Source organism: Lactuca sativa, chromosome 7, assembly GCF_002870075.4.
Source record: "Lactuca sativa cultivar Salinas chromosome 7, Lsat_Salinas_v11, whole genome shotgun sequence".
Taxonomy (NCBI): Eukaryota; Viridiplantae; Streptophyta; class Magnoliopsida; order Asterales; family Asteraceae; genus Lactuca; species Lactuca sativa.
Window position 1 is genome coordinate 80,288,483 of NC_056629.2, and position 144,179 is coordinate 80,432,661.

The following is a 144,179-nucleotide window of genomic DNA, read 5'->3' on the forward strand; positions in this document are numbered from 1 at the left end:
GTCAACTGTCCATGTTGACCCAACTCGTTGAGTGCATCTAGCGACTCGTTAAGCTCCTTCAGTGTTTAGAAAACCAAGAAAAACTCTAGCCAACTTGTCGAGTTATCTCATCAACTCACCGAGTTCGCTCAGTATCCAGAAGGCGGGAAAATCGGATCCAACTTATCGAGTTGGCAGAGCAAATCAATAAGTTTTCCTAGCCTTAATGCGTTCAGACACTTCCAAGTGAAACCAAAGACCCAAACTATAGATATGTTCCCTTAGGACTGAAATACCACGTAAAGCTGCTAGCTTTACATCCATGCATGGCATCAAGAGGGCTAAAACACTCAAATAAGGCTTATCAAGGGACCTAGGGCGTGAAGGAGGGCCAAGACTTTATAAATTTGGCAACTGTAAGTCCATAGAGGCCATAAGATGTCCATATTTGAAACCTTGCCCTTATAACATACTAAAATCCAAGAATGGTCCCAAAATAAGCTAAAAATGGCCATAACTTTCAAAAGAAGAGATCTAGAAAAAGGGATGATCAAGATAACAACTTTATACCTCCGAGTGGCTGCAACAACAATGAAAATCCCCAATCTAAAGCTTCTCCCTTCAACTTTGCACCACCAACTTCAAGCTCCTTCAAGAAAAGCACCAAAGAATACTCTTTAAGCTCACACACACTCAAAATGGGGAAAGAGGCATGATTAGGGTTTTCTCTGGATTGAGGGGACGATGAGGGAGGCTACCAATGAGAGTTAAGACCTTTAAATAGGGTGCAAACCCTAAAAATTAGGGTTTTAATGTTCAGCCTTCAACTCGTCGAGTTTGGGCCTTCCAACTCGTCGAGTAGACAACGAAATATACATGGGCATTAAATACTCTACATGACGAGTTTGAGCCTTCCAACTCGTCGATTTTCCCTGAAAATATAAATAATAAAATTAAATTCATACATGAAGATTAGGATGTTACAATTATGCTAACACTTCTGGACCCACCACTCTTGGAAAAGTGAGCTATGGGAACTTGAGACAACCTCCGGGTTGGTTTCGTCTACCTCGACTAGCCATTTTCTGCAAAAGAAACGAAAACACAAAACCAAACAACAAGTCGCAAGTTTAATAATCAAATCAAACATATTATGTTTATTTTTTACTGACCATGACGAGTCATCGTGAGCGATGAACTGGTCGAGTAACTGGGCAAAATCGAACAAATTTTAGGCCATAATCAACTCCAATCAAGTCAAGGGTTTGTTAAGGGCCTATTATCGAGTAAGTTTAAGTAAAATGCAGTGTCTAAACACAAAAAATCAAGTCCGATTTTGTCAAAAATTGGAACCCCAACCGTAAAATTACCCCAAAATAACCACTCTAAACAGCAAAATCACACCATGTAGACTTCTATACGCGATTATTACAAGGATATCTACTGAAAAATGTTACCTTTTTTATGTAGAAATCGAAAAATTGAAGCAGGAGGGAAGGAGTCTCTGTGGATAAGAGAGCACGGCGAGAAATGGGTAGTTAAAAAGTAAATGGAAATTTGACAGAATAGGGTTAAAACCCTAATTTTTTTTACTGCGTTTTTCCGACAATACGTCGTGGTTTTCTCACCTCGTCATGTTGTTTTATAGAAATTTGCGATTATGGATTATGTAAAGTCATCACGTCATGGTGAATTTTACCACGTCGTGGTGTAAAAAGTAACTTAATTTCGACCAAATTTTCATAAAAACTACCACGCCACACTCATTCCATGCTATTTCTCTCAACAAAGTCCATGTAAAAATTCAGATGAGTGAAAGATCAAAAATAAAGCAAAATCAACAAAAATTAAGAAAATTAAAAGAAAGGGAAAGAAAATGCAAATTCTAAACCACAGGTTGCCTCCTGCATGCGCTTCTTTTTGGGGAGTCTTGAGACGGACTCCTTGCGCTTTATGTTGATTCGGCTCATGAAAACTTTAGAATTTCCCTTTCTTTTTTTCATTTGGCATGCTTTCCTCATAGTGCTTTGCCCTATGGCTATTAACCTTGAAGGGAGTCCCATCTATGGCTATCAACTCGATGGCTTGATGTGGAAAAACTTGTTTAACAGTAAATGGCCCATCCCAATGAGTTTGTAATTTTCTGGGAAAAAGATTTAATCTTCAGTTAAAAATTAGAACCTTTTGCCCCTTTTGAAAGTCTTTGCGTCCCCTAAACCTTGCATCTTTCCATTTCTTTGTTTTATCTTTGTAAATTAAAGAGCTCGTGTATGCTTCATTTCTCAATTATTCAAGACCATTCATTTCCATTAAACGGTTAGCTCAAAGTTCATTTAATTCAAAGTTGCAAGTCTTTAAAGCCCAAAATGCTTTATATTCAATTTCCACCGGTAGGTGACAATTCTTCCCATAGACCAACCTATATGGTGTAGTACCAATAGGTGTTTTAAATGGGGTACAAAATGCCCATAATGCCTCGTCAATCTTTTCCAACCACTTCTTTTTATTACCTCCAACTGATCGCTCCATAATTCTTTTAAATTCCCGATTTGTGACTTTGGTTTGCCCACTTGTTTGTGGATGATATGGTGTTTAAATCTATGGTGTACACCATATTTTTGTAAGACCTTTGCCAATTGTTCATTTGCAAAGTGAGTTCCCCGATCACTCATAAGAGCTTTCGGGACAACGAATCGTGAAAATAATCTTTTTAAAAAACGAACCACTACACAAGCATCATTTGTTGGTAATGCTTGTGCTTCCACCCATTTAGATACATAATCGATTGCCATCAATATATATTTATTTTCGTGTGACATTGGAAAAGGTCCCATGAAGTCAATCCCCCAAACATCAAATATTTCACAAACATGGATTACGGGAGGAAATGTTTCCCGGCCTTTGGCATGAATCACATTCTTTGAAAAATTGGGTTGCATCTTTAAAAATTGTCGACCAATAAAATCTGAAATCAAAGACCTTCTTTGTTGTACATTGTGCTCCATGATGTCCTCCGGTGGGCCCGTTATGGCATTGTTTCAAGATTTCTAAGCTTTCTTTCCTGAATACACATCTTCTTATCATTTCATCCACGCATCTTCTAAAGAGGTATGGCTCATCCCAAAAGTAGTACTTGACTTCGGAAAATAGCTTCTTCTTTTGTAGTCGAGTCAGTTCTTTTGGAAGATATTCACTAGCCAAGTAATTGGCTATGTCTGCATACCATGGCACCTCTCCTGCGATTACCATCAAATATTCTTCAGGAAAGTGGTCTCCAATCTTTTTTTTCTTCTAATTCTTCTGATCCCGGGTTTTCAAGCCTTTATATGTGATCGGCCGTCACGTTCTCCATTCCTTTTTTATCCCTTATTTCAATGTCAAATTCTTGTGTTGGGTCGTGTTTAGTGTTGCGTCTATTGGGCTCGTTAGTTAGTCTAATATGTCTCTCCGGTATGGGCATGTCCATCCGTGAGTTTAGTAGGGTTTTGTATATATAGGTGCTTGCATGCATCTTAGAATGAGAGGACGATCAGTAACGTTTAGAGGTTTATTTGTTCAGCAAAGGTATCGTTCTTGTTTTTGTAACCCTAAGTATCCTCTACAGCGGAAGTTCTTAGTCGAGCTCTGCTGAGGATTGAGTAATCTAATTATTCGACACATCTTGATTCATTCTTGGGTTATTTACTGTTTTTATATTCATCGCTTACCTGTTACATAGATCTAATCGATCATCAAGTTAATTAATAACTTATCAATTGGTATCAGAGCAGGACGCTGTGTAATTCATACACATATTTTCTGTGAAAGAGTTTGCGATTAGGGTTATTCTGCATTAACTAATATTTATTGAGCCGTCATTCCATAATTGACGTAGCTCAGCATTTATTTGTTTTGCCCTAATATTATTCATTACAAGTCTGATCTTTCAAACAGGTTAAACGATCAAGCATGGACGAGTCACAATCAAATCCCATCAATATCTCAAACAACATCGGATCAACGACGAAGATTCCTATTCTTTACACCCAGGATTATGAAGTCTGGGCACATCACTTTGAAGATTATGTCATTGGATCAGAAGACAATGGATACCTTATTTGGGAAGCAATAGTTTCTGGACCATTTCCTCATTCTGCAACGTCAAAAATCATTAAAACTCAGAAAGAGTACAATGATCTGTTAAAAGACGTAAAGGATGTTGCTCAAGACGAAAAGGAAAAGTTTCAGTGCAACATTAAAGCATTGAGACTGATTCGATTCGCTCTTCAATCCGATACGTTCAGGCTAGTGAGTTCATGCAGCACTGCTAAAGAGATCTGGGATAGGCTGCGAGAGTTATATTCCACAGATGAAGATCTGGAGCATTCCATTCAGACTTTACTCTTATCAGAGTTTGGCGAATTTAAGCAGAATCCCGATGAAACTGTTACTCAGACGTTCGATCGCTTCAATCATCTTCTTAGTAAGATGATCAAACACGATATAGAAAGAAAGTTGATTGAACAAAAGGTTACCTTTTTGAATGGTCTTAGATCTGAGTGGAGAGCAGTTGTGTCCACTCTTAAAGCTCATGAGCAATTCAAATCTTATTCTTTGGCAAAGCTAGTAGGGATTCTGAAATCCCAAGAAAAGATAGTCTTACAAGAGAAAAGTGTGGTTTCAAGCTTGGGATCCTTGGCTCTTCTGTCCAAAAGCAAAAGTGTAGTAGAGGATGAAGATCTCAACTTAGAAGATTATGATCTTACATCTGAAGATTATGCAATGATGGTGTCAAATCCAAAGAGGTTCATTAAGAAAAGATTCCCTACAAATAAGAATCGGAATTGGCAGGGAAGCTATAGTTCTGAAAAGGTGAGGGAGGAACCGAAGGCAGAAGAACCAAAGAAAGAGGCGAAAGCTGAAGGAGATTCTGGTGTGAACTGCTACTACTTTGGAGGAAAGAACCACTATGCCAAAGACTGTGTCTTGAAGAAAATGGCAGAGAAGGACGAGGAAAATGATGAAGAGGCTGTGCTGATGAAAAAGCTGGAAGATATCAAGAGAAAGAAAGCTACTGCTAACACTTCAATGAATGCTTTAATTGTGCAGGGTTCGGCAGCGGATGATGAGTTCGGTGGTGTGCAGGTCTGGTCAACCGACTCAGAGGATGATGAAGTCGGGAAGCCATCTCATGGAAAGGCGTATGTTGCTAGAGGTGAAGAAAGAAGTGGGAAGTGCTTGATGGTGACGGATGTATCTCAAATAAGGGGATACAATACAGATGGTGGGAATGAAGAAACGAAGGAGCGAGAGGACTTATGCTTCACAGCAAAACCTCTCAGCGTGCAATTCAATGAGCTTGATGAATTAATCAAGAAGATACAATCCGTTTTTATTTCATATAAAGTCCCACAAAACTCATATGAAAAAGAATTGAAAAGCTTAAACTCAAGAATCTCAAATCTAGATAGCAGTTTAACTCAAACACGGGTCACCAATTCTAACCTAACTGACCAAATAAGCAGGGTATCATCAAAGAGTGAGGAATGGAGGATGTGGATAGAGCTGAAGGAGTCGGAGCTGATTAAATCCAAAGACAAAAACATTTATTTACAAAGAGACAATTTGAAACTTTTGAAACAAAGAAATGTGTTTTGTTTAATTGCTAAGCGTCTTTATTCTAACATCACTCAACTTCATTTGAACTGTGAAATAGGACAGAAAATTCATCGCATGATTTAGCCCTTCCTTGAATTCAAGGAGGATGAAATTGACGCTGAAGCATATAATTGCGAAAGTGTAGTTTCGTCTGATGATGTGAATCCAACCTACATGTATGGTCTAGACAAAATTGAATCTTTCATAAAATCCAAGGACCATAAGGACATGCTGAAAAACCTTTTGGATGAAAATGATAAAGTGAAACTAAGGACCGAAACCATACAAAAACTTGACTCATTGAATGCCAACTTGAGCTCAGAAAATAAAATAGATGTTGAAAACGCGTCTGAGCTTAATGAGGATGATGATATGAGTGAAATTTCTGTAGAGGATGAAGTTGACTGTTCTGAGTTTATCAAGAGCGAACCGGAAAACCACAAAAATCTTATTTCTGAAAATTCTGTGGATTTTGCTCGTTTGTCCCAAAATAAGTCCCCGATTCTAGAAGAAAAGGCTGTTGCGAACCAAAAAGTGAGAACAACACCAAATCAGGTATATAAGGTCACAGGAGTAACCGAACATCAGACAGCCGAACTCACAGCCATTGTAAACGAAGATAATGCAGATGGTTGTGATAGGTTCTTCTGGTTTGCTCCTATAGATAATGCAGACGAAATTGTTGGTCTGTCAGAACGGATTTCCTGGAAAACCAAAGGCAGATATGTGTCGGAGCCGCTAAACAAGCCTGATAACTTCGACGTGCCAAGTACTAGTGGTACAAAAGAAGTTCCCGTAGAAGAAGTCACTCCTTTGAGTGAAACATCATCAGTTCACAGTGAACCGGCTGGCAAAAATCAAAAGCAAAAAGCCAACATCCACCGACAGCCGAAGCAAGTAAAGGATCAGAAGCAGCAAAGGAATCTGAGATACAAGAAGAATCTCTCAGAACGAAAACAGTTTTGACGATCTCAAAACGCCCATTTCTCTTATCATGACCAAAATTCCAAGTCAGAGAAAAGTACTATGAGGACGCAAGAAAGTAGTTACAACCGAAAGGACAAGTTCGGTTCTGAAAGGAATAACAACCGAAGGGAAAGGTTTGGTTCAGAGAACACCAGCTACCGAAAGCATAGGTTCGGTTCCGAGAGCAAAAGCAATCAAGGTTCAAGGTTCGGTCCCACTAATTACCAAAAACAAAAGGGGCACCTAGAACCTCAAGTCAAGAAAACTTCTCAGCCTAACTTCTCTTGTTCTAATTCTTCTCAACCCCATTCTAAATCCAATTCTGTTCAAACTCAAAATCCAAAACATTCAGCAGATTTGAAAGGAAAATCGAAGGTTTCCTCTGTCAAGAATGCTAAAAAGCATGCCAAGGCCCAAACGTCAAATCCTGAACCCAAACCGTCTGTAACAAATCCCAACAAATTTAAAGTTTTCACCATTAAAAAGAAAGATGAAACAACTTTAATAAAAAGAACATATCTTGTTAACATATCTCTTGCTATTCCTGTTCCTGTGAAAGGCTCACGTGGACCCAAGAAACTTTGGGTTCCTAAATCTGCTTGATTTTTGCAGGTTATCAGTAACGAGCAGTTCGACGAAGAATGGTATATTGACAGTGGCTGCTCACGTCACATGACAGGGAGGAAGGAAGAGCTGAGGGAATTTCGATCTCTTCCAAACGGCGGGAATGTCAAATTCGGGAACAACTCATACGGCACAATAAAAGGTTATGGGATGATTACAAATGGAGACTTCACGATTAGAAAAGTTGCATATGTTGAAGGACTACAGCATAACCTCGTCAGTGTATCTCAACTTGTTGGAGGTACTGGTCTTAAAGTTTCATTTGATGATGAGGGTTCGGAAATAATAAAGAAGAAAACAAAAAGAGTGATTCTCAAATCAGAGCGCAAAGGAGAAATGTTTCCTCTCAATCTCAAACCTATCAAAGGAAATCCAGCTATCTGTCTATTATCCAAAGCACATTCTGACGAAAGCTGGCTGTGGCACCGAAGGCTCTCCCATCTCAATTTCAAGGATATCAACAAACTTGTCATGGGAGGTCATGTTCGGGGTCTTCTATTGCTCAAGTTCGATCGAGAACATTTGTGTTATGCGTGTGAAATGGGGAAGCAGAGTCGTCAAAGTCACCCATCCATCATAAACACTAAAGTCGTTGAACCACTTGAGTTGATTCACATTGACTTGTGTGGTCCATCGTCTATCGAAAGCATTGGTGGTAGCAAGTATATTCTAGTTATTGTTGATGACTTTTCATGTTTTACATGGGTGTTCTTTCTGAAGCACAAATCTGAAGCAACTCTCAAGCTAAAGATGTTCATCAAGCAGGTTGAAGTGCAGCTGAGGAAAGTCGTTCGCGACATCAGAAGCGACAATGAGCTGGAGTTCAAGAATAAAGAATTTGAAGACTTTTTAGCAGAAAAAGGGACCAGTCACAACTTCTCAGATCCTTACACTGCTCAACAAAACGGGATTGTCGAAAGACGAAACGGATCTTTGTGTGAGGCGGCACGAACTATGCTAAGTTTCGCTTCTCTACCTCTATATTTATGGGCTGATGCTATTGTTGCAACATGTTTTAGTCAGAACAGGTCCTATCTCAATAAGCGTTTCACTCTTACTCCTTATGAGATCATCAACAACAGAAAGCCAAACGTCAAATTCTTCCACGTATTCGGCTCACGATGCTTTATCTTCAATTCTAAAGAACATCGTAACAAGTTCGACATAAAAGCTGATGAAGGGATTTTTCTGGGATATTCTCTCACTTCGAAAGCATACAGGGTTTTAAACAAGCGTTCGAGGAAGATTGAAGAAACGTATTATGTGACTTTCGATGACAGCTATGTCAAGAAGCTGAAGGCCACGGAAGAATCAGTTGGAGAAATCTTTTCTCAAACAGGCCAAGTCACAGCCTCGATTGCAAATTTGTTTGAGCAATTTGTGGAGTTATTCGATGAACTAGAGAAGGCTACTCTCTCAGAAGCCAATGCAGCAGATAACAAAGTTGACCATCTGAAGCAAATCGTCGATGACGCTGCCAAACGACTGGGTGAAGGAGAATCAGTTCTAAATGAATCTTCTCAGCACGGTGCTTCAGTTGAGGGGGAGAATCCATCTTCTTCAAAACTGCCAAGTTCACAGGTTGAGGTGGAGAACTCTTCTCCAGCTGCACCCGAAAGTACTGTAGCTCCCGAAAGCTCAAATGCACTCGAAAGCTCTACTGCACCCGAAGGTACTGTTGCTACCGAAAGCCCAAATGGTCCCGAAACTCCTGTAGCACCAGAAAGTCAAGATTTACCTGAAAACTCATCAGTCGAGGGGGAGAATGTCGATATGTTTTACGACGATGACAGTCAATCTGAATTAGAAGAGATGGTAAATGTTGAATTAGATCCATCCTATGATCCAAATTACCCTCCTCTTGTCAAATGGACTAGAGACCATCCTGTTTCACAGGTTGTGGGTAATATCTCTGAAAAAGTCCTGACCCGATCACAACTAAAGGCAAAGCAAACATCTTTATTTTCAAAAGTAGAGTTTTGTATGTTTAACTCCTTCGTCTCAAAAGTTGAACCAAAGACAGTGAACACTGCTCTTGATCACTCTGATTGGGTTCAAGCCATGCAAGACGAACTTAATGTGTTCGAAAGAAATAAAGTTTGGCGCCTCATTCCAACTCCTCAAGATGCCTCGGTTGTTGGTCTCAAATGGGTCTTTAGGAATAAAATGGACAAGGAAGGCAATGTAATAATATTTTTTTTTATTTTGGCTTTTATATTTTTTATTTTATTATTTTTTATTATTTTTTTTATTTTTTTTATTTTTTTATTTATTTCATTGTGTTTAACTTATTTCACTAGCTAAGTGTCCCTAGAAGCATGCTGCTGTATGTGTCCAAAGCCTCATCTGATTCTGAATAATAGCCTTACTGACTTGGTACAAACAAACCTTGTCTTCCCAATTAGGCTCTCATAATTATTCTAATCATGAGCTACCTAACCCTCTTCTCACATGAGATAAGAGTTGTCTGCTTGGTCCCTATCTTATAGTAGAGGTACTTTGGTTTTTTTTACACCACCTACATTACTTTTCTTCATCACACTCACTTCACAAACGTAACCCTTGAGACTCTCAGACATTACCACTGAGGTTTATGGTTGCACAATTTCTACGTTCATGATCTTAGCTTCGTGTCACGACGTGCCAAGTGAAACCCAAAATTCAATACCTATTATGCATTGACGGTGAACAATTAATTTGCTCTAGCTTTCACTAATGAATTGACGAACTTATCCATGGGAGTACAACATGAAATCTCTATTTTTCTTTTGAGTGATTCCTATGAAATTGTTAAATCCAATAACATTTCTTCCCTTGGGATCCAGTTTTAATTTTTTTGAGATTTCACACATATATTAGTTTACCTTACCAATTAAATTATCTCCAACCTACTTGTTCAACAGACTACATTGGTCTCACAAGTACTTCGTTCGATTTCTATCTTATATCAAGATTAGGAATTCTGAATCGAAGCGATAGCCACCCTCATAAGCCTAATTAAAAGAAGCCTTTCAACACTTCTTAATAAGTGTCTGATCGTTATTCAACGGGAAACCACACAAACACTTTAAAGTCTCTCTTGACTTTGAAGGAAGAGATTCGTGCCCGGGATCCACTGTTTCGTGTCTTTATTGACATCACATAATCCCTCAAAAGTGTTGCTTTATTTCTTTTTCTTTTACACACTCAGCACGAAAATCTTTTTGATTTTCCAAAATTCTGGTTTCATTAATTCTAAGGAATTTTACTTGGGTTGGCTGTTATCAAAAGTTGTGGTTAATATTGATCCACGTGGCGATTTAATTTTAAAGATGCCGTTTCATTCTAAAGGGATAAGATGACGAAATGATTTCAAACGGCGGGAGTTCAATCGATTTGATTTCAAACGGCACAACAGGGAAACGCGTGCGAATAGGAACCGTTTCATCTCCAAACGGCGACTGATGGGAAGGCGTGTAATTAGGGCCTGACATTCTCTCTCATGCGTGATCATCGGCAACCCCATCTGTCACGCGTCAGTCACCTCCGAAAAACCCTTTGTTTTTCTATCGAAGATTTGGGAAGATTTTTCTCTCCTTTACCCACAGTATAAAAGGCAATGTGATCCACTGTTTACCTCTTTACTGCAACTAAATTCCCATAGAGCAAGAAATCCTTAAACCTTTACTGTTCATCATCTCTCCCACTTTCATTCAACAATGGCGGATTCTTCATTAGCTCACACAACCTCTCACATCTTGCCCATTCGCCCACAGCAGAGTTTGATCATTGATCTCACTCCCCAGGTGTACGATGCGTTCATGTATCCCATTATCGAATGCCTGAAGTACTCCTCCATTGCTCCTGCTCTTACCAGGGCTGAAGCTGTTCCAATGGAGTTCCTGTCACAAATTTTCGCCACAGCACACTACGACAAGGTCGTCGACAGGATTTTCTTCGATGTTAGGGTTTGACGCTGATTCTTCGAGGATTAATCTGGAAACTATTCCTATGGGTCATCTGTTCAACATGTTCTACAACATGGGGTACACTGAGGTGCTCACTACTGTCACAAAATTCAAAAAGTCGTGCCTGCCCCCACAATGGAATGGGATGTTCACTGTTCTTTTCAAGGGTTTATCAGAAAGAAGTGCTGGATCCGATGGGGCTAATCGTCTGTTCCTCTCCATCATGTACGGTATCTACAATGGCATCAACATGGACTACGGGTCAGTCCTATGGCAACAACTTATCCAGAGTCTCTCTTCGACCTCCCAGCACTCAGAGATCTCATATGCCCGGTTCTGGACTATTGTCACGAAATGGGTGATGGACAAGTATCACGTCCCCATTGTCGCTGGTGCTCCAATATCTTCGATTGGTACTTTCCACACCACGAAGATCATTGTGTCAGATGCTTCGAAATTTCCCTTCAACGGGTCTATCCCGGAAACGATGTATGGTGATGTTCCGGCTGACAGCAGGATTATCAGAACGTACAAAGATTTCAAACGTTCTGGTCCGAGGGATCTTACTCCAGAGATGCTGAAATCAATCCATGATGCTGACAAGCCTGCTGCTAGAGGCAAGAAGGCTGACAAGGGAAAACAAGTGGCAAAGGGGGCGAAAGGCCCATCTCCCAAGAAGAGGAAAAATACCAGAGTTGCTCAATCTCCACCGCAGAAGAGGAGAAAAAACCAACCACGACGAAAGTTGATTATCGCTTCATCCTCAAGCGAATCTGAGGACGAGGGTTCTGATTCGGATGGATCTCAACGTGGCAACACTCCACCACGTTCGCCTACCCCAGAGATACATATTTCTACTTCTCCTATCTCTTCTCCACCAGTTACAATTCCTATTTCTATTCCCCCCATAACTTCCACCACTCAAATCCCACCTACTTTTATCCCAATACCACCACCAATCTTTACCGAAACAACCACCACCACCACCACTGCAGATGTTAGAACCAACGTATCTGATACGGGGGTTCATAGTGATGCACCAAAATCCACCTCAGCACCCGAACCCACACCAACAACCGAACACACCACCCAACCCGAACCTACCTTTACTACCGAACCTACAGTTTCACCACCACCATCTTCTCCTGCTCACGCATTAGAGGAAGAAGAACCACTCCTTGGCGGGGAGAATATGACTTTTGACTCGGTCTATTATAGTCCGTTTCAAGTACAGAGTGATGATGATGACGACGCTCCTGTCACCAAAAGGCATCTCAAGGAGCTACATGAAAAAATCGACTCGCTCATCGTCTCCTCTTCTACTTCTCAGTCATCCATATCTGAAGCTGCAATTCAGAAAATTGTTGAGGCTTTTTCCAAAGCTCATCAAGTTTCCCTTTATTCCGCCACTGCCGCCATCGATGCCTCAACCAAAGCCTGTCAGGCTGCGACCGAAAAAGTCGATAAACTATTTACTGATGCCTCTTCCCTGTTGAAATCTTTACAGGAAAGTGCTGAAGCCACCAAGACTACGCTGGAACCCATCATCAACCAGTTGGCTACATCAATCGCTTTTGAGCTGAAGTCGTTCGCTTCTCTCAGACAGTCTATTTCGGACGATAACTTAGCTTTCAGAACCACCATTGAGGAGCGTCTCTCCAAGCTTCAAGAAGACTTAGCTGCCGAGAACTCTCTCATGGATGCTCTCGCAAGGAAGACTACCGCTCTGAAGGTCAAGAGTACTCAACTCTCCAACTGTCAACAGGAGATTGACTCTCTTCGATCTGAAAGAGAGGTGGTTAAATTGTGTGTTTCGAATGTCCACCCTGCTATCTCCAACATCCTTGAAGCACATGACCCCATCATCAATTATTCAGTACGTCGTACCCTTGTAGAGAAGCTCGCTCCCGCCCTTTCTCTACTCAGCAAAATCGAAGGGCTACTTGATTTCGTGTCCATTCCGAAACAAAGGGGAGAAAAAGAACAAGTGTCTCAACCACCTCCTACTTCAACAGCAACACACACCACTGAACCTCCTCTAGTAGGCCACGCCTCCGGTTCTGGTGTGAAAGACAAAGGCAAAAATATTGCTGAGGAGAGTGATGATGATGATAAAGAGACAATTGCCGACCTTCTGAAGCGTCAAGGTCGAGATAAAGAGGCTGACATCAGTGCTCGTGTGGCTAGAGAGGCTGAAGAAGCCGAAAGAAGACATAAAGAAGCCCATGACCTTCTTGAGAGCAGGAAAACTCTTTTTCCTCCGTGGAATCTTGAGAAGCTGATTAAAGAAGCCATTGACACACCGAGTATCTTGTGGCTAGAACCTGTGATCTCTTTAGATCGTTCTAACACTGTCGACTCACAGTTCGACATGCCACTGACCCGAAAGGCGTTTGTTTTTCATGCCTTTGACAACATTGCATAGTTCCCTCATCCTCATCCACAGGTTGATCGGGACTTAATCGAATTTTATCTGAAGGCCGCTCAACCCCAATACCAGACTTGGAACGCTCAGAAAATTGTCAATGTTCGGGTCCTGAACCCGTACAGGGAAGGAAACTTCACCAACGTTCGGTTCAAGGTACTTCGGGGATCTGCCAAAGCCGAACATGCCATCTCACTTGCAGATCTTCCCAACCTTAATCCCCATGATTGGATTATCTTGCACAACATCCTTCTGACAAACGAAGCTGAATATGGTCCGATCATCGACCATTTAAGAGGATGCTTGTATGCTATATCATGGAAGTTTCTTTGATGGATCAGGAGATTGCGAGCGTATTTAAGAAGAAGCCTACCATATCTCCTGTTGGCTCTGCCAGTGATCTCAACATGATGTAGATGGGGAAGATTGACCCAAAGAGAAACTCCGTCATGTCTACCAGGAACGAAGGACATAAATGCCTTTTCGCCTTGGCAGACAAACATCTCTACACCACTGCATGTTTGGAACACGTTTTAGGGATCATCCATCGATGCTAGCAGAACACAGTGGATGATATCAAGTACTTTGATGATATGATTCAATGGTACATTCGGTTCAGACAGACTATCCTTGCTCTTATCACACGTCTGTTTGATACCGTAAAGAAGGCTCCCGCTGCTGGCCCAAGCAAGAAGAAGAAGTAGTCTCGCTCCAATTTGACGCCAAGGGGGAGATTGTTGGGTCGTGTTTTGTGTTGCGTCTATTGGGCTCGTTAGTTAGTCTAATATGTCTCTCCGGTATGGGCCTGTCCATCAGTGAGTTTAGTAGGGTTTTGTATATATAGGTGCTTGCATGCATCTTAGAATGAGAGGACGATCAGTAACGTTTAGAGGTTTATTTGTTCAGCAAAGTTATCGTTCTTGTTTTTGTAACCCTAAGTATCCTCTACAACGGAAGTTCTTAGTCGAGCTCTGCTGAGGATTGAGTAATCTAATCATTCGGCACATATTGATTTATTCTTGGGTTATTTACTTTTTTTATATTCATCGCTTACCTGTTATATAGATCCAATCGATCATCAAGTTAATTAATAACTTATCATCTTGTAAAAGTAACATCCAACGTATCAATCTTGGTTTGGCATCCTGTTTAGCAAAAAGATACTTAAGGGCATAATGGTCAGTAAACAAAATAGTTTTAGATAAAACTAAGTAAGGGCGGAATTTGTTAAAGGCATAAACCATAGCTAGGAGTTCCTTTTCGGTAGTAGTCCAATTTTCATGAGTCAGATTTAGAGTCTTGCTTGCATAATATATCGGTTGAAAATGCTTATCAACCCTTTGCCCCCAAACAGCTCCAACCACAAAGTCACTTGCATCGCACATAAGCTCAAATGGGAGATTCCAATTTGGGGCAATCATAATAGGGGTATTGGTTAATTTCTCCTTCAATAGTTGAAAAGCTTCAAGGCATTCTTTAGAGAACTCAAATGTAACATCTTTCAAGAGAAGTTGTTTTAATGGCCTTGTGATTTTTTAGAAGTCCTTGATGAATCGGCCGTAAAATCTCGCATGGCCCATAAAACTTCTTACCCCTTTCACATTTGTGGGAGGTGGTAACTTGGCTATTGATTCAACCTTTGCACAGTCCACCTCCATTCCCAACTTGGATACTTTTTGCCATAATACTATTCCTTCCTTAACTATAAAATGGAATTTCTCCCAATTTAAGACCGAGTTGGTCTTTTCACATGTTGCAAGCATTAAGTCAAGATTGGACAAGCAATCTTCAAAAGAGGATCCGAAAACCGAGAAATCATCCATGAATTTTTCAACCATGTCGTGGAAGATTGCCATTATGCACCTTTGGAATGTAGCTGGTGTGTTTCATAACCCAAATGGAATTATTCTATAAGCAAAGGTCCCGCTTGGGCATGTAAACGTGGTCTTTTCTTGGTCTTGAAGATCGATAGGAATTTGAAAGTATCCTAAAAACCATCTAAAAACAGAAATAGAGATGACCGGATAATCTTTCGAGCATTTGATCAATAAATTATAAAGGGAAATGGTCTTTGCATGTATCATCGTTTAGATTATGATAATCGATGCACACACGCCAACCGGTTACCGTTCTTGTTGGAATAAGCATGTTTTCTTCATTGGTGACTACCGTCATTCCTCCTTTTTTTGGGTACCACATGCATCGGACTCACCCATTGGCTATGCGATATTGAATATATGATACCGACATGCAAGAGTTTGACTACCTCTTTCTTAACCACTTCTTGCATGTTTGGGTTTAGTCTCATTTGGTGTTGAACCACTGGCTTAGCTCCTTCTTCTAGGTTGATTTTATGCGAACAATATGCGAGACTAATGCCTTTGATTTCGGTGATTTTCCCTGATATGGCATTTTGTCTTTTCCTAAATAACTCCAGTAGGATTTCCTTTTCATGTTTTGCGAGATCAGCTGCTATGATGATCGGCTTTTGTTGATCTTCATCCAAAAATGCATACTCCAGATGTGTCACACCCCCAAACCAAGGATGGCAGAAACGTCCGGGGGTGGAGGACTTCATGTATAGTATCACAACAACGTGTATAATAGTGCTCAAAGTAAATACAACCATCATAAATATAATTGAAAAAGTTACACCAAAGTATATGTTTACATGTTTCAAAATCAATTACATTATGATGACAAAAATAAATTGTTGACGGTTTAACGTCCCATCCTCAAAGTGCTGAAGTTTTCCTGTTTCACTGATTTCCTAAGAATACAAGTAGTTTTGAAAAAGTGTCAACAATTAAGTTGGTGAGTTCATAAGAGTTTTGTTTGAAGTAGAAACCGTTTTCCTTGTAAAATCGATAGAGTTTAATTTCTAGAAAATCCAATATTTTCTTAGTTAAGTGTGAAAGAATATTCCTATATGATGTGTTAATGAACCCTAGAATGACCCCTAGATTTCCCCTATAATCGTCCAGCGTATATAAGTTATATAAGATTTAAGTTAGATAAAACGTTGAATATAGTGGGTATGCCCTAGGTCCACAACCCAACGAGGAACAGGAGATGAGGCGGGCCCCACCAATTCTAAGCCAATCGAGACTAAATTCTTATACGACTCTAGCATATACGCTCAACGATTATAGTTGAAGTCTAACAATTCTAGATGAAATATAGTTTTAATATCATAATAACTATTTTGTGTGAACCCGGTACTTTGGAATGTACCCCATTCATATGAAAACCCGATACTTTGGAATGTACCCCATTCATATGAAAACCCGGTACTTTAGAATGTACCCCATTTATATGAAAACCCGGTACTTTGGAATGTACCCCACTTATAAGAAAACCCGGTACTTTGGAATGTAACCCATTTATATGAAAACCCGGTACTTTGGAATGTACCCCATTTATATGAAAACCCGATACTTTGGAATGTACCCCATTTATATGAAAACCTGGTACCTTGGAATGTACCCCATTTCGTGTAAAAACCTTTTGTAATGTAAATGATCAAAAACTATACCTATTATAGCTTATCAAAATGTTTGAAATGTATATGCAACCTAACTATACTTATTATAGTTTAGTATGTTTATTTGTGGTGTATAAGAACCCTTTCTATGTAAGTCAAATGTATAGTACAATATAGCTATGTTTATCCTGCTTTGTTTTGTACTAATGGTTATGATGGAGGATTCTTATAAATTCAGTAAATATTTTCTATTATATAATTATGCCACTACAAGAAAATACATGTAATATATGAAGTCATCAAAGATTTAACACTTTGCTCAACATGTTACAAAGTGTTTTGAAAGTTATAAGCTGTTAACTAACTCTTAACCTTTCTGCACTGTTTTATAAAAATCATATAAAAATCATACGAAGTCGAAAACTAGATCCGTAAATTCTGAGAGTTCCTAAAATGTGTCTAGTTTACTCATAATTTTTATCATGATTTTTGGAAGCATTTAACTTGTATTAAAATGCTCATATTCACAGACTGGTCCGGATTTGTGTTTGGAAAGACAGACTGTTTTGTAAAAATCACCATAAATTGTAGGAAAATCGCATGGAGATGTGCAAGTAGTCATTTTAAAGCTAATAAGTGGAACTACTTGCACCTAAAACAGTTTTGAAAACTAAGATGTTTAAGTTGTCCAAAACAGTCCGTGAATGGAGTTGAACTTTTCTGATGAAGGCTGTTAGAAAAGTTTAGTTATGTTCTTGGTGTTTTAACTTGTATTCCCCCCCTAAAAACTTGAGAAAGCATGAAAATGTAGGGGTATGAACTCACCTTGAGTGATTTCATTAGATGGATGATGGATAAAAGAAGTGTTCAACTCAAGAACACTTGAAGAATCACTTGAAGGTTCGAAGATCTAACAAGAATGTGATGATGTTTGTGTAAGAAATCAATGATTTGAGTAGAATGAGGTGTAATAATCACAAGGAGGATGAATTATACTTACCAAGAGAAGAATAAAGCTTGAAAATCAAACTTGAAGTCTTGAAATAGAGAGAAAAAGTTTGAGAGAAAAGTTGTGTTGTATTTTTGGTGAAATGAGAGCAAGTGAAAGAAAATGAGAGAGGATGAATGCCCAGCTCTCAAAACGTGGGAATGACTTGTGAGTGAGGTGAAAAGGACAAGGAAGTGACAAGGTATGGTGGGGAGGAGTGTGGGTTAGTCATGGAGTGAGTATGGTGGTTGCTTATGTCATAGAATAAAGGAAAGTCAACACTCCACCTCTTGTACTTCACCTACTCTTTTTGGATAAGGTTTTATCCTTAAAAACGTGATAAATCATTCATTATGGGTCCTTATATGTTAAAATAAAGTTTTTGGTGAAAATCTCGCGTTAAAATAATTAAAAACGAAGCTAAAATGAAGTCGTAGTCCAAAACCGGAAAAAAAAAAGGTTAACAGCGAGGCTTCTCGGAAGGGGGCCGAAGGTTCGGTCCCTTCTGATGTTGGGCCGAAGCGAGGCGAGACAGAAGGAAGCGAAGGGGAGGCTCGGTCCGAAGTCAGCAGGAGCGAAATAGACCGAATGAACAGTAGCTTCGGGTTCGGTTCAACAGCCTTCGGGTTCGACTTAGGAGGGTTCGGTTCAGCAGCCTTCGGGTTCGGTCCCTAAGAGGACTTTCGCCCTAAGAGGGGTTTCGGCTCCTTAAGAGGAGTTTCGGGTCCTTAAGACTATTTTACTCGTTTTTACCCCGTTTTAAGCGGTTTTTGACCCGGTTAAGGGTCGGAATGACCCAAATGACTTCAAAAAGTTATGGGAACTTTTGAAAGAGATTTGGGAGAGATTTCACAATCCTGGAGAGATTTCACATACAAAGAGATATTTGGGAGAGATTTCATATTCTTGGAGAGATTTGGGAGAGATTTGACATTCTTGGAGAGATTTCTCATACAAAGAGATATTTGGGAGAGATTTCACATTCTTGGAGAGATTTCACATACAAAGAGATATTTGGGAGAGATTTCACATTCTTGGAGAGATTTAGGAGTGATTTGACATTCTTGGAGAGATTTCTCATACAAAGAGATATTTGGGAGAGATTTCACATTCTTGGAGAGATTTGGGAGAGATTTGACATTCTTGGAGAGATTTCACATACAAAGAGATATTTGGGAGAGATTTCACATACTTAGAGAGATTTGGGAGAGATTTGACATTCTTAGAGAGATTTCACATACAAAGAGATATTTGGGAGAGATTTCACATAATTAGAGAGATTTGGGAGAGATTTGACATTCTTGGAGAGATTTCACATACAAAGAGATATTTGGGAGAGATTTCACACACTTAGAGAGATTTGGGAGAGATTCTCGATAAGGAGAGATAGAGTGAAAACGATTGAGAGCGGTTTCGTGTGTGACAAATGTAAGTGTTCGGCTTCGCAAAGCAAGGTCCGTAAACCCCGTTAAGCCTTGTTTAAGGATCTTACACACTCCCGATGAGTATGCAACATTGTTTTATCGGTTTGGCTCGCCACGTATCACAGTTTTAGGTTAAGGAGATCTAGATGTACGCACTTTTCGATTTATGATCTCTCGTTAGAATAGCGAGTTGTTTAGTAATTACATAACGTAAGCCCTAGTACACAAGGGTTAGTTGAGTTGACCGGTTTGACTTGTTGACTTTATTTGACTTTGAATTGACCAGAATTTGATGGTTGTCATAAGATGTTCGGGCAAGGCTTTCAAATCTATTTTTGGCTTTTGGTCAATGGCCACGACGGCTTTCCTTTTCATGTTTTACGAGATCAGCTGCTATGATTATCGGCTTTTGTTGATCTTCATCAAAAAATGCATACTCCAGATGTTTGGGCAAGGCTTTCAACTCCATTTTTGGCTTTTGGTTAGTGACCACGACGTGGGCTTCATGCCACGTCATGGTGTCGCAGTTTTTCACATCTGATCGTGAGAATTCAGATGACCACGTCGTGGAGCCAGTGCCACATCGTGGTGTGTCTTCAGGTTCTTTTCTCAATTCGTTTTATTCACTTTCTTCCAACAGCTTTTCTAGCTCTTGTATGTCAAGTTCAGCATTGAAATTTCCTTCTTGCAGCACCATATATCCCGCGGTTTCCTTTTTTTTCCATCGTCCAAGCTCCTTCTCTACCAATTCATCGAACACACAAACTGGAAAAGTGGTATCATCACTTATCCTTGAGTGTTGGATTGCTCAATTTATTCCAAAAGTGGCCGCTTCTTCTACAACGCATAAAGTGAGTTTGGATTCTCTTACATCAACTAAGGATCGGGAGGTGCTAAAAAATGGTCTTCAAGAATAATCGCGAATTTTTGTCTTCCTCCATGTCTAAAACAATAAAATTCGCGGGAAAAAAAACTTGTCAACTTTTACTAGTAGATCTTCACAAATATCTCTTGGAAAGGTCTTAGTCTTATTAGATAAGTGGATGACCATGCAGACCGGTCTTGGTTCAGGGAGATCAAGCTTCTTGAAGAATGAATAAGGCATCAAATTAACACTTGCTCCTGAGTCGGCTAGAGCATGGCTTGTGGCTAGATCTCTAAATTGCCATGGTAGAGTTAAGCTTCCTGGATCACCCATATTATTTGGTAGCATATTTAACATTGCAGCTAAGCATGTTTCGCTTAGGACCACCTTAGATATTCCCTCCATCTTCCTTCGGTTAGTTAGGAGATCTTTTAGAAACTTCGCATATTTTGGCTCTTGGGCCAAGGCTTCAAGGAACGGAATATTCATTTCATGGGACTTTATGTGATCTAAAAACTTATAGTAGTCTTCAGCATTCTTCTCTTGTCGTGATCTACTTGGAAAGGGAAGTGGCGGACGATATGGCTGAAGAGGTTCAACATTTTTTCTTTTCAGGTTCTTGCCATGCCGTGGTGTTAACACCACGTTGTGGTGACTGTTCAGACTCCCTTCTTTGATTTGCTTCTTGACCTTCTTGTTCATCATTCGAGTTGTTTCTGTTAATGGGAGTCAGGTGGGTAACAATCTTCCCACTTCTTGTGGTAATAGCTTGGATGTGAGCTCCTTTTGGGTTTTGTTTAGTGTTTCCAGGAAGGGAGCCCGATGATCTTTCATTGAATTGTTTAGCTAGTTGCCTAAGTTGTTTTTCAATGTTGAGGATTGAAGCTTGTTGATTTCTGAGATAAGTTTGTTGATCCCTCATTACAGCTTGTTCCTCTCTTATGGTTGCTTTAGTTTCTTCATGCATCTTTTCTGATGCAGCAGCAAAGCGGGTGAGTATTGACTCAAAATTGGGTTTCTTTTCTTGTGTGGGTTCCTATCTTTGATAAAATCCTCTTCCTTTTTGTTCAAACTTCTCCTCTTCTACTTTCTTGTACTCATCATAAGGTAACCACTTTTTCTTGGGCTTTCTCCAGTCTTCATCATAACGACGCTTGAGTAGCAAGCTTGAACCTTTCACTTTCCATTCTCATCTAGATCACAGTCTCTAGTTAAATGCGGCCCGTTACGGTTTTCACACCCCCACTCTAATAGCATGGATTGTTTGATCCATTTTAGTCATCCTCCTATCCATGTTATGCAACATTGCTAAGACCGCCGACATGTCTTCTAAAGCAGAATTTGTTGATCCCCTTGCTACATCATTTCGCGGGTTATGGTACTCTCTCGAATGTTTAGAAAACTCTTCAATAAGCTCCTTAATTTCAGTGGAATTCTTCTTGGTTAATGGTCCTTGAGAATCAAGGAGTTACCTTATTGGTACGTTTACCCCATCATAAAATATTGAAACTTCTTGTAGCACATTAAGATCATTTTGGGGACAATTTCGAAGTAATCCCTTGTAGCGCTCCCAAGCTTTAAATAACAACTCACCCATTTGTTGCTCAAAGTTAGCTTTGGAATTTTGAGTTTAGCCACCTTTGATGGTGGGAAAATTATCCTAAGAATTCCTCACATATTTTTCCCATTTAGTGATTGCGCTGGGTGGAAGTGCCTTCAACCAGTCCTTGGCAGATCCCATGAAAGTGACCGGAAGCATTCTCAATAACACTGTTTTGCATGGAACATTCAGGATGTTGAAGTAGTCGGCGATATCACTGACTTCATCAAGATGTTTGTAGGCATCTTCATGATCTTTTCCGGTGAATGGGATCTTTTTTAGCACGGAAAGGATGTGCCCCTTTAGTTCAAATGTGGTGGTAGTTGGAATGGCGGGTTGCACAAGACCTAGACCGGTGTCGTCAAAAATTCTTTTCTTGTATGCCTCCATGGAAATGTTAGTAATGTCTACCATGATGTTATCAGGTTCGCTGTCTTGTTCACTTACTTTCTCTAATTCGGGTTTGCTTTCATCTTTGTCTATTTCATAATCAATCTCCTCTTTAGTGGGATTGTTCTCAATGCCTTCTTCTTTCGGGGCTTTGTTTGATTCCCCTACTTGTTTTCCATTCTTACTAAAAAACGATTTGAGATTCTTGATAGGTGATTTCCCTAGTGTATTTGACTCTCCTACGGTCTTGTCCGTCCTATTACGAAAAGCTGACTCCGGGTCTTCAAGTGGTGGTACCAAAGGTATATTAGATCCACAGGTCCTAAAGTACTGCAACAAAAACCAATCAAACTCATAAAAAGAACAAAAACTAGAAATTTACTGTTACGACACCACGACGTTGTGTTAATGACCATGGCGTGGCGAGTCAAACAGAAGAAAAACTTAATACGACAATTTAAAAGCAAATAACCAGAAAAATCCTAACAAAATAGCATATTCAAATTAACTAAAATGGACCGGAAATGGCGCCAAATACTTGATGCTTGAATAATTATGCACTAGTTTATCCTACTAATGAAACTAATTATTACCTAAGGCAGTGTACATTGTTCAGAATAGTATTGCTCAATAGACAGGTATCGAACACAAGGAATGGAATGTTTAGCAAATTTTTATCTACTACTAAATAAATTACTAATTAATTAGAAAAAAAGGTTTTCTCTAGTTTTGAAAGACTACAAACTTAATTAACAAAATTAAACTAACTATCAATTATTAAAACTAAAAGCAAAAAGCATAAAAGACGAATTAAACCAAGGTAATTGAGAGACTTTCGTTTAGCTTAAATTTACTTGCTATTATGGTTGATTTATGGAAGTGCAATGGATTATAGTTTCATTGGTTACCGATTCCTAAGATGACTAGGTCAATGTTCACTAATCCTAATCCTTTAGCAAACAAGCTCATTCATACGGTGATCAGGCGGATAAATTACCAAGTTTACTAGTGTTCAGTTCGAGTTAAATTAGACTTATAACGAATTGATTAATTTGGTTTATTTGCCTAACTCAATATATGATTGCTCGTCATATATTAGATCCTATGATTATTTAACCATTTTTTTATTTAACCCTAGGTTTTGGTCAAAACTCTAGTCCTATAATTTTTCAATTCACAAATATCATAAGATTCAAGTTCAATTAAGAAAGATGGTCACACAAACTTAATTAAACTCAACAATAAATAGAGAAAGCACTTATCATAAGCACAAAAGGGTCTTTAATAAGCTAAAGTAACAAATAATCAATAAAACTTAATCCAAACCAATAATCAAACCATAATAAGTGAAGTAAATCTACACTAAACGAAAGTCATAGGGTTTTAGCCCATGATTTCGACAATCAAACACATATAAACGAGGTTCATAGCAGTAATCATGATTAAAGTAGAGTAGAAAGTCGTAATTAAGAGTTGTATTGCCTTAATGCTCTAAATTCCCAAGCTATAATCAAAATTTTCACTTCCAAGTTTTAATATATATCCTTGGCCTTCAAATATCGAAATTAGCTTCTAGCATAAGTCCCAGTTTCAGAGAAGAATGGCCTGAATTTATAATAATCCGAAAACAGATCACCATGACGTGGTAAGGACACAACGTTGTGGTCTTCTTGGTTATCCCGTATTCAACAAGTCTTCTAAGTCAATCGGGAATGTCCAAAACAACACGTCATGTTGATGTCACCACATCGTGGAGAGTGTATCTTTTTCATCATTGAAAAGTCTTCATTAAAACTCCAAGCTTCCAGCTTCCAGTTTCCTTTCTGCTCTAAGCAAGTCTTTTACCCATACAACATAATACAATGCAAATTAAGTACCTTTTTGTCTATAAGGGACATAAAAGTAATTAGAAACATTAAGATATGATGTAAAATTATATGTATAGATATGCACATATCAAAATACCCCACACTTATTATTTGCTTGCCCCCAAGCAAATTGATTTTTATTATCTCACCAATATCGCGTAAAACAATCCATTTCAAACCCAACCATTATCACAAGATTGCAATGCATGTATTTGTGTCTATGGATCCTAAAAACTTCTCATTCCTAAATACCCACAATCCTTATGAACCTTCACCCCTTATCTAATACGACATACACTATTGCAACCAACCGAATCCATCCTCATAAATCTTTCTTAACCTCAATGTATTTTTGGTTATACTACCAAGCATACATGAACTCTAAAAAGAAATACACTTTGATACCACAATGGGGCTCTTTGGAATTCTTCTCCTCCTTGATGTTTGCCTTTCAATTTCTTTGATTTCACCGCCTTTTTTTATTTTTGGTATCTACAACTTTTAGAATTTCTTCAGAATTTTTGATCTTTGGATTCCATACTTTGTCAGCTCCAAAATTCGTCAACTTTTTGGTAATTTCTTTCTCTTTTTTAAGTATATCTCACTTTTTTCACTCAAATCTTACATGATTAACCAAGGAGCTTAACTTCAACCTTTATTAGTTAGACGCATTAGTTTAAGTATAATGACGACATAAGCTCTCCTGGATAGATTTCAAGTACCGGCTACAAAACGTATTATGCCATAAAAACTACCAGTTTATCTTTCATATCTCATAGATTTTCAATAATAATGGGAAGCCACAAATACACTATAACATGTGTTGGCTCGGGTAAACTTTTGGGTTCTCATCGGATCATCCCATCCAATACTAGCAAAAAATTTAGTTAGCTAGGTGCTCCTAAATTAAGATATTGTTTCAAGTTCATATGAATGCATATAAGTGAAAACTAGCAATGCAAATTTTGAAAAATCAAATGCTTTTTCCTAATGCAATATACCCCTTGCCACTAGGTCATGGTCTTCGTGGTTATCTCGTACTTAGCAAGTCTTCTAAGTTAATCGGGAATGTCCAAAACACCACGTCGTGGAAAGTTTACTTTTTCTTTATTCTAAATTCTTCATTCAAACTCCAAGCTTCCAGCTTCCTTTCAGCTCCAAGCATGTCTTTTACCCCTACAACACAATACATAGCAAATTAAGTACCTTTTGCTCTATAAGGGACATAAAACTAATTAGAAACATTAAGATATGATGTAAAATTATATGTATAGATATGCGCATATCACTCAACAAGTACGCTAAGCGTACCAATCCTTCCATTGGGCGTACAACGAAGCCAACTTTCATCAGGGAAGGATCAAGCTATGTTGTGCGTAGCTAGGAGTATGCCCGATGTACTCCATCTACCTTTACTTTCACCAAGTTAGTGTCTTAATCCTTTAAGACAACTAACCCAACCACAGATCTAACTAATCTAAGATGTCTTAACACATAAATTCGTTGGCTTTAAGCATTTGCATGGCTATGAAGGACCCAATGCAACAATATATAGCTTCTAGTGCACTCTAAGCAACTTTCATCATGCATGAACCAAAGGGAATGATCAAGTAACCTTTTTTATGAATCCATACGTCCTAAAATGCATGAAAGGACAGCTACAATTCTCTGAAGTGCTCCAAACTCATAAAGGTCCAATCTTGGGGACAAAAGTGCTTAAAATTTCAACCTTGAAGATCTAAAGAAAGGCTTCCCAAGGTATAAACTTTATACCTGAAAATGATGCATAAAGAGGGAATGTTTCTAGATATAGAATCTTGCTAGCACCCACTCCTTCTTCACAAGCTTCCTTCTTCCACTATAAGCACCAAGAACACTCAAAAACTTGCAAAAGCTCACACAAGCAACACAACTCGGGATTAGGACTTTAGAGAGGGTTTGGAGGCTGATAAGGATGCTCAAAAGAAGACATAATGTTCTTTATATAGGGGTAACCCTTAAAATCAGGGTATGAAATATGGGCTAGTACGTCCGACATACCACACGTATGCCTAACGTACTAGCTGCCCATCCACGATCATTTACATTGCATGAATACGATGCGCGTACTCTTGTGTACGCCCTGTGTACGACCTAATATGTGAGCCTTTTTCTTTAAGGGACCAAATGTGCCATTTTTGATAAGGATTCAAGAGATTATAAAATATACCTTATTTTGGGATGTTACAATTCCCCTCACTAGAATCATACTTTGCCCTCGAAGTCATCCTCGGGAAACAGCTTAGGATATTGCTCATGCATCTCAGACTCATGTTCTCACGTCCACTCTGAAACTCTTCGGTGCTGCCACTGAACTTTGACCAAGATCACAACCTTGTTCCTCAATGTTTTCACTTTCCAATCCAAAATGGCCATAGGATTCTCCATATAATTCGAGTGATCATCGACCTAAATGTCCTCCAAAGGGACCACAGCTGCCTCGACATCTATACACTTCCTCAGCTGGGAAACATGGAAGGTATCATGAATCTATCTCAACTCCTCCGGTAGCTCCAATCGATAGGCCACCTTGCCTACATGGGCCATCATTCGGAAAGTTCCAATGAACCTGGGGCCCAGCTTTCCCCACTTCCTGAAGCGGATAACACCCTTCCAGGGTGATACCTTAAGGAGCACTAGATCTCCCACCTAAAACTCTAGCTCACGACATCACTGATCCGTATATCTCGTTTAGAGGCTCTATGTTATCAACAATCTATGTTGAACCTATCGTACAAGCTATTTCATCTTGATCACTACCTTCGTGCTTCCCATGATCCTCTACCCCACCTCCCCCCAACAAATAGGATTCTGGCATCTCCGACCATAAAGGAGCTCGAATAAGGGAATATCGATACTTGCATGATGGTTGATGTTATAAGAAAACCTAGCCAACGGAAGATAGGAGTCCCAACTCCCACCAAAATCAACAACACATGCACGCATCATATCCTCGAGCGTTTGAATCGTCTGCTCACTCTACAGGTCCGTCTACGGATGGTATGTGGTACTGAAGTGTAGCCGGCTACCCAAATCCTCATGAAATCTCTTCTAGAACCTGGAAGCAAAGCGCACATCCCGGTCAGACACAATAGACGTCGGAACTCCATGCCAAGCTCCCGCCTCTCGAACGTAAATCTCAGCCAACTTCTCTGTAGAAGAGTTCTCACTAATGGTTAGAAGTGAAAACTCTTCGTCAAATGATCCACTATCACCCATATATTGTCAACAACCCTCATGGTCCTTGGTAACTTTGTAATGAAATCCATAGTAATCTACTCCCACTTCCATAAGGGAACCTCCAGAGGCCGCAACTTGCCATGAGGTCGCTGGTGCTCAGCCTTAACCTTCCGACAGGTCAAACATCGCTCCACAAACCATGCCATATCTCTCTTCACATATGGCCACCAATAATTATGCTTCAAGTAAAGATACATCTCGATAGCCCCTGGGTGGATGGAAAAACTTGATTTATGGGCCTCCTCCATCAGAATCCGTCAGGACCCACCCGCATACGGTACCCATACCCGCTCATGAAGAGTCAAAAGTCCTCGGTTGTCAATGTCAAAGGCTGAAATCTGACGATCACCCGTTCAATCTTCTGATTTTACTCTTTTGTAGCCTCCAACTGCGCTTCCTTGATGATCTCTAGGACTGGAGTCATCACGTTCATCCTCATGCACATATCCCGAATCGGGGCACTTTCTGCCCTCCGACTCAAGGCGTCGGCCACCACATTGGCCTTTCCTGGATGATACAAGATCTCACAGTCATGTCTTTCACTACATCTAACCACCTCCTTTGCCTCATATTCAGGTTAAGCTGATCCATAAGATATCTCAGGCTCTTATGGTCTGTGTAGATGGTACACCAAACACCATAGAGATAGTGGCGCCAAATCGGCGAAAACCACTACCCCCAACTCTAAATTATGTGTGGGATACTTTGCTTTATGAGGCTTCAGCTGCCTTGAAGCGTACGCTATCACATGGTCTCTCTGCATCAACACAACACCCAATCATGTAATGGATGCATCACAGTAGACCATAAAGTCCTCAACACCCTCAGGGAGGGCAAGTACTGGTGCCTCACACAATCTCTGGTGAAGAGTCTCAAATGATGCCTGCTGGTCAGGCTCCCAACTGAAAGTACCATCCTTCCTTGTCAACCTGGTGAGAGGAACAACAATCTTGGAGAAGATCTGATGAATCTTCGATAACAACCTACCAATCCAAGGAAGCTTCAAACTCAGATGGAGATCTCGGCACTTCCCACTGCATCACAACCTCTATCTTGGCTGGGTCGACCAAGATACTATTATGATTGACTAAGTGTCCCAAAACTTGAACCTCGCGTAACCATCCTCAAAATCCCAAGAACCTCTCGTAGATACTCCTCATGTTGTTACCCGATCTTCAAATATACCAGAATGTCATCGATAAAAAAGATCACTGATCGATCCAATATAGACCTACATACCCGGTTCATGAGGTCCATGAACATCGCTGGTGCGTTGGTGAGCCCAAAAGGCATCACCACAAACTCCTAACACCCATATCGAGTTCGAAAGGCCGTTTTTTGAATATCCTCCTCCCGTGCCCTCATTTGATGATAGTTGGACCTCAAATAGATCTTGGAAAACCAAGATGCCCTCTAAAGTTGGTTAAAAAGATCATCAGTCCTTGGCAAAGGGTAACGGTTTTTCACCGTCAACCTGTTCAGTTCTTGGTAGTCGATGCACATCTGGTGTGAACCATCCTTCTTTCTAAAAATGGATTCAGGCTCCCCAAGGCGAACTGCTCGGCCGAATAAACCCCTTTCCTAACAGCTCCTGTAGCTGGGAGGATAACTCCTGCATCTCAGGAGGTGCAAGACGGTACAGTGCCTTGGCAATCAGCTCCACACCTGGAATCTAATCGATCAGGAACTCCACTTGCCTCTCAAAAGGCACACTCGGTAACTCCTCGGGAAATACATCAGAAAAATCACATACCATTGAAACATAAGAAATAGAGATTGATCCCTTCTTCTCAACTCGAGTATCCACTACATATGCCAGATAATCCATACATCCACACTGCAAACTCTGCCTTGCCCTGGCGGCAGAATAGAAAGCTGATCCCAATCTATTACCCTCGTCATAGATAGTCAGCACTCCCCCACTAGGGTCTCAAAACGTCACAAAATAATGCTCACAATCAATCAGAACCCCAAACCGGCTCAACCAATCCATACTCACGATCACACAAACATCTCCCATCGTGATAGGGATGAGATCTATTGGATATACAACACCAAAGATCTCTAATACACAACCCCAATAGACATCCATAGCAGAGACTGGACGCTCATAAGGTATCGAGACTCTCAAGGGCCTGGTCAAGGTCTCTCGCAAAATACTAAAACCGTGACAAAATTATGATGACACAAATGATCGACTCGCACCCGACTCAAACAACACAAGCGCAGGCACAGAATTCACAAGAAAAGTACCTATACAATCAATAATTCAAGCAACATATATAAATGAACAGAAATATAAAGAACATTTACCAGCCATGACATCTGGAGTTTCACAGGCCTCTTCTACTCAAAACTGAAATTATCTCCCACGAGCCCTCGGTGCCTCAGCCTTCCCCTGTCGGCCATTAGTGATAAGTAGGGTCATGGGGGCTAGAGTCTGAACCACCCTAGATGCAAGTTGAGGACAATATGCCTTCACATGGACCATCTGGTTGTAGTTGAAACAAAACTGAAATCCCTTGGGGGAATCCCTAGCCAAATGCCACACCTTGCCACATAAGTAGAAAGCTGACCCAGACCAATAGGTTCCCTCGTGTCCCTTATCACACTTTCCACAAGTGCGGCCCTTCTGGCCTCCAGCTCTCTGATCAACAGGTATGGGCCGCTTAGTCGTCTGTTGTGACTGCATTGGCATCCTTTCACTCCCATGGGTCGCCCTCTCCTCACTAGCCTTAGTCTCTAACTCAATCTCTCTCCTACTGGAATTGGACTACATCTCAGCCAATGTCTGATACGTAGTGTTTGCCACAAACTCCTGGATATCCCTCCTCATAATACTCAAATACCAGCTCACACGGGTCTGCTTCATGGACACCTACAGAGGGAAAAACAAAGCCCTCTCATGAAATATCCTGGTGATCTCAGTCACCATCTCTATCTTCTTCTTGAGAGATAAGAACTCCTGGTCCAACCTTTCCTGATCGAACGCGGGTACAAACTCATCCATGAACATCTCATTAAACCTATCCCAAATCATCTCAGTATGCTCTGCAATAGAGTAATTAGTTGTCACAAACTTCCACCAGTCCTTCGCTCCCAAGCGAAGCAGGTTCAGTGTGAATCTTACCGTCAAATTCTCCGGACAGGAGCAGATATAAAAACATCCCTCGACATTAGAGATCCATCTCATAGCAGTAATCAGATCCTAGGTCCCATCAAACTCGGGTGGCTTCATGTTGGTGAACTCCCAGTAACACAACAAATCACCCCCTTGTGGCCTCGCAGCAGCAAGATCTGCGGTGGTTGCGGCAACACTAGCCTCAGTGACGACGACATAGCGCTCGTAAAAACTCTCGATCAGCATGGTCTTGATAGACCCAAACAACTCTAGGATAGCCTCTCTGATTGTTGCGGGTACCTCTGCGGCAACAATCATGCGGATCTCATCATCGCTAGCACTTGGCCTCGCGGGGTCGCTAGAGCCTGAACCTCGGGTAACCACCATACTGAAACAAATAAGAAACTTATCAAGACATAGACTAAAGTGCATATATCGACACTCACACACCTACAAGCTATTTAGTTCCTTGAGGTTACTCATTGATCCACGTACGGATCCAGTGCTTCCAGTAGTACGGCCCCAATACTACCTTCCACAGTAACCCACATTTGTCTCGAATCGTTCCCTCAAGACCCCAAGTCGCAAGGACTCTACTTCCTAAAATCAGCTATGGACTCGCCATGATGGTTCCCTAGAACCACAACTAAGCATCTAAACTCTAACTCTAGACTGCTCCCAACATTGCTCCGCCTCACAAGATCTTCATTGCCCTCGTCATTTGCTCTACGCTTGACAATTGTACATAATACGAGATTCAATAGACATTGGAATAAATGATTCTACGTCAAATCCACAACTAAACAAGGAACAAGAAGAAAGGCAAAATCATGCATTCTAAGGCTATAAAATCCTAACTATGTAGCATACACTAAGAAAATAGTAAGGAAAGATTCAATCCCACAAGAATGAACTCCTAGGCTAAGGCGTCACAAATCAGGAAACTTTACCACACTATTCCTGCAAGATTCCTTAGCCTATTACTAACTAGCATGAAATTCTATCATCTCATAGTATATTTTCTCTGCACTACTCATAATATAAATTGTGATAGTTTGGGAAACTACGTCCCGAGTGTTGGTTGATTGTACCCACTGCTTCTTTGGGTTTTTCTCCTGTAAAAGTCTTCATTCCTTGTTAAGTTTTTAAAAAAATTCAGATCCTTAGTTTGAGTTTGGAATCACCCAGAGATTCATCCAAATCCCTCAAAACAGAGCTCTGATACCAACTTGTAACACCTCAAATTTTAGACCAAAATTTTTCATTTTTAATCACCAAAATCAGAGTTTCACAACCAAGTTATCAATTAAATAATTGTCCCAAAACAAACAGTATCATAATTATCAGAGTTCATAAACATGTCCCAGTTGTAAATCTCCCAACACATGTGTACAATTAGAACTTCGCCTTCTCGCGGTCCTGTGAAGTACCTACCACAAATAAATCAACAATTATAAGCACAAAGCCTAATTAGTTCCCTAAGATACCACATACAACACAACATAAATAAACAACTATGGGTTATCAGCAACCCTGGGGGCTATTAGCAATCCCAGTTAGCTAACAGCACACCCTATGGGTTATCAACAACCGCTGTTGGCTATCAGCAGCCTCAGTCACATATAAATAGCATAACATAACCATAACAGCTAGACCCAGTTGGTCATCATAAATATAACTATTCTACCACACATGTAATAATAAGTGAGGAGACTCACCTGATACCAACGACACATAAATATAGCACCCAAACTGTCGGATCTAAACGCTGCCTACACGAAGGGTCAAAGTCAACAAAAGTCAACAAATTCAATGCTCAGCGAGTAAGCCAAGCGTACCAACCCTTACGATGGGTGTACAACGAAGCCAGCTTTCATCAGGGAAGGATCAAGCTACGTTGCACATAGCCAAGAGTATGCCTGGAGTACTCCGTCTACCACTACTTTCACCATGTTAGTGTCTCAATCCTTTAAGACAACTAAGACAACCACAAATTTGACTAATGTAAGATGTATCAACCCATACAGTCCTTGGCTTTAATCCTTTGCATGGCTAGGAAGGACCCAATGCAACAATCTTTAGCTTCTAATGCACTCTAACTACTTTACTCATGCATGAACCAAATGGAATGATCAAGGAACCATTTTTATGAATCTATAGGTCCTAAAACACATGAAAGGATATCTACAATTCCCTGTAGTGCTCCAAACTCATAAAGATCCAATATTGGGCACAAAAGTGCATAAAACTTCAACCAAGAAGATCTAAAAAAGGCTTGCCAATGTATAAAATTTATTCCTGAAAATGATGCACATAGAGGGAAGGTTTATGCACACTACAGTTAAACCTAGATAGTTATTTAATCATATATGGGACAAATATAGCCTGATCAACTATATTTATTTGAGATATGACCAACATATGTTTGGGAGTGATGGTGGTGTTGCAAAAAGTCAAAAACTTACCAAACCTATATACCAGAAGAACTCTAGAACCAAACATGAAGTTAAAATACTATATGAGTATTTTATGATACTATAAGAGCAGTAAATACTAATGGGTTTTAGCCATATGAACATTCCTATGTGCACATGCAACCCTAATGTTTGGATCTAGGTTTCTCTAATTAAACATGTATTCAATCCAAGACTTCTAATAGCTAATAGACTATAATAACAATATGAAATCAGAATTAGAAGTATACCTTGAATCACTTGCTTGATCTTCTTGTCCTTGGAGCTTTAGAGTCACAATTGTCACTCCTCTAATGGCTTACAAACACCAACTAGCAGGAGGATAATTTGAGAGAGTGGAGAGGGGATCAAAATCGGCTAGGGTTTCTTTCTAAAGCACAAGTTCCGATTTCCCTTGACCCTTAGGGTCTATTTATACTTGTAAGGCTCCTAGGGTTTCACCCTTAAACCCTAATTGGATAACTTAGGCCCTAAGCAATCCAATCCCCTTCATGATAAGCCTTTGGACGATTTTCAAGGCCTATCCAAAGTCCTGAAAACCATCCACCATTATCCATAAGGGATTTACAGCCCAAAGTACAACTATCATACAATTGACAGTTTATGCCCCTTTATTCAATTAATCTCTTTAAGTCACCAAATTAATTCTTAATTAATTTATGACTTATATTAATCAAATAATAATATTATTATTCCTTATATTATTCTCATAATATATTAATAATATTTATTCTCTCATAATAAATCATCCTGTCAAGTTGCTATGGTGAAGGCAACCCAAAAGGACCATGCACAACCGGGTCAAATACATGCCTAATACAGTTGCAGCCTTAGACACTATTCCAACAGTCTCCCACTTGGATAAGTCTAGTAACTATATACACAAGTATAATCCAATTAGCAATCGTAGCTCTCAAAGACGTTGTCAAACTCTGATCTAATCAATCTTGTCCTTCAGATAAGGGATCGTACAGTCCTCTGTTTAGATATCATGATGACATTTATATGGAACTAATTTGTCTAGCATTTGGTTTCTTGATCTCCGATTTATTTGACATAGAACTTAATCGAACACATCAATTTAGTTCTGACCAGGCCCGACACATAAGTCAAATCAAATCATCGAGCGGCCGAGATATCGCTTTTACCCTCTTAGTATAAAAGTAACAGATAAACTTCGACTTATATGCATTTACTTATTCATTAATCAACTATACACAACAATGCGTTTTATAACATCAAGTTACTGATGCGGTTTCGCATTATTAGTGTACAACCAATTAACAAATAACAAACCATATATCTTGGTTTTAAGACTATATGATATTATCGTCTTGCGATCACCCTTTTTATCACATTCCATAAGGTGATTCCAGCAAGCGCGGGTTTGTTCCAATGCTTAAAACTAGTTCATTAGCACTCATGAACGTTGCAGCAAACTTTTGCTATGTCTAATACCATTTAGACAATCTACACACCAATTCATGACAATCTTCATTCATACCTACTTCCAACATATGAACGATTGTGAACAATTTGAACAATTCGATTATTCTTAATAAACTCAATTATTCTGGAAGTCAAAACATGCAAAATGAAACAATAGTTAAACAATTAACATAAGACAGTAACATTACTCATAAATAATACTCTTTTATTTAATCATGAAATGTTAATTACATTTATCTATTACATGTTTCTACTACTATCTAATCTATACAAATATCATCTTTCAGCCCAATACTCCTAGCATGCTGCAAGTGCTTAACCCTACTCAGTCCCTTCGTAAGCGGATTTTCTGGGTTATCTTCTGATGATATCCTCTTCACAACGAGTTGTCCTTCTTCTACACGATGTCTAATAAAGTGATATTTTCTATTGATATGTCGAGATCTACCATGATCCCTTGGTTCCTTGGTCAAGGCAACCGTTCCTTCATTATCACAGAAAATCTCCATGGGCTCCTTTATGGTAGGTACAACTCCAAGATCACCGATGAAGTTCTTTAACCATATTGCCTTCTTCGACGCTTCGCTCGTTGCAATGTACTCTGATTCACACGTTGAATCAGCTACGGTTTCCTGCTTGGAACTTTTCCAAGTTACTGCTCCTCCATTCAGGGTAAAGACCCAGCCCGACTGCGAACGGTAGTTGTCCCTGTCGGTCTGAAAGCTGGCGTCACTATACCCTCACACCTTCAAGTCATCACTCCCTCCAAGGACTAAGAACCATTCCTTCGTCCTCCGAAGGTACTTAAGGATATTCTTAACCGCAATCTAATGGGCTCTGCTAGGATTCCCTTGATATCTGCTAACCATGCTCAAAGCACAGGCTACATCAGGGCGAGTACAAGTCATAGCATACATGATTGAGCCAACTGCGGAAGCGTATGGTACTCGGCTCATTTCTGCTATTTCAGCTTCGATACTTGGACTTTGAGTCTTACTCAACTTGGCATTACTCTGTATCGGTAATTCTCCCTTCTTCGAGTTTTCCATACTAAAACGTTTTAGTACCTTATCTAAGTAAGTGTTCTGACTAAGTCCTATTAGTCTCTTACTTCGCTCTCTCACTATCCTTATTCCCAGAATATAAGAAGCCTCTCCGAGGTCCTTCATAGCGAAGCACTTCCCGAGCCAGGACTTAACCTCCTGCAGAGTCGGGACGCCGTTTCCTATGAGTAGTATTTCATCGACATACAGAACGAGGAAGCTTACTATACTCCCACTGGCTTTGACATATACACATGATTCATCTTCGCTTCGTACAAATCCAAACTCTTTGACTTTCTCATCGAAGCAAAGATTCCATTTGCGAGACGCTTGCTTAAGTCCATAAATGGACTTTTCAAGCTTACACACTCTATTTGGATGCTTCGGATCGACAAAACCCTCTGGTTGAGCCATGTAAACATCCTCAGCCAACTTCCCATTAAGGAAAGTGGTTTTGACATCCATTTGCCAAATCTCATAATCATGAAATGCGGCAATAGCTAGCATCACTCTAATAGACTTTATCTTCGCAACTGGTGAGAAGGTCTCATCATAGTCAACTCTGGGAGTTTGAGTAAAGCCCTTCGCAACCAATCGCGCTTTATATGTGTGTACTTTTCCATCCACGTCGGTCTTCTTCTTGAAGATCCATTTGCACCCAACGGTCTTATGTCTGGGCACATTATCAACCAAATTCCAAAGTTGGTTGTCATACATGGACTGGATCTCGCTGTCCATTGCCTCTTTCCATTTTGCAGACTCCAGGCCTGCCATGGCTTCCTTACAGCTATTAGGTTCATCTAGATTTATTAGTGTACCATCACTAATATACGTATCCCCTTCGGTAGTAATATGAAAATCATAAAACTGGGGTTGAACTCTAACTCTTTTGGCACGTCTAAGAGGTAAGGACTCGTCAATCGGTTCAACCGGAGTTTCCTCCTCGGGTTGAGTGCCAGCGGTAGAGGTTCCTTCATCTATCGACTCTTGAATCTCTTCAACCTCGATTTGCCTCCCACTGTCTCCTTGGCTTATGAGTTCTCGCGCTCGGAAAACTTCTCTCCTCGCAACAAAGACAACATTGTCCTTCGGTCTATAGAAGAGATATCCAAAGGATTTCTATGGGTAGCCGATGAAAATACATCCCTCACTACGAGGTTCGAGCTTGTCGTGAGTATCTTGTCTTACAAAAGCCACGCAACCCCAAACCTTGATATGTGCTAACGAGGGAGCTTTCCCTGTCCACATCTCGTGAGGTGTTTTGGCAACCTTCTTAGTAGGGACTCAGTTAAGGATATGGGCGGTAGTCTATAAGGCATACCCCCAAAAAGAGATAGGTAATGAAGCATGACTCATCATAGAGTGAACCATGTCTAACAAGGTTCGATTACGCCTTTCTGCCACACCATTCAACTGCAATGTCCTAGGTGGCGTCAATTGTGAAACTATTCCACACTCCTTGAGATAGTCGTGGAATTCAAGACTTAGGTACTCTACTCCTCGATCGGATCGAAGCATCTTGATTTTCCTGCCCAATTGATTCTCCACTTCATTTTTGAACTCTTTGAACTTTTCAAATGTTTCTAACTTTTGCTTGATTAGGTAGATATACCTATATCTACTATAGTCATTGGTAAAAGTCACATAGAAGCGGTTCCCATCCTTCGTCGTTGATCTAAACGGTCCACATACATCGGTATGTATTAGGTCCAATAGACCCTCACCCCTTTCACATGTACTAGTGAAGGGTGACTTAGTCATCTTTCCAAGCAAACAAGACTCACATGTGTCATCTTCCCTAAGGTCGAATGACTCCAACACTCCATCCTTTTGGAGTTGGGCTATGCGCTTCTTGTTGACATGTCCAAGACGACAATGCCACAAGGATGCTCTATCCATACCATTGGAAGAATCCATGCATAAAACATCATTTCCTAAGTTATCTACAATCATAACAGTTTCATAAATTCCATTACACGGTATTGCTTCAAAATATAAGACACCATTTAGATAAGCAAGAATAGAACCATTCTCATTATTAAAAGAAAATCTAAAACCTTGTCTAAACAAACCATGAAATGAAATGATGTTTCTTGCCATTTTTGGCGAATAGCAAAAATTGTTCAAATCTAAAAATAAACCATTCCTAAGAACTAAAGAATACACTCCAATCTTGGTCACAGGCAACGATCTTCTGTTCCCCATGATTAGATTTATTCTTCCATGCTCCACATCCCTATTTCTTCTTAGTCCCTGCAATTCAGAACAAATGTGGTAACCACAACCGGTATCAAGGACCCAAGAAATAGCATGAGATGAATCATTAGATTTAATTGTGTATATACCTGCGAAAGATGGCTTGATCTTTCCTTCCCTTATGGCTTGCAGGTAGTCTGGGCAGCTTCTCTTCCAATGCCCTATTTTATGGCAATGATGGCACTCTGCCTCCTTTGGGTTGGGGTTAGGCTTAGCGGGATCAACTTTGGTCCCACTAGAGGAGGAACCATCTCGGGAATTTCCCTTGCGGTGGCTCTTAGACGGAGCCTTCCTCTTCTTGCCTCTTCCTTGCCCAATGGCCAAAACAGGAGCAGCGGGTGGATTGGGAGTGGGTGCAACAAACTTGTCCTTGAGGTTGCTTTCAGCAAGCCTAAGGAGACCTTGGAGCTTGCTTAGGGTGACCTCTTCTTTGTTCATGTGGTAGGTCATCCTAAATTGATTGTAACACGGGGGCAAGGAGTGAAGCACCATGTCGATCGCCAAGTCTTCCCCAAAGTCAACATTCAACTTGCAAAGACGATCGACATACCTTTGCATCTTTTGCAGGTGCACGGTAAGAGATTCTCCATGACCCATTTTGGCGGAAATCATGTTAGTGAAAATCTCGTAATGCTCTTGCCTCGCGTTTTGGTGGTATCTCTCCAACAAATCTTGGTGCATTTCGTATGGATACATGTCCTCATAGGACTTTTGGAACTCGGCGTTCATCGTGGCTATCATGATGCAATGTACCTTCATTGCATCACGTTCATGAGTCTCAAAAGCAGTCATTTCAGCCAGAGTAGCGATTTCTGGGTTGATCTTCTCGAGCTTCTCATCGAGGACATACTCCTTGTCCTCGTAGCGAGAAATTGTACGAATGTATCTTATCCATTCGCTAAAGTCCATCCCATCGAAAGTCACCTTTTGACAAAGGCTCATCAATGTGAATGAACTAGCAGCAGCGTTGTTTGCGTTCGACGTCTACAAATAGAAAGGACAAAGATAGATTAGAATTTGAATCCCTAATTATCACCCCAAATAAGAAAATTAGGGCTAGGATCCAACAACAATATTTACATATTAGAAAAGGGATGCCGTAATCTAACATGCAAATAATATGAAGGTAAGTGAATGACGATTCACTAATTCTCCACCATGAAAACATAACTTTAAGTTCTAAATGTATTGAGAATTCCTAGGTTTGGATGAGATTTATTGAAACTTTTCAATGGCATGTTTAAATCTCGATATGCCCCTCTCGTGTGTGACTGGGATACCGAGGATCACAAAGTAGGTGTGAATTACCATGCAAATTCACATGGTGCCTTCATTGTAACGATCACCTATTCGATGTGCCGGTAAACCACACACGCTCCATCAAACTATGATAAAAAATGAATCACCCTTTGCCACCTTTGCTTAGAACCGATTAGTGTGCCGGTAAACCACACACGCTCCACTAACTTCTTAGCAAGGGTGCAAAGTGTAATTTCATGGGATTGCATCAATTCACTTTTCCTAAAGTAACTAGGATTGAGAAATTTTGAAAACATGTAGTTACTTTGTATTTCATATTATACTTTTAATGAAGAGATGATGTTGCCCTATCCTACCCATTCGGCTAACGACCCTCCACCGATCAAGCAAGCGGTGGGTGTGAGTATACACCCATTAAGCGCCATTTTATAGGCAGCAACCTTATACCCACCTTATAGACCGGCTTCGTGAATGAGGCCTACTAATGGTAAGACTAGCATTTTAATTATACGTATATATATTGATCTTGTAATATTATATTAGTATAGGGTTGAATTTTAAACTTGTAAAATTCTAGGGTTTGAAATTTAAATTGTCTAAATTAAACTTTTAATCACAAAACATAAATTTCAAAACTTGAGGGCAAGTTTTAAACTTTTCAAAACATAGAGGATCAAATAACAAATAATCCAAATTAACAATTAATCACATAATTATCCATATTTGATTTATTTAATGATTTCTTGGAAAACAATTTACCAATTAAATTAAAATAATTAATCAATTATCACATAAGGAAATAAATATTTTATTAATTGATAAATATCTTCAATTAGATCAAAAATATACTCATATATATCATAAATTCGGATTTATATTGATATAATATGATTAAGGCAAGTATCTTAAAGATAAACAGCAAGAAATCCCGAAGTTTCCTCTTTCTGGCGCTTGGACTCGCCGAGTACCCCAATGGACTCGCCGAGTCGAGCCTACTCGCTGAGTCCACTATGGGACTCGCCGAGTCCATCAGACAGAAACACAAAAATCAAATTTTGAAGGTATCAAACAAGCAACCAATGCATCAATTTAATAGAACCCGATCTAGGCTCTGATACCACTGATGGGTTTTAGCCATATGAACATTCCTATGTGCACATGCAACCCTAATGCTTGGATCTAGGTTTCTCTAATTAAACATGCATTCAATCTAAGACTTCTAATAGCTAATAGACTATAATAACAATATGAAATCAGAATTAGAATTATACCTTGAATCACTTGCTTGATCTTCTTGTCCTTGGAGCTTTAGAGTCACAATTGTCACTCCTCTAATGGCTTACAAACACCAACTAGCAAGAGGATAATTTGAGAGAGAGGAGAGGGGATCAAAATCGGCCAGGGTTTCTTTCTAAAGCACAAGTGCCGATTTCCCTTGACCCCTAGGGTCTATTTATACTTGTAAGGCTCCTAGGGTTTCACCCTTAAACCCTAATTGGATAACTTAGGCCCTAAGCAATCCAATCCCCTTCATGATAAGCCTTTGGACGATTTTCAAGGCCTATCCAAAGTCCTTAAAGCCATCCACTATTATCCATAAGGGATTTACAGCCCAAAGTACAACTATCATACAATTGACAGTTTATGCCCCTTTATTCAATTAATCTCTTTAAGTCACCAAATTAATTCTTAATTAATTTATGACTTATATTAATCAAATAATAATATTATTATTCCTTATATTACTCTCATAATATATTAATAATATTTATTCTCTCATAATAAATCATCCTATCAAGTTGCTATGGTGAAGGCAACCCAAAAGGACCATGCACAACCGGGTCAAATACTTGCCTAATACAGTTGCAGACTTAGACACTATTCCAACAAATACAACATCTAGGCTTTAACAGATAACATACTCTTGAGTTTTCATGTATCCCTATTCTCGCACAGAGGCAATATCAGGATTTCATCAACATGGAGACCCCTATTTCCCAAATCAAGGCAACGGCAGTTGGATTGAAGAGGGTCTGGAGGAGGATCCTGAAGAAATAATAGGAGTCGAAGATGAATAGGATTAGGAAGGCACCGACTCGGATCCTGAGGTCTATAATCCACCGTAGGCAGATCGATACCCCGCAGCCAGATAGAATTTTCAAGGACCGATACCAAGATGGGTCGTAGACTTACAAAGCTGGAGCCAAGAACAAGGCCAACGCCCCCCTTAAGGAATGGAAAGATGCCTCTATAACCTCTCCAAATGAGGTTCAACAGAAAAGGATCTTACTGTTATAGTACGCTGCATCGCTCGTAACAGGGAACAAGCACGAGCATCGGCCAACCAAATCATGGAAATTAACGCTACCACCCAGATTATTGTGATTAACTTTCGTAGCCTGGACGAAGACCATGATCAGACCAGGAACCACACTGAAACTCTTTAAGAAGAGATGACTGCTGCCTGAACCAAAATAAGAGCACTTCGGGAGCATCAGGCTACATTAGAGATGCGTTTGATGGAAGCAGAGCGCCATGTGGCTGAGTCCGGTACTCAGGGCAATGCCCGCCGCGAGTAGTTTTTACACTACTCACATATTTTTTATATAAACTAGGAATGCGGATATGCGTTAGATACTACCTTATCTACATATAAACTCGACCTTGTGTCTAGGTGTTTACAACATTCAGGGAATCGTAATGTAGTCAAGATTTTTCCTTTAGAACTTTGATGTATTATAGACCAGTATCAAGGTCAAATTTTCCAAAAAAACTAAGTATCAAATATATCAAAAAATTTTGACAAGCATTTTAGTTAACACTCATTTCGTGACTTCTTGATTACAATTTACTTAATTATGGAAATCTATGATTACTTATTGTAATTTTAGAGAAACCTAGTATGGAACACACTATACAAATTTATTACAAGTATTGCTATAATGGCATCGGCGATTGTTTACTTATATTAGTAGACTTATATTGTAAAAACGGAACACTATTAAAGTCAGGATATGATGCATTTAGAACTAAGATATATCTTGTTCAATATCACCTGACTCGTAACTACTATAGAGAACTTAACATCTTTTCCTCTTTAAACATTGTAGAAAAAGATGCTGCCACGTAAATCAAATAGGTGTGTCAAACAATCCACCAATTCCACCACTGCCACCACCTCCACAATATGACCATGTTGTTTTTCAAGTAGCAGTAACAGTCGTCGTGGCTGCTGCCATGACACAAATTAACGCTAGTGGTACTACTAAGGCTGATAGTTGTGCTCACAACTCTAATCACAGGGAAAGTCTTGGACACCCCAAGGGAGTGTTCTTATAAATATTTCACGAATGCTAAACCCAAATACTTCGATGGTACTGGAGGTGTCATTTCTCTAACACGCAGGTTCGAGAAAACTGAATCGGTGTTTGAAATTTGTGTGTGCCCTGAAGCTAGCAAAGTAAAATTTGCAGCATGCACTTTCTTGGATAGAGCTCTTTCTTGGTGGAATGGTTATGTCAAGTCATTATCTCTCTTAGTAGCCAATGCCATGAGTTGGGAAGATTTAAAAGCTCTGATGCTGGCAAAATATTGTCCCAGAGGCGAAATTCAAAAGTTAGAGCAGGAACTCCAGGGTCTGACGATGAAAGACTCTGATATTGCTCCTTATACTGCCAGATTTAGTGACCTGGCTATTTTGTGTCCAGGGGTGGTTCCCAAGGAGAGAAATAAAATAGAAAGATACATCTAGGGACTCTCTCCTCATATTCAAGGGAATGTAATAGCTGCAAACCCACTTACTTTTGATAGTGCCAAGCATTTGACACAAACACTTATAGATCATGGAGTTCGTCAAGTCTTCATGACACCCATCCTGGAACAACCCAAACGAAGTAACAACAAAAAGAAGTTCTGGAACAAACAAAAGGGGAAATTATCACATGAGCCTTTTAAGAAGCAACAAACAGTGGCAGTTCACACTGTTATTGTTCCTACTGTTGTTCCTGATTCTACTCCTACAAATGTTTTTGCTACTCCAGCAACCCCAAGTCGATATGACGGAACTTTGCCAAAGTGTAATAATTGAAACTTCCATCATACAGGAGTTTGTAGGGAAATGCACTGTAGAAACTGCAACAAGAAAGGGCACACCGCCCACTTCTATAAAGCGCCAGCACAAACCATCTCTCAAGTCCCCGCCGCGGGAGTAAGTCAAACTCGTTATAAGTTTGGCAAAACTGGGCACTTCAAGAGAAACTGCCCAAAGACAAAGAATGTTGGCGGTGTAGGAAGAGTTTTGGCAATTGGCCATGAGGAAGCGATAGCAGAACCTACCGTAGTTACCGGTACGTTTCTTCTCAACAATTCTTACGCATGCATTCTTTTTTATAGCGGTGCAGAGAAAAGCTTCGTGAGCCATAAATTCAAACATATACTAAAACAAACTCCCCAAACATTAAAAGGCACATTTACCGTAGAGATGGTAAACGGAAAGACGGAGAGTACAAATGACATATACATAGGATGCATGCTTACTCTAAACAATCATTGTTTCCAAATTGACCTTATGTAGGTCTCAGTTAAAAGCTTTAACATTATCATCGTCATGGATTGGTTAAGTCTTCACCGTGGTGGTATCCTATGTTATGAAAAATCCATTCGTCTTAATCTGCCAAGTAGTGAATCTCTCATTATCTATGGTGACAAACCTGGTACGAACCTTCAAATCATTTCTTGCATCAAGGCCCAGAATAACTTCGCAAAGATTACTGTGCCTTCTTAGCTCACATGGTAGATAAGACACAAGAAGTGAAAAACATCAAGGATATTCCCAAAGTTTGTGATTTCCCCGATGTATTCCCCGAAGATCTCCCAGGAGTTCCTCCTGAGCACCAAGTCGAATTCTGAATCGACTTGATTCCTGTAGCTACCCCCGTAGCCAAATCCGTGTGTCGTCTTGCACCATCAGAGATGCAGGAACTGTCCATCCAATTCAACGAACTTTTAAGCAAAGGATTCATTAGACCGAGCTTCTCACCCTGGGGAGCACCGATCCTGTTCGTGAAAAAGAAGGATGGATCGTTTCGCATGTGTATAGACTACTAGGAGTTAAATAAACTCATTATCAAAAACTGATACCCTTTGCCTCAAAGAAAAAACCTTTTTGACCAGCTTCAAAGAGCCAGTTTCTTCTCCAAGATTGACCTAAGATCAGGATACCATCAGCTACTAGTCCAGGAGGCCGATATTCCAAAGACCGCTTTTAGAACTCGCTACGGTCACTATGAATTTGTAATGATGCCCTTTGGTCTAACGAATGCACGCGCAGTATTCATAGACCTGATGAACCATGTGTGTCGAACTTATTTAAACAAGTTCGTTATAGTTTTCATCGGTGATGTACTAGTCTATTCCCGAAGTAAGGAAGAATACAACCACCACTTACGACAAGTCTTGGAAACCTTAAGTGCAGAGAAATTGTATGCGAAGTTCTCAAAGTGTGAATTTTGGATTCGAAAGGTGGAATTCCTAGGTCATGTAGTAAGCAAGGAATGGATACATATTGATCCCTCCAAGACCAAATCTATCAAAAAATGGACGAACCCACGAACGTCAGTTTCTAGGTCTCGCTGGCTACTACATGAGATTCATTCAAAACTTTTCAAAGATCTTGAAACCCCTCACCACCTTGACCCAGAAAGTTGTAACCTTCAACTGGGAGGAGAAAAAAGAAACTGATTTCCAGACACTAAAGCAAGCCCTCTGCAGCGTACCGATCTGTTGGGTCTTGAGCAATCTAACACTTCCTAAGTGTGCATGCAACCCTAATAAACCTTGGATCTATGTTTGTCTAAATACATGCAAAATAATAATTTTCCAAGGTTCATAACCTATCTAACATGGCATGGGGTACTTTTAAACATAAAAGAATTAGATGAGATTACATACCTTTTTGATGAGCTTGATTCTTAAGGAGTTTGAGGGCCAAGCACCAATAGTGTGAATGCCTCAAATGGAATCACAAATCACCACAAACACTTGGAAAACTTTGAGAGAGTGTATACACACATAGAAATCGGCCACACACACAAAACCACACAACTAGTGCCACTAGTGGCTATTTCATGCAACATAAGCATGCTTATATAGTGTACATGATTAGGGTGAAACCCTAATAACCCATGACCTTTCCTTTTCCAAGGATCCATGGGTTAAAAGCTCCATGGATCATCCATGGACTTCCATATAAGCCTAGCCCATAAACAAATGAGTGTTAGCCCACACCATATAAAACCAATAGCCCATAATCTAATTAATCTTCCTTTTAATCTCTAAATTAATTCATAATTAATTTAAGACTAAGACTAATTAAATAACATGACTTCATATTAATATATTTATAATATATTAATAAACATATGTGTATAACTCTCATAAAATTATCCATAAATAGTTTGGGTGAAGTGCAACCCAAATGGACCATGCCGGGTCGGGTCAAGTATATACCAAATAAGTTATGGACTTAGACACCTTACCCAACACGATTTTGTCCCTCCCAGAAGGGACGGAAGATTTTGTAGTTTACTGTGATGTGTCCAAGCAAGGGCTAGGCTGTGTTCTTATGCAGCGATGAAAGGTTGTATCCTACGCCTCGAGACAGCTTAAGAACCACGAAGTCAACTATACCACACAGGACCTCAAACTGGGAGCAGTGGTTTTTTCCCTGAAGATCTGGAGGCATTACATGTATGGTACGAAATGCACAGTCTTTACGGATCACAAAAGTCTACAGCACATCTTCAAACAAAAAGAACCGAACATAAGGAAATGACGATGGGTAGAGCTACGCAATGATTACGAATGCGAGATTCGCTATCATCCCGGTAAAGCCAATGTAGTAGCAGATGCCCTTAGTCGAAAATAGTACTCGGGCTTCCGAGTAAAGTCTCTAACTATGACTATCCTTTCCTACCTGTCCACATAGATCAAGGAGGCTCAGTTGGAAGCATTGAAACCCGAGAACGTGGCAGGTGAAGCCTTAATAGGAATGGAAAAGAACTTGGAAATCATGGGTAACGGAGCTCGTTATCTCATGAATCAAATTTGGACACCGAAGTTTGGTGGCTACAGAGATGTTGTAATGAACGAAGCCCATAAAAATCAATACTCCGTTCATCCAGGTTCAGACAAGATGTATCTAGACCTTAAGAAACTCTATTGGTGGCCGAACATGAAAGCTGAGATTGCTACCTATGTGGGCAAGTGTCTGACTTGCGCTAAAGCTAAGGTAGACTATCAAAAGCCCTCAGGTTTACTACAACAACACGAAATACCTAAGTGGAAGTGGGAGTGGATTACTATGGATTTCATAACCAAGTTACCCAGGATAACGGGTGGTCATGATACCATTTGGGTGATCGTCGACAGATTAACAAAATCTGCACACTTGCTATCAATAAAAGAAACTGACAAAATGGAGAAGTTGACAAGGACATACATTACAGAAATAGTACGATTGCATGGTGTGACAATATCCATTATCTCTAACCAGGTTAGTAGATTTACCTCGTGGTTTTGGCAATCACTGTAAAAGTCCTTGGGAACCAATCTTGACATGAGTACAACGTACCATCCTCAGATTGATGGGCAAAGCAAAAGAACTATACAAACGCTGGAAGACATGTTGAGAGCCTGTGTGATAGATTTTGGTAAAGCTTGGGATACCCATTTACCACTCATCAAATTCTTGTACAACAATAGCTATCACACTAGCATCGAAGTTGCTCCCTTTGAAGCCCTCTATGCTCGTAAGTGCAGATCTTATATATGTTGGGCTGAAGTGGGTGATACGCAACTAGCCAAGAACCAAGTATCCGACAGTATTCTAACTGATCCCGAGATCATTCGAGAAACCACAAAAAAGATTGTCCAAATCTAGGAACGAATGAAAGCTTCTATAGACAGACAAAAGAGTTATGCGGACAAATGATGAAATCCCTTGGAATTTCAGGTTGGTGACTACGTCCTGTTAAAGGTCTCACCCTGGAAAGGAATGAAACGTTTCGGAAAACGTGAAAACTAAGTCCAAGGTACATCGGACCATTCGATATTCTTGCTAGAATTGGTTCGGTTTCTTATAAACTCAAACTACCACATGAACTCAGTAACATTCATCCCACTTTTCATGTCCCTAATCTCAAGAAGTGTCTGTCTAACGAGACTCTTATAATTCCACTTGATAAAATTGAGTTAAACAAGAGTCTACACTTCATAGAAGAACCGATGGAAGTCATGGATTGGGAAATCAAAAGAACAAAACAAAGTCGTATACCAATAGTGAAGGTTCGCTAGAATACCAAGCGGGGACCTGAATTCAATTGGGAACGGGAAGATCAAAAGAAACAAAAGTATCCACATCCTTTCCCTAGTTCATGAGTACCACTTTAGAAACAATTTAGGGACGAAACTCCCTATAACATGGGGATATTGTAACAACCCGTTATTTTCAAATCTATAAAACTCAACAAAAGTCAAAGTTGCTAAATAAAAGTTAAATTTGTTGATTTGTAATTTATTAAGGCTAAAATAATAATAAATTAATATATGGAAATTCCTTTTTATTAAAGTGTTGAAAAAATTGAGAATTTTAATCCCAAACTATAAACCAAATGCGAGAACCGATAACACACCAACCAAAAACCCTCGCAGACCCTACCCTCCTCAGACCGAAAACAACCTAACCAAAAACCTCTTCGTTCCCCACCGAAAACGTGCGAAGCCAACTTATAGAAATCAGTTTTCGGTCCACAACGAAAGCAACTGGACCGAAATCACTTTGTTGACCGAAGACTCCTTTCCTCGGGATGAGTTCTAGGCTGAAAACCCATAATATCTAGATATTATTCTTTAAACCACCTAATATTTTACTTCATATAAAAGATACATTTCGAAAATGTCTTCTCATAAAACATTCACAGTAAACAAAATCCTTCACGTTTTCTCTCAAATTGTCAACCTTCTTTTGCTTTCACTTCAAGTTCTTCACAAACATCTTCATACCACTCCTAAGTTTTGGCAAGTTTTATCCATAAAACTTTTAGTATACAACACATATATTACTTGTATCATCTTAATCACACATGATTATATGTTTAAAATCATTAGGAAACAGCTATCGTTACTTGTTCTAAATCGAAGTTCATCGTATCTATTCCGTTATAAAAACTGTTATCACACATAAGGTGAGTTCATACCCCTACGTTTTCATGATTTTTCACTATTTTAGTGGGGGAATACAAGTGTAACACAAGAAAATTGTGTTAATATCTAAATGTTTTCAATATCTATCAATTGTTGCCGTTATTAAAAATATATATTTATATATGTATAAATTATATAATTAAGGTTCAACAGGCTTAGAATTGATAATTTGACTACATTTCCTGTTGTTTGTTTGGTTGTGAGCTTGAGGTAGAATTATGTATTCGGCTGTTTATTTAATCATAATTATATAAATATTATATTTATATAAGTATAAAATGATTTAAAACTTGTTAAACAAAAATATAATTTTTGCAAACTATTTTAGTACCATTTGGATATAAATATTGAATTTCACGAAACAACCGTATCACAGATTTTATAATTTAAACTTGCCAAATTATTAAAAGTACAAAAATTTTCAATTTCAGTAAAACATAATCATCTAAACTATAATAGCTATAGTTTATGGAACTTACATATTGCTTTTCAAAGTTCAGAATACAATACGGAAAACCAACACATATAAACTATAATATGTATAGTTTATGGATCATATGCACTACATACTCATAAAACATTATGGAAAACAAACATATAAACTATAATAAATATAGTTTATGAGATATAGCATTTGTGAGACACACTTCATGTACTTATCTAAGTACCAACCAAGTCCTGAAATTATAACCAGTCTCCTGGAGGGAGAGAGTGACACTTGTGTATAGATCTATACGAGGCTGACAATCCCGCACCTGAGCTGCTTGCAACAGCTAGGCCGGCAGGCCTAAGGTGACAAATGTTGTACCGATTTCGACGCCTGGAGAACGTCGTGTTCAGGCCATTTTAGGTTATCAAGCATGGTTATGATAACTCATAATTTGGTATTAAACAATACGATTAATGTATGAATAAGTAAACAACTTCACATAATTTTATTAAATAATAAGACGATAATACATTATTTTACAAGTACAGCCGGTTAATCCAGACATTTACAATTACAACATTTTCATACAAGTATAAATACAGAATACTATTTCAGTACAGAGAAAACATACTTTTATGGTTTCATGTGAACTAAAACTACATTTTACTATCTCAGAGTACGATAAACATTTATACGTTTTGATTTATACATATTACAACAGAAAATATAGGATTTTATAGGAAAACATACTCACAGTTTCAAGGAACAAATAACAGATTTCAGTTACAAACATACTTATGAACTCACCAACTTAATTGTTGACACTCTTTTCAAAACTACTTATATTCTCAAGAAATCGGTAAACAGGTACATCCACGAGTTTATGAGAAGATGTAGAATTATAGACTCGTGTCTTTTAACTTTTGCTATACATTTTGGTGTCAAGTATACATTGATTTGAACACATATGTAAAAACTTATACTTTATCAATACATGGATGTTGTACTTTGATTACTATTATGCAATTGTTGTGATACTATACATGAATTCCGCCACCCCCGAACGTTTTCGCCATTCTGGTTTGGGGGTGTGACAATAACTCACTAGATCTGGGACAAGAGAAACCTCAAGGACCCATAAAGTTGCCAACTTTATGGAGTTCATACACTCAAACCCCCTCAAACATGGAAGAAAGTGGATGGAAACCTAGATCTAGTATGATTGACATAAAAAGTTAGGTGTTTGAGGATTTACACGAGTCCTAAAATAGCACAAGATAATGAGGGGGATTTCTTGCTAGAACAATGCACCAAAAACACATTCATCTTATGTAAGAGGATAAAATCACCACAAAGAGCTCACAAGGTTAATAATGGAGGCTAAGGTTTCTTCTAGGTGGAAGGGAAGGTGATGGAGGCTGAGGATGTGAAAACCCTAGTCATCGCATCCGTTAAATAAGGCATAAAACCCAGAAAATTAGGGTTTGCACTCTGACGGCCCCCACGTCGTGGCCATACATTTTCTACGTCGTGGTGCGCAAGGATGATGTGTGTTTCATACGGCCATGACCTCGTCATGGTGTATCCTCCACCACGTCATGAACATCACAAAACCCACATTTTACTTCTTTAATTGCCAAAAACATAAATGAATCATTTACCTACAATAGGTGTTCCATTCTAAATGCCAACATTGTTGGTTGTCGATGTCTTACCGTCACAAGTTTGATAGTTACGGCCATTTGATGTAATACAAAGGTAGACTAGCTGCTCAAGGTTTCTTACAACAACATGTTCATGTGTGATTTTGATGAAACCATTTAGTCTCGTTGTCAAACCAACTACCATTCCCACTATCTTAAGTATTTCCATTTCCCGTAATTTGCTAGTAAATCAACTTGATTTAAAAAATGTCTTCCTGCATGGTGCTGTAAATGATGTTTTCTATATGAAATAACCTCCTAGATTTGTTAAACTCACTCTTCCCACACATGTCTATCAGTGTGTAAGGCCTTATATGGTCCCAAACAGGCACCCTACGCATGGTAGTAACAATTTGTTACTCGTGTGTGTGTGTCTATATATATATATATATATATATATATATATATATATATATATATATATATATACATATATATATATGAACTCGACAATTCTATTTTACCTTCTCTTGTGGTAATGATACTATTTGTATTTTTTTATACATTGATGATATAATATTGACACCCTCATCCACCTCCTTTATTATGCAACTTCATCTTAATATTATCCTCTAAGCTTCCTATATCATATTTGGGCCCTTTGTCCTCCTTTATTCATGGTGTTGTTGCCTCTTGCAGTTCTATAGGATGGTTTCGTTCTCAGTCATCTTCTACTAGAGATATCCTTCTTCATGTTGACATGGCTACTTATAATCCTTGAAGTATTCTCACTTATTCAAATCCCAAATTTTCATCTGAAGGTACCCTACAACTAATCTTACTATGTATCGTAACTTGGCTGGCACACTTCAATATTTTACATATACTCATCCTAATATTGGATATGTACAGTTCAACAGGTCATGTCTATACATGCATAGCCCTTGAGAACCTTACATCCTCATGCTCAAGGGTATTCTCAGGGTTCCCTTTTCTTATGGATTTTATCCTCATCCTTCTTATGTTGATCGTTTGGTATCCTATATTGATGCTAACTAGGTTGGTTGTCCTCAAATTCGTGGATCACACTCAACATCCAGGTTTTTTGTCTATCTAGGCGACAATCTTGTTTCTCGGTCCTCTAAGCATTAACATGTTATCCCTCATTCCAACGCTAAATATGAGTATTTGGGGTGGCTAATGTTGTGGCTAAAGTTGATTGTCTTCGAAACCTTCTAGAATTGGGTTCTCATTTGTCTTGTGCTACAGTTGTGTTTTGTGATAATGTTAGTGTCATGTACCTTTCGTCTAACCCTGTTCAACCCCAACACACTAAACATGTGGAAATAGACATACATTTTGTCAGAGAACATGTTGCTATTGGTTAAATGCATGTTTTGCATGTGTCATTTGCACATTAGTTTTCATATATCTTTATGAAGGGAGTACTTACATAGTTTTTTCTTGCTTTCGGAAATAGTTTGAACATTCGGGAAACTCTTGCTCCAACTGGCAGGGTGCGTTAGAATATCTTTGTATAGATTTCTTTGTTTCTTACTTCATGTATATAGAGGGGTTTCTTATATATGTAAATATTGTCCCTATTTATTCTAATATTAATACAAAATACTAAATAGTTATTCCATATAACAAACAATTGAAATGCTACCATTTCACTGGCATAAGGTTTGACTTTATGAACTTGATGATACTTGAATCTACTCTTAAGATGGTTCAACTGTCGTCTCAAATGTATGAAGTAAACATAGTGGCAATGACTACCATGTTATTTTGTTTTTATTATACCTTTAAAACAAATCTATCTTGTTAAATATATCAACTATATTATTTTATTAATTAAAAAGTGATATGATTCACACATTGAATATGCAAACACCTAAATCAACATGAGTATACATGATAATAAGATATAATGGACACATAACGAAGATAAGTCGCTAGATCCTTGACATCATAAATTGATTCGAGTTTTCTCTTGCAAATAGTTTTAATGGTTGCCAATCTTCATCGTCAATTGTGGAGAAACATGTGCTTACCATTTCCTCATTTACTAGATGAAGTTTTGATGGTGACCACTGTAGATAAGAAAAAAAAAAGTTTCTAAAATTTGATTAAAAGAATGTACTTACATGTTGGACGTCAACTTTCATATGGTACTTTCATTCATTTTTTACTTAATTATCGTTTCTAAAAAAGAAAGCTATTGTCTCTATTTAGTTAAAGGAATCTTCAAATAAGTCGTTGAATGATTCAATTAGATCAACAATTATTTAAGAGAAGATGTAGAACAAGGGTGAGCAACAAGCTGAAGATGTCAAATGGAAAAAAGATGAAGTCGATGAAGTCATCAATATTCAACCTTCATACTACCCCTCTTCTCCATAACAACTGTTTGTATGAAACCCCCACTGAAAAGCTTTGTATTATTATATTCTCAAAGTTTAGGGCTTTCTTTCTTTTTCTAATAGAAACTTCATGGAAACACAAAACTTCAACCATGTAACTATTTATATGTGTTTCTTGTTAGGATATAGCACAAATACAAAGGGGTAATTTCTTATAATAATGATCATAATGAAAAGCATGAAATCTATGATCAAGGAAAGATGAATATTTTCCCAATAATGATAGGAACACTACAATCGTTTATTTAGTTCATTCATACATATATGAATTCAATAGACAACTAACTATAGGAGGAAATAGATATTTCATAACGTTCATTGATAGTTGTTCTAAATATACTTATATATAATTGTTAAAATCTAAGGACCAAGCTTTTGAAGCTTTCAAATGATATATGTTTCAAGTAGAGACTCAAAAAGTAAAAATATTTATAAGTTGTAGTGGTGGAGAGTATTTTCCAACAAAATTCTATTCCTTTTGTGAAATTCATGGTTTAATTCATGGAATGATATCTCCATGTACACTACAACATAATGGTGTACAAGAAATGAATAATGGGGTTTTGCAAAATATGTTTTAATGATGTGTTGGTGAATGCAAATCCGTCAAACAATCTGTGGGGTAAAGCATTACTCGTGGCTTGTTATGTAAGAAATAGAGCAATATTTAATAAAATCAAAGTAGATCCTTATGAAATTTGGAAAGGAAGAAAACCCAATATAAGCTTTTTTAAAAAGTGTCTATGTGGGATATGCAAAAAATTTGATGGCATGTCGTCTTTTATTGTTGGATACAAAAGTTATTATTGAATTAAGGTATGTTAAAAACTTTGAGAACAAATTTTTAATTAATTCAACAATTGTAGATCAATAAATGTCTCATGCTCCACATAGTGCTCCCTATCTATAAATTGTCTCTAGTAATAAGAGACTATTTCATGAAAATTCTAGCACACCTAAAAGAAATGAAAAGAGCCATAAAATATAAAAGTCAAAGTTCATATTTCATTAACTTTCAAGCCATTATATTTCGTTGGTGTGTGGATACTTCTTCCGTAAGGTATTAATATTGGATCAATAACCTTTTTAACAGTTAATCACTCTTTTCTAGACACCACAAAAATAGCAATCACGAGAACCTTTGTAACTCTGATTGTCATGGAAAAAATGATAAAGTGGGCAAGAGCGGAACTAGAGGGACTTCTAGTTTTCTTAGACGAGTCGGTACGGGCAACGCCGGATGCCGTTTTTTCGACGTGGCCTTGTAATAACGTTGTTATAACGCGAGGAACACCAACCCCGATCCCCTTTTTCAGTGTTATGGTATCATACGTTATCGTGGCAATGGGAAGAAGCGCAATATACGTCGTCGTTTTTTTCGGTAACGGTCAAAAAATTGACCATTGAAGAATGGTCGAAATGTGAAAAAAAAAAAAAAAAAAAAAAAACTATTTTTTTCAATTTTTTACTCACCATATATATACATTTTCACTTCATTTTTTACATACAATTTCTCATTTCATTTCTTACATATAATTTCTCGATTCATTTTTTACACACAACATAATATAGATCAAAACTCCAACCACTACAAGAAATCAATGCATTAGCGGCGACAAAGGCTTTTAGCGGCGACATTATACTATGTCGCCGCTAAAAGCTTTTGTCGCCGCTAATTGTGTTGCCGCTAATGCCTTGTTGCCCGAATCCACGTTATCCCCTTCTGGTAAACCTTAGCCGTCCGATCGAGTATATAATCCAACGGTTGGGGCCTCGTTTTCGCACAAAAGCAATACCGGCGACAATTTGTCGTCGCTAAAGGTCGAAAATAGTCGCCGCTAAAGCTCGAAAAAAAGACGCGGCATAAGTTCCCTCGTTAGTTGTCGCCGCTATTGGCTTGTGTCGCCGCTATTGATGTCGCCGCTAAAAGTCAACGCAAATAACAACCCCTTTCTGCTTTCACAGCTTTCATTTTTCTGTGTTTTTATCCATTATCTTCGAAGATTTTTGCTCAATCGAGTTTCCCAGAGGCTAGAAGACATACCGACGACGCCTATAGACCACCGGAAACTCCCCACTTCCACATCTCCGATGATTTAACTGTGACATTAATTCCGACACTGTTGTTGTCGATTTCCTCTGTGGTTTGTGTTTTCGTTCCTCTTTTCTTCTTTTCCTTATCTTTTAATGTCGATTTCTAGTTGTATTTGTGATCAGTTGCACAAAATTGTTTCTTTTCTCTTCTGACCAGAATTCCAAACCTAATTGTTTTTTTATTGGTTTTTATTGTCTTATGTTACACCACCACCACCAAGAACTGTTGCAACATCGAAGACTACCACCACCAATTGAAAATTGAAAGAGAGCAAAATTTTGGGAACCACAGGTGCATTTTTGTAATTTGTTATATATGTGTGCATTTATGTGTGTGTTTTGTGTATATATATGTGTATTTCATCTATGTGCATGTATAAAATGTACGTATATATGTGTATAATGTATGTATGTATGCATTTGTATGCAATTTGGATTGTGTTTATGTTTTTATGTGTATAAAAAGTATGTATATATGTGTATAATGTATGTATGTATGTATTTATAAACAATTTGGAGTGTGTTGATGGTTGTTTTATGTTTATAAAAAGTGTGCATATATGTGTATAATGTATGTATGTGTGTATTTGTATGCAATTTGGAGTGTGTTGATGGTTGTTTTATGTGTATAAAAAGTATGTATATATGTGTATAATGTATGTATGTGTGTATTTGTATGCAATTTGGAGTGTATTTGTATACAATGTGTAAACTACAATGTTATAATGGAAAAAAAACAAAAAACAAGTAGGATGTTATTATTGAAAATGTTATTTAAAGTAAATTACTATGATAGTTCCTATGTAATGTGTATTTGTAAATAAATTAGTAATTATTAGTTTGTTGGTTTGTTAGTTTGATTGTTGGTTTAATTTAGAAGGTTAATGTAGTTAGTGGTTTGTTAATTTGATAGCTTGTTGATATATAGATAAATTAGTAATCGGTAGTTTTCTTATCATTTGGTAGTTTTTAGGTTGGTTTAAGTTAATATGTTAAATTACAAGTTTATATGTTGTTATTTACTATGTAGTTGGAGAATCTTCTACCAATGTCCAACAATTCGGAGAATACTATGGAACTTATAGGAGGGAACGAGGGTGGCGGTGATGACGACACGTAGTGTTAGTTTTATCTTTTATTAGAGATTGTAGTACGACAAAAATTTATAAGAATTTTGTTATTTATTTTGGTGTATGTATGGTATTATAAAACTTGGATGTTATGTAATCGTTTTTCTGCATTTAACGTATCGGTTTTTCTTCATTTAACGTTATTATGTATCGGTTTTTTGACAACCGGAAATGGCTGCTTTTAAAAAAAATTAAAAAGCCAATAGCGGCGACACTATTAGCGGCGACATTGTCATTAGCGGCGACATTATCATTAGCGGCGACGGTGAGCATTAGCGGCGACTTTTTGAGCAATAGCGACAAAGCAGTAGCGGCGACTCAATAGCGGCGACGTGTCGCCGGCAAAGGTATTAGCGGCGATTTTTGTCGCCGGTAATACCCTTTTTCTTGTAGTGAACACTCCTCCTCCAAACACAAATACATCTCATCCTCTTTGTTTTGCACAATATGAGTTGTACGCGAACATCCTCAACACTCAAGGCACACCGCAACTTCAAATTTTTGGCAACATTTTCAATCCGTACAACCCTTCCACAAAAAAAATTCAACCCATTCGCTACAATGCAACAAAATAACACACAACCACCACCCACTCAAGAAACGGTACCCGAGACGTAAGCGGGGGAAGCCGGAAAAAATGGCCAACAAAGGGAGAGCAAGAAGGAAATGGAAAGCGGTCGTGGTGGAGCAATCGGAAGAAGAACCTCCAAAATGGTGGACTGCGAAGGAAAAATACACGCTGGCGTTGTCGTGGTGCAGAACATCAAAAAATCCAACTCAAGGGCAGTTGTTGAGCTGGCAATCAACTTCACAATTGGTATGTGTAGCTCCTCAAGGGCTTTTGGAAACTTAATTGTCTCCTTCTCCATCAGAATGCTCAGCATCAAGACTTAATCAAAATTTTGTTTCCCATATTTGGACCTTCATATCTCGACTATTTTTGAAAGATAGCTAACTTCTAGCCACATTATCACACCTCTTGTAAAGGTCAGTGTAGGGAGTCTTTGGAACGAGATAAAAATCGAGAAGGAATGAGGGATAAAAGAAGGATGGGAAATATCAGAGGTGAGTGTATTCTACTGAGACGGCATGCCATCAAGTGAGGTGAATCGTTGTCTTGCTCCTCCAGTGAAACATCCGGTAAGAGTATGTGTGTGAGAGAGAGTGAAAACATAGAGAGAGAGAGAGAGAGAAAAAGAGAGACCACATGGTGATCGATTCCCAATCAAGAAGAAAGGAGGAAAACGAACATCAATCTTGTTCAAGGTTGTTCTGAGGGTTCCATGGAGTGTTTCAGTGAGTGACATTTTCTAGTGACTCAAGAGATAAAGCATTAACTGTAAAAGATCATATATCTTGAGCTTCAATGGGCTCATAGTCATTTATGGCCATGGTCAACTTCGGTACAGAGGGAAGAAACAGAAACTCAAGACGAAACATGTGGACTGAGGACCATTCCTTGTATTTACTTCGATGTCGCCCCCGACATAAGTACAGGAGTTCCGGCCAACATTCCCGCTTTGTCAGCCTCGGTAGTGTTGTTTAGCGAGGGAAGGTAGTAAGATGGGATAATGTCTTCTTCCTGTAATGACTGAGATGGTTCGGTGGTTTGAAGCCAGCTTAGAGGGTGTCGCCGGACGAGGACGCATCGTCAGAGAAACTCCGGTGCCAACTGCTGCACCTCAATAATCGGTGAAAACTCAGCCCTGAATGTGGCCGAGAAATCGCTTCATGTCATCGTGGCCAACACGGCATCATTACCAATGGCATGACCAACCTCCTCCCACCAATCCCTCGCTCTGTCCTTCAGGAGACAGGAGGCGAGTCTGACCTTGTCCCCCTTCGGGACACCAGCTCGTACGGAATGCGTTGGCGACATCGGCCAACCACCAGCTGCTAGCGATGAGGTCCCTAGCCCCATGATAATTTGGTGCTCCGCAAGCTCTGAACTCTCGGAATTTCAAGGTACGCGCTCCCATCAAAGCCATCATCTCAGCACGGAAGGCTCCCAGCCTCTCATCCAAGATCTCCAGTATACCCTCCTTGACCATGCCAAAGATCACAGGAGTCTGTTCTAGGATACTGCGCGTAACCTCAGCTGATATCAACTCCCTCATCCGCTCCTCGAGCTGCTCGGCTCCTGAACCCAAGCCTGGTCCCTTTTCGGCGCCTGATCCGCCCACTGGTCTCTCAGGCAATGTCACCATGCTTCAAACATATCATAATAACTATCGGAATACTCATCACTGCTGAGGGATCATACACACACACTACAAGTTTCCCGGTCTCGTCTCGGCCTTTCCCGAATCGAGTACGGATCCTCTGGTTTCAGTAGTACGGGCCCATACTACCTTCCACATTTATCCGTACTTTCCTCAAGAGATGCTTCAACTCCACCAGGTCCCTTTTTCTACTACTACTGCTCCCAACACTATCTTATCCTAGGCTTACCCTAGGGAAAATCTCTGACTCCACCCAAACCAGTCCTCAGCCGTTGAAGGCCTCCTTGTAATGTCAATTAGCCATCACCTGAATACCATCCCATGTGATAAGGCTCAGATAATCCTTCGAGTAAAAGACTCGTCCCTACAACAGTTAGACTCAGACAAGAGATGCACAATAGGGCCAAATCCAGCACTCTGAGATTATTCAACCCTGACCACATGTGACGTAACGTATTCACCTAATGCCTAACTCCCATCACTCAGAATCCCAAAATGCACAAAGCAAGCAGCATTCAGACAAGGGAAAATCAAACCATACCCAAGCAATCATAATCCCAATTCAAGAATATGTACTAGCATGTAGCATAATCTCATATACCCAGGCATAGTCTAAACAGGCTACCCTACTACTGTCTAACCAGTACTATCATGCAGCTCAAAAGCACATATAACAAGCACATAAGGCATCTTCCCTGGATCCTTAGTCCTAATCTAGCATGTTGTTCTACTAACTGATAATATTTTGGGGTACTTACTTGAGCTCGGCTGATTGCATGCACCACACCCTTTTCTCTTATTAAAGTTCCTTTCGCTTTTCTAAAACTATTTCATTTCTCAAAACTCTTTTTACAAAACTGACTTTTCATTTTGAATTTTTTTTATACCAATACCCTAGTTTGAGTTCAGACACACCCTAAAGTATGTCTGAATCCCTCAAACCAAGGCTCTGATACCAACTTGTAACGTCCCAAAAATTTGTACCAAAAATTTTTCTTTAAATCATTACCATAGCCATATTCATGAAAACATATCATAAGTCATAACATAAATTCAGAGTATCATTCCCAAAACATATTTTCATTATCAGAGTAAAACATCCCAGGCTGACTAATCAATGGTGTGTGCCATGCGATCACCCCGAGCTCTTCCTTCCGTACCGGAAGTACCTGAAACCAATACTGAAAACCGTAAGCACGAAGCTTAGTGAGTTCCCCAACCTACCACATACCCTACATAAACACATATTGCACATACTGGGCCACGCCCGCTATTCCAGGCCTCGCCCGCTACAACGGCCCCGCCACTCCAGGCCCCGCCTGGCTTCGAGCCCCGCTTGGATACAGATCTATTTCTTTTAGGCCCCTCCTGTCTCTGGGCCCCGCCCGCTAACCACATAATACAAAATAGCATATAACATATAACTGAACATACCCTACTGTATTCCTGTCTTAAGGCCTTGCCTTTCTTGGGCCTCACCCCTATCCTGTTACTAGCGAGTCATGGAACCCCATCCAAGCTCCTACTATAAGTGAGATATGGGCCCCCACCCACACTCACTCCATACCTATCTCGGGCCTTGCCCCTGCTCTGCTACTAATGAGATATGGAACACCATCCATACTCCGTTATTGGTGAGATATGGGACCTCGCCCACACTCACCTCCCTACCAGGCACATACATGCATCACACAGACAACAAGTATACTCTATCATGCAAACCATTCCTTGGGCACCCGCCCGACATTGGACCTTGATCCTGAATATCATACAAGCAAACAGTGCCAAGGGCTAACCCCCGGGTCTTCCTACTCATAACTACATGGGCCGGCATTGTGGTCGTAGACCCATTCACACAAAGGGAAACTCACCCGCACTACTGAACTTTTTATGATAACCCTCTGACTCCTAACCGACAATTCTCTGAACCGCTGCTCCACTAGCTCCCCGAGCTACCAATATCAATATACATAAAACTTAGATCCAAACAGAACTCTAGAAGCCAACTAAGTCCACTCTTGTCAAAGTCAAAGTCCTGGTCAAAGTCAAACTTCTTGACTGACTCCACTCGCCGAGTCCTTATGCTCTGAAACTCTCACAATAACCTCAACTCGCCGAGTCACCCCGCCGACTCGTCGAGTTCAATGATCTCTGAGTCCCATCCTGTCCAACTCACTGAGTCACCACTCAAGTCACCGATCTAAGTCTTAACCAGAAAAGGTTGAGGTTCTGCGATCCAACTCGTCGAGTCCAAGAACAGACTCGCCGAGTCCATGGCAATATTCAATAGACTCGCCGAGTTGTTCTGCCAACTCGTCGATTTCCTGCCTATCTTCATCCAACTCGCCGAGTCCACCCATGTGACTCGCCGAGTAGCTTCAGTTCTTAATCCATACAGTGGCTTTTCGAGCCATGCAGGGGCTCCATCTTGTAGATCCACTCTTCCAAAGTCTATTCCTCACGTAAAGTTGCAAACTTTACGTGAAACCAAGGAGCAATAGGCTTAAAACACTCTAGGGCTAGGGTTTGGGGAAAACATGCTTTACCAACACACCAAAAACTGATACTTTATGGGTCTCTGGGCCAAGACACACCTAGATCTGAAGTAGCAACCTCAGATCTGGACTTCTAACTCAAAAAGGCTCCTTATCATACCAAAATGGCCCCAAAACATCATCCATGAGAAGATCTAGAAGCAACAAAGGCAAGGTGACAGATTGTTACCTTCAAACTGATGCTCACAACAAAAGGGTTGGATCCTCCAGCTCCTTAGTGGTCAAATCCTCCAAGTCTTCCTCTTGCAAAGCCCCAAACTCACTTTCTTCCTTCTCTCACTCAACTTAGGGTTTGGAATCGTGTATAGCAGCTTCTGGCTGACAAGGGGGACTAAAGAGAGAACATGAGGTCCTTTAAATAGGGTGCAAACCCTCGGATTAGGGCTTTCCTTGCTCAGACCAGACTCGCCAAGTCCACTTGTCGACTCATCGATTCGGTCACTTATTGTTGGATTAATGTCTAAGTCCATAACTATATTTGGTATGTACTTGACCCGACCCGGCATGGTCCATTTGGGTTGCACTTCACCGACACAATTTATATGGATAATCTTTTGAGAATAGTATGTTTATGATTAATATTAATATGTTATAAGTTCTAATATATTAATATGGAATCATATTATTTAATTAGTATTGATCAAGAATTAATTTATAATTAATTAAGTGATCAAAAGGAACTAATTAAATATGGACTCTTATATATATGGAATGGGCCAAGTTCATTTAGGTTGGGCTAAGCTTTCATGGATAGTCCATGGAGTGTTTAACCCATGGATCCTAGGAAATGAAAGGTCATGGGTATTAGGGTTTAACCCTAATCCTCCATACTATATAAAGATGTCTTTGGTTGGTGAAATTGACACTAGTGTGGATACACTAAAGAAGGGCTAGCCAATTTCACTAGAGAGAACCAAGTAATCATATTCTCTAAAGTATTCCAAGGTGTCTTGGTGATTTGTGATTCCACTTGAGGCTTCCACACTATTGGGGCTAAGCTCTTAAAGCTTGAAGACATCAAGCTACATCAAGAGGTATGTATTCTATCTTGTTACATTCATAGTTTTTGTATGCTAGATTAGGATAATACCTTGGATGTTCTTATTTGCATGTATAATAGAGAAAACATAGATCCAAGGTATTTAGGGTTGCATGTACACTTAGGAAGTGTTAGAATGCTCAAAACCCAACAGTGGTATCAGAGCCACGGGTTGTTTTCTGTTATATTGATGCAAATATTTTATTTTCAAAGTTGGAAAAAAAAAACATGAAGTTTGTCAAATTTTAAGATAATTACTTGTTCTTGTGAAAAACTAATTATTTGTAAAATTTGAATAATTTGCTTTATGAGTTGAATTAGGTCAAATTTAATAAAAGATAAAATAATATGATTATTTTATTAGTTTTAAAAGTTTGATCTAAAGAGTTTTATTTTTTGAAACCTCCATAAGTTATGGATATGAAAAGGTTTTAATACAAAAAAATTGATTCAAAGTTTTTTTGGAGTTACAAAATTTGGTGTTAATGTTTTAAAGGATTCCATAACTTAAGAATAAGTTATGGATCACCAAAAGTTTTTTGTGTTACCTTGTTTTATGAGTGAATTTAGATTAATGAATAAAATTATGTGATAGTTGGTTTTAATCCAAATTAATCTAAGAATTGATTCTAAAATGTGTTTTTGTAACTTGTCCTCAAGTTATATGAAAAGTCACATTTAAGAATCATAAAACTCATAAAAATTGGCAAAGGTTACAAAAATGAAGAGTCTAGTTCTAATTAAATGGTTTTATGACTCCATAACTTGTCCTCAAGTTATGGAGGACCAAGAGTCTCTTCATTTAATAAAATAAAATATAATAAAAAAAAGGTGTAACCTTAATTAATTCCATAAGTTATAAAATAAAGAAAAGTTAATTCTTTTATTAGTTTAAAGTCTTCCATAACTTGTCCTCAAGTTATGGAACTTGAAGAGTTTTTGGATTAAAACTACTTTAAACACATAAGTTATGGAATTAATTAGTTTTGAATAGTTTCAAAACTTGCCCTCAAGTTTTGGAATTTGTAAAGTTTTCACTTATGAATACTTTAATTCCAAGTTAGCCCTTAGAATTTTAAAAGTTAAAATTCAACCCTTATACTTTATAATATTATAAGTTAATAATATATATATATATATATATATATATATATATATATATATATATATATATATATATATATATATATATATGTATAAGAGTAAAGTCAGTCTTACCGCTAGTACGCCTTATTCACGAAGCCGGTCTATAAGGTGGGTATAAGGTTGTTGCCTATAAAATGGCAACTTAATGGGTGTCCACTCTCACCCACCGCTTGCTTGACTGGTGGAGGGTCGTTAGCCGAACGGGTTTGACAGGACTAGAATTCTCCCTTCATTAAAAGTATTAATGATAATACTAAGTAACTAAACTCTTAATAATACCCAATCTTAGTTACTTAGGAAAAATGTGAATAAGGTGCTAACCCATGAAATTACACTTTACACTTTGTCTAAGTCGTTAGTGGAGCGTGTGTGGTTAACCGGCACACTAACTTGGACTTAACAAGGTAGGTAAAGGGTGACTTAATATTTATCATAGTATCGATGGAGCGTGTGTGGTTAACCGGCACATCGATTGAGGGGTAATTTATTAAGGGTACCAAGTGATTTGCATGGTTACTTCACACCTTGTTTTGTGATCCTCGGCATCCCAGTCACAAAACCTGAAGGGCACACTCGAGATTGAAACGTGCCTTTGAACAGTTCAATGAATCTCAAAGATCTAGGAGTTTCAAAACCAATTAAAACCTAATAATACATTTCGTTTATCTTGGTGGAAATTGGTGAATCGTCATTCACCTACCTTCAAATATTTTATAGCTTGGATTACGGCATACCTCTTCTAAGTTATAAAATAGTTTGTTGGGTCCTAGCCTTAATATTTCATATTGGGTGTCATATTAAGGACTTTAAATCAACTATCTTGAATATCTCCCAAAAGATGTCTGTAATAGACACCTATGATCTTCCCAAATCTCTTGAAACAAGGTTTCCTAAATGAAGATGATGTCCTTTGGAAATCATACTTCTTTCACCTCCTCCAATTATTCTCCCCAACCCACAAGTTCTTGAAAAGTTTAAGGTCACTCAGGCCCTATTGGCAAGGCAAGGTCTAGGTGTGGTCACGTCTTGGAGATGTAGTCACATATTGACAAGCCGGGAGAGTTGGGTGTCAAAGTCTTGAGAAAGTCAGTGGTTCAATCACTTTCTAAGTCACATAGTGAGTTCCTTTGGGACACCTATGAAACAGACTATGACAGGACCCTTAATGATCTTATCTATTTGTTAAGATCAACTTCCTTAAAACTTGGTGGACATTGACAATAGTGACACAGGAAATCCCGGAAAGCATTCTCTTCCCAATGGAAAGGGATCGGCCATAGTCAACACGGTTGACCAAATGGTAAAGAGAAAAGCTAAGTATGTCATAGTCTCGTGTACCATTATCAAAGGGTCCATATGTTTATATTGCCAAAGAAAGGAGCATTGGTTGCGAAGCTGCCAAATTTACCTAAGGATGTTAAAGTCAACAAGTTTGACTCTACTTTAGGTAAAGTCCACTATCTAACTCTGTTAAGTTTCTATTCTGAGATTCCTGATACATGATGTGACTAGGTCACATAGTGATGTTTTAAGAATCAAAGAAAGGTGAAGAAAGTTAAAGAAATAATATGCTGAATCTGATGGCGTAGATGGATTTCTATCGCATAGTTTGAAGATTGGATTCTTGAGCTACTTCTTAGGAGTTATGAGATATTGCTTAGGAATAGATAACAACAAGTTTTCATATGGATTGTAAGGATAAGTTTTTCCGCAAAGTTTTAAAATAAAAGAAAAATTTTTTGATTTTATTTATTTTAAAATATCCTTACAATGGCTTTTGAGGAAAAATTGTTGCTTATATGATTCCATTAAGAGCAAGAGTGGAAATATGAAATTGATTCTTTCATTTGTGGTAATGTCTAGATTTACCAAATAAGGAAAGATTCTCATCACCCGAGTTTCAATTGGACCGGAACTTGGAATCATACAAGTTGTATAGCATGATGAATGAGAACTTTCAAGTTTTGGAAAATTAAGACTAATTACTCGGCCACATGGATGTGTGAGTCAAGTAAAGGACTAAGGGATCGAGTACACATTCTTGTGCACTGATTAAGTCCACCACAAAAGATTGATAAGACTCTTCGTCATAGTTTACTAAAGCTCAGTAAATATGATTATACTTACAAGCTTAAGTGTAACTCTGAGACATTGGAAAAGGTTCCAATGTATGGCAGGGCGAATAAGAAGAATCAAGTTAGGCAGAAGGATAAAAGTTTCTCATATCTGAAAAGATGGGAGAGTACTTTAGTATTAGTTTTGTGATCATCTTAATGATTAAGAAACCATATCAAAATTAGTTCTCTAAGGAAATCTTAGTGCATTCTTATGACTAAGAAGAGGAACTTGAATTGTTGAAATGGTTAAATCAAGAAGATGAGTCATACTTCGTTCCAATACAAGTCTTAGAGTCATACTCCAAGATTGTCATTTGAGTGGCATGTCTTAAAGAAGGTTTAAAACACTTGTCAAATGTAAGAGTAAAAGTTTTCTACTCTTGTACATTTGAAATTGGTAAGTTGTGATGTTTTGGATAAAACAAAGACCAACTTAGGCCAATTGGGTAAAGTGTTTTTCTTGATTAGAATCTGCACTATCTCTTGGATGTTTGACAAGGGAGTCTTATATGTCAAGAGGACAGTGGGAGTCTTAAAGGTCTTGAAAGTCTCAAGAAATAATCAAGAATAAAACCTGAAGTTCTTCACTAGCACACGACTTGAGGTTTATAACCTTTGCATATGAGTTCTTAGAGTTCTCAGTTTGTTACATAACAACTTGGAAGCAATGGCAGGCCCTTGAGCTGCCAGGTGGCAAGAAGTTAAGATTGAGTTCAATCCATATGGTTTTGGATTTGTCATTATCTTTGTCTTGTGATTATGGTTTGACAAATTCATATGGGTAGGAACTCATACACCATATAAATCTAAGTGTCATAAGGTTTCTCTCCGATTCATGAAAATGATGGTGAGGAAACGCTTTCACTAAGTAGATTTTACGAAGATATCAATTGTGTTATTTGCATTTTCAAAAGTCATTAGTGGAGCGCGTGTGGTTAACCGGCACACTAACATGGACTTGTGAGAAATGGCAAATGCCTAAGCAATTGAGACCATGATTACGGTATCCCTTTTCATGGTTCTTGAAATTGCTTAGACACACAGGTGAGCTATCTACGGAAAGGGTGTATGAATCTAAATTTCAGACTGTCCAGCTGATTTCTGAGTACATGTCAAAGCTAGTGGGAGCATAAGTGTTATGCTAATAATCATCATGTTAGTGGGAGCATGATAATTATGATAAGTATTGCAAGTTAGCAATGTTAATTATAGAAAACAAAAGTTTCAATTGGGAAAAAGTTGTTTTGCTATAATTAAGGGAGAGGAAATTATGCTTCATCTCAAATCTATAAGCTTAGATCGTGAGGTTTTAATCATTTAGTCAAGGATATATATGAATTTCATGTTGGAATGGCTCAACATAAGGAAATTCTATATATGGGTCCATTATTTGCGTTCTAAAATTCGATTATGATTACGGCATCCCTTTTCATAATCTGAATTATGAGAACTTGGCAAATTGAAATGGAAATATTATAGCAAAAGACTGGTTTAGTCTTTATGTAAGACATCATGAATCGTGTCCCATATGCTTCGGATATAGGATCGATTACATGTGCTATATTCATCCGTTCTAAAATTTTCCAAATGCCTGGGGCATTAAGAAGGGAAAAGGTTTAGAACTGGATATGACTAAAAGGATTAAACAATTGTCGAGGACAATCTAAGGTTTACCAAAGATTGGTTACTCAAGGACAATTGGAAGTATAGTGATAATTCTGGAAGGACCATATTGACATAATCTGTAAGGAGGCAACTCTTGTTCAGAAGTGATAGTCAAAATGGAATCTGGAAATGTTTCAAAGTTAGAATTTTCAATCTGTGTAAGATTAAGGAAACTTAATGCAAGAAGGATATTTCCAAGGAGTTGATCTCCTTTGGAATACTCTGTAATGATTGTTGCCAAGTCTTTGTGACTTTGTGCATAATCGTTACAAGGGGATCAATGCATATAAGTTTAGAATCTAACAGATTTCTGTAAATGGCATGAATTTGGAATTCTTGCATTTGCAGTAAGGATTTGGGAGTGTGAAAAGAGAATCATTGAAGTTATGTTCAATTGATCTAGTTCACAAAGTAAAGATCATAGACAAACATAGTATGCATACTTGGTGTGTGGCATGACTAGTGTTTAAGAAAACATAGTGTACATGCTTGGAGCATGGGACAACTATTGTTTTAAATTCAAGAATAAAGTTGATAGCTGAAACAGTATACAATGAATAATGTGTAGTCATATGGTGATAAATAAAAGGTGTTTTATTTATGTTCAAAGGGTTGATACCGTATTGGATTCAATTATTATTGTGTTTTATTTTGCATGTTTTGACTTCCCGAATAAACTGGGTTATTCTTCCTGAATGACTAAGTTATTCAAACATCCACAGTCGGTCATATGTTGGAAGTAGATATGAATTAAGACTGTCATGGGTTGGCTTGTAGAGGTCTAAGGTGTTGGACAAAGGGCTACAACACTCATGAGTGCTCATAAGTTCTGAGTATTGGATTCAACCCGCGCTCATTGGAATCACTTCATGGATTTTATCACGAGTGATCATGAGATGATAATATCTTATATTCTTCAAACCTAGAGATATGAGTTGTTACTATGAGTTGATAGTACATTGATTGCACGAAAACGCATTTGGTAACTCGGTGCTATAAAACGTGCCTTTGTGTATGATTCAACAAGTAGTAGAACAAGCCATATGAGTCAAAGTTTATCCGTTCCTTTTACCTTCGGGATAAAAGCGATATTTGTGGGCCCCTCGATGATTTGATGATGACAAATGGAAGTGCTCGGCCGGGCCAGGACTGATTTGATTCGTTCAATTAGTCAGTCGTCATAAATCGCAAATCGAGAAACAACAAATGGACAGAGAGAATGATTATAATCCATGTCTCAGTCCATATGATATCTAGAATGGAGGAATATATGATCTCTTATCTAATGGACAAGTCACTGACAAAGGTCAGAGTTCATCTACAAGGTCAGAGTACGACAGAAGCTTTTGAGAGCTACGATTGCCAGTTAGGTTTGAAGTCATACGCAATAATAGTTTTAGACTTATCCAAGTGGGAGACTGTTGGATTAATGTCTAAGTCCATAACTATATTTGGTATGTACTTGACCCGACCCGGCATGGTCCATTTGGGTTGCACTTCACCGACACAATTTATATGGATAATCTTTTGAGAATAGTATGTTTATGATTAATATTAATATGTTATAAGTTCTAATATATTAATATGGAATCATATTATTTAATTAGTATTGATCAAGAATTAATTTATAATTAATTAAGTGATCAAAAGGAACTAATTAAATATGGACTCTTATATATATGGAATGGGCCAAGTTCATTTAGGTTGGGCTAAGCTTTCATGGATAGTCCATGGAGTGTTTAACCCATGGATCCTAGGAAATGAAAGGTCATGGGTATTAGGGTTTAACCCTAATCCTCCATACTATATAAAGATGTCTTTGGTTGGTGAAATTGACACTAGTGTGGATACACTAAAGAAGGGCTAGCCAATTTCACTAGAGAGAACCAAGTAATCATATTCTCTAAAGTATTCCAAGGCGTCTTGGTGATTTGTGATTCCACTTGAGGCTTCCACACTATTGGGGCTAAGCTCTTAAAGCTTGAAGACATCAAGCTACATCAAGAGGTATGTATTCTATCTTGTTACATTCATAGTTTTTGTATGCTAGATTAGGATAATACCTTGGATGTTCTTATTTGCATGTATAATAGAGAAAACATAGATCCAAGGTATTTAGGGTTGCATGTACACTTAGGAAGTGTTAGAATGCTCAAAACCCAACACTTATTCCATAACCCGGATCCCGCTGCGAATCGTCGAGTTCACCTATGGACTCGACGAGTTGACCCCTTGACTTAGGTTTTTTCCTTTCTTTTCTTGGTCTTTCTGATTCTGGGTGTTACACTGTGATTGGCGGGTCGAAGGCACCAACGCTGACCCATAATTTTTTTAAGTTTAGGATTCTAGATGTTTGCGTGACTCTTGAATGTGTTATGTGCTTGTATATTTACTAGTCGGGGCCCGATGACCATTTTGTATGCAATATATCTTGTGATTATTGCATGTGTTATGTGTTTATTTGTTTATATGTTGTATGTATACCGCTCGGGTCCCGACGACTAACAGATCTGTATACCGAGTGGGGTTCGATGTCGGGCGGGGCCTCATAATGGGCTGGGCCCATTATATGTTTATTATGTATGGTATGTAGCTCGGAAATCGAATTTATGACAGAAGATATAAAGACAGATGGAAACGGACATCGGATGACAAAGTTATGAATTTTTAACGAACTTTATCTGTCTAAGTATGTTAAAATATAACTTTAAAAATAAAGTCAAATTAGCCGATAGAGTCTAAACGAAAGTTGTAGATCACGTCGCTACATACGCATGGATATAAAAAAACGTCAAAAACGGAGCTCGTATACGAAAGTTACGGAATTTAGAAGATAATTAAATTATGGGTTAAGATGTAAGGCTGACACGTGGCCAGTGTTGTAAAACTCGCCGAGTTGGCCGATTACTCCTCCGAGTACTCGTTACTCCCCCCCTTGCCAATGCGAGTTACATAATCCCGAGTACTCCCCGATCGGCCCCTTACGAACTAAGTAGTGTTGTGAAATTTGGTCAACTCGTTGATTAATATGTATAATATACTTAATGATTTATTATTTACCACACATACATGTGACTATTACTACATATATATCTTAAATTTTCAGTAATTATTCACGAAGTGAGACCATTATGTGTGTTTCATTTTTTGTGTATTCACATGTATCCAATTTTGTTATATATTTCAATCGACTTATGATTTTATCTTATTATTTTGAAATATATAATTTCCCTAAAAATATTTCTACACAAATTTCCAAATCCGAGTACTCGCTACTCGGTAGTCGGCTAAACAGGTACCGAGTAACGAGTTCTACAACCTTGCACGTGGCACAATCACAGCCCCACCTTTCTCCCCACGGCTTCGCACCGGATCTCGACACATGGCTTGCGTACGCCCAGCGTAGGTCTTGGTATGCCCAGTGTACCGAGTACGCCCCGCATTCTCTGAAGTTACGCCCTGCGTAATGTGATCCATCAGCCTACAAATAGAGGCATAAATCACCTCATTTCCTCACAATAAAACCATTCTTTCTCTCTCAAATACGCTCCTTAGCCCCTCTCATTCCCTAGCACTTCCCAAGTGTTAGAGGCGAAGCCCATTGCACCAGAAGGCTCCGAGAAGAAGAGTTTTCGACTCAGAAGTTCTACCTCTACAAAGCCCGGCTCCTAGCTAAAACCCTCTTGTAAGTGAGTTATGTTTACCCTACTTTAAGTATAACTTATGTTTAAGTTCATTATCACTATTATGAACCTATAATGGTCACAATGGGCTTGGTTGTTGGATTTCAGAAAAGTTATATGTCGAAATGGTCTTGCCTTTCAATTGTCCTGCCTTGCTAATCCTTACTTAATAGATTATGAGTTAATGATAAATCTAGACTAATAATTAGTCACAATAAATATTAGACTAAAATCTAGTGATAATTATACTAGGTTTCGTCAAAGGAAAATAAAATTGTTAGAAGTGAAGCGCTGCCCGAGTTTGGAGTCATCACTTTAACAAGAGAGTGCATAGTTACTTTCATCTTACACATGCATATGAAGTATTTAATATAAATTACATGTTATGTGTGTATATTTTCTGTGTTCTTGATATCTATGTTGGATGAACAAAATATACATGTTTTATTCGATTTAAACTATATATGTATTTTATACTTATAATTATGATATGTAAAGATTGGTAGATGATATAAATGATGAAAAAATATAAGAGGCATTGATGTTTAAGCTGATTCAGTCATCTAGCGGAGTATAAATAATGACTACGGCATATACTAGACAATCCAGTGGAACGCTGACAGACTCGCAAGTTGTAGGTGTTTTTGAACTACGTGCTCACCAGATGTACTCCATCCTCCTCATGGTTGCATTTTGACATATATTGTTAAGGAATACCCTAAGAAGTGTTGTACATCCCGATGATAATCCTTAGGCTATGTCCCTTAAATTAGATGCTTTAGGGACAGAAAGTGAGGATAATCAGAACGGGTAATTGGGTTGAATGATTTGATGAACTTAATTTTTGTGGGTTGAAAATCATATGTGCTCATCAGGCTTCCAAGTCTGACCCACTCACTTTCTTGTATTACAGGTAGTAGTGATAGAGTACATATAGATTTTGGTGGATGTTGGTATATTAATTAGTCGATGATTTCTTTAACTCTCCGGTTTAAAATAAGGATCTATTTAAATCTCCAATTCAAAATAAGGTGCCTATATCTTGTGCTAGAGACGTGTGTGGTGTCGTTTGAAGGTTTGTAGTAAAATTATTTTCAAAGATGTTAAAGTCCTAATGAAAATTACTAAAGAATGAGAAAATCAACATTCTTTAAATTTCTAAATAATAAGTTATCACAGGAAACTTGGTCTCCTAAGCATCTTTAAGTTTACGTTGATTTGGTTGCCCCTAATAGGTTTGGGTGTTATACATTTAGTGTTTGATCTTTCTACTTTCTTGTTAATTATCTTTCAGCTAACTTTTAGCTATTTATTTTTTGTTTATTATTATTTATTTTAATATTTTATTGTTCTCTGTTGTTTAAATAATTTCATATCTTATTTCATGTCGTGAGATATAAGATAATCCGAAGTAAAATGTTAAATGGTATACCTAAATGAAATCAAGTTATGGAACGAAAGCGAAAATATAATGTTACCTGTGGCTTCTTATCTTTATCAATTATCATTGCTCTAGGTCCCTGCATTTTAAAGTCTTGTGACTTGGATTTTCAACAGCGATATGATAATAGAAATAAAAATAGGAGTAAATTATAAGAATGGTCCCTATGGTTTAGGGTAATTTGTGCATTTGGTCCATAATTTATTTTTTAAATTTAGAAGGTACCTATTGTTTGCTTTTTTTACGCATCTTTGTCTTACCTAAAAATATTATTTTGCCCTTAATTTTTAACTTATTTAAATAAACATACACCCAACATCACCCTCTCATCTTACTTTACCTACATCACCAATTTTCTCAATTTAAATAATAGTCTTTTTAGGTAACATAGAGACCAAGCGCGTAACAAAAACAAATAATAAGGACCTTCCGAATTAAAAAAATAAGTTAGAAACCAAACGCGTAAATTACCTCAAACCATAGGGACCATTCGTATAATATACTCTAAAAATAGAGAAATTTTACAAAGACACACGCCATACTTGTACAAAATAGATCTTGAAACATAGAAAATGGAAAACACTAACAAACCTCGTAAAAATCATAATTCACAGTTCTTCGTAGAAGATGACTAACAACAAGATGTTCACAAGCAAGGCATTGTTCAAGTTTTTTATGTCGGCCTTCTCTAATCTACAAATAGTTAGAAATAATTAACAACGATCAAACAAATTACGATTTCTATTCGAAATATACGTCATTTTAGTTACCAGTTTTAATGCAAGTTTTAAGCATAATGGAGAAGCATATTTGATCGATTTTATAGCATCAATAATCCACTTTTCATGCTTGCATGCGGCCAAATTCTCCTACATAGATGCACATGCAAATAATAATCTATATTGGCAAGTTAATATTGAGATAAAACAAGATTTTAGTGAAATCGCTAGCAATAAACATACCAATGATGATAATATATTTTCTACATCCTCTCTTGAGAAACATTCATTGATCATTTCCAGGCTAGCAACGAAAATGTTGGTGTATAGCTTAATAACTATCACATCTTTTATGCAATATATATATATATATATATATATATATATATATATATATATATATATATATATATATATATATATATATATATATATATATATATATATATATATATATATATATATATATATATATATATAGGTGGGTTCAATTGAGAAAATAAAAAAGGTTGAGAATGGGGGAATCATTCTCAGCCACTCATTTTATCTAAGCATAAAAAGATACGGTGTCAAACTTGTAAATATGATAACAACCTTCAATCTCAAATACGTAATCGTAGAGAATTAGATTACAGTTCAAACTCATTCATCGTTCATCATCCAAATTTCTTCTCCAACTTTCACAATCATCCAGATTTCTTCAATTAAACCATCATCAACATCATCCAGTGTTAATCAATCATCGATCTTCGTCAATAATCAACACGACTCAACAATTAACAACAAAAATTCGTTTTTTGTTCTTTTAATTCAACCTTCAATTGTGCTTGAATATGATCAGATCTTCAACATCTATGATTAATTATACTCCCGGCGTTATTAGATCAACATCATCGATAATTAACAAAAATCCACTTCATATCATTCATTTAACATCGATTATCAAATAAAACTTCAAAACTGAGGTTAGAAAAATATCAAATCGTTTTTTTTTTTGAAAAATTTCATATAATTTCTATCAATCTACTATTTTGTAAGATTTAAATAGTCAAAATATCATGTTTTTAACATTTTAAAAAAAAATTGTATGCACTCCAATTGTTTGATGAAATTCATAAACTAAATTACCACGTTATATTCATATATGAATATGTTTCTCAGTATATGATTATTAAAACAAAAAAGCAAATATGCAAGTCCGTATGTTATTCATATGTGAATAACATATAAAAATTATATATATATATATATATATATATATATATATATATATATATATATATTTGTGAAAATACCTTGTAATATTCATATGTGAATATATTGTGTAATATTCATATGTGAATATACTGTGTAATATTCATAAGTGAATATATCATCTAATATTCACAAATGAATATACAATGTAATATTCACATGTGAAATACCATGTAATACTATGCAATATTCAAATATGAAAATATTATCTAATATTCATAAGTGAATATTACATCTAATATTTACAAGTGAATATACTATGTAATATTCATAAGTGAATGCATCGTCTAATATTTAAATATGAATATACTATGTTTATTAAATGTTATATTAATATATGAATGATACTTAAATTGTAAAAAAAGAAAAAAAAAATTAATCATAGTTTTTATTCATAACTGAATAACGAATGTACTGTAGTAAAAATCTGATTCATTTTTATTCACTTATGAATAACGATAGCTAAAAATATAAAACAATAATAAATTTTTTATTTTATCTTAAAACTATATCAATATGGATATCTATTTGTAGAGAATAAAAAATCATGAATTTTGGTATATTTAAAATCATTTTTCGATAAAAATAGCTTCTTAATAATTAAAAAAAAACGAAAAAAACTATGTTTTTGTATATATTAAGGTAATGATTAGCATAGTTTAAGGAAACATGTTTTGTTGGAAAACACATGTCTATTCCTTTCCCATTTCTGCTGGTACGACGGAAACTTTTGCAGCAAAAATAAATGAGTGGCTGAAAATGATTCCCCCATTCTCAACCTTTTTTTTCTCAATTGAACTCTCATATATATATATATATATATATATATATATATATATATATATATATATATATATATATATAGAGAGAGAGAGAGAGAGGGAGTGAGTTAGGTTCAAATGTTTCTAGTATCTATTGTATACATGTATGATTGATTCTGGACCAATCATTTTAGTTATTTTAAGAAAGTAATTAATGCATATTAAATGTTGAAGATTTAATTAATACTCATTATATCTTTAAAATGTAATATGCATTAATTACTTTTTTAATATAACTAAAATGATTAGTCCAGAATCAATCATACATACATATAATAGATAGCTAGAACATAATAACCTAACCCAATATAGAGTTAAGTTCAAATGTTTCTAGTATATATCATATCATATCATATTATATTATAAAGGAAACATTTTTCCTTTCACCACATTCATTTGAAACCCCCATACATTTTTCCTTTTACCACATTCATTTGAAATTCTCATGACCTTTCAATTTCTTTTTAATAATAATTATTATAAGTTGGTTAATAAGGTTAAATAAATATCAAACATAAAGTGTAATCATATATAAACAAAATTTTAATATTTATATAATATCTTTACTTCTACTTATAAAGTTATATTTTTTAACTTTTAATATATTATACTTAATTTATTAGTTTTAATATATTGTTGAATGTAAACCATTATCATTTTAAAGTTACAATTTTGGAACAATTTGTATAAAATACTTAAATTATCAATTTAAATATAACATTACAGGGTCAACTTAAATATAAATTTTAATTTAACTTAAACAACTCAAAAAATATATTGTAAATAGTTAAAAATGATACATTATAGTGTCTTTCTAATAATGATTATAAGTTGGTTAATAATGTTAAATAAATATCAAACATAAAGCGTAATCATAAATAAACTAAATTTTAAAATAATATCTTTACTTCTACTTATAAAGTTATGTCTGTAACTTTTAACATAATATACATAATTTGTTAGATTTAAAATGTTGTTGTATGTAAACCATTATCAGTTTAAAGCTCCAAATTTTGAGCAGTTTGGACAAAATATTTAAATTATTAATTTAAATATAACATTACAATTTCAACTTAAATATAAATTTCATTTCCACTTAAAAAACCAAAGAATATCTTATAAATAGTTAAAAGTGATAAATGCAAAAACTAAATTATAATCTCAATTTAACTAAAATATTTTCTAATGATATTTTTATAATCGTAAAAAGTTTTCAAATAAGTAACTAAAAATAACTTACAATACCAATAATTAAAAATAACTTTATATAAATGATTATATTGTTACCTTTAAAATCAAAAAATAATGTTTGATATTTTAATTAATTATAATGATAAAGATTAAAAAATTAATAAATTTTAAAAAGTTAATTAAAAATAACAACAACTATAAATAACATTAATTAAACCATATATTATATTTAATTTTATTCATATGTAACTTGCGGGTAGAAGTCATTCAAACGATTGAAATTATGCAGTTATAATAGATGTATATATTATCATATAATTAAAAATAATCAATATATTATATCAATTTAGTATATGAATTATTATATCAAATTTAACAACAACGTCATTGTTATATTTAAGAAAAACATATATTTGTAAAAACTTCAACTATATAGGTGTTTCTGCGCAACGCGCGGACATTTACATAGTATATATATATATATATATATATATATATATATATATATATATATATATATATATATATATATATATATATATATGTATATATATATATATATATATATACATATTAGATGTGTGCCCACGCAAAACGACAGCGATAAATAACTCTTTTACCGAATAGTTTTGTTACAGGGAAATAAGTATTGGATTTAATTATTAGTTATTATGTAAACAAAATTAGCTCTTTTAAATAAAATATTTATGTTTAGACCTTCTATTTATATTGCATGTTTATATATTTAATGTAAATTAGTTAATATTGTTGTCTAGTTTAAAAAATTTAAATTAATTTATATACATGAATTTATTACTTTAAAATTATCATTTTGCTTCAAATTAAATTTCTTAATAACCTTCTTTAATTCAAGTCTTCAAACTTTTGGCAAGTACTAATGATAATTATGTATATTTGATTTGTATAAAAAGTTTGTAATTAATACCTCTTAAAATTCAAGATATGACTAATATGTTTTATAATATAGTCTAAGATATATATATATATATATATATATATATATATATATATATATATATATATATATATATATATATATTAAAGAGTGTAAGAAAGGTATTATGAAAGGGCTTGATTTCATTCACAGAATTGGATGCCTTATATTGGCACTTACATGTTTGGAAGGTAAACAATTATAGGAGTAATGTTAGGAACTATAAACAGAAGATATTCTAGGTATTAAAACTTTACATATAGGATAATTGACTACACAATTGAAGTGGGTTATGTATAGATGGGTCCATTGGGCTCGATATCCTTAATTCGCCCCCGCAATATGGAGGATCCATTAGAGACTCCGAACTTTGATCTGTTTCGTAAAAATGGTGCCCGAGAGAGAGGCTTGGTAAGCATGTCAGCTAACTTATCATGAGATTTGATGTGAACTACCCGTAGTAAACCATTAGGGACTTTGCTCTTAGACAAATTGGTAATCAAGAGCCATGTGTTTCATGCATGTGTGGTAGACAAGATTTGCACAAAGGTATGTAGCACCAGTGTTATCACAAAACAAGGTAGGTGTCTGCGTGATGGGTATCCCGAGTTTGGTCAACAGGTTATTGGGCCAAATAAGTTCAGTCGAGGCATTCACTAACGCCTTGTATTATGCCTCAGTTGATGAACGAGATACCGACTTTTTCCCTGTATACCTCCATGAAATAATGTTTGTGCCAAGGTATGTGAGATAAGTTGTAGCTGACCGGCCTACACTGTGTACACCACCCCAATCAGAGTCGGAGAAGGTCGAGAGTGTGAGAGGAGAATTTCGATTGAGAAAGAGACCATGATGGATGGTTCCTTTAAGGTAACGAAGAACACGTTTGAGAGCTTGCCAGTGAGTTTGATAGGGAGCATGCATGAATTGAGAAAGTTTGTTGATGGCAAAGGAGATGCCAGGACGTGTAAATACCAGGTATTGGAGGGAACCTACAAGCTTGCGATAGGGGGTAGCATCAATTATTGGAGAACTATCGGTGACAGACAAAGGTTCAGTGGTGCTAAGAGTAGTCATGACATCTTTGGCACCATCCATGTGGAATTGGGAAAGAGCATCGTGAATATCTCGATGTTGAGAGAGAAAGATACATGTTGGTGTGTGGATTACTTCGATTCCTAGAAAATGGTTAAGTATGTCAAGATCTTTTAGGGGGAATTTTGTGCTTAAGGCAGAGATGAAGTGGTTTAGGAATTTGGAATCATTACCTATGAGAACAATGTCATCTACATACACCAAAAAGTAACAGGTGACATTTTCATGGTTGTAAATGAAGAGGGATGCATCAACTAAGGATTTTTTGAAACCCAATTGAAGGAGGAAGGTAGTAAGCTCAATGTACCAAGCTCTTGGAGCTTGTTTGAGCCCATAGATGAATTTATTTTGTTTGCAGAGATGGTTAGGATATTGAGGGTGAATGTACCCTGGCGGTTGACTCATGAAGACTTGTTCATGAAGGGTTCCTTGGAGAAAGGCATTATTGACGTCAAGTTGACATAGTGGCCAATTTCTTGCCAAGGCAATGGAGAGAATGGTGCATATTGTGATAGGTTTGGTGACAGGGCTGAAGGTATCAAAATAATCTTTCCCGTATTGTTGAAGAAAGCCTTTGGCGACTAGGTGAGCCTTGTATTTTTCAACAGAGACGTCAGGGTGATGCTTAATCCGATAGACCCACTTACAATCAATAGTTTTGTGAGAGGATGGGGGTACAAGATCCAAAGTTTGATTTTTTATAAGAGCTTTAAACTCATAATCCATGGCACTATTCCATTTCAGATATTTGGAAGCTTGAGTGTGGGTTGACGGTTCTAGTGTGGGAGGAATAGGGTGAAGGGTGGTGGAGTTAATAAGGTTGGGATTATAGTACTTTGGATTGCATTTGTGTGTCCGAAGAGGAGGGATGGTGTGGATTGGTTATGTGAGGGTGGAGAAGGCATAGTGGTGTCAGGGGAGGCTGGTGGCAAAGGTGATGAAAAGGAAGGAAGAGCTGATGCGGGTGTAGGAGTTATGGCAATAGGTGGATTGGGAGGGGAGAGTGCGGTAGGATTTGGTAAGGGTAGATGAGTAGAGAGGATACGATGAGTACAAAAAGGAGTAGAAGAAGGGGTTGAGATAGGTTGAGATGAAGTGGGAAGAGAGTGTATGAGGTCATCAGTTGTTGGAAGTGGAAGAGAATTCAGATTATCTGTTTTGTATGGAAAGATGTGTTCAATAAACTCCACATGGCATGAGTGGTAAAGGCGGTGAAATGAGGGATTTTAACATTTGTATGCTAATTTTGAGGATGAGTAGCTAAGAAAAATACATTTAGCTAAACGGGGTTGTAGTTTGGATGAAGTATATGGGCACAACCATGGGAAACATAGGTAGCCAAACGGTTTGAGTTTCAGATAGTGAGGTGAGATTTGGTGAAGTTGATCATATGGAGTTTTAAGGTCAAGGATAGGTGTATGAAGTCGATTGATGAGGTAGACTTCCATTTGGAATGCATGAGACAAAAAGGTGAGGGGCAGTTGAGCATAACGAAGAAGAGATAGGCCCGTTTCTACAACGTTTCAGTGACGTCTCTGCAACTCCATTTTTTTCAGGAGTGTGTGGTGGAGTAGTGAAATGTGATATGTTATTTTGTTTGAGATATGAGGTAAGGCCAATGAATTCACCACCATTATCAGTGGAGAGAGAAACAAGCGAGGTTTTGTAATATTTTTCAACAAGGTTTCAAAATTAAGGAAACAAGGTTGCAACATCCGATTTGTGTTTCATGGGGTACAACCAAGTATACTTTGAATAGAAATCGACAAAGATAACATAGTGAGTGTAACTGTAAGTAGAGGTTGTAACAAGACCCCAAACATCAGACTATACAAGTTGTAGAGGTTTTGTAACTTTAAAAGAGTTTGCACCAAAGGGAAATTTATGACTTTTATTGATTGAGCATGCATCAAAATGAAAAGAAAAATCAAACATTTTATTGGTGTGAAGGCCTAAAGTATGAAGAAAAATTTTGAGAATTTGATTGACGGATGTCCAAGCTTGTGATGCCAAGATAGAATGGACTTTGTGGTGGTTGTAATAGAGTTTATTTGAGGTAGACTTCGAATGTAATGAATGGATGCCTAATAGATATCATTGATGTTTACTCCCTGCATGAGATGCGCCCCCATGCGTAGATCCTTAACCAACAAATGATGGGGAAAAATTCAACAGAAACGTTATTAGCTTTAGAGAGTTTGGCAACAAATACTAGATTGTTGCGCATTTGAGGGACAAATAAGACATTGTGTAAGTGTAAGGGACGAGAAGGAGTGGGAAGAGTTATGTGTCTAGTGTGAGAAATAGATAGAGCATTACCATTTTCTAACATAATCTCATCCGGTCCACCATACTCTAATAGGGTGTGAAACGAAGCAGGATTTGATGCAACATGATGAGATACGCCACTGTCAAACATCCATGGTGAGGTTGAGGATGATGTGTTCACAGTTGGATTTGTATGTGCATTCATAGATAGAGTTATGTTGTTTTCTTTAATAAAACGGGATTGTTTCCTACAATCTTTACTTTCATGTCCAGGAATGTGATAGTATTGACAATAGCTTGAGTTCTCGTTTTCACTTTGGAAATTGTTGTTGCTGGGATTTCCTTGAAAGCGAGGTTGTCGGGTTCTTGTGTTATTAAACCTGGTTGGAGATCAAGTGTCATTGCTAGGCCTTTATAAAGATTAGCGATTGGAGTATTTTTGGGTGTAATTCACAGTGGTGATAAGAGATGCTAGTTGAGTTTCTTTCAAAGATAGTTTGTCAAATAATTCAGGGAACGTGATGGGTGTTTCTCTAATTTTTAAAGCAAAGGAGATATGTCTATAGTCGTCACCTAGTTGACTTAAGATGTGGACAACTAAGTCTTCTTAACCAATAGGGCTTTGTGCTAGGGCAAGTTCATCAACAAAGTATTTCATGTCATGGAGAAATTCGATAACAGATCTTGCACCTTTAGGGTTATTAGCAAGTTGGGATTTTAAGGAGATGATGTGTGACCTGGACCCACTAGCATAGCTATCTATTAGTCGTTTGAATGCTTTGTGCAATGTCGCTGCACTATCTGTTAGTCGTTTGAATGCTTTGTGCAATGTCTCTGCAGAAGAGACAATTGGTTGAATAGTGTCAGAGCAGCTTCCAAGTAAGTCACCGAGTAGAATCTGATCTTGACGAAACCAAGGGAGATACTCCGGATTCGGTTTTGTGACATTTGAAGGTAGTTGTTTTGGTGGAGGTACTTTGGAGCCATCGACATAGTTGTCTAAGCCTAGACCAATTAGATTTGCAAGAACTTGTTTTCTCCAAATAGGGAAATTGCTAGAGGTAAGCTTGATTGGGAAGTGAGTGTGAGCAGTAACATCAACAATGGTCGACAATGTGTTTGAAGAAGAAGAGGGATAGGACCGAAAAAGGGCTCAGAGGAGCAGTGAAGGCTCTAATACCATAAAGTGAACGCTCTGATACCATAAAGAGTGTAAGAAAGGTATTGTGAAAGGGCTTGATTTCATTCACGGAATTGGATGCCTTATATTGGCAATTACACGTTTGGAAGGTACACACTTATAGGAGTAATGCTATTAACTATAGATAGAAGATATTCTAGGTATTACAACTTTACATATAGGACAATTAACTGTACAATTGAAATGGGCTATGTGTAGATGGGTCTATTGGGCTCGATATATATATATATATATATATATATATATATATATATATATATATATATATATATATATATATATATATATATATTAAATTTAGGTGGATTTCATAAAGAATGTAAAGAAGATAAAATAGCTACCTGGAATTTGTCTTTTCTAGTTTATTGTTTTTTCCATGTTCAAAGTTCTTAATAATCTCTGAAATTTTTGTTAGACTTCCGGCATTAGATGAAGTCATCATGCTAAGTGCATTTTCGAGTGAAGATAAATTCTACAAAAAATCAACACAATAAAAACATATTCTTAGTGAGTGGTAGCTTATTAAATACATAATACATAAAATATGTTCTAAAAGCTACACTCTTTCGTAATGGGGATAATCGAGATCCCAAATTACTAAATGAGTACTTATATTGTCTGGTTAAAAATATCATGATGTGGATTCAATTACCTTTGAAAGTATAAAATGTGTTGCAAGACCACACTTAACCATTTCAATCCCATTCAATCGTACCCCAGTGAGTGCTACATATTCACCTATGGATTCCAACAAAAATTTTAGAATGGATAGAAAGACGGATATCAGATTGTAGAGAATCTAAGAGGGAAGAAATTACCAAAATGACCTGGAAGTCGTGATAAGAAATTAGATGAACCAACATCTGGAACAGACCCTATTGATGCTTCAGGCATTGCGAATATTGTGTTTTCTGTCACGATTCTAAATGTTGCATTCATAGATAATCCAGCTCCGCCTCCCATCACGATTCCATCTAGAAGTACAATCTGTTGTTTAATGGACAATAAGTAATACAATATTCAGTGTGTTTAAAAAAGCTACGTTGTGTTTATTGAAGCCTTCAAGTTTTGTGTGCAATATCCTAAATGTTTGGATACAGATTTCGTAGCAATATATTATCAAATGAATTTACTTAAACGTAAATGCAGCATCTTAAAAGCGTCACATCCCACTTAGGGTTGCATGGTTTGGGAAAAAAAATATGATGAAAGTTCGAGCAAACTAACCAATGGTTTCTTGTATGTCCCAAGTAAGTAGTTTAGAGTGTATTGTTTCCGAAAGAAGTTAGCACCAAAACTCCAATGCCCTTGCCAAATCAAACAGAATGATATTAACTTTAGCACTACACATTTGTATCTTCTCAAAAATCTAAAAGTTTCCACCAGATTTACCATTTAGAATTTTAGATCATCGCATAAACTCTTTCCTCAAAAACACATTCTATAATTATATTAGCAAAACTAAAGGGAATGATATTTTTTTGGTAAGTATGATGGTTTCCATTGATTATTATTACAATCATCAAAGAGAATATATATATATATATATATATATATATATATATATATATATATATATATATATATATATATATATATATATATATAGCACCATCAAACATACCATAAATCAAAATACTGTTTTTTTTTATGAAAAGGAGAGAACATGATTTTCATAATAGAGGATGGACATTTTCTTTGCGACAAAACAAGAAGCAAAAATGAAATTTTAGAGATTTTATTGTAACTCAAACAGTACCTGCACTTGTGAGCATCATAAGAGATGTAATATCCCCACCAGAGCAAAATGCTCTTCCATTTCCCTATCAAGTAAGCTTATTAAAAATCACAAAAATACTTACGAAGGTGGTATATGTGTATTCTGTGAACAATCTATAAGTTTATTACCATATATGCAGTAATGGACACATATAAAAAAATCCTTCCCCAATCTCGAAACATAATTGCATCAATAAAAAATCATTTAGATTATCAACAAAGAAATTGTGAAAATGATTTGTTAAAAAAAATCTAAACATAAAGTAAGATTGTAGTTATAAAAATGAAATACAAAAAATCATGTAATACAAAGTAAAAGAAAAATAAAGTTGTAAATCAAAATGTGAATTAAAAAGAAAAAAAAAACTGTACAAAATGAAGTTGTGAAAAACAAATTATAAAATTACAATGGAAAAAATAAATTGAGAGAGAGAGAGAGAGAGAGAGAGAGAGAGAGAGAGAGAGAGAGAGAGAGAGAGAGAGAGAGAGAGAGAGAGAGAGAGAGAGAGAGAGAGAGAGAGAGAGAGAGAGAGACTTTAGTTTAGATTTGATAGGAGGTTGGGTGGGATATAGATGTATCTTATTAACTTTTTTTAATTTAAATTCTTAAATAAATAATAGAAAATAAAAAAGTTGGAAAATTGACCTTGTTAAGATAATTAACTTTTTTGTTTGTTTGTATCTTTATAACTATTATTTTAATTATTTTTTTTGTACATATCTAAATAACGAACTTGTTGGAAGTGTTCATATAAGACCATTATGATCGGCTGTTACATGTTACATTCGGTCATAATGGTCATATGTGGACACTTTCAATAATTTTATTACCTAGATGTGTACAAATAAAATTACTCAACTATAAACAAAACGAAAAAAAGTAATTACACCAATAAGTCGATTTTAATTATTATTATTAAGGTGGTCGATCATAAGGTTTGTAATATTAATATATTCTATTAAATTTCCTTAAAAATATATTTATGACCGTTTATGAGCATTTAACGTGGTCACGGCATGTTAAGAGCTATTTTTGTAACATAATTATCATATATATATATATATATATATATATATATATATATATATATATATATATATATATATATATATATATAGGTTATAATGTGGATGAACAATTATTGTGCGGACATGTGGACAACGTTATTCTATGAGAATTAGTAAAAGAATAAGTTGTTTAGTAATGTGAATACGTTCAATCTTACAAAAATATCGTCATTTTCATGCATTCCCACTAATTTTTATTCATTTTTGGTCTCATATATCGTTTTTCACTCATTTTCATTCTGATAGAATACGACTCAATAAACATTCTGACAACATTCTGACAGAATGAGAAAAATAATAAAAAGTCTATAATAACTTTATAGACAATTTAATTAGTGAGAATGTGTGTTAATTACAATAGTTATGTAAGATTGAACGTATTTATATTATCAAACAACATATTTTCTTTGTTATTCTCATACAATAGCGTTGTCCACACGTCCGCAGAATAGATGTCAATCCACATTTGAACCTAGCTATATATATATATATATATATATATATATATATATATATATATATATATATATATATGTGTGTGTGTGTGTGTGTGTGTGTATGTTTGTGTGTGTGTGTGTGGGGGGCGGGGGGTTAAGTTCAAATGACGGCAATAAATAAATTGAGAGCGTGAGAACACTACTTTTATGTTATTATTCAGCTCTGAATTTAATTTGTGTTATATAGTCGTAATTATAATGTGAATATTAAACATATAAGTATTCATATATTCATTGTATGTTATTATTCTCGCTTTATTTGTTATACTCATTTGAACCATCATATATATATTTATATATATATATATATATATATATATATATATGAGAAGAGCAATGTTATCGATATAGATAAAAGTTACTTTTATTTTTTGTATTTTAAATTCCTACACTATATGGAGCAAACTTCATTGAAGATTGTGTTCTTCTTCATGTTATTAGTCTCCATCCCAGGTACTTTTAGTCTCTAGTAAATTTTAAGTTTTATATTTAGTATCTTAAACAATAAAATTTTATAAAACAACAATGTGTTTTTTTTTATGTCAAATCTAAAGTTTTTTTTTTATAAAAGTAGTACATTTTAAAAAAGATATTTACCAAGATGGTATGGTTTTATAAATATTTACCACTTAGGTTAAGTTTTATACCAAATTAAACTTAGAAGGTGAAATAAAAAAAAATAAAAGAAATTAACTTATCAGAGTAATTACATTTTCGTTTTATTAATATTTGGGTAACTATTTTTTTTACACATCTAAGTAACGAACTTGATGAAAGTGTTCAAATATGATCATTATGACCGGATGTAATCTGCTACAGCCGACCATAATGGTTATATGTGAATACTTCCAAAAAGTTTGTTAATGTGTACAGAAAATAAGTTACCCACATGTGAACAAAACAAAAATAATAATTAAGTCAATTTCTATAAAAAGTTATAATAATTATGTTATAGTTATTATCGTTATTGTTGGCAAAGACTAAGATGTAATAAAACCAAATTACAAAGGCCTTTTGAGTTTAAAAATATAACTAAAATCGATATATATCATTTTTTTTATGCAAAAAATGATATAGAGTTAGACATGATTTTAATGATTATTATAGGAAATTTACTAATAATTTTAATAAAGTGATTCTTATATAATATTTTTTTTATATATATAATTGTTTATGTTTAAGAAAATTATACAATTTATATACTGTACAACCATTTAAAATATAAATCGATGTATATAATAAAAGAATGTACATATCAATTACTTTCTGTGTTGTTTTAACTAGCTACTTATTAATAAGTTTTTATTAGTTGTTTAACAAAATATAGCAATAAAATTGATTGAGATTTGTTATATTATCTTATTTTATAATAAATTGAAATATTAGTTTAAATCTTTAATTCATATGCTAAAGATAGACTAACTATAGGCAAGAGACATATTTAGCTTTATTGGTATTATTGACATAATGATTGTAGTTTCTTTATATGTATTTTATTGATGTTAGAGAGATTATGTTTGTGATTTTAATGTCGTGGAGCATTTTGTGTAATTAAAAATAATACGTGAGTTAATGGGCTTATAATTTCTACTCTATATTATATGTTTGGTAGTTGTGGAGTGCATCCATATATAAGTCGGTACGATAAATGACGGAGTTCAAGGGGGTCGTGCCCCCTTACAGGGTCCTAGGGGCAGCGCCCCAAAATGTCTTCGGAAATTTGAATTAGTTATATAATGGAAAATCCAAGTGTTTCTGTGTTTCTCTCTCTTCTATAAAAAAAACTCAAAATTCATCTGACAATTTGGCTTATGTGTGACATCCACATTTTCACGTCCAGAAAAGACCGATTTGTTTATGCTTATTTAAAAATCAGAGTATCCTTTTTGAAGAATAATATTGCAGAATTTATTCCCAGAAAACATGATATTGGTATTATCAAAGTTCCGAAGAAATTTATTTTATTTATATTAAAACATTGGGATGTCATCGTCAATACAGAAACATAAGCATAACGAAATATTACAAGCCTTACAATAGTTAAACTAGTGGCCTAATACTCCTTGAATCTCTCAGCAAAATGTATCTTTCATGTAGCCCCCTGTGATACAACAAACTAAGTGAGTCGGATTAGGAAACCTGGTGAGTACATAGGGATTTCAATCCCACAATGTGATAATAATGTATATCTTAAACCTGCAAATCCATCTATTCATTAACACAGATATATCATATCTCTAAAACAATTTACCCCATCCCGTCGATTCCCATGTATAGATCCTATACAACAATCTTACATGATCTAGCCTAAAGGATCAATATGAACAACAAACTGAAGACGTTGCTTCGGAAATTCCCTGGTAGCAAACGAGGATCAATAAATACATCCAATGAGGGGAATGGAACAAGTTTCACCACGAACCTCTGTTCGTAAAAACAACCAGACATTTAAGTCAGGGGTGGTTATCTAGATAACTATGACTAGCAGTGGTCTGACACCGTGAGGTATTTTACCCCCAGACTCACCCTATCCAGCAATACAACATGAAACTTTCCCTAGCAGTGGTCTGACACTATGAGATATTTTACCCCCAGACTCAACCTATTCGGTAATACAACATCAGACATACCTGATAATGGTCTATTACTGACACTCTCTATTAGGTAGTCTACGAAGTTCCCTCAATTACTTCGTGAAAGGAAACGTTGACACATTAAGCTCGTCCGATCACTTCATAAAAGAAACGATGACTCCAAAGCTCTTCAAAATAAAAACTATGGGGAAATACTAATAAAGTACTCCTGTATGCTCCCGTACCCCGACACACAATAGTGTAAAAAAGACTTTGTACATGATAATACTTCTGGCACATTATAGTACTCTGATATTAGTAGGACTCGTACACTAGAACATAATAATACCCCGGCACAAGCAGCACCTAAGACACAGAGCTTTGAAAAAGACTTGGTACTTAGAAAGTACTTTTGTACGTAGGACATAATCCACCGATAATCAATCTCCTCAAACACAATTTCTATTCTCTATTCCGATCACACACGTACCCTTAATAAGATACTACCCAATATTCAAACTTAATTGAACTAAGCATCTCTTTTAAGTCTTATTTCATCACTAAGCAAGCCTATAATGTTTATAATCAACTTTCAATACTAATTCTGTTACAACAACACTACCTTAATTTAGTGTAATATTTTATACAGAGGATTAAGTATTAACATACATTAATCTTCTCATTTATAATACTTCTATTATTATTATCATGTAAATGCATCTCAACACATATAGAATCATGTCTGGTTCGCATAGCGTATATCATATATATATATATATATATATATATATATATATATATATATATATATATAACACATATTTCTAGATAATAAGAATATAACTAACATATAAACTTTCAACATATATTTAACACTTTTATTAATACTTGTATTAAAATTATCTTCATGAAAAGGACTATGCACTCACTTGTTAGAGTGACGCTTGAAATTTGAACAGCACTTCGCTTCTAGCAATTGTCTTTTCCTTTAACGTAACCTAGCATTATTATCGCTAAGTTTTAGTCTAATATTTATTACGGCTAATTATTAGTCTAGATTCATTATTAACTCAAAGTCTACTTGCATGATCTATCAAGTAAGGAACAACCAGGTAGGATCATATCGAAGGTAGGGTCCGTTTGGTATACGAAGTATACTGTTTGGAAATCTCCCTTTAAACACATCACTAAATCACATACTATACATCATCCCCGTAAGTAGATCAATCAGTATAATGACTTGAAATCACTGATAAATCTTGTTTATAGGTTCATAATAATGATAATGAACTTAAACATAAGTTATACTTAAAGTAGGGTAAGCATAACTCACTTACAAAGAAGTTTAGCTAGGAGTCGATCTCTGCAGGGGCAGAACTTCTGATCCAAAAGCTCTTCTTCTAGGAGCCTTCTGGCACTTCGGGACTTCCACTCTAACACTTGGGAAGTGCTAGGGAATGGAAGGGACTAAGGAGGGCATTTGAGAGAGAAATAATAGGAAATATGAGAGAGAAATAATGGGAAATATGAGAGAAAAATGGAAGATTTGCGCCCTTATTTATAGGTTGGAAGCTCGGAGTACGTGGGGTGTAACTTCAGAGTACGTTGGGCGTATGCAGTACAGGTTTCGCAATCCGGTGCGAAGTCGTGGAGAGAAAGGAAGGGTTCAGATCTTGCCACGTGTCAGCCTCGCATCATAATCCCATAACTTAATTAACTTCTAAATTCCGTAACTTTCGCATACGAGCTCCGTTTTTGACGCTCTTTACATCCACGCGTAGGTAGCGACGGGATCTACAACTTTCCTTTAGACTTCGTCGACTAATTTTGACTTTATTTTTAAAGTTATATTTTAACATGCTTAGACGGTTAAAGTCCGTTAAAAATTCATAAATTTGTCATCCGACGTCCGCTTTCGATTGCCTTTATATCATTGAGCTCCTATTAACGAGATCTTCGATTCTTATATAGGTTGTGTCAGCTAAAAATTGATCGATCTAAAACTCGATTTTCGGGTTGCATACTACTATTCTAAATTTTATAAAAATCATACCTTACTCAAACGAAGTCAGATTTGGATGTTCTCTATATGTACGCTCTCGGTTTAACATATACTACGAATTTCATTTAGATCACTAAGGCTTAAAAGTAGTTTATCAAAAATTCACTTTTCACATTATTCGGAGTCGTGCCGGTTTAGTCGTGAAACTTCGACGGGTCATAACTTCTTCGATATAAGTCAGATTTCAGTGTTCTTTATATGTACGGAATCCTTGTGACATATACTATAACTTTGGTTAAGATTATTTACTCTAAATAGTCTTCTATCAAAACATCATTTTTTTAACTTTTATTATCTCTAAATTGTCTAGCCCGAATCTGCGAGTGTTAAATTATGTTTCTCTGCCTAGATTCATAAGTGTCCTGTTGGATTATCCTTGACTTGATTTCCTATAACCTAAGCATAGGGTGGAAATATCAATTCGAAAAGTGACCTTATGCGATCTATTAGGAATCCGGTTCTCTACCACAACCATTTTCGATACTCTAATAGATTATTCGTAAAAATTTAGAAGTCTTTAATCTTAATTTTTATAAGTAGATCTTGTGTTGATCCTCCGTATGAATATGGGGCTATGAATTATGTTATGAAGTCAACAAAAATGAATTTTTATAACTACATTTCTAAAGAGTGTTTCTCGATGAGCCACTACCTCAAGAGGTTTATTTTTTGTCATTTTTTTGGAAAAGGAACTTCCTAACGAGGTTTTCGGTCCATATTCGCGCACCGACTAAGACTTCATTGCGAACATGAGACTATGCCTCATACCCTAGAGTCACTACAAGCGAATCTACGTAGCCACAGGGGCTAAGTAGTGCCAAGATGATTATTATTTTTTTTGTCATTTTATATAGACATAATGATATTTTTCATATCAAAAATAATTTTTATTTCATTCCACATATATAAATAAAGATAAAACAACAAATGATAAAATCTAAAATATATAAAGTGTGAACTTTCTTTGACTTGTAATCAAATATTGTTTTGGTTGCAAAGGATAAGTATTTAACTCGATAGAGTTAATCAAAGATTATTTGGCAATGTGAATACGCTCAACTTCATATTACTATTGGCATGATCACACATTCTCACTGATTAAATCGTCTATAAGGGTATTGTAGACTTTCTTTTATGATTCCCATTCTGTCAGAATGTTGTCAGAATGTGTTATTCATAATCGTATTTTCTAACAATGAAAATGAGTGAAAAATGATATATGAGAACAAAAATGAATAAGAATTAGTGGGAATGAATGATAATGACGATAGTTGTGTAAGGTTGAACATATTCACATTATCAAACAACATATTCTCTTAGTCATTCTCACAGAATAGCATTGTCCACAAAATAGGTGTTCATCTACATTTGAACCAATATATATATATATATATATATATATATATATATATATATATATATATATATTCCCCATTATCATCTGAATCTAAATTTTGAAAAAAATTCATCTTTGTGGATTTAAAAAGTATAAAAATAATAAGGTTTATGTGTGAAAGTGGTATATTATATATATATATATATATATATATATATATATATATATATATATATATATATATATATATAATATACCACTTTCACACATAAACCTTATTATTTTTGTACTTTTTAAATCCACAAAGATGAATTTTTTTCAAAATTTAGATTCAGATGATAATGGGGAGTTTATGACAACATTCTTTAATTTTGTTCAAAATATTGTCAATGAAGATTGTACGAATGCTAGTAATATAAGAACTTTGATCAACCGAGATCGTCAAGCTGCACATGAATTTTTTGGTACGTGATTATTTTGTTGATAATTGTCTTTATGGTGATGAAGTATTGGAACATCATTTTCATGTTAGTAGGGAAATATTTTTACATATTAGTAAATTTTTAGAGTTATGATATGAATTTTTCCAACAAAGACCAGATGCTAGATGTAGAATGGGTTTTAGTGCTATATAGAAATGTATGGTTGCACTTAGGTACTTAGGATATGGAATAGCCTATGATGCATCAGACGAGTATTTGAAAATATCAGAATAGACGGCAATTGAGTGTGTAGATTATTTTTGTTCATGTGTTCATGAAGTTTTTCACAAAGAATATTTGCACAAAACTACTTCACGTGATATTGACATATTGTATTGGGCACATGAAGCGAGACATGGTTTACCATGATTAATCAGTAACCTTGATTATACACATTGGATATGGGAAAAACGTCTAAATGCCTAGCACGGTCAATATACCATAGGTGATATAGGTGAATCAACTATGATAATGGAAGTTGTTACATCTAGGGATTTATTGATTTGGCATGCGTACTTTAGGGTTGTACGGTCTAGTAATGATCAGAATGTTATTGGTTGGTCCCTAATTTTTAAAGATATATGGACCGTGTGAGCACTTGATATGTCCTTCACGGTGAACAAACATGATTATAAACACGATTACTACCTTTGCGATGAAGGCATATGCAGTATCTCAATCTGAAAAGGCAAAGATGTTCACAAAAGCAACTGAAATTCAAATGTTGAAACGTGTAGTGAAACTCCAAGAACGACTCTGAAATAATGAAAGATTATAGAAAATAATGTATGCATGTACTTTAATGCATAATATGATGGTTGAATATGACAGATAGAGCGATTTGCATGTTTAAGATTTGCATGTACAACGAGAACGACATAGTTAACTCAGATCAACAATTCATTCCAGCTTGTATTGAATTTTTAACAAGAGTAATTGAAATTCAAAATGTTGAAACATGACAATATCCTCAAGAAGTCCTAGAGGAACACCTATACCAAAACAACATGAACGAACAATAATAACATCTTTGATTTATATTTATTTATGTAACTTTTTTTTATGTAATTTTAAGATTATTATTTGAATGTTTGGTACTTTTCTTTTCTAGGTTTTTTATTTTAGTTGCTTAAGTTTTGGTGTTTTTTAAATTTATGTAATGTAATGTTTTTATTTTAGATAAAAATCTAGAATTTTAATTACATTTTTATTTATTTTTAATTAAACATATTATGTATCGTGATGGGTATACCAATCTAATGTAGCGGTATGAGATGGCACCCCACCAAATATGTCTTACGGTAACCATACCAGGTAGCCATCTATGGTTGTAAAAATTCCACTTTCTTACTTATAACTCGTTATATTTTCTTACCGTTAACATCAAGAACTTGATTGTTGGATCATTTTCATACACTTCAAACATCTTTAATAATTGAACAATCTGAAGAAAAAAAAGTAGAGGTGTTACTCCTTATATGTGCATGCTCCATATATATGAATACATTATCAAACACTTAGAGAATATAAACGTACAACTTGGTAGTTAAGGCAATTTAGTTTATTTGGCCTGTTTATTATCACCTTCTTCCCATTGGATATATCTATGGACGCAACCTGTCAAAAAACCAAAGAATTATGGTTTATTGTGGTTCATGAACATAACAATAGTTTTCAATAATTGTTAGTATTTATAAATGTAAATTTTCCAAAAAAGTTCTTCTTAGGATCTCATTTATTGTTATCATACAAAAATTGAACAGAGAATTCATAAAGTTTAACTTATATAAAAAAACAAATATGTATCAGGTTGTGGAATTTAAGCTTATGATAAAGAGTATACAATATACTCTTATAAAGGTTATCGTTGTTACACTTTCCTCCTAATAGAGACACAATACTTTAAAATAATTTTTAGTATTTATAAAACTAAATTTTCCAAAAAAAAAAGTTCTTATCACGATCTCATTTACTATTATCATATAAAAATTGAACATGTTGTGAGAATTCATAAAGTTTAACTTATATAAGAAAAATGAATATGTATCAGGCTATGGAATTTAAGCTTATGATAATGAGTATACAATATACTCCTATAAATGTTATCGTTGTTACACTTTCCTCCTAATAGAGACACAACTACCTCCAAATATTTGTTGCTAGTAACTCAAACTCCAATATTAGATTATGTTTTAGTCAATTCAACGCACCTAAATACTTGGAGGTAATAGAGATACAATTACCTCCGATGGATGACTTGTGATGACATCATCATTTATATCCTTATACCTTTCTGGATTATCCTCCCACCATGAGAAAGACTCGACCTCGAGCCTGTTTCATGATCATGATTGCCTACAAACAGGGATAAATCTACAACATGAAGGATCATCCTCCCATATTGAGAAAGACTCAACCTCAAGCCTGCTTCATGATCACAATTTCCTACATACCGAAATAAATCAACAACATGAAGGATGGTCGAAATATTATAGTAGCGATAGTTGGATCGTATATGCATCGTCATTAATCTTTCAATACTCACCAAGGACCACATGTCCTTTGGAAAATAGATCGACACAATATCACACTCCCTTGTAAAGAATCGTTCTTTTGATGTTTGTTTACTCGATTATGATACTACTCATTTTGTCACATAATCCGGGCAGGTACTTATTGGTGCTGTTGGAAATAGTGTGCGAAAAACAGTAAATTAACGATGATCGATGTTATTTGTATTTGTGTATATATATATATATATATATATATATATATATATATATATAAAGTTACACTAAAGATCATTAAAATAGAATAAATAAATAATAATATTAGTATATAAATAATGAAATAATAGTTGTTTATTGTGTATTGGTCAAAAAAATAATAAATGGTTTATTTATTATAAGATTAAATAAAAATGTTTAAATTAATTGAAATGCTAAGGATAATTAATTATGGAATTAATTATTCATAGATTTGGGCTTAATATACTTATAAGGTAAGTTTAAGTGTAATGGAATTCCACCATATAAAAATTTAATGGAGTTTTTGGGTTATAACTAATAAGACAAGAAAAAAATACTTAAAACTCTAAAAGCTCCTATTTACCCTTACTTGTTAGAGACGACAAAAACGCATATCCCTTCCCTTTAGTTTGTTGAATTTAAGCAATGAGCAAGGAAGGTTGGAGGTGATCTTATTGGTGGTGTAACAGATGTCTATTTATGCTTTGTATGGTTCAATGGTAAACATTACCTAGATATGGTGGTTGTTCTCCAACATATGTAAATTGAGGTGGTAACTCTTAAAATCCCAGTTAGTTATCTTTTAAATAGACCAAGGTTATTTGGGAACAAAAGTATTCAACTATTCTTTTGCTTTTGTTGCTATGATTATTAAATTGTTGTTGATCATCAATCCCCAATAGATGTAGCTCTTTAATCTACATAGACTATTTGAACCTTTAATAATTAAAAAGATTGAGAATGGTAATTGGTGTTAGTTAAGTAGGGTAAACAGATCACAACCACACTATCAAAAACATACATATTTGTGTCGTGCAGTTGGTGAATCGTTATATGTGAACTCAGCTTGGGTAAACGTGAGGCGCCACTTTTTCCGAGGTTTCCAACTAGACTTCCTAATAGGTTTCCTAGACTTTGATTTACTGCTTTGGTTTGGCTTTCTGTTTGTGAATTGTTGCAGTTTTGAATCTACAAATTTGCAAAGGGTACACCATAAGTGACTTACAAACAAAGCATCCTTGGGTCTCATTCCTATATGATGATACCTATTGTGCAAAAAATTATTGAGAAAATGGTCGCCCATGAAATTGGTCAAGTAACTCATAAAATCAAGGAAGGAGAAAAACGTAATTGTTATTTTATACCGATCAACTATGAGTAGAAAATGCCCCGGGTTTTGCTACCAACAAGGAAAGTATGATGCAAAGTCTCATGTGGTATATATCTCATCAAAGGTAATTTAGGTGGAAATCCTTCAAGCAACATGTCAATAAATTCACCCAATAAAGGATAGATTAGGGGATATAATGATTGACTAGAGTTTTTCTTGGCTTCATGATCATGTGTGAGGATATAAGGGTGTAACACCCTGCTTCAGGTTATTTCTTAATTCAGGGTTGTGGACCAAAATTCAATCATATAAAGGCTTTGGGATTTGAGGAAGTAAAGTTTAAACCTTGTTGAAGGTTGATAATGTTGGTTGTAAGATCTAAGCCCTTAATTTGTGTGCTAGAACCAAATGGTAGAAAAGGAAAGTTATATGTCGGGCTTCTAGCATGGATTAGGGTTTTAGTTCGACATATGTTAAGCCAAAAGTATCTATATAGAATTATGGGGCTCTTCAATACCTTTCTGTGTGTATAAAGAATGCTGAAAACGAAGAAGTTATGGTTGTTTGAAATTAAACTTGAAGATGAGGGTTTTGCCCTACGCAAGGCGTAAGGCAGCTACGCATGGCGTAGTGGCTAATGGAGAAACGCGTTTTTAATGAGCTATGCATGGCGTAACTCAAGTTACATAAGGCATAACTACGATTGACAAAAAAAAAACTTGATTCTAAGGTTTTGAGCCATGTTTAAGGATTATAACTTCATTGGATCCCTCCCATGTAACGCCCGGGTTTCAGGGCTAAGCATATTTGTCAATGTAATAGTCTATTTCAACTATTGTAACTCTTTTTGAAGTAATAAAGATGAAATATCTGAGTATTATGTGAATTATGTGTAATTATGTGCTTATTATTTAATTATAAATGTATAATAAATAAAAGATAAAAATAAGCATCAAAATTAAAGTGTGAGATAAGCCCGATATCTTTATATAAAGTTTTAGTGGTCGACACAAGGATTCTGGAGATATAAAGAACGCCGAAATCCGAGTTATAACGAAGAAGTTATGACCCGTCGAAGTTTCGCGACAAAACCGGCACGATACCGGGAAGGGTAAATAGTGAATTTACGATAGAGCGAGATTTAGCCTTAGCGATCTAAACGAAAGTCGTAGAATATGTTAAACTAAGAACATCGATAAAAAGAACGCCCAAATCTGACTTCGTATGAAGAAGTTATGATTTTTCGAAGTTTCGGATTAGCAGTGTACAGCCCGAAATTCGAATATTAGATCGAGTGATTTTTAGCAACATGACCTAAATGAGAATCGAAGATCTCGTTAAGAGTAGCGTAACGAGAAAAAGATGAGTGAAAACGGACGTCGGATGAAGAAGTTATGAGGATTTAACGAACCAATCATGTCCCGCCTGTTAATAATATAAAATTTAAAATTGAGTCAAAATTAGTCGACGGAGTCTAAACAAAAGTTGTAGATTACGTTCCCACCTTCGCGTGGATATAAAGAACGTCGAAAACGGAGTTCGTATGTGAAAGTTATGATTTTTAGAAGTCGAGAATGCAATTTGCTAAATCTGTTGCTTGACCGATGACGTGGCTCAATCCTGACCGTCGCTTGCTAATCACGGCTCGCTTCGGATGAAGGACACGTCGCTTCGCATTACGCCCAGCGTCCGAAGTTTGTACGCCCCGCATACCCTCGCCCTTATCCATCCGACGTACGATTACAGCTGGGTCCGAGCTGGTGGTCTTATCCGAGGAGTACGTCCAGCGTACCCTCGGTACGCCCAGCGTAAATCCAAACTTCGGCCCCTATAAATACCATGCGAATTCTCCCAGATTTTTCACACATTTTCACTTCTCTCTCTAAACTACTTTCTCTCTCTAGCCCCTTTTGAGTCCCCTAAGCCTTAGATAAAACCCCTAGCTCCCGAGGGAAGCCTCGAGGCTTTCGGAGTCCCGAGAAAAAGAGTCTTTCGGTTTCGAAACGCTGCTCCAAATAAGTTCTGGTTTTCGATAAAATTCGCTGTAAGTGTGCTACGCTTAAGTAATTTTTAATATAGCTTTCAAATAATTATAGGAATGTTATTAGGTCCTTAAAATAATTATTTGGGCTATTATTATGAGTTATATTGAGTGTTATTAACGCTTATATAATAATAATAATAATAGTCAGACTAATTAATTTGTCGCGGTTATCGTTAGACTAAACCCTAGTGGTATTGGTACTAGGTTTTATCGAAGGAAAATCGTTTTGAGAGTATCGAAGCGCTGTCTGAGTGTTGAGTCACCACCTAATCAAGTGAGTGCATAGTTACTTTCAGCTTACACATAGATATGAAGTATTATATATAAATTACGTGTTATGTGTGCATATTATCTGAATACTTGCTATCTATGCTGGATGAACGTTTTATACATGTTTTCAATGATTTAAACTGTATATGTATTTTATATCTACAAAATGTGTTGGGTAAAACATAGGTAGATGTAATAGTTGCTGTGTGACAAAATAAAATAATGAGAGGCCTTGGTATAGATGTTATTGATGATCCAGTCATCTAGCGGAGTATAGATGACGACCACGGACTATTCTAGACAGTCCAGTGGAACACTAGCAGGCTCGCAACCTGTAGGTGTTTATTTGAACCGTGTGTTTATTTGAACTATGTGCTCACCAGATGTACTCCATCCCCCACATGGTTGCCTTAAGGACATTTATTGCTGAGGAATCCCCTTAGCAGTAGTGTCCATCCCAATGATAGTCCTTAGACTAGGTCCCTTGTGTTAGATGTTTTAGGGACGTAAAGTGAGGATAACGGAAACGGGTAATCGGGTTTGTTTGGTTTGATAAAGTTAATAAACTTATTTATTGTGGGTTGAAAACCCTATGTGCTCACCAGGCTCCCAAGCCTGACCCACTCAGTTTCTTGTATTACAGGTAGTGGCGCATGAGCATAGATGTGATGTCTTGGGATGAGAGATTAATGGATTTTAGACCTGTAAATACGGAATAATGTAGTAAGGCCTATATTGTATTGTTTATGCTTATGATCTGTATCGAACATGACATCCCAAGTCTTTTTAATGAAATACATTTCTACAGAAATTCTTTTGATAAACATTTATCATATATTGTTTTGGGACAAATTCCGCAACAATTTTATTTAAAATGTTACTCTGATTTTCAAACAAAGCATAAACAAAATCGGTCTTTTCTGGCCGATTTTATTTAAAATGTCACATCCCATAACCAGCCTCCATCACCTCATACTGTTATTTTGAAACCCTAGCCACCATTTGTGAGTCTTGAAGCTTTTAGTGTGTTTTTGGTTGCATTTTTAATGAAAGGAGTCCATTGAAAAATCTTTGGTGAGCTTCAAGCATTGTAGATCCAGACCTTGCACTTCATTAACATTATCCAAGAGGTATAAATCTTGCATCTTGATGTTCCTTTTGTTAGATCTGATTAGGTCATTAGTTTTTATGCTTTTTGTGTAACGCCCGTAGATCCGGGCTAGTCAATTTAGAGATAATAAGGGTCGAAAACGACTTTTCAACAAAATATTATTTAGAATAAATAATCTTAACCAAGTTGTAGAATATGTCTCAAGGGTTCCGTACATATAAAGAGCACCGAAATCCGAGTTATAACGAAGAAGTTATGACCCGTTGAAGTTTCTCGACGGAATTGGCACGGCACAGGGAAGACGCAAATAGTGAATTTATGATAGAGAGACTTTTAGCCTTAGTAATCTAAATGAAATTCATAGAATATGTTAACCTGAGAACGTCCATAAAAAGAACGCCCAAATTTGACTTTGTATGAGGAAGTTATGATTTTTCGAAGTTTCGGCTTAGCGGTGTACAGCACGAAGTTCGAGTATTAGATCGAGCGGTTTTTAGCCGACACAACCTAAACGAGAATCGAAGATCTCGTTATTACTAGTGTAACGATAAAAAGACAAACGAAAATGGACATCGGATGAAGAAGTTATGAGATTTTAACGGACCAATCCTATCCCGGCCTGTTAAAAATATAACTTTAAAAATAAAGTCAAAATTAGCCGACGGAGTCTAAAAGAAAGTTGTAGATTACGTCTCCACCTACGCGTGGATATAAATAACGTCAAAAACGGATTTCGTATGAACAAGTTACAAATTATAATAGCATATTTACGTATTAAAATAAAGTATAAATCATATATGCGTACACATATATATACATATGTATATATCATTAGAAAGGTATCGACGATGCGGTCATTATAAGACTAATGTTGAGTTCTTTCGATATTAGTTTAGTGCAAATATCGTTAAATCTATTTAAAATAGTAATATAAAGGGGTGTTTAGTTGTTTATATAACTATAAGGTCATTAAGTAATTATGGAGGGTAGTTTTTGAAAATTCAACTAGTATAAATAAGAGCCTCTAGCTCTCATATTTCTTGCCTCATTGTCTTGATTCAACAGTCTTTCTCTTCTTATCCCCCCCCCCCCCCCCGAGCATTTTGGTCCCTCATGATTCGACTTCTCTTTCTGTATTTTTAGTATAGTAAGGTGAGCGTTGAAGCGCTGCACGAATCTTTCATAGAAAGATTCAGCGACGAAGTTCTGCCCCTGCAGAGCCCGACTCCTAGCTAAAATCTCATTGTAAGTAAGTTATGTTTACCCTATTTTAAATATAGTTTATATTTAAAATTAGTATTGTTATTATGAACTTAAAATAAATATTTGAGATATTATTATGACTTATATAAGTGTCGTTATAACATTTTTTTAACTACTCGCGGTACGGGGAATCTGGTTTAAAGGACCGCATAGGGTTGTTGGATCTCGTTACAGCTTCGAGCTGATATGTGTATGGCATGCGGTATTTTAGGGAACTCACTAAACTTTGTGCTTGCGGTAATGTGGTTTAACATTTTCACGTACTTCCAATTCCAAAGGGAATGGCCCAGCTTGACTGCACAACATCTCCTGATGGTTTTTTTTCGTACTGGTTACTTTTGATTTACTCTGATGTTTAAGTAATACATTTTATCATGTCTGGTTTTGGAATAAACGGTTGTATGACTTAATGATTTTAAAAGAAAATTTTTTATCGATATTTTTGGGACATTACAAAGGGGTTGGAGTGAAGAGTGGCTACTCCTAGAAATTCAAAATGTGTAAGGACACAAGCCAAGTGACTCATACCTCAAATCAAGAGGGGCCAACAGAACATTTACCTGTCCTTATTCAAAATGTAAGTATTTTGGAACATATCATACTTGTTTTTTCGATCATATTTTTATGACATCCTTAGTAGGATATGATATGCATCAATATGAATTGCCTTCAATCACACCTAATCTTCATACATATTTTTTATCAAGGAGTAGACTAAGCATCTTATTCTAACCTTAACAAAAAATTAATGTATCCATGTCATTTGGTACGATTCTAAATGACCTTCCCAATCGAGTCCTAAAATTTTGACCATTTTATAGCTACTACATTCTCACTGATTCCTAGGCACTTGAAAAAACTATAACATCCTGTTTTGATAAGTTTCTCATTTTCGGATTGTAGACTAAAAATGGATTGAGTAAAGGCCTTGGGCTTCAAGGGAATGGGGTTTAGACCTTATTGGATGATGATAATGTTGGTTAAGTGATTAAATCCTTCGATTTGTGCTTGGAATAAAAAGGGTAAAAGGGAAAAAGTAATAATGCGGGCTTCTCACATGGATTATGGTTTTAGTTCGTCATGTATTAAGTCCAAAAGTAATTAGATAAGGTTGTTGGGCTCGTCAATATTTTTCCGTGCATATAAAGATCGTTGAAAATGAAGTTGAAACGAAGAAGTTATAATTGTTTGAAGTTGGAATGGAATTTGGTGGAAACCCGTTCTCACGAGGTGAGAAGTATATTCTCACAATGTGAGGAGCCTGTTTTCACGAGGTAAGAGGTTTATTCTCACTACGTGAGAACTATGCATCCTAACCCTATGAATTTTGTAGGGGTTTCAAGGTATTTAAAGGTAAGGATTCATGTTTTAGGGTATTTTCTTAGCCTCCATCATATCTAGAACCTTTTAGGGTATCTCTTATCCATTTTTTGGAGTTTTTGGTGATTTTACAACAATGTTTTCATGCAAGATTGATCATTGAAGCTTGTCAATTGAAGATATCAACTTTCATCTACCTTCTAGACCTTTGTAAGTTATGAAGTTCCAATCTTTGTTGCATTTCATCTTGGATTTAAGTGTATTTGCTGTTTTGGTCCATTTTAGTGAGTTTTGAGTGAGAGTTGGGAATAAAGTTTGCAACTTTATTACTCTCCAAGGTCCCAAGAATATTGTATGTTTCAGGTATAGACTCCAACATCTTTTGATCAGTTTAGAATATTTTCTTGGACCTCGTGGACTAGGAAAGTTTTGATCTTTTGTCTTCCCTTTCATCCATGCAAGTTATCTTGGTCATTTAAGCCATTTTGGTGTATTAAAGTTTAGATCTTGAAAGCTTGAGGCATTATTATGGATAAAGTTGGAAACTTTATCCATCTAAACATCATGTTGATTCAGATCTGAATGTTAGAGACTTGGACTTAATGGATTTAGATGATAGATATGAATTATTGGTCCCTTTAAGACTTAAAGACTATATCTTGGTTGTTTAGGCCATCCTAATGGATAAAGTTGGAAACTTTATCCAGTACGAAGCTATTTAGGAACTAGATCTGAGGTTATGGGCCTTGGTATGAGCACTTAATGAAAACTTTGGCCTTTTAACCAGAAATCACGACGTGACATAGAATGTGCCATGACATGACGATGCCCAGAATTGTGATTATTTTGTCGTTGCATTCTCACGACGTGACCTAGGAATGGTCACGACATGACATTGTCTTTGGCTAAGCTGACCGTTGACCTTGTGGACTTTGACCGCTAACTTTTTGACCAGTTTGACTCTTGGGTAGAATTGAGTATTTGACTAAGGATTGATCTCGGTTTGGTTTTAGGAAGTTTGGGGTGGCTGTTCTAATGTTGAGCTAGTTGTTGGACTTCTGTTGAGTAGTTCAAGTGAGTCTTCTCACTGTACTCATGGGTCGACGACACCAATGTCGGCCCATTGGATTGTGTTAGTTGTCTTTGTGACTCTCACATGTTTATGTTGGTTTCGGCCCATTTATATGCTGAGATGGGCCCATTTGTATGCATGGAGCCGATCTAGGCTTAGAGTCATTATGGACTCGGGGTTGATACGTACCCGACCCATCTACGTGGTGTTAAATGGAGTTATTATGGACTCGGGGTTGATACGGACCCTGGAGTTGATATGGACCCAACACAGCTACGTGTTGTTATATATATTCATTGTGGACTCGGGGTTGATACGGACCCGGGGGTTGTTACGGACCCAACATAGTTATGTGTTGTTATATACATATATGTTGTATGTGGTATTTTGAGGAACTCACTAAGCTTTGTACTTACGGTTTTGTGGTTTGAAAATTTTAAGGTACTTCCAGTTTCAAAAGGAAGAGCCCAACTGAATCGCACTACATCCCCTGAAGATTTATTTTGTAATGATTGTTTATGATTTTACTCTAATATTTTGATAATACTTTTACTCTGATCGAATTTTGGGAATTTTACTCAGTATTTTTTGGACGTTACGATAACAAAGTACATGTGTATCAAACGTGTTTATATAATAGACATTGGATGTTAGGGTGTTTACCATGGGTATGGTTTCGGGTTTAGGTGTGTGTTGGGTGTAACTTCCTTGGTCCAAAAAAAACTTTTAGATACAAATGGCACATATCTACAAAAGTCAAATATTGTTAATGACTAAAATCCTCTAAAATCTTAAGTCGAAGGCCACCAAAAAACTAATCAACTTCTTTTTCCTCTTCTTATATCACATAGCGTCACATATGAAGCCTACCAAATTCATTGATGAAATCCTCAACGTATAGGTTATATTAAGATAAGGTATGATAATATAGAAATTCTTCCTACATATGGTTAACTAGAAAGAACTATCATCATAAGAAATTCTTTATTTTCTCCTACATCTCAACTTTTGATATTAGCTCTTGTTTACATTGTGACAGGGTCCACTATAGTAAAGCATGTCTTCAGAGCTTCATATCGACAACAAAATTTCAATATATTTTGACCTCGAAAACAAAGATAACTAAATTTTCGCAATGATCTAAATGTTGAGTTATGATCTAAATTTCAATATAGTAAAACATGTCTTCAGAGCTTCATATCGACAACAAAATTTCAACATATTTTGACCTCGAAAACAAAGATAACTAAATTATCGCAATGATCTAAATGTTGAGTTATGATCACATTATCAATGATGTCATCACCCATTTATGTATCATTAATCAACCATCTAAATAGAACTATATAAAAGATATTAGAGGAAATTACATGAACTCTCCATGTGCTATGGTCCAATCTATACGTTTTGTCCTTAATTTTTTTTTCTTTTTTCATTCAAATTGTTCTCGGTTAATTTTAAATTGTATGTTTCATCCTTTCCGGACCTAAAAATATTATATTGTATTTTTTTTAGGTTCATTCTTTTATTATAAAGAGAACACCAACGTACAATGGTTTAAAGTTAGTACATCCATGTTATTGGTTTTCTCCGATAAGCTCAAATACATAAAAACAAGTTTATGTAATTTTACTCTAAAATCAAAGACAAACATGGAACAATTATCGATTAAATTGAAAATTTAATTAAACAAAAATATGTTATTTACTCTTTTATTTAACTATTGCTTCACAAAACCAACGTATTCAAGGCCAAGTAAAATCAAACATGAATTTTTGCACAAAAATAGTTATAGGAACATAAATCATCCCTTTTGGTTGTCAGACATGAATGATCGGTGGCAGTGGCTGTCTAGAGGATTCCACGGGTGTCGATCCAAAGTATCCTGACGGTTTTGAGTTTAAAAATGATATATAGAGGAAGAGAAATATATAAGTCATTGAGGGTTTTAGGCAATGTTTTAAAAACCGGTTTTTTAGTTGAACCGGTATGGTGATCGATTCTCGGTTCAACCGGTTTAACCGGTTCGACCGCCGGTTGAACCGGTTTCTATATTTTTCACGTTTTTTTCTATTTTCCTACACATACATACATATATAAATTATGAATTTGATGTTTACAAGTTCAAACATTAAAAATACACATAAAAATAAATTGTAGATGAATCCAAATATATTAAAATAACACATAACCATAAGTTTTAGTGTTTTACATCAATCCATATACGTCAAACAGAAAATAAAGTATAATACCAAAACGAAATATAGTTTTTGATGAATACAAACACATCAAAATAATTTATAACATTTACCATATGTTTTTATTTAGAGTAAACTAAATAGATTTGAAAAAAATCACCAAACTTTATTATGTAAATGGTTCTTTTTCATGTGTTTTTATTCGGTTTAACCGGTTCAACCGGTTTTTTTCTAAAACCGACCGGTTCAATCCGGTTCAGAAATCAATATAAAACTGGTGATAGTTGAACCGTTCCCTCTCCCGGTTTTCGGTCCAACCGGTTCGACCGGCCAGTTCAAACTGGTTTTTAAAACATTGGTTTTAGGTGGGGTGGGGCCATTTTATTAGTCTTAAATTATAAACAAATGATAAGTAATTCAAAGAAAGAAAATTAACAAGGATAAAATAGTCATTCAAAGAAAATTATAAACAAATGATAAGTAATTCAAAGAAAGAAAATAAACATATAAAATTTAAAATTATGGATAATCCGAGTGAAAAACAAAAGTTAAAAAAAAGAAACACGCAAGTTGGATCATACCGTTAGGACGATTTATGTAATTTACTCAATATATCATTAGATTTCAAAACAACCAAAATCAATTACTTTGAATATAAAATCAAATTAAAAATATCATTAGATTTCAAAACAACCAAAATCAATCCCTTTAAATATAAAATCAAACTAAAAAGAAACACAAAATTACTATTCTAATAAAGGGATTATAAGCGAAAATATAATAATATTGATCTTCACCATTCACATGTTCTATTTAAAGATTTTATTTGTTTTAAAAAATAAAAATATAACTTACTAGTCAATAACATCGGTGAGAAACTGAAAGCATCTTTAATGGTTAAGTTATACTATGTTTTAAAACTATTGTTACGTCATCATTCTAATAACTTAACCTATAATAAAATAACAACTCTAATGGTTAACCTCTCCTAACATGTTTTTTATAAACTTTAACTAATTTATCTACGTCTATCTAAAATGTTCTATAAAACTCCTTTATTTAATTATTCATTTTTTAAAAACACATTATATTTTAATTTTATTAAAAATATTACAATACATTGTTTCAAAGAAATATATTACAACATATTGTTCGGAAAAATTAATACAAGAAATACTATTATAGAATAGTCATATAAAATATTTTTAAAAAATTATATAATCATTATAATTTTATATTTCATTATAGTTATTAAATATTTAATAGAAATAATTAATTAGTCAATAAATAAAAAAAATATTTAAAATTAAAATATATTTAAGGATATAAAATGAAATATAAGTATAAGAGGGTTAAAAGACAAAACCTAAAAGTATATATTGATCATATATGTTGTCAATAAATTATATATATATATATATATATATATATATATATATATATATATATATATATATATATATATATATATATATAAACTTTTTGCTCTTAGTAATAATAATTGCTTGATTAATAATAATAAATTTTAAAAAAGTCCTTGTTGAAGATGCTTTGAGAATATATATATATATATATATATATATATATATATATATATATATATATATATATATATATATATATATATATATATATATATAGGGTTAGGTTATTTTGTTTTCACTATCTATTGTGTCCATGTATGACTGATTCTGGACCAATCATTTTAGTTATTTTAAAAAAGTAATTAATGCATATTACATGTTGAAGATATAATAGGTATTAATTACATCTTCAACATTTAATATGCATTAATTACTTTATTAAAATAACTAAAATGATTGGTCCAGAATCAATCATACAGACACAATATATATATATATATATATATATATATATATATATATATATATATATATATATATATATATATATATATATATATTGAAAAACATAAAGGTGCCAAAAAAAAATTGTTTTTTTTTCTTTTCTTTAATTTGTAATTGATTGACTTATTTCACTCATAAACATATATGGTTTTATAACATTATAAAATAAATATATTCACTAGGGTCTATTCTTCGTTAAATACATATATAAATGTTCTATTTCAATTTATTCTAGAAAAAATACAACAAAAAAATACAAAACTATTTTATTATTTGCGAACATTTGTTATGAAATATTGATTGTATATACAATTGGAATGAATTAAACATCTTTCGTAAATCACTGAAAGATAACTCACAGGTATATTCGAAGGTATAGCATCTAGTTAAGAAAAAACAGCAAATTTCAATTGTATGAACTACAAACATTTTAGATCGATCGGTATGAGTCATCAACATCGTTGAGGAGCCGACATGGCAAGCCTTCAATGGCAGTGAAGAGTTTGGCACACCACCAAACCAAATAGTGACATGACTATTGGTCAACCACAATTAAAAAAACAATATTTATTTTCTAAAAATGCATACAATCTTAGCACATTTTCTAATTGAAAATGTTATGGTTTATTTAAATAATATGTCTTATAAAATTATATTTGTTTTATAATATTTAAAAAAAAACAAAAAAAATGATGACATTGAAATATTGTGGTGTTATGACATAATATAATTTCCTACAATTATGTTATAATTTGAAGGATGAGGTGTCATTTGAAGTGATAAGTTTTTGGTGTTATAAGACCGCTGAGAGTGTGTTTGTTTTCTCGTGTCGTGTTCACCGCACTACCACTAACGGATGCACTTTGTATTAGAAGTAGCTATTTGATGTATATCTACTATGCAGGGCGTGAAAATAATTATTATTTCAACATGTGGCTTTTTGTTTGAAATTGAATGACATATGGGCCAATCTACTCACGTTCTATGGTCAGGATTGATCTTTATTCTTTTGGTGGCAGATCTCTCTCTCTCTCTCAATAATAATAATAATAATAATAATAATAATAATAATAATAATAAGTTATTAGGGAGAAACAGTTAGAATATTTTTCCAAAATAGAAACACAAACATCTCAAAATAGAAACACAGACATATGCGTTTGTACTTTGTATGTATATGAGAACATTTTGCCAAAAAAAAGGTGATTTTATCTATTTCTAGGGAGAAACAGGTGAGACTAACTCGATTTTGTGAAAAGTTAAAACTTAGATGAAAAGAGAAAAGCTTGTTACCAGGTTTTCTTCTTCGATGCTGAAAGAGCGAGCCATGCGCCAGGTTTAGATAGCACCACAATCACCTTGAGATAACTGGTATAAGGTTATTTAGGGAGATTTTTTTTGAACGAATACTTTTGCTATTGGTTTAAAGGAGTTCAAGGTGACTATGGATGCAAATATTAGCCACAGAAGTTAAGGATGCAACCAACCACGTGCAAACGGAATTAATCACTCAAATGATTGATACAATTGACGTCACTTTTTCTTCCAGGGGGGGCCAACACTTATTTCTCGATCCATATTACGCCCCCATTTTCTTAGAACAAAATAACAGAAAAGAACTGAATTTTTGATATGGAAAGAGAATCAAGAGTCCAACCGAAATCTTATTCACTGTTGGGTTCTTAGCCCATGAGTAGATAGCTAGCCCATCTTACTTTTAACCCACATCTAATTTAACACACACACATATAGTTTTTAAAGGCAATCAATTTTTTTGCACAAATAATTTATTAAACCTAAACAACAAAGTCAAAAACACTAAAATAAAACAGCTGCTAACATTTTATGGCGGCTTGTTAAAATATATTAAAGGTTATATTACAAAAAGAAACAAACACTACTACTAATACAGATAATAAACTTAAATTGCCTATCTGAAATTGTTATCAGGGCAAAAGTGTTAAACGATGCAATTTTATTTGTATGGAAAGATAAACATACAATTATTATTATTTGTTTAATAAGGTTATTAGAGATTATGAATATCATTAAATTTCAATATGAAAAAAATATATTTATTATTATATATTTAATTGAAAATATTAAATCGGTAATTTGTACCAGTAAGATTAAAAATGGTGTCTTCACCTATGACTTTCAACAATTAAATTGTTGAAAAAACATGGTAAGAATGTTAATCTAATCATGTTTTAAAATGATGCATACCAGTTAGGTTTTAAAATAATTTCAATAATCGATTTAAACTATCTAAATATAGAAAATGTATTGCTTTTGGATAAAAAAAAATCATTTTAAGATTGTAGTAGTTTTTCTATTTTTATCCATTTTATGATTTCCACATATATTTTGTATAGGAAACATTTTTACAAAGCAATGCTAATAAAGCAACTGACAATAAAAACATATGCAATAATGTCAGATAATGTCAGATATTGCCCTACATTGAATTTTTATCCCTTCACAACTTGCGACAATACAGAGAACACATATTACATTAAAATGACAGATATTGCCACGGGTGTAAGCCACAACGTCGATTGATTGGAAAACATATAAAGTTTGGAATCATAATTTTAATAGAACTCAATGACAATAAACATAAAGTTTGGGAATCCATAATTGGTTGATAGATAGAAAAAAGTTCATTATTACTAATTTGCCCTAAGCCAATCTTCATAGTTATCCACCTTATTTATCAGTATGTTTCTTTTGTGGATGTTAATCACATAAATAGTCATCCTTCTGACTTGTGCAAATCTGTCAAATAAAAGTTACAAAAGGTCAAATGAATGCTAAAAATATGAACCGCATCCGGTTATCACTTTCTAGTTTGATAGTTTAAATACAAAGTTTTAATTAAAACAATAAAATACCTTCCTTGGTGTGGAAACCTTCTTCCTGCCAACAAAGAACTAAGTTATAACTGTAGATGGATATGAAATAAGTCAGCAGCCCATTCTCGACATACAAATCCCATCATGTAAATGTGCGTACCCCTAAAAACCCATAATTTATATATAAGATAATGTATAAATTCATTACTTGCTGCATTATCTTGGGAAATATTTCAACCAGAATCATCTTTTATTTTAAAACATGAGTTGCAAGACCACACTTAGTTGTTCCGATTTCGTTCAAGTTTATTCTAGTCAGTGAGATTAGTGAACTGTAAATAAGTGATCACTAAAATTATTATACAAACTATATCACAAGACATCAACATATGAAACATGATACATGCGAAGTAATTAGTAAAGATATTTCAATTTGAATTTTTTTGAAGGTCAAAATACTTCATCATGTTTCCATTTACTCTGTAAACCATATCAAGGGCGACCAAGCATGCTTCATGGATCCACACGTTGTCAAGGCACAATAAATGAAATGAATAAATTTATTATAAAAAGTTGTTGAACATATAAGATAAAGATGAGAGAATAGTTAAGTATATCTATATAACCTCTAGTTAGGCCCTCAACACCAAATAGTTGTGACTATTAGAGATCTTCATCAGGATTTTCCCGTACATACCATAGTCCTACAAAACAATTTATCATTTATATGATCAGTTCAAATAAAAAAAATAATGTTGAGCAAGTAAAACACAGATATTTCCAACATATAAAAAATTTAAACCCCGTTCTCATAGCAATGGTATTCTATTGGATCTTTTTTCAAACACTATTAAAGAAAAGCTTGAGAACTACGAACCACCAGCCCACCTTCATACCTGCTTCTTTCCGGTTCATCGTGAATATCTTCGAGACTGTCTGACTCAGACAGACAGTTACACTCTTTGTACATTAACCCAGAGAAGACTTGTGAAGACTCGATCATAATTCTTATTATTGACTGTTATTTACCAGCTTGACATCTGGAGCCAACTAATCTTGTAGTCGGCTTTGCATACATTCAAAATCAATATGCAGCAGTACCACTTAATGTCACTTTAACACATCTCCTTGAACAAAACCTTTAGCATCTCAAAACTCATCTTTACATTTTCTTGACAACACCAAATATATATATATATATATATATATATATATATATATATATATATATATATATATATATATATATATATATTAAATCATTGTAATTGATAATGCTTTGGAAAAAAAACTCAGAAAAATAAAACTTTACATCGGAGTTGTGTTGATTCATTATTACTGCTATTTCAGTTAAGACATCTGCCATTCCCTCCTTCAAATAAACAAAGTATGGTCATAAAGACTACTTTAGAAGGAGATTATCATGATTGCATTTGTAAGAAAGAATTGAAATACTTACCTCTTCGGAGGGTGTTATGATCCATGTTAAAAACAACAAAAACCAAGCAAATAACTCTATGAGGAAATTCATTAAACACCTTATGTGAAAACACCTTAAGTTCTAAGTATTTTGTGTGTATGTGTATGTGTAGACAACAAAAAGCAGAGAAATCTATGCTAGGTGTGTATAAATTCACGATTCTTGCCTTCCCGCTGATCTCCACCGTCACTGCCCCTGCCATGGGAGGTTTAATTCGGAAGGACGACGCCATCAACCCATCGAGATTTGGAGAAAAAATACGAATTTTAGAGGAAAGAATCATCGATATTTTTCTCCATCTTTTTTTCCTGTAATTTGTGCAAAGATGTCATATTTTGTCTGTGTATGAAGGAAGGCTTCAAGGGTCTCCTTCTTCATATATAACATCCCAAGTCCAGGTATATCTTGTAACCCTTAATCCTTGAGCACTTGTCCATTTTAGCCCTTTATTGAGAAAATGTGGTGAATGAGTATGCACGACGTACAAGAGAGTACGCTCAGCGTACTCATAAGCGTGCATTTGACGTGGAAGCCACCTGGCACGCTGGGCGTACCAGAGGGTATGTTGGGCGTACTAGGCCCATAGTGAAAACCCTAATTTAGGATGACTCCCCTATATAAAGGATATGATGGCCTCATTTCTGGCCACCATTCTCAGACAACAAACTCTAAGTGTGCCCTAACCCTCATTTTAGAGCTTGTGAGTGCATTTGTGAGCCTTTGAGAGTTCTTGTGTGTTCTTGAAGAGAAGAGAAAGATTTGTAGAAGAAGGAGTGGGAGTCCAAGATCTTGGATCTGAACATATCTAAGTTGGGAGCTTCATATAGAGGTATAAAGCTTCAAACTTTACCACTCTTTTGTTATGAGCATCATAGTAGAGTATTTTAGGGTTTTGTCCCAAAAAGGTAGAGACTTTGTGAGATCTTGAGCTCCATAGATTAGAACCAACCCCCTTTGAGTGTATTAGTGGTGTAATGTCATAAAAATCCAATCTTGGTCGTTGGAATCAATCCATGCATGAGTTATGAGCTTCTTTAGATAAAAAAGTGAATATTTTGTTTGTTTGTGACCATATCAGCCATGCAAAGGCTTAAAGTCACTGACTTTATGGGTTAAGAGCTATTAGGGAGTCTAGATCTGTAATATGAGCGACTGAGAAGGGTGAAATTGGAGCGTACGTCAGGCGTAATTCCAGTACGCGCAGCGTAGGGGTCGCGCATCCCCGATGCCTGCATGGAAGTAGGGATGAGCAGTTTTTCTCAAATCCCGATCCCGTACCGGTACCGTATCGGAACCGTTACCAAACCGTACCGAATTTAAAAATATGGGACGGTACTTGGTACTCAAAATACATGAAATTCGGGAAATCGGTACCGCCGATATCGGTACTAGTACCAAAAACCGATACCATTCCCGATACCGATACCGGTGATGTTAATTTGGTTCGGTACTCGGGATTGATTTTTGACCAAATTCAGTTTTCGGGAAATCGGGAACGGTACGGGTCGGTACCGGTTCCGTCTCACGCTCATCCCTACATGGAAGCCGAGTACGCCCAGCGTAGAGAGCTGGTACGCGCAGCGTACTCCCTGGCGTTGACTTTTGGTTGACTTTTAGGTATTGGTCAATTTGTGGACATTTATGGTCATTGAGGGGTAAAATGGTATTTTGCCCTTCTATGAGTTAGTGTAGCCTCTTGAGAGTCGTGATTAATTAGGGATAATTGCCGTGTATGTTAGGCGGAGGCTAGACCGGTGATTTGAGTTCGAGATTTGCTGATTTCTTGCAAGGTGAGTCTTCTCGCTATACTTACCATGAGTAGTACCTTTGTGTGATTGAGATGTTTATTGTGCTATCTGTGTATTTGATATTCTGCATTATGTCTTTGTGATTTATGTTGAGTATTGTTATTATGAGCTTACTGAGTTGGGACCGGAGGGTCCCACTGAGACACATAGACCGGAGGGTCTTATTGAGTTATAGCCTATAGTGGTTATTGAGTTGTGTGTGGTATTTTGGGTAACTCACTAAGCTCCGTGCTTACCGTGTTATGTGTTATGTGTTTCAGGTACTTCTGATGATCGCAGGAAGGCCCCGCCTTGATTTTACACACACTCGCATTGGAGACATGTTTTGGAGGTACCTGAATTTTGTAATAAACAACTTTTGATATAAAATGTGTTAATGTTGATACTTGAGATTTTTGGGAAATGTGACATGTGTTTATTGTGTTTGAAAATGAAAGAAAATTTATTTTGAAAATTTTCGGCGTTACATCATAACTTGCTTAAATCGAAAGAACCGTGAAAAGGAATAGTACAATAAATTAAAGTTTCTTTCATAACAACAAACATAAAACCATATTAGGGCTTCAAATAGAGATGATAAGAAAGAGAAGGTGCATGCTCGTTGTGGTGGAAGAAGGGTATTCCATACCTGAAGTCGAACCTAGATGTAGAATGAAATATGCAAAATCGAGAGTAAGGGACAATGGCTAAATTTTTTGGGTCTGTGGTTTTTAAAGAGATATGTATCAAGAATCATGTGAAGGGAGGGCGATGTTGGATTTTATATCAATTTCATTTTAACCTATGAATGAGTCTACACTTTGAGATAAAATTGTTGAAAATGTCGAGATATAAGGAAAGTCAGATGAGACCGATATATTTGCCAATGAAATTGGACATTGTTGGTTAATTCAACCCATTTTTCTTTGACTTTTCAATTTTTGACCAAACAGATCATGCAATGCTTTGAATTTTTCAATTGTTGACCAAACAGATCATGTAATGCATAAAATTGTTGTAAATAATGTAATAAGCCTTGTACCTCTTAAAATTCAACATTTTGAGGTAAATGCTTATTAAGGTGTATATATATATATAAAGGAGTGTTCAATCGAGAACATTTCTTATTGCGAGAACATTTGAGAACAAATTTGGACCACATAATTTTTTTAATTAAAAAAATAAAATAATATTCATAAAAATCAATCAATTGTTACAAACAACTAAAAAACTCACCAACCAAAACCACTCACCACCCAACAAACACCACTTATCACCACTACCTACCACCCACCACCACTTCCACCACAACCCGCCACCACCACACCCACCACCATTTACCACTACCGACCACCACCACCCACCTCCACCACCGCCCACTACCACCACCCCCACCCATCACCCACCAAAACCACCACCTGCCTCCACCACCCATCACCACTACCCCTACCCACCTCAATTACTTATCACAACCACCCGCCACCGCCACCACCCACCACCACTACCACATATCACCACCCACCAAAACCACCACCCGCCACCACCACCCCCGCCCACCTCAATCACCCATCGCCACCACCAACCACCACCACCATCACCTATCACCACCCACCACACCACCACCTCCACTCACGACCCACCATAACCAGCACCCACCACCACCCACCACCTACCACCACCCAACTACCACCACTACCTACCACCCACCACCACTTGCACCACCTGCCACTACCACCAACCACCACACCCACCTACCACCATGCACCACCACTCATCACTACCGAGCACAACCACTCATCACCACCACCTACCTCCACCACTACCTGTTACCACCACCCCCACCCATCACCGACAAAAACTACCACCCGCCACCACCATTACCACCTACCTCCACCACCATACACCACCTTCCCCACCTAACTCAATCACCCATCACCACCTACCACCTACCACCATCACCACCTATCACCACCCATCACCACCCACCACCACCACCTCAACCAACCACCCACTAAAACCAGCACCCGCCACCACCATCACTACCGACCACCACCTGCCCCCATCACCCTCACCCACTTCCACCACCTATCACTACCACCCACCCACTACCTACCATTATGACCACCACATGCCATTACCACCAACCACCACCCATCACCACCACCCGCCTCTATTATCCATCACCACCACCACCCACCACTACTAACCACCACCACCCACCACCTATCACTACCACCCGTCTCCACCACCCATCACCACCACTCGTCACGCCACCTGTCACCCACTATACTCACCACACTACATGTCACCCCCACCACCCTTCACCACCACCACCACCTACCACCACCAAACACCACTACACACCACTATCACTCATCACCACCAACTGTGATTATGTGTATATAATCACATGTGATTATTTGTATTTAATCACATATGATTTATATGAACAATATTTTTGTCCAAATAAATCATGTGATGAAATACATATAATCACATGTGATTAGATATATTTAATCAAATGTTGCGTTCTCGATTCAATAATTATTTTTTGTCAACTTTAATCATATGTGATTAGATGCATATAATCACATGTGATTATATGTATCTAATCACATATGATTTACATGAACAATATTCATTTTTGATTTTTCGTTTCAATAATTTTTCTCATATATTTAATCATATGTAATTATAAGTATTTAATCACTTATGATTAATGTGGACATAAATTTTTTTTAATGTTCTTGATTAAATAGTCGTTCTCGTGTATATAATTACATGTGATTATATATATTTCATCACATATGATTTATTGAATCAAGAACGTGAAAACAAATTTTTTTCACATAAAACGTATATGATTAAATACACGAGACCAACTATTGAATTAAAATGCAAAAATGAATATTCTCCACAAAAATCATATTTGATTAAATACATATAATCACATGTGATTATATGTACCTAATTACATATGATTTATGTGGACAAGATTCATTATTTCTTTCTCAATTCAATAGTTGTACTCATGTACTTAATCACATGTGATTATATGTATCAAATCATATATGATTTATATTGATAATATTATTTTCACATTTTTGATTCAATATTTTTTCTTATGTATTTAATCGTATGTATTTAATCACATATGATTAATGTGGAAAAAAAACTATTGAATCAAAAACGCAAAAATGAATCTTGTGTACAGAAATCTTACGTGACTAAATGTGCAAAACTATTAAACGAGAATGTGAAAATGAATATTGTCCATATAAATCATATCTTATTAGATACATATAATCTCATGTAAATAAATACACAAGAACAACAACTAATCGAGAAAGCGAAAATGAATACTTTCCACATAAATTATGTGTGATTAGATATATATATAATCACATGTGATTATATGCGTTTAATTACATGTGATATATGTGAACAATATTTATCTTTGTGTTCTCGATTCAATAGTCGTTATCGTGTATATAATCATATGTGATTATATGTATATAATCACATATGATTTATATAGACATCATTATATTTTGTCCATATAAATCATATGTGATTAGATACCTATAATAAAATGTGGTTATATGGATTTAATCACATATGATTACAATTGACAAAGAACAATTACTGAATCGAGAATGTGACAATAAATCTTATCCACATAAATCATATATGATTAGATACATATAATCACATGTGATCATATGTACCCAATCATATATGATTTATGTAGACAATATTTATTTTTGCAGTTTCGATTGAATAATTGATTTTGTGTATTTAATCACATGTGATTATGTGTATATAATCACATATGACTTGAGGTGGACAAAATTCATTTTTTCCTTCTTGATTCAATAGTTGTGCTTATGTACTTAATCACATGCAATTATACATATAATCACATGTGATAAAATACATGAGAACAATTATTGAATCAACAAAGCAAAAATGAATCGTTTCCACATAAATCATATGTGATTAGATTCATATAATCACACGTGATTAGATTTATTTAATCATATATGATTAATGTGGAAAAAGAAAAACCATTGAATCGAAAACACGAAAATGAATCTTGTGTACATAAATCATACGTGACAAAATGTAAAGTAACAACTATTTAACGATATTCTGAAAATGAATATTGTCCATATAAATCATATCTGGTTAGATACATATAATCTCATGTAATTAAATACACACGAACAACAACTGAATCGAGAACACGAAAATGAATATTTACCGTATAAATTCTATGTGATTTGATACATATAATCACATGTGATTATATGTAACGCCCGTAGATTAGGGCTAGTCAATTTAGAGACGATAAACGTCAAAAATGACTTTTTGATAGAAGATTATTTGGAACGAATAATCTTAACGAAGTTGTAGTATAGGATACAAGGATTCCGTACATATAAAGAACGCCGAAATCCGAGTTATAACGAAGAAGTTATGACTTGTCGAAGTTTCGCGACAGAACGGGTACGACACAGCGTGATGTAAATCGTGAATTTACGTTAGAGCGATATTTAGCCTTAGCGATCTAAACGAAAGTTGTAGAATTAGTTAAACCGAGAGCGTGCATAAAAAGAACGCCCAAATCTGACTTCGTATGACGAAGTTATGATTTTTCTAAGTTTCAGCTTAACAGTATGTAGCCCGAAACTCGAATTTGAGATCGAGTGGTTTCTAGCCGAAACAATCTAAACGAGAATCGAAGATCTCGTTGATAGTAGTTCAACGGTAAAAAGACAGACGAAAACGGACGTCAGAGGAAGAAGTTATGAATTTATAACGGAGTTTTCGTGTCTCGGCCTACTAAAAATAATATAATAAAAATAAAGTTGAAATCAGCCGACGGAGTATAAACGAAAGTTGTAGATCATAGTCTCACCTACGCGTGGATATAAAGAATGTCGAAAACAGAGTTCGTATAAGGAAGATATGAATTTTTGAAGTTTATTAAATACTTAAAATATTTATTTAATTATAAAATCGGATAATACCAAACCCGTGACTCATCCGGCCTTATCCACCCAGTACGCCCAGCGTAATTTTGAGTTACGCCCAACATAAATCGGGGTTTCAGCCCCTATAAATAGAAGTCGATGGCAGGAGAGTTTCTTTGCTCATTTCTTCCTTTCTCTTTCATTTTTGCATCGTTTTAAGTCCAAGAAATATCCCGAAGCCCCGGTATTAATCCCGATCCCTAAAGCAAGTTCCGAAGCCCCGAAGATCCCAAGAAGTGAAATTCCCGAGCCGAAGCTCTGCCCGCGAGAAGCCCGGTTTTTGTGAAGATCTCCTGGTTTCACCGAAGAATACTACTTCTATAAGTCGTAGTGTTGTCCGATCATCTTCTGATCAAGTGAGTGTATAGTTACTTTCTTCTAACACATAAAGATAAAGTATTAGCTATGAAATACGTGTTATGTGTTATATATTATTTGTCTATTTAAGATGGGCTTGGAATTGATATTTTTATACGGGTGTTAAATGATTTAAACTGTGTTTGTATTTATATCTACAAAAAAATGTTGGGTAAAACATGGGTAGATGGAATAGTTGGTGACGATGCGACTTCGTGCCTATTGAGTAAGCTTTGGTGACGATGCGACTTCGTGCATATTTGATAAACCTTGGTGACGATGTGACTTCGTTCCTGTTGAGTAAACCTTGGTGACTATGGAATTAGCGCCCGATAGCTATGGATTTAGTATCTGATAGATAAACTTTGGCAGCAATGGACTTCATGCCAATTCCTTAGGTAAATCCTTACGAATAAATGAATGAAGGATAATTGGTTCTTAGGATAAACCCTTAAGAAATAAAGGAGATATGAGGATGGGTATTTGGGTTGATTGTTTGATGATTGAATAATAAATGTATTATTGTGGGTTGAAAACCCTATATGCTCACCAGGCTCCCAAGCCTGACCCACTCAGTTATCTTTGTATCACAGGTATCAATACGAAGACATATTTCACTGAGGGATTAAAGGAGATGTAAATCATTAGTATAAATAAATGTAAGTTCTGTTTATGCTTATGTGTATGTATCGGAACATGACATCCCGAGATTTTGTTATATAATGAAAAGACTTTTCTTTAAAGAAATGCTTTGATAAAATTTTATCATATTTTGTTTTGGGAACAAATTCTGCAACAGTTTTCTTTAAACGCTTACTCTTATTTTAAAAACAAAGCATAAACAAATCGGTCTTTTCTGGCCGTAAAATTGGGGATGTCACATTATATGTATTTAATCACATATGATATATGTGGGCAATATTTATCTTTGTGTTCTTGATTCAATGGTTTTTCTTGTGTATATAATCATATGTGATTATATGTGTCTAATCACATATGATTTATATTGCCATCATTCTTTTTTGTCCATATAAATCAGATGTGATTAGATACATATAATCACATGTGATTAGATATATTTAATCACATATGATTAAAGTTGACAAAGAACAATTACTAAATCGAGAATGTGATAATGAATCTTATCCACATAAATCATATGTGATTAGATACATATAATCACATGTGATTATATGTATTTAATCATATATGATTTACGTAGACAATATTTATTTTTCCGGTTTCGATTAAATAATTGTTTTTGTGTATTTAATCACATGTAATTATATTTATATATAATTACATATAATTTGATGTGGACAAGATTTATTTTTGCCTTCTCGATTCAATAGTTGTGCTTATGTACTTAATCACATGTGATTATACATATAATTACATGGGATAAAATACACGAGAACAACCATTGAACCAACAAAGAGAAAACGAATTGTGTCCACATAAATCATATGCGATTAGACCCAGATAATCACATGTGATTAGATGTATAAAATCATATGGATAAAGAGTTGTTTTTTGCATTCTTGATTCAATGTTTGTAATCGTGTATATAATTACATGTGGTTAGATGTATCTAATCACATATGATTAGATACTCAAAAATGAATCTTAGGCACATAAATCATATATGATTAGATACATATAATCATATGTGATTATATGCATCTAATCACATATGATTTATGTGGAAAATATTCATTTTTGTGTTCTTAATTCAATAATTGTTCTCGTGTATTTAATTACATGTGATTATACGTATCTAATCATATATGATTTATGTGAAAGATTCAAATTCACGTTCTCAATTCAAAAGTTGTTATCATGTATTTAATCTAGTTGCTATTATGTATTTAATCATATGTCATTTTATGTATTTAATCACATATTATGGACAAAGAACAACTATTGAATCGAAAACATAAAAATGAATTTTGTGCATATAAGTCATATGTGATTAGATCATATAATCACATGTGACTTAATACATGAGAACAATTAACAAATCGGGAATGCAGAAATGAATTTTTTTTTGCTTGTCTCACTAGAGAACAAACTACATTTTGCCTTTCCTTGTTCACTCTACCGGATTAGGGTATCCGTGAACAATAACATAAAAAAAGTAATGCCTACATAATAGGAGAGTTATTGTAACTCGCCTCCTTGAACTTTAAAATTGGCTAGCTTGAGCTAGATGGATCATTTCCTTTCCGGGAACCACACAACAATTATAACATTATTTAGCTTGTTCTTTGTTGTATTACTCTTATAAAACTTATGTACATATTTTCTTATTTTCCCTTTGATTGTAGTGCTTTGTTTGGGATATGTTTTCTTACCTTTCAACCCATTATTAAATTTCTATAAAATAATATTGGTAAAGTACCCCCTTTTATCTATTCATAAATATAAATATCTCATTCTAACAATTGTTGGTTGATTTTATGTTAAATTTACAAGTTAGTAACTTTAAGTTATCACTTTCTGGACCACTCAACACTCTTGGAATAAACTGTACCAATCTACTAATGATTACATCAATTCCTTTATATGTGGGAAACTATACATTCATATCTAACTATAGGCTTTGGAATTTAAGTATTTGAAGTTCTGATGAAATTATTATGATTTTTTTTAAGACAATGCATGAAATCTGTGACAACATGGACCAGCCTGAGAAGATTGCCAATTTTACCCCTCAAGGATTTGGAATTTCGAAATGTGATTCGAAGTTTGAAGAAACCACACACTAAGATTTCTAGAAAACTACGTCTCATGATTTTTAGATGCTCTTATTGACCTGCACGGATTTTAGAAGTTGGAGGATAGATTTAGGAAAATTGATCATAATAGCTTCTAAATCACTTTTGTTGTTCTATTAAGTAATTAATGGTTAAGCCTTAAGTTTATCAAATTTAACATGATTCTTGGTTAGTTATTAGGCTACAGAGATGTCAAATTCAAGTTAAACTAAGGGCCTTAATAATTGGCTAAATGAGAGTTCAATGTTAAGGATTTTCACATAAAATGCCACTTTCACACTTATTAGGTTCTTTTAGACAATATGACAAACACTTGGTGGCATGAAATTCTACAGTGACCATCAACACTCTAATAGACTCCAATTCAGCTCCTATAACTTACAATTTTCAATAAAAACAATCCAACTGTACATATAATTCCTCGTAAAAGCAAGCAAATGAACAAGCAAGTTCGTAATTCATCAACAACATGAAAACATAAGGGAGTTTTTCAAGTAGAACATCTTCTATGATGTGAAATCAAGTATTAGACATTGATTATTCGTTCATTATAAGCTTAATTTAATGAATTTCGTGAGAAATCGAGTCAATTTAGGTTGAAAAAATGCAGGTGTATAGACTGAAAAATTACTACCTCGAAGCTCTCATAGACTGTCTTTGTAGAGATCAACTTCATCGTCGACTGGGACTTGCGGGAGAGATAGTTAACAATGAGCTTAACAATGAGCTCCGTCAATGGTGATGTTGGTTCAAATTACCCAGAAAGATGTGTAAAGAGAGAAATAGAAAATATATATATATATATATATATATATATATATATATATATATATATATATATATATATATATAGAGAGAGAGAGAGAGAGAGAAAAGAAATAGGAAAGAGAAAGATGAGAGAGAAAGAAGAGAAAGAATGTCTATAAAAATAAAAATAAAGTTCTAATTATGTTTTAATAAAATTAAAATATCTTTTTAACATATCATTAAAATTTCAACATTTAAAAATTAGTAGTCAAAATTTGCTCTCAAATGTTCTCGCACTAAGAAATATTCTCGATTGAACATACTTCTATATATATATATATATATATATATATATATATATATTAGGAAGTAGAGCGGATAACTAACAAAACTATAAACACACAAGACATAATATGTGACATCCTCATTTTCACGGCCAGAAAAGACCGACTTTGTTTATGCTTTATAAAAATCAGAGTACCTCTTTTAATAAAAATGTTGCGGAATTTGTTCCCAGTAAAACATGATAAATACGTTATCAAAGCATTTCCAAAAAAAAATATTTTATTCATTTTAAAACATTTGGGATGTCATCGTCAATACAGAAACATAAGCATAAACAGAACTTACATTCATTATCACTAGTGATTTATATCTCCTTAATCTTTCAGTGTAATGTGACTTTATATCAATACCTGTGATATAAATAAATTGAGTGGTCGGGTTGGAAACCTGGTGAGTACATAGAGTTTTCTACCCACAATAAATAAGTTTATTAACTTTATCAAACCAAACAAACCCGATTACCCGTTCTCGTTATCCTCACTTTACGTCCCTAAAACATCTAACACAAGGGACCTAGTCTAAGGACTTCCATCGGGGTGACAACACATGCTTCGGGGGTTCCTCAACAATTCATGTCAAATAAGGCAACCATGTGAGGGATGGAGTACTGCTGGTGAGCACACAGTTCAAATAAACACCTACAGGTTGCGAGCCTGCTAGCGTTCCACTAAACTGTCTAGAATACTCCGTGGTCGTTATCTATACTCCGCTAGATGATTGGATCATCAATAACATCTATATCGAGGCCTCTCATTATTTTATTTGGTCACAAAACAACTATTACATTTATCCATGTTTTACCCAACACATTTTGTATATATAAAATACATATACAGTTTAAATCATTTAAAACGTGTATAAAAATATTTCACCCAACATAGAAAGCAAGTATTCAGACAATATGCACACATAGCACGTAATTTATATTAAATACTTCATATCTATGTGTAAGATGAAAGGGACCATGCACTCACTTGATAAGGTGGTGACTCGGTACTCGGACAACGCTTCGTTTACTTTAAAATAATTTCCTTCGACGAAACCTAGTATTATTACCACTAGATTTTAGTCTAATATTTACCGTGACTAATTATTAGTCTTATTATTATTATATAAGCTTTTAAACAATACTTTCTAACCACTATGTACAGACAGGGCCAGACATAAAACACCGGAGGGCAGGACCATTTTGGCATATAGCACTTCTGAAATCCAACAACCCTATGCGGCCCTTTAAACCATATTCCCCGTACCGCGAGTAGTTAAAAAGATATTATAACGACACTTATATAATAATAGCTCAAATATTTATTATAAGTTCATAATAACAATACTAATTTTAAATATAAGCTATATTAAAATAGGGTAAGCATAACTTACTTACAAGGGGGTTTTAGCTAGGAGTCGGGCTCTGCAGGGGCAGAACTTCGTCGTTGAATCTTTCTAAGAAAGATTTGTGCAGCGCTTCAGCGCTCACCTTACTATACTAAAACTACAGAAAGAGAAGTCGAATCACGAGGGACCGAAATGCTCGGGGGATAAGAAGAGAAAGAATCTTGAATCAGGAGAATGGTGCAAGAAATATGAGAGCCAAGCCTTTTATTTATAGTAATTGAATTTACAAAAACTACCCTCCATAATTACTTAATGAGAACTTATAGTTGTATAAACGACTAAACACCCCTTCATAATACTATTTTAAATAGATTTAATGATATTTGTACTAAACTAATGTCGAAAGTACTCAATACCAGTCTTATAATAACCGCATCGTCGATACCTTTCTAATGATATATACATTTGTGTGTGTGTGTGTGTGTATATATATATATATATATATATATATATATATATATATATATATGTGTGTGTGTGTGTGTGTGTGTGTGTACTTATATATGATTTATACTTTATTTTAATACATAAATATGTTATTATAATTTGTAACTCGTTCATACAAACTCTATTTTTGACGTTCTTTATATCCACACGTTGGTATTTACGAGTACTACAACTTTCATTTAGACGCTGTCAACTAATTCTCATTTTATCTCAGATTTACAAAACTGTATAGAATTTATCGTGTGTGAAGAGTAGGGACCAAGTTTCGTCCATATCTTTAACATACGAGCTCTACTCTCGACATTATTTATATCCACGCGTAGGTAAAAACAAGATCTAAAACTTTCATTTAGACTCTGTCGGCTAATTCTCGACCGATCTTAAATTTATCAGTATGAGGAGATTATATTGTTAAATGTCCATGTAAAATTCATAACTTCTACATACAGACTCCGTTTCCATCTGTCTTTTTACCATTGAGTTCCTATTAATGAGATCTTCAACTCTCATTTAGGTTGCATAGGCCAAAAACCGCTTGAACTAAAATTCGAGTTTCGGGGCGTGCACTGGTATGCCAAATGTTAGAAAATTCATAACTTCCTCATACGGAGTTAGATTTGGGCGTTCTTTTATGGGCGCTCTTAGTTTAACATATTCTACGACTTTTGTTTAGAATACTAAGTCTAAAAAGTCCTCTATCGTAAATTCACTATTTACGTCTCCCGGTGCCGTGTCGGTTTTGCCGTAAAACATCGACGAGCCATAACTTCTTCGTTATAACTCAGATTTCGGCGTTCTTTATATGTACGGAACCCTTGTAACATATACTAAAACTTGGTTAAGATTAATCCTTCTAAATAATCTTTCATCAAAAACTCATTTTTGACGCTCATTGTCTCTAAATTGACTAGCTCGGATCTGCGGGCGTTACATAATATTTACGTGGTTCGGTCAAGGTGTCCTACGTCCATGGGCGGGGAGAGAGTATTCTCTCCATTTGATCCAAATGACTTTTCATCTTTAGAACACGAGTGCTCACATTTCGAGTTTCCTCCATTTTGCAGGCATGAAGGGCTCGAACAATTTCAAATCTTTCAGTCCTTGCTTGTTGACCAAACATTTGCTTGAGATGTTCAATCATGTCAAAGGCAGTGAAGAGTTCCATATCCAAATGAAGATCAGGAATCATTGTGGCAAGCATATGACATGACACATCAAGTGAGTCATCTATATTATTAAGTCATGCATCATGTGCAACCTTTGGAATAGAGGAGGGGTTCTTTCGGGACTTGTGATTCAATGACATAGTCTTTCTTTTCTTGTTTCAAAACGATTCTTATATTTCTGTGCCAATCCAAAAAGTTGGGGTGACCCAATTTTCTTTGACAAGCATTGATCGAATGTTCATTGGGTGGTCGTGTGTTACAGTAGTTGGTGGAGCCATCTATAAAATTTTAACAAAGTTTTACTTAGTATTTAATTCTTTAAAAATAATACACTTTTGTTTCCAAAAACATTATTTATTTAAAATATAGGATCCAAATTACAAATTAAATAAATGGTTAGGTGACCTTTATCCCACTTACTCAACTTTAACAAGGTAAATATTTTTTTATTAATTACACATTTTTGTAATTCCTAGATGTATGAGACCCTTAACAATCTATTTGTTAATTTGACATGTTTGGTCTTATCTATGTCTTGGAACACTTAGGTTAAAAAGACCATTTGACCCCTCATCTAGCTTGGCCCAAGACTGAGGCCCAAACATACAATTCAAAAGGCCCAAACATGGCCTAAAGTATCACATGGTCAACCCTAATCAAACTTTTGGTCAAAGTCAAAGTCAACAGTCCATGTTGACAAAACACGCCGTGTTCTACTAGCATCCAGTCAGTCGGGAAAAATCCCGGACACATGTCGTGTTTACCCGCGAACATGTCGTGTCGCCCAAGATTCAACAGCTCGATACATTAAGTTGTTTTCTCCAATACCAAGAGCTCCAAAGCTCAGATCTAGTCCATGATGTGGTCTAGAAGGATAAGGTTTCTAACTTTATCCATTGGGACTACCCAAAAAGGTTCAAAACTCAATCCATAAAGCTTAATAGTGCAAGGGCTTAACCAATAAGCACTTAATCCATAAAGACATAGCCCCGAAACATATATATGATTTCCTTGAGATAGAAAACCATGTAAAGTTGCCAACTTTACGTTCATGCATGTCTAAATGAAGCTCTTAAGCTTAAAAAAGCCTTAATAAGTGACTTAATGCATGCATGTAACAAATTATCTCATAAAGCTTGCACATTTATGCTAAAGGAGTCCAATACAAACTCGGATATGGAGTAACAATCCCTTAAATGACTTCACTCTCTCATCAACCCAAAAAGGGTCCAAAAGCACAACAAAGCACAATATGGAGAGATCTAAGCATCTATAAGTCAAGGTTCAAAATTGATACCTTAGAAAGCTTGCACAAAAGAAGATGATTATGGGTCCAAAACCTTTCCACCAAGCAAGACAACTTCAAGATCTCCTTTTCCTTCTCAAAGACCAAAAATAAGCACCAAGAACTTCTTACTAGCTCAAGAACACCACCAAGAGATTTAAAGATCGATTTTAGGGTTTTAGTGGCAATGGAGGTTGGTAAGGAGGCCAACCATGAGGACTTAAGGTCTTTATATAGGGTGCAACACCCTAAAAATTAGGGTTTTCTCCACCAGCCGCCAACACGCCGCGTAATGGCATGAACATGCCGTGTTGGCCTTAATGAAAGCCCCGTTTCTTCAAATTTAGACATGCCGTGTTAGTTCCTCCGACATGCAATAACAATTATTCCTCAAGATTATGGGTGTTACACAAAGGGACCAAATAAGACAAGTTGTTCTTCATGTGATCTTCAAGCTCCCACTTGCAATAACAACTAAATTTATTGCAATTTTATAAAATTTTATTAAAAATTATGAGCTTTTATAAAAAAAAATAAAAAAAAAAAAACTTTATAAAACCATGGCTTACACTTGTAATCTTCAAAAATGGTCTCCATCTTCTTCTTGTTATATTTTTCATAAAATAAATCTAGCCTACAACTAATCCATTACATAAAAATGACAAGAATAAAAACTAGCTACTTTTATTGCATACTTTTATGAATTAAAAAAATATTACAAATCATTTTCAACAGATATGGTCCAAGGCTTGTTTATGCACTCTAAAATACATATAAACATAAAACAACCTTCGTTTTTCTAAGACAACTTTAAGTGACAAAAAATACATGTAACTTTTTGTCACAAAAAAATAACAATTAAAAAGTTGTCAAAGAAAATATGTATGAACTTGTTTTTAAACAAAACCAAGTTATCCATATTCTCCAAAAACTAAGATTTCCATAAATCAAAATATATAACCAAACTTGCAAGGTGGCTATTGATACCTATTGTTGGGTTTAGTTCAAAAATAGTTTCCATAAACTCATAATATTAGCAACAGAAGTCTTTAAAATTTCGAACTTAATGACCAATCACAACCCACCAAGGATCTTTTTTCAAGAATTGGAAAGATGAAAACACAACCATAGAAGGAAGAAGTAACAACAACTTTTGAAGAACTTTGGGTCCTCTAAAGGAGGCTTGGACGATGAAGAAGATGGATGAATTTTGAGATACCAAGAATTGATCAACTTGAAGAGAATGCTAGTTCTTTGATCAACTCTTAAGCTTGAAGAATAAAACCTAAGTTTTATCTTCAAGAGAGCATGCAACAAGTAAGAACTCCTAATGCCTTTTGCAAGAACAATTATAGAGAGAAATATGAACGATGTTACAGATTTTGCTAAGGCTAACTGAAAGCCTTTGCAAGCCTTCATAAAGCCAAATTTTTACTGTCCTTAACCCATTAAGCTCTCCATGCACCTAAGCCTACTTGTCTCCCATGTTTTACAACCCATTCATTCTTTTATTTTTTAATCAAAATACCATGACTTCTTACCCTAGTAGGAAGCCACAGTTTTGACTAAAAGAATAGAGAAAGAGTTTAAATTTTATAAATCTAAATTCTATAAAATATAAACTTTGTCTTTAGGTAAAAGACAAAAGTATTCAACTAGTTCAAAAAGTTGTGCATGACTTGTTAATTCTTACCTTATGAAATAATATGTTACTTGTTATTGTAAAATAATTATTTCTATGAAATAAATATTTTTCTGCTTTATTATTATAAGAGTTTATGAATATTTATTAAAATCAATTTCTGATAAACAATCAATAATATCAAGTTGTTGTTAGTATGACCCTTAGTATCATACGTTAATTAGCAATATAATTCTAATATGACTCTTGCATATTAGATCTTTCACTTAAACCATTAAGCCCTCAACGTATACTTTCCAGAAATCCTCTAGGGGCACCAAAGGCTCATAAAAATCTAAACTTTATGAACATGCATGCTCCATGCATATCCTTTACCCAAGCTACGTCAAAAGGCGGAAATATGGTCAAAAAATCTTGCAAAGTTCATAAACCACCACTAACTCCTAGATCCATAGAATATAATGCTCATGGGACTAAAAAAGATCATAAAGTTGCAAACTTTATTCCACCCATTCACTCTAATCAAAACCATGGATCATAATGGGATTAAACAACCCAGATCTAAGAGATTAAGCCATAAATATGAAAGCTTGAATCCTTACTAAATGGTCCAGAAAACGATCTTAAGGATGGGGTGGTGTTGCTTGCTTGATCCTTGCACTAAATCTTCTTCTTTTTCCTTCAAAGTGCACCAAAACACCCAAGATAAGCTCAAATATGAGAGAGAGAGAGAGAGAGAGATTGAGGGGGGGGGGTAGGGTTTCTTTAAGGATCTTGGAAGTGATGGAGTTTGAGGGTGGAGGAAACCCTATCCATCACTTCCCTTAAATAAGGCCATAAGCCCAGAATTAGGGTTTAACATAAAATGATTGCCACATCATGGCCAATATATTGCCACATTGTGGCACTCATTTAAGATGCACGTCACATACAAGCCATGCCACGTCATAATGATACTTTCACTATGTCGTGGCTAACCAAAATTCCCAAATTACTTTTAAAAATTCATACCTCGAAGATCTGGATATTATAATAACTTAAGAGGACCTTGTTGATTTGTCGCAAGAAGTGTATTTCTAGGCCAAATGCTACTTTATTGTTGAATTTTTAGATCTTGGGTGTAAAACGTTTACCATAAAACTCCAACTTACCAAAGATCATTTCACAATCGAACGACACCTCATAAAATAAAGGCTTATCAGATTGTGACAACCGTCAAGTTCCAGTCAATTCAAAGTCAACTAAAGTCAACAAGTCAAATCGGCCGACTCAATTAGCCCATGGGTACTAGGGCTTATGTTATGTAATTACTAAACAACTCGCTATTCTAATGAGAGATCATAAATCGAAAGCTCGTACATCTAGATTTCCTTAACCTAAAACTATGGTAAGTAACAAACCAAACCGATAAAACAATGTTGCATACTCATTTGGAGTGTGTAAGATCCTTAAACATGGCTTAACAGTGCTTACAGACCTTGTTACGGAGCCAAACACTCACAAATGTCACACACGAAATCTCTCCCAAATCTCTCCAAGAATGAGGAATCTCTCCCAAATCTCTCTCCATATGAGAAATCTCTCCCAAATCTCTCTGCGTATGTCAAAATCTCTCCACGTATGTCAAATCTCTCCTAAATCTCTCCAAGAATGAGGAATCTCTCCCAAATCTCTCTCCATATGAGAAATCTCTCCAAGTATGTGAAATCTCTCCCAAATCTCTCTACGTATGTCAAATCTCTCCATGTATGTCAAATCTCTCCCAAATCTCTCCAAGAATGAGGAATCTCTCCCAAATCTCTCTCAAAAGTTCCTTAAACTTTTTGTAGTCTTTCGGGCCACCCCGACCCTTAACCGGGTCAAAAACCGCTTAAAACGGGGTAAAAACGGATAAAATAGACTTAAGGACCCGAAACCCCTCTTAAGGAGCCGAACCCTCTTAAGGACCCGAAACCCCTCTTAGGAACCGAACTTGTCAGAAGCGAACTTGTCAGCAGCGAAGGCATCAGAAGCGAACCCTCCCTTCGGACCGAGCCTCGCATAAGGGACCGAACCCTCCCCTTCGGTCCATTTCGCTCCATTTCGCGTTTTACTCCTTTCGCTCTATTTCGCCTTCGGCCCATGATCAGAAGGGACCGAACCTCGGCCAGGACCGAGAGGTCTCGCAGGGAAGCCCATTTCTTCCCAGTTTTCGACTACAACTTCATTTTAGCTTCGTTTTTAATTATTTTAACATGGGTTTTTCACCCAAAATCATATTTTAATATATAGAACCCCTTATTTCCCAATTAATCACGTTTTTAGGGTATAATCCTTATCCAAGAAGAGTGGGTGGGATATTATTGGTGGAGTGTTGACTTTGCTTTAATCTATGACACAAGCAACCTCCTATACCCACTCCATGTCACTATTCACCATCAGCCCATACCTAGTCACTTCATTGTACTTTCCCCCCTTTTTCCAACCACACAGTTGGTCAAAGGCTAGAAAACTCTCCTCTTTCCTCACACTTTTCTCATTTTCTCATTTTTCCACCAAAGATCAAACATATTTTCTCTCGCACTTCCTCTCTCCAAAAATTTGAGATTCAAGGGCTGATCTTAGATTTTTCCTCCATATTTGGTAAGTATCTTCCTCCTACATTTAGATATTCTACTATCCTTCATCCAAATCATAGGTTACTTACACAAATATCGTCATATTTGTTGTTAGCTCCTCAAATCTTCAAGCATCTCCCAAGTGTTCTTGAGTTGAACACTTCTTTTCTCCATCATCCATCTACTGAAATCACTCAAGGTGAGTTCATACCCCTATATTTTCATGTTTTCTTAAGTTTTAGAGGGGGAATACAAGTTAAAACACCAAGAACATAACTAAAATTTTCCAACAGCTTTCATCAGAAAAGTTGGACTCCATTCACGGACTGTTTTGGGCAACTTAAACATTTTTTTTTCAAAACTGTTTTAGGTGTAAGTAGTTCCGGTTCTTAGCTTTAAAATGACTACTTGCACATCTCCATACAATTTTTCTACAATTTATGGTGATTTTTACAAAACTGCCTATCAATTTAAACACCCATCCGGACAAGTCTGAGTTTATGGACTTTTTCACTCAAGTTGGAAGTCATTAAAAATCATGATAAAAATTATGAGTAAACTAGACTCGTTTTAGGAACTCTCGGAATTTACGGATTTAGTTTTCGACTTCGTATGATTTTTCTATGACTTTTCTAAAACAGCGCAGAAAGGTTAAAAATTAGTTAACAACATATAACTTTCATAACACTTTGTATTATGTTGAGCAAAGTGTATAACAATAAGTTCTAAATATTGAATGTGTTTCCTTGTTAGTTTATCATCATAAACTGAAACTTAGTCATTCATGATAAGATTATTCATTCATTTAGAACACGTATATTAAGCTATAAAAAGCATAGTTTATGGATTCATAACACTAATGCATTTTCATAAAAGAGTTCTTATACATTACAAACGTTTTGGATAAACTATAATAGGTATATTTTATGTATCATTTACTTTTCAAACTTATTTATCAAAGGTTTTCAGTTTAGTTCACGTAAATCTGTTAATGAATAAATTTGTGAGTCATTCACTTCGGGTTACTTCCAAAGTAACCAATTCAAAAAGTCCTGTAAATTGTAACCAGAGTCTCTTGTAGGGAGAACATGATAGTTGTGTATAGATCTATATTGGGTTTGACAAACCCACACCTGAGCTGCTTGCAATAGCTAGACCGGCAGGTCTGTGGTGACAAGTGTCATTTAACGGCGACGCCTGAAGAACGTCGTATTACGAGGCCGTCTAAGTCAAGTATGGTTATGATATCTCACATGTGGTATTAACAAATCATAAGATTTACGGGTTCTAACTTTAAATTAGCAAGTTATGCCGATTTAGCTCACTGAAATTACTTTAAGTATGGAAAAATACTTGTACGCCTTCATATCAAAAAAGGTTTTATGTCGATTTAAAACCACTTTTTATATCAATAATTATAGATATTGTTGTATATTTTCAGTCTTGGTATTTAAGACTACACACCATTCATTACGAGAGTTTTCTCAAATCAGAAAGGGTTTTACGCCAATGTGAAACCACTTTTTATATCAATAATTACAGATATTGTTGTATATTTTCAGTCTTGGTATTTAAGACTACACACCATTCATTACGGGAGTTTTCTCAAATCAGAAAGGGTTTTACGCCAATTTGAAACCACTTTTATATCTTTAAGTATGACAAATACTTGTTCATTTTCGGTCATGGTATTTAGGACCACATAACTTTTTAAAGGAAAATATTAGATTTTTCTTGGTGACACACAACACATTACAAAGAACGGTTTCCAAACTCTTTAACTCAAAAACTTATGAACTCACCAACCTTTGTGTTGACACTTTTTCAAAACTATTTGTATTCTCAGGAATTCAGTGAAATAGGAAATCAACAGCATTTTGAGGATGGGACGATAAATCGTCAAACAGTTCATTTTGTCATCATAATGTAATTGATTTGAAATATGTAAACATATACATTGGTGTAACTTTTTCAATTATATTTATGATGGTTGTATTTACTTTGATCACTATTATACACGTTGTTGTGATACTATACATGAAGTCCTCCACCCCCGGACGTTTCCGCCATCCTTGGTTTGGGGGTGTGACACAGATGTTGTTATTTCTAAATAGAGCTCCATTATACATACTATGTGGCCTAGAAACACACTTCTTACGGTTAATCAACAAAAGTTCGTTTTTGTGTTCATTAATGCCTCATATTTGTTAAAAAAAATCCTTTTAACCTTTTATCAGGTTTTGCATCCTCTTAGCCGATCACCATTGTCATAAAAGTTCTCATATTTACACATCATCACCACCACCACCACCCTTTGCCACCAACAACATCATCTTCACCACAAAACACTAGTAGCCCCCATCAACACTATCTCCGACCCATCTTCTGCATTCTTCATCTCCAACCTACCATCATCACTATCGTCTACCTATTGTTTTTTTCTCTTCACAACCTGATAAAAAGCCCAAAATGACAAAACTTGCCTAAATGTGAAGCATTAATGAACACAAATTTGGACTTATGACATAACCACACATTTCATGTAAATATGAGGGCTTTTATGGCAGTACCCATAATATAAGAGCTACAATAGTTATAAAAAAACACATGATAAATACATTTAATAAGACTTCTGTTGATTTGTCACAAGGAGTGCGTTTCTAGGCCACATATATCATAGAGCTCTATTTAGGAATTGTATTTAGATGATATCTTTATGATTATAGTAATGATATTTATTAGGAGAATCACAAAAAAAATCCCAAAAATAATATATAAATTAAAATTATTGTGTTTTTTAATAAAAAAAAATATGAGTTTTTTTAATGAAAAGGATATAGATGGTATCTTTGTTTTATGTTTTTTAATAAATTATTATAAGTTTTATTCAAATAAATTTAGTATATATAAAAAAGAAAATCTTTAGAAAAATCCTTAAACTTTAATCTTATTAATGAAAGGTCATCATTATTTTTTTTTCTTTTTTGCAGTTTAACCATTAAAACCAATACTATCTAGATACTACGGTTGTTTTGCAAGTATTTACTGGTTTCAATGATTAAATTGCACAAAAAAAAATCAATACTTTTACTATCTTTATTTTTGTTTACTTTAACTCTTTTTATAATTAAAATTACCCTAAAACCAAATGGGTGTTATAACTACCTACAAACCATCCATTTATAGTATGTGTGATCTTTCTTGAAAGGAACACCAATGTTTGTCTATTTGTATACATGAACTAGACCATAATGAGATTTCATCGCCTGAGAAGTGGTGTTCTAAAATGTCAGGTTAGCCTACTATATTTTAGAGTGTAGACCGGATTCAACATCGATGAGCCTAGTTGAACACATATTATCACAAGATGACTCGGGTTTCATATTCTTTAGTCGTTAAAACAAAAAAGAGTTGCAAATATTATTAACTTTAAGAAATTTAATATTCACAATAAGAACACTTATACCAACATAAATAATTTCCTAAACATTTTGTGAAAGCAAAAAGACAAAAATACAGAAACATATATATTATACCACTATTACCATTTATTGCACACATGTAATCATGTATACAGTATATATATTTTGAGTTGGTAAAACTCATGTAATTTATACTTATTGTTTTAAAATGAAAAGTCCCTAAATTTCTAGCCAATTTTTTTGTCTATGTCCGAAAAAGGTCCATCCTCTTCATCTATGTGTCTTCCTTGATCTTCAATTTAATCTTTTTGTTAAAAAAATGTCATCAATTTGTGGGAGATGTCACAAACCATAGGAAAATATATGTTGGGTTGATGAAAGGAGATAGTTGTGCCTTGTTGAGGTGGAGTTAGTGATAACTGATACCCTCTTAACCTGTTAACGAGTGAAGGAAGATGAAGGTGGTGTAATATTCGAATGGTATGTGAAAGTGGATGTGGTTAGCATTACATTGTATGAACTTTATCGATAGATATTAATAACACAGGAAAAGAAAAAACAAACAAAATTATGTATATTTTAAAAAAATGTAAGAACTCTAGTTATGGAAAGATGAAAAGTAGGATAATTTTTCGATATATTAGGATCTGCTCTAAGTTTTTTGAACAACTATACAATTTTGTGCTAATTTAACAAATTTCAGACTATCTTTTGTGTCAAACATTCAAAGATTTGATTGTGAAAATATGGGCCATACATATTATTGACAACTAAAAAACAATTTTAGAATGATTCTAACCGAAAATGGATGGTCGAAGATTATAAAAATAAAAGCAAAAAGACCCATTAAAGATGCATTGAATTATTGTCACTTTACTTTTCGTGGCATCACATGGGTCAATCCCGAATCCCCACCATCTCTTTTCTCTTATCTCACTTCAAACACGGCAAAAAGAAACAGCTCTGCGTTTTAGTTTTAGCATGTAAAATTTCAAGCTATACCCAATTCGATTCACATTACAACGGCTTGATTTCATCATTATCTTCAGTTTTTCTTTACTTTTTAAGTTCGCACTCGAGTTCCGAGTGATTCTATCAAAAAAATCGTGTTTGGGTAAAGCTTAATTCGTCAAGAACACTCATTTTCTTCCACTTTTCCATCTGGGTTTCGCCCCAATTGAAGCTCGAATACAGTCATGAGTATGTACGGGAGAGATCCGTGGGGTGGGCCGCTGGAGATAAACACGGCTGACTCCGCGACAGACGATGACCGGAGCAGGAACTTGAACGACTTCGACAGGGCGGCGCTTTCTCGTCCATTAGACGAAACGCAGCAAAGCTGGCTGTTAGGTCCCGGAGAACAGAAGAAGAAAAGGTACGTAGATCTGGGGTGTATCATCGTCAGCCGTAAGATTTTTATTTGGACGATTGGAACGATTCTAGCAGCTGGTTTCATCGCCGGAATAATTACAGTCATAGTCAAGAACGTGCCTAGGCACCACAAGCATCCTCCAGCACCAGATAACTACACTATTGCACTCCACAAAGCTCTCATGTTCTTCAATGCCCAAAAATGTAAGATACCACCTTTCTACTTTACTCAGATCTAATGTTCTTTTGTTTAATTCCTTATTCCTCCGTCGCAATTGATTCCTTTTCAGCTGGAAAGCTTCCGAGGCATAATAATGTTTCATGGAGGGGTAATTCGTGTTTAAACGATGGAAAATCGGACAAATCAGGAGCTGTAATGAAAGATTTAGTGGGTGGATATTATGATGCTGGGGATGCGATAAAGTTTCATTTCCCTCAAGCTTGGGCCATGACTCTGTTGAGTTGGAGTGTGATTGAATACAGTGGTAAATACGAAGCTGTAGGAGAGCTTGCTCATGTTAGAGATATTATCAAATGGGGCACTGATTACTTTCTTAAAACCTTCAATTCTTCTGCTGATAGCATAAGCCAACTTGTAGCTCAGGTTAGCTTCAAATCTTCTTCGATTCTGAATTGTAATTTGGAAGTGTAAATTCTAAAAACACGATGTTTCACAGGTTGGAAATGGTGATACATCGGGAGGAACAAGTGATCCAAACGATCAAACTTGTTGGATGCGACCCGAGGACATTGACTACCCACGACCCGTGACCACATGTTCTTCATGCTCTGACCTGGCAGCTGAGATGGCAGCAGCATTAGCTTCAGCTTCCATTGTTTTCAAGGACAACAAGATCTACTCAAAGAAACTTGTCCATGGTGCTGAAACGCTTTGGAAGTTTGCTAGAGATCAACGTGGTTTGTATAGTGGTGGTGGATCAGATGCTGCAACTTATTATAATTCGAGTATGTATTGGGATGAGTTTGTGTGGGGTGGAGCTTGGATGTATTATGCAACGGGGAATCAGTCGTATTTGTATCTTGCTAGTCACCCGACTTTAGCTAAGCATGCGGGTGCCTTTAAGGGAGGACCGAATTATGGTGTTTTTAGTTGGGATAACAAGCTTCCTGGAGCTCAAGTAAGTTTTCTTGTATTGTGTTAGGCATATTAGTCATGTCCCATTGACATCAGTCTCACAGTCCCACCAATGGGACAAAAACTGTAATTTTGTCCAACCCAAAAAAGTAGGACAGAGACCGATGTCAATAAGACAAAAATTACAGTTTTTTGTCCCACCCAAAAAGTCAGGACATAGAATTGCTTTTGATCTATTGTTTGTGTAAAAGACGTAAATACCCTCGTCGTAGAAAATAGCCCTAGAAAGCTTGTCTGGCATTGTCTAGTTGTGTCATGTCCCATGTAACAAACGCACTGCGTTTGTTACATGAGACATAACTAGATGTGCCAGGGCAAGATTTCTAAGGCTATTTTCTACGACGAGGGTATTTACGTCTTTTACACAAACAAGAGATCAAAAGCAATTCTCTGTCCCGCTTTTTTGGGTGGGACAAAAAATTGCAATTTTTGTCTTATTGACATCAGTCTCTATCCTGCTTTTTTGGGTTGGACAAAAAGACAAAATTGCAATTTTTGTCCGATTAACATCAATTTGGGTAGGAGAAAATTTGAAAATTTTGTTGCATGGACATGAGTCCTATCCCACATAATGTGTTATACTGCATGTGAGTTTATACATCATTCTCACTTATGAATAACATTATTCTATCTTGTAGGTGCTACTGACTCGATTAAGATTATTTTTAAGTCCTGGGTACCCATATGAACAAACACTGAAGACGTTTCATAACCAAACAAGCATAATCATGTGTTCATACTTGCCATACTTCACAAGTTTTAACCGAACAAGAGGTAGTAAATTACTAAATTACCCAACCCTCTATTTCCTTTCTTAATTTAACTATAAAACTAAAGTATTTTTGATGTTGTAGGAGGGATGATACAATTGAATCATGGAAACACACAGCCTCTTCAGTACGTTGCTAATGCAGCCTTTTTAGCGACCCTTTTTAGCGACTATTTAGATGCTGCAGACACTCCAGGGTGGTATTGTGGACCGAATTTCTATTCAACTGATGTGCTAAGGAAATTTGCTGAGACTCAGGTATTCTTTCATTTGTGTCATGTTAGCTTTGTAATTATCAATAGAGTTACATACATCTTTCAAAAGTGGGCCCACTGTCGTTAAATCATTTTTACTTTTATAATATTTGTTAACTTTAACGTTAATATAATAATTTGTTAGTTAGTAAAACAGTAACAATAACTATTTAAAATTTATAGTTCAATGAAAAAAGATATTTCATTTATTAAGATAGTTAAGCAACTCGTTAGTTCATAAATAACATTAATATAATGGGATATCCACAATAATGTTTACTTTGTATATATCTACTTTTTATAATATGTGTACCCATGTTGTATAGCTTTACATTTACTACATTTTAGAATTATAATATTTTGCATACAACTTTATAATCAAGATATCAATGTTAAGTATTAATGAATTGTTTACAATACTCATTTTTTTTAAAGGAGAAGTCGTTTTTATTTATCTTGCGATTCATTTTCTTCTATCTTCTTAATCTGTTCAAAACTTTAGTGTTTTTTATATATAGATAAGTCAATAAAATAATAAACTAATGTAATATGCTAGTTTATGAATAAAACTATAATGAAATAATATAATAATGTAGTTATATAATAATGTCAAAAGGTAATATAAATAATGTAATAATGTTGCTTGGATAATGTGAAATACTCGGACCATGTTTCCTTTTTGTTCCATCAAGTGGATACATGAATTTTAAAAAGTATTTGAGAAAATGATGGCACATTTGGGGAAATGAAGGAAAAAATGAGTGCGGATCTGTAAATAATTACAACGAAATGGTAAAAACCTAATTTTCGTGACTTTTTCTATCTTTTGTTTACATTAAGTCAAAAATACCTATATATGTTTGCTAGATAAATTCCCATCTCCATTAAATCTATCAAGTTAAAAAGAAAATCACCTTGCTCCCTAGACCATTGTCATGATTTTGTTATTTCTTTCAATGGTTTCTAACTTAACTAGTTAAATATAAACAAAGTTTCACAATTGGTCCTTGTGGTTTCATTTTGCTGCATGGTTGGTGCTTTTTAGCTATGATGCATGGAAACTTCTCTAAGGTTGCCGTTTCCGTTTCCGAAACTCCATGGAAACGGATACTCTATGGAAACTCCTTGGAAACGTTTCCTGGAAGTATCGGATATCATGGAAACGTTTCTGCGAAGTTTCCTTAAAGTTTCGATGAAGTTTCCTAGCCGTTTCTATTTTATTTTAAGGTTTACATGAGCTTTTTAAGTTTAAATCCAAAAAAGACTAATGGCTGTTGTTTTTAAGGCTCAAAACGTATTTGATATTCCCTTAAGTCCCTAACCGATCGTCAATCAAAGTCTCCCCTGTCGTGAGTCGTCTCCTGTCTTCTCGATCAAAGACGATTAGTCGATCACAATTCATTAGGATCGTCAATCATCATTCATCACCATTCTTGATTCTCTTAATTCCTAATCACATCATTGATTATGGCTTCTCAAGAAACACAAGGATCATCAACTACATCAATAGATCAACCTCCATTGCGGGACTTGACATCAATATATATATATATATATATATATATATATATATATATATATATATATATATATATATATATATATATATATATATATACACACACACACACACACACACACACACAAAATTTTATATTGACATTGACGTATCTCTGCCGTATCCGTATCTTGATTTTTTGGGTTTTGCCGTTTCCCGTTACTGTTCCGTATCCGTTTCACATTACCGTATCCGTTTCCGTGCAACTTAGCTTTTTAGTTATTTTTTTAAACAACCAATATACCCTGTTTTGCCGTTACCCATTCTTATGGGACTTGGGGTTATGTTGTTGGTGGTGTTGTTTGTTGTGTGTGTATGCATGCGTGCACGCGCGCAATCACACACACACGGTATGCAAACAAAGCATTCTAACCGAGATAAAAGAGATAGTTGAATAGTATCTTCACAACGTAAGTCTTTAATTCCACTACATGATGCCTCTGATTTTATTCAACCACAAACCCATGCTCCTTTCCAGTTTTGCCGCAACCGCCCATCCGTATGATGGCGGACTTTGGTCGACTTTGATGGCGACAAATCTTTTTCTTCCATAGGGTATCCTACAAGTTGCTTATCGGTCTCACTAAATTCAAACCATCCCCAAGGCGGCGACACGATGATAGGGACAGTATCTCTGATCCTCTAACTGGCACCTCTACTTTTAAACATGTATCCTTCCGGTACGCCCTTAATGAACACAATGCCCTTACTCATTGCTATTTTGAGATTGCTTCTGTGCATGTGCACCTTATTGTCGGTTACAATGTCAAAGTATTTCTTGTTCTACCCCTAAATACTGAAAGGTTGATTTCATTTTTGTTTGTGTATGAATCCTCTTTATTCGATTGTTCATTTTGTTCATACTATATTTTCATTCGGGCACAACTAGGAGAATGGACGATGGTTGCTAATCTTGTTCTTACTTTCAAATTCGATTTGATTTCTTTCCTTCCATTTACTGGTTTGGTGAGTGTCTATATGATTTATGTTAATTTTTATGCCACAAATTCATAAATTGACTTTTCATATCTCGTTTTGAAACTTCGGTCCTAATGTATCAGTTGCATCATTTTGTAAGGTTTTTTTGTTACCATCTTGGTTGTACAACCAAAAGCAATCTTAAGATTTCCTTTTGGTGAAACGTCATTAGAGGAGAATAAGGATCAGGAGGAACGTAACTCCAAAGTTGACATTTCATGTAAATTTCAAAGTTCTAGTTCTTAATGGAATTTGCAATCCTCAGTGCAACGATGCTAATTTGAATTTAAGAACTTGACCTTTGAAAATTTTTACGAAAGGCCAACTTTGGTGTTTACCTTTGATGTCCGGTCCTTATTCACATCTAATAACGTTTTACTAAAAGGAAATTTTAGCGTTGTTTTTCGCTGTACAACCAAGAGGATAACAGAAAAAACTTACATTGATGCAAATGAGATATTAGGGATGAAGTTACAACACGAGATTTGAAAGCTCAAACAATGAGTTTGTGACATAAAAATGAGCATCGATTATAATAGACACTCACCAAACCAGTAAACGGTGAAAGAGAAAGAAGTCAATTCCAGTTTGTAAGCAAGAGCAATGTTAACAATCATCATCGCTTCTCCTAGTTGTTCCCCTAATTGAATACATAAAATAAACAATCTCATTAAGAAGGATTAATACTCAAACGATTTCAACATATCAAATATGTGTTTAGGGAAAAATATGAATTGCCTTGACATTGTAACGGGAAGTGAGGTGCAATCTCTAAATAGCAATAAGAAGAGCATTGAGGGCGTAATTGCAGGATACGCGTTTATCGGTGAAGGTTAACAAAGGAACATAGACATGTCCTTGACAGTTATTTTTGAAGACCAGTTTGAATTTGGCGATACCGTTAAGCAACTTACACGATACCCCCTATGGAAGAAAAAAGATTTGTTTGTAGCAGGAATCGACAAGCAGTGTATGTTTGTGGTTGAAGAGAATCGGTGGTGGAATTAGAGACTTAGGTTGCAATGATACTGATTCTACAATCTCTAGGAAATGATAAATTATATAAAATTACAGAAATGGTCTTTGAGGTGTATTGAATTTTTCAGATTTGGTCCAAAGTTGTCTTAAATATATATCTCTTTGTTCCTCAGATCGACTATATCCTTGGAAAAAACCCGAGAAAGATGAGTTATGTTGTGGGATTTGGCAATCACTACCCCAAACACGTACACCACAGAGGCGCATCAATTCCCAAAAACAAGATCAAGTACAGCTGTAAAGGCGGATATAAATGGAGAAACTCAAAAAAACCAAATCCCAATATCATTTTTGGAGCCATGGTTGCAGGGCCAGATAGACATGATGGATTCCATGATGTGCGAATGAATTACAATTACACGGAGCCAACACTCGCCGGAAATGCTGGTTTGGTGGCGGCACTGGTGGCCCTCTCTGGCGGTAGAACGGTTAAAGTTGATAAAAACACGATTTTCTCGGCAGTGCCGCCTATGTTTCCCACTCCACCACCGCCACCAGCTCCATGGAAGCCATGAACATAAATGGTTGTTTTTTTGGATTGTAATAGTCAGAATGGCTAATTACTAATTACTGGACTTTCTTTTTTTAGAAAGAGTATTTTGATTGTATGTAGTTTGAACTTTGAATTGTTTCTAGTGTATGTAAATTAAAGTAAGTAATCTTTTGTAGTATTTGAAACAATGAAAACTCGGTGACACTAACAATTGGTTTTTTAATGTTTAAACACGCTTGATTTCCATTTATTGAAACTTTTGTCAAGTTTTGGGCAGAAAAAGAAATCCTTATGAAAAAACTTGCAAAGCAGAATATTACTTATGTCTTAATAGTGTAACGTTTAGATCTGGAAGAGGGCAGTTTTTATAAACTTGTATCATATCTAAATCATCAAAAGGTACAGATGTAACAACATGCATTTTGTAGATAGAGTTTTGGAAGAAATAACATCAAATTATCAGATATGTTAGTGTACAACCATACTACAGGAGAACAATGTAGTTTACTCAAAATAAATTTTACAATGATAAATAAATTTAAATAACATAAATGTGAATAAATTGCTATAAAAATAAAGTACATTACATATATTGGTTATAACTTAAAAGTGCCCATTGTGTTTTGTTCTAAAAATACACTTCCTAAGATAAAATTGATTAAAATCAAGTTACTTTAATTTGCAATTTGCTACAAAATTAGTTTTTGTAATGTATATATTGGTAGAATAGGGTTTTCTTGGTTTTAGTTTTGCTTTTTCCAGTTTCCTATTTAGGTAGCTTTTGTATATGAACTAGGGGTTAGACACCGCTTGCAAACGGGGTGTTTTGGTTAATTTGTTCAAAATAGATTTTGTCATATCTCAAAAACTCTACACAAATATAGGAATGTCATCCAAAAATTAAGCAAAATTCAAGTAGAGTTTTTAAAATATGATGTCCTAATAAGAAAAAAATATCGAAAATTTAATGCTTTATCGATTTGTTTATTTTAAAACATTATACTATGTTCAATCTATCTGGAATATTTTTTATAAATTATCAAGAATCATTTCATCAAATCATTAAGCTTGTATTGTTCCGGTTATATATCTATAATATTATAATATAACTGAATTTAATTATAATGGACTTTTGGTTTGTAAAGATAAATGTGTAAAAGCAATTTCATGGTTTTAACATTCATAAAGCATGAAACCGAATATGTAATCTTTTTTTGAAAAAGAAGTTGAAAATAAAATATGAATATGTAAAAATTGAAATTCTAAGGGTGTGTTTGTTTGTGAAAAAATTTCCAGTTTTCTAGGAAAATTTTCCAATAAAAATGAAAATTTTGAAAACACGTTTGTGTAACACCCAAAGTTTTGAAGGCCAAGAAAGGAAAGAAAACCCTAACTATAAGGGGAGACTCGGCAAGTCCAAGGAGGAACTCGGCAAGTCCGAGCGGGATCCGGGTCGAGGAGTAAGTGACCGACTCGGCGAGTCGGCCAAGGGGACTCGGCGAGTCTGGTCTGTGCGAGAAAAACCCTAAATTCGGGACTTGGAGCCTATTTAAACGTCTCATTCTCTCCCCTAGGGTTCCTTTACTGCCTCTTTCACCTAGAACATCGAACCCTAAGCCCCATTGTTGCCCATTCAAACTTCCAAGCCATTTTTGAGTGATTTGAAGGAAGAAGAAAGAAGGGAATCATTGAAGCTTCAAGGACTGGCCTTAGATCTGAAGATTGGGGAAACTTTCTGAATTATTGAAGGTATTAAGTCGTTTCCCTCCTTTAGATCTATTATGGTTGTGAGTTTTGGGGGATTTTAGCCATGATTAGCTACCCCTTTTGAGTTAGAAGCCAGATCTGAAGTTGCTACTTCACATCTAAGCATATTATGGTCTTAAGAAGCATAAAGTACCTGCCCTTGAGTTGATTATGGAGCCTCTTTGCCTTAAACCCTAGTTTATGGTGTATTTTGCCTAGATCTCCTTCCGTACACGTAAAGTTTGCAACTTTACGTGAGGAATAGGCTTGGGAAGGGTAGATCTACAGTTTGGAGTCCATGCATGACTCAAAAGTCCTCTGCATGTATGGAGATCTGAATGGACTCGGCGAGTCCTTTGAGTGGACTCGACGAGTAGCATGAAGATTTGAAGGAACTCGACGAGTGGGATGAACAGCTCGTCGAGTCAGATGAAGTTGGGCAGAAACTCGGTGAGTTGGATGAACAACTCGGCGAGTCTGTTGAAGATTGTCTCGGACTTGGCGAGTCTGTTCTTGGACTCGGCGAATCATGTCGCGAAACCCCAAACCCTTCGAGTTGAGACTCGAATCAGTGAGTTGAATGGAGACTCGGTGAGTTGGACAGGTCAAGACTCGGAAATCGGTAGACTCGGCGAGTCGAGTCGCGAATAGAAGGACTCTGAACATATGAACTCGGCGAGTCAATAGGGTGACTCGACGAGTAGGGTTGACCTGGAAGGTTAACTTTTACCAGGACTTGGACTTTGACCAGAGTTGACTTGGTTGTCTTTCGGGGGTCAGTTAGACTCAGTGTTGCATTGATATTGGTAGCTTGGGGAGCGAGTGAAGCAGGAGTTCAGAGAGTTGCCGGGCAGCAGCTAGTGGGTTCATCAGCCAGTTCAGCCAGTGCAGGTGAGTTTCCCTTTGTATGAATGGGTCTACGGCCACAATGCCGGCCCATGTAGTTATGAGTAGAAGACCCGGGGGTTAGCCCTAGGCATAGTATGCTAGTATGATATTTGGGACGAGGTCCAATGATAGAGGGCGGGTGCCCAAGGAATGGTTTATGTGATAGTTTATATTTGTTGTCTGTGTGATACTTGTATGTGCCTGGTAGGGAGGTGAGTGTGGGCGAGGTCCCGTATCTTACCAATAGCAGAGTGTGGATGGTGTTCCACATCTCAGTAGCAGCAGATCAGGGGCGAGGCCCAAGTTAGGGAAGGAGTGAGGGTGGGCTGGGCCCGTACCTCACCATCAGCAGGA

General features: G+C 35.8%; 2 protein-coding genes and 1 non-coding gene across 12 annotated transcripts; 2 read left to right on the top strand and 1 right to left on the bottom strand.

Annotated features, from left to right (window-relative positions):
- The first annotated feature begins 21,865 nt into the window (after positions 1-21,865).
- On the top strand, positions 21,866-21,971 carry LOC111914019 (small nucleolar RNA R71). The gene has a single exon (XR_002857674.1). It is a non-coding gene; the product is annotated as a small nucleolar RNA R71 (small nucleolar RNA).
- A 30,274-nt stretch (positions 21,972-52,245) lies between these two features.
- LOC111914013 (probable 3-hydroxyisobutyryl-CoA hydrolase 2) lies at positions 52,246-107,803 on the bottom strand. Of its 10 annotated transcripts, none has more exons than XM_023909761.3 (15): positions 107,530-107,802; positions 93,476-93,677; positions 92,769-92,849; positions 92,608-92,676; positions 86,815-86,880; positions 83,195-83,258; positions 82,663-82,742; positions 82,254-82,422; positions 82,088-82,173; positions 81,777-81,907; positions 72,894-72,954; positions 72,702-72,800; positions 72,523-72,624; positions 71,969-72,010; positions 52,246-52,509 (listed from the first exon to the last, which is right to left on the bottom strand). In XM_023909761.3, the coding sequence occupies exons 6-15, from the start codon at positions 83,211-83,213 to the stop codon at positions 52,372-52,374; spliced, it is 927 nt and encodes a 308-aa protein (XP_023765529.1). In that variant the 5' UTR covers positions 83,214-83,258; positions 86,815-86,880; positions 92,608-92,676; positions 92,769-92,849; positions 93,476-93,677; positions 107,530-107,802; the 3' UTR covers positions 52,246-52,371. The 10 variants fall into 10 exon arrangements, with proteins under 10 accessions (XP_023765529.1, XP_023765530.1, XP_023765531.1 ...); XM_023909762.3 differs by having other exon boundaries at positions 86,815-86,895; XM_023909763.3 differs by lacking the exon at positions 92,608-92,676.
- Positions 107,804-134,455: 26,652 nt separating this feature from the next.
- On the top strand, positions 134,456-141,441 carry LOC111914012 (endoglucanase 25). The gene is made up of 6 exons (XM_023909751.2): positions 134,456-135,149; positions 135,236-135,549; positions 135,623-136,084; positions 136,740-136,875; positions 136,956-137,128; positions 140,812-141,441. The coding sequence occupies exons 1-6, from the start codon at positions 134,771-134,773 to the stop codon at positions 141,211-141,213; spliced, it is 1,866 nt and encodes a 621-aa protein (XP_023765519.1). The 5' UTR covers positions 134,456-134,770; the 3' UTR covers positions 141,214-141,441.
- Positions 141,442-144,179: the final 2,738 nt, after the last annotated feature.

Excerpts from the sequence above, each read along its gene's own strand:
- LOC111914013 (XM_023909752.3), bottom strand. The coding sequence starts at position 107,565 with ATGGCTCGCTCTTTCAGCATCGAAGAAGAAAACCTG. Across the intron at positions 82,423-82,662 it reads GGACATACAAGAAACCATTG|ATTGTACTTCTAGATGGAAT; the intron begins GTTAGTTTGCTC and ends ATTAAACAACAG. Across the intron at positions 52,510-71,968 it reads ATAAAGATAAGAAGCCACAG|TGGTCACCATCAAAACTTCA; the intron begins GTAACATTATAT and ends TCTTATCTACAG.
- LOC111914012 (XM_023909751.2), top strand. The coding sequence starts at position 134,771 with ATGAGTATGTACGGGAGAGATCCGTGGGGTGGGCCGCTGGAGATAAAC. Across the intron at positions 135,150-135,235 it reads GTTCTTCAATGCCCAAAAAT|CTGGAAAGCTTCCGAGGCAT; the intron begins GTAAGATACCAC and ends ATTCCTTTTCAG. Across the intron at positions 135,550-135,622 it reads TAAGCCAACTTGTAGCTCAG|GTTGGAAATGGTGATACATC; the intron begins GTTAGCTTCAAA and ends GATGTTTCACAG.